Genomic DNA, 144,179 nt, shown 5'->3' with positions numbered 1-144,179 from the left:
TGATGGCATGTTCAAATTCACTTTACACATTTGGTCTTGCTGGTCCATAAACTTGAGCTTCGCAAGAAATTATCCTGTCACTCTCTGCAAACAAGCTCTGTCATTTAATTTGCTACTATCAGACAACTGGTTGAAAACTGGGAGATGGATAGTCAGAAAGCTTTTGAGCAAATACATGTATGTTTTTCAGTGATAGTTCATGATATATGCATGATTAGATGCCCTTTCTCTTTTTTTTAAATTTTTATTTATTTATGATAGTCACAGAGAGAGAGAGAGAGAGGCAGAGACATAGGCAGAGGGAGAAGCAGGCTCCATGCACCGGGAGCCCGACGTGGGATTCGATCCGGGGTCTCCAGGATCGCGCCCTGGGCCAAAGGCAGGCGCCAAACCGCTGCGCCACCCAGGGATCCCTTAGATGCCCTTTCTACGGGAGGATGCCCCTGTCCTTCTGGGTGGACTGAGGTATCTGAAATAAGGTAGGAAATAGAAAGTATAGCGTGAAACAGATGACGTGGTTGTGCGCTGTTACTCTGTTTCTGATTTTACTGTGTTGCCAGGCCATGCTGGAGCCCAGTGCTAGGCATCACCATGCCTCTCTGTTTGGTGTATATTTATCTTCATAGAGGAGGAAGAAAAGGAAGCATTCAGTTTGGAGTTAGATCTGAGTTAGAAAACTCTTTGATCCGTTTTGGCTGCTTGATCTTGGGTAAAGAATTTAACTTGATGAGATTTGCCTTCTACATCTATAAATTAGGAAGAATAATGCAATGTCTTAAGGGGCTGTTGGAATAAATTAGGCAAAAGTGCTTAGCAAACTGTCTCATAAATGTAGTTTATTCTTGCACAAACATTTGTTAGCTGCCCTCGTATGTCAGAACTATGCTTGGTCAGATTATACAATTTGCTGAGGGTCTGAGTATATACCTAACTGCACTTCCATATGGGACCTGTGCCCATCAGAGACAAGAGAAAATGGTATCATTTCATTTTTGCCTTTTTCATTTGTCATTTTTTCATTTTTCATTTTTCAATTGCCACTTCTAAAATTCTGGCACCTGGCCCACAGAATGTTTGTATTCACCATACATATTACCCACATGACGCACTTGGCTCTGCTCCAAAGGTGGAAGTTGGAGTAAGTAAATGGTCTCTTTATTTGTTTTCTAAGCCTCATTTCCTTCCCTCTCTTACATCCTGGAGTCTTCATCCTATATATACATAGTATAAAATGTACATGAAAATGTACATTACTTGCAAAGTACATCAATTTTTCTCCTTTAAGGTCTTATTAGCAACTGATAATCTTAAAATTTCATCTTTTAAGCGGGCTCTTCATCAGGTATTCCTTGACCCCATTCTGTTAAGCATCCTAGCCACTCATTGGTAAGCCATCTGCTAAAAAATCCTAGAAAAAAACAAGTCAGGGGACCCCTTGCAAGCTTCTGGCTCCCCCTACTCAGCACAAATGGGAAAACGGGTTAGAAGTCACATTATTTCCTCTGAAAATAATAGTATTTTGCAGTTTATGCTTCTCTTGTCATGCCACCACAGTAATATGTTTGACATGAACTGCATACTGATTACTTTTATTATTTCAGATGTTTCATTAGCAACAGTCTTTCCTGGCCCCCCCAAGACTCCCCAACTCCCAAACATCTAAAAATATCATCATAACTCTATCCTTAGAGACAAAATAACTGCTAGAATACACATTTTCTATTTGCTCTCCACCCCACCATTACCCGTGCCAAATCTTTCATTTACACCGAAAATGCTGAAAGTCAGAAAGATCATCATGGTTTCTCAGAGGAATTCTTCTCTCTTTGAATTTAAGAGCTTTAAAAGTGTTCTCTTAACTCAGGCATGAGGGACAATTAAACACTTTTTTCTTCTTTCCTTAAATTAAAAAACAAAACCCACCAAATCATGGTTTGTGTTTTTAATTTTGTAAGATATTTTTCAGCTATTAGCAGCCTTGGAAAAAAATGGAAATACTGGACTTCGGAGTGCCAACATTTAACTGGGAATTTGAAAGTAGATAATGAAGACACCTGAGCAGACAAAATAAATGAAATAGCACCCATGGATCACATTCAAACTTTTATTTTATGCAAAAATTGATCAAGCAGTTCACAGCAGATTGGAAGCAATGAACCCCAAAAGGAGGTGTAGTTCTCCCCATGGAACAATCAGCTTGGCTGCCTTAACAAAATGCCATTGACTGGTTGGCTTAAACAACAGACATTTATTTGTCACAGTTCTGGAATCTTGGAAGTCCAAGATCAAGGCTGGTTGACCTGGTTCCTGATAAGAGCCCTCTTCCTGGCCTGTAGCCTCCTGTCTTCTCACTATTCTGTGCGTGTAAGAGAGAGAGAGAATGAGCGAATGCAAGCTTTCTGGTGTCTTTTCTTTAATAATTCTAACTCCCTCCTGAGAGCCCTATCCTCATGACCTTATCTAAACCGAATTATCTCCCAAAGGCCCCACTTCCACATACCATTACATTGGTGGTTAGGATGTTAGCATATGAATTGTACGGGGACAGTCCTCAACCCATAGCACCCTGCTAAAGTCAGATACACCAGCAGCAGCCAAAGAAAGAGTATAAATAGCCCTTCAGTAGGGAGTGATCAAAGAAAAACTATTACAGCATTTTATTTTTAAGATCCACCATTTAGTTCAGGGGCATGTTACTCTGTGGAAGTCAGTGACTCCTGAGGGCATCATGATTACTAATGTTCATAATAATGAGTCTGATTCATTAATAAGGATGAAGGATCTTCAGTGCCTTCTGTTTAAGAGGAAAAATGTACAGTACTGTATCTTAGAGTTATTTTTGTCAATGTACTTTAAATATTAGTGTGTATGCAGGTTGCAATCAATCTTGCAAAATACCCATTTATGTGGAATGGTTTTTTATTGAAATACAACTGATAAACAGTATTATATTAGTTTCAGGTACACAACATAGTGATTCAATATTTATATATTATGAAATGATTATCATGAGAAGTCTAATTATCCTTTATCACCATAAAAATTTTTTACATTATTATTGACTGTATTCCCTATGTTACATCCCTATGTTGTCTTTATTTTTATAACTGGAAGATTGTATGTCTTAATCCCATTCACCTATTTTGTCCAGCAATACCCCCCGCCCTCGCCAGCAACCATCAATTTGTTTTCTGTACCTATGAATCTGTTCCTGTTTTGTTTGTTCATTTGTTTTGTGTTTTAGATTCCACACGTAAGTGAAATCATATGATATTTGTCTTCCTCTGTGTCACTTAGTATAATATCCTCCAGGTCTATCCATGTTATCACAAATGGTAAGATCCCATTCTTTTTATGACTGAGTAGTATTCATTATATATGTATACCCCTTGTTTATCCATTTATCTTTTGAATTTTTTGGGGGAATCCCTGGGTGGCGCAGCGGTTTGGCGCTTGCTTTTGGCCCAGGGCGTGATCCTGGAGAGCCGGGATCGAATCCCACATCAGGCTCCTGGTGCATGGAGCCTGCTTCTCCCTCTGCCTGTGTCTCTGCCTCTCTCTCTCTGTGACTATCATAAGTAAATAATTTTGATGGACACTTAGGTCACTTCCACTTCTTGGCTGTTGTGAATAATATTGCATTGAAAATAAAGGTGCACATATTGTTACAAATCAGTGTCTTTGTTTTCTTTAGATACTCAGAAGTGGAACTGCTTCATATGGTAGTTTTACTTTTAACTTTTTAAGGAAGTTCCATGCTGTTTTCCACAGTGGCTGCAGCAATTTACATTCCCACCAGCAGTGCCCGAGAGTTTCCTTTTCCATACCCTCGCCAACACTTGTTATTTCTTATCTTTTTGGTAATAGCTATTTTGACCCACTGAGGTGATATCTCACTGTTGTTTTGATTTTCATTTCCTTGATGATTAGCAGTGTTGAGGATCTTTTCATATGACTGTTGCCCATCTGTGTGTTTTCTTTGGAAAAAATGTCTATTAAGGTCCTCTGCCTAGCTTTTAATTGGCTTGATTTTTTTTATACTAAGTTGTATGAGTTCTTTATTATTTTGCATGTTAACCCCTTGTCAGATAGGTTATTTGCGAATATCTTCTGCCATTCAGTAGGTTACCTTTTCATTTCTTTTGGTATACAAAAGTATTTTAGTTTGATGTAGTCTCCTTCCTTCCTTCCTTCCTTCCTTCCTTCCTTCCTTCCTTTCTTTTTTTTTTTTTTAAAGATTTTATTTATTTATTCATGAGAGAGACAGAGAGAGAGGGGGGCAGAGACACAGGCAGAGGGAGAAGCAGGCTCCATTCAGGGAGCCCGATGTGGGACTCGATCCCGGGTCTCCAGGATCAGGCCCTGGGCTGAAGGCAGCGCCAAACTGCTGAGCCACCCGGGCTGCCCAGTCCCATTCCTTTCCTTTCGCTTTCCTTTCCTGAGGAGACAAAGCCTGAAAAATATTGCCAAGACCTATGTCAAAGAGCTTATTGATAGATTTTCTTTTAGGAGTTTTATGGTTTCAGATCTTACATTTAAGTTCTTTTGAGTTTGTTTTCGTACATGGTCTAAGATGGTGGTCCAGGTTCATTCTTTTGTATGTAGCTGTCTGGTTGTCCTGACACCATTTGTTGAAAAGAAAGTTTTTTTTCTCATTGTACCTTCTTGCTTCCTTTGTTGTACATTAATTGACCATATGAGTGTGAGTTTATTCTTGGCCTCTTTATTCTGTTGCATGAATCTATGTGTATATTTCTGTGTCAATACCATACTGTTTTGATTATTATATCATAGTAGTATAACTTGAAATCTGGGAGCATAAGACCTCCAGCTTTGTTCTTTGTTCTCAAGATTACTTTGGCTATTTCAGATATTTTGTAGTTCTATACAAATTTTAGGATTCTTTATTCTAGGCCTGTAAACAAAATGCCACTGGTATTTTGATAGGGATGGAATGGTTTATTCTCCAAAACCTGATAAGTCTCATATATTAACAAATACTTCTAAAAAGCATGTTCTAGGATCAGTCATTAGCATGCCATTTTCAAGGGACAATTTCTTTTAAACTGAGTTATGCAAGAGCTGACAAAATTTAGCGTTGGTATTTCAGTCAATGAAAACAAACTATCAGACTCTCCACTACCTCACCATGTTGATAAGAAATTTATCACAGTGCTTTCTTATCCACGCGTGTCTGTGCATGACAAGTGTTATTGCCCTTTAATTTAAAGGTGATAATACAAATCAGGAGTTAAGTAGAAGAGAGGACTTATGGTTAACCACACTTCTTTTCCCTGGGCCAAGAAACAATAATTTCCTGATTTGTCTGCCCTTTGTCTTCGTGCCTTCTCTCTGGTTAGAAGCCATTTCCTGGACTCAATAACCAAATTCCCTTCTTATTGCCTGTCATACTTACCAGGCAAACAACATTCATCACCACAATGGGGCTTATCTTGCCAAAAGTCCAGGATACTCAAAGTCAATTGGCCACAGTCCCTTATATCAATCCTTATAGTAGACCCGGCTTGGCCATTGGGAACATAATAATTTACATCTTTTGGCAAAGGCTCTCCATTCTCTGGACAATGTTTATAAAGACACAGGCAGCTTTTGACTCTGTAATTTTCTTTTTATATATGAGTTCATATATAAATGGGGTTTAAGACACCCCATTTGGTTGACACATTCTTCTTTAGCCTTATTAAAAGTTCTGAAGTCTGGTCTCATCTTGCTGGCAGTGATCTGGATTGTCTTCTAAGGTGACACTGCAGATATTGGTTATCTGCAGTGTTAATCAGGCCTTGTGTTCTGATTTTAGAGTCTATGCCTGGATGTAATCTTATTCTTTCAGATCTCTCTTCTTGTTGAGGAGACTTCCCTGTATAACCCCAAATCAGTGTGGCTGAATAATATCACATACCACCTGCTTTATCTCATACCACATCTAACCTATTAGCACATCCAAATGGCTCCACCTAAGAAATGTATCCTCCACCCCTGTCACCCTAGCTCAGGTCTCTACTCTTCTTCATCTACGCACTGCCGTAGCCTCCAGGTTGGTTTCCCTGATTCCAGTCTCGTCTACTGGTCTTTTTCAACACAGCAGCCAGTGTGATCAGTCCTTAGGACACAGACATACTTATATCACTGTCCTGCTTGAATCTGCTTCCTATGAGAGAATAAGATCCAAAGCCCATCCACTGGATACAAGGCTGTATCTGATATATGGGCCACCTTTTTTCCTTTATCTTCTACTATTTCCCCCCTCACTCATTCTGCTTCAGCCACCACTGGCCTCTGTGTGCCGCTTCCAACACGCCATGCATATTCCTGCCTCAGGGCTCCTGCATTTGCCCTGCTATGTGCATTTCTTAGTCTTGTGCTTGGTTCCAAGCTCTGTGCATATGTTCTCTCACTGGAGAAACCCTGCTTGACCACCTTATCTGGAATCAGAGCCTCTTAAGCTGTATGACTAGCTATCTCTCCTTGCCCTACTCATGTATATAAGCATTAATTTTTTGTGCATCTCCCCCCAGTAAAATATGACCTGCATCAGGGTTTGTTTACAGTTATATCCTAAGGCCCTAAAATGATGCCTGTTACCTAGTATGCCTCCACTAAATATTTGTTGACTCACTAACAGAATGATTCTTTATCTTATTGGATCCTTACAGCACTTCTTTTAGGTGTGAGGTGCTGGTATTCTGATTTTGTAAACAAACTGCAAAAGCAAGTTAGGTACATTGTTTAGAGAATGTGGTCACAATGAAGCTGAGTTTTGAATTGAGCCTTTATGACCTCGGGTTCAGTGTCTATCGTATCACACTTTTTACTCTGTCTAGTGATGTGGAACCATGTGGAGTGTTAGTGAGTGCTGGGTGGTGGCATTCTGGGACTTGTCATTGATGTTCAGTGGCAGGGAACAATTTTTAGGTTACTGCTGATTTGATAGGGGATGATGACATTTATCAAGAAGCTCAGCTGTGGCCCTTCCACATATCCATCAGTCAAGCGCCTTCAGTCTCAATATGGAGATTATGGGGTTTAGTTTTCTGTTTCCATGACCATTCTGTTGTGAATTAACAGGGAGAAAACTTGTTGATTAGTCTTTGTCTTGCAGTGGCTATTACTGATTTCCTCACCCCATCCTAGATAGATAACCAAGTCGTAACAGAGACTAGAATGCTTATAGTCTGGGTCTACAGCCAGAAGAAGGGAAGTTAACCAGATCAGAATCATTCATTCTGGGATCTGAGTCAAAGAGCCAGCCACAGGTCCAAGATACCAAATGTTAGACTTTCTGTTTTCAGCAGTGGGGTCCTGTTATCAATGGATTACTGTCTCATCAGAGGAATGTCTGGCTGTTATTAAACATGGAGGGTCCTGCAGATTAGCCAAGTGCCCACATTTTCCTCTTGAAGATGCCTCTTGAGCCAAGGCAAAGGCAGGGTCATGAGTCAAGCTGAACCTGACAGGTATGTGCCTCTTGAATATACTGCCTCAGCAATGGGAAGTCAAGAGGGCACCATGCATGGCTGCTGGTGTATGCATCAGTGGGGTTCATGTCTGAGTGGACTGATGCCATTTGGCTTTTGTATATGTGTAAGTAAAATTCTAAAAAGTTTTAGCTCCTATTTTAATGTAGATGGCTATAAACACAAGTCTGTTAACTCCAGGAAATAAGTTGTTATACATAAATGTAGTTTTAAAAAAATGAGGGTACAATGGGCTCAACATGAGTCAGCATAAGGAAATATTGCATAGGAGGAAAATGTGATTCTGGAACTTGAAAACAGGAACCTAGCATGAGGTTCTTCTTCCTGTATATATATCATTTTAACCATGTATTTTTAGAACACCTACTATATACCAGGTAATGTGTTACATGCTGACAACACAGAGACACAACATCCAGTCAGTTCTCAAGGGGCTTAGGGTCTCGCAACTTCTCTGTGGGTCCCATCTAGTCTTTTGTATTCCTGTTTCTTTCAGCTTTCAAGAATTCTTAAAGGAGAAATAAAAACTTAGTATAAAAAGAAATTGATGAGTTAGTCTGAAGGTGATTTAATTACCAGTGAGAGCAGAGATACAGAAAACACAGCCTCTAGTTCATCTTCTATCACACATAGTGAGGAGGTCTATACAGTAAGAGAGATGATATGAAAATAGAATAGATGTGAAGGCCTTCCCTTCTTGACCTTAAAATAATGAAAATATGTATATGTATATTTTACATATGTTATGTTTATATCTATATCCATATCTATATCTGTGTCCCTGCCCCCAATTCATATGTTGAAGTCTTGACTCCCAGTATCTCAGAATGTTACTATATTTAGAGATAGGACCTTTAAAAAGGTAACTAAGTTAAATGAGGTCATTGGGCTGGGCTGTAATCCAACGATTGGTGTCCTTATTTAAAAAAAAAAAAAAAAAAGGTGGGGGGGAATTAGAGCAAGCAGCAGGCATAGAAGGAAGACCAAGTGAAGACACAGGGAGAACAGACATCTGCAAGCCACAAAGAAGCCTCAGAAGAAATCCACCCTGTTGACACTTTGATCTCAGATTTCTAACCACCAGGACTGTGAGGAAATGCATTTCTATTGTTTAAGCAACCCCACCCCCACGGTGCTTTGTTATGGCAGCCCTGGTGAAATACTAAAAATACACATACACAATTAGAAGACTCCAGCCCTAAAGATGTTAAGAACTCAAAAGCTGCACATATATGTCAAGATGATTTTAGAAAGAAATATTCTCAGGCCACTGGGTCATGGGCTTGTTATGCTCAATGGTCAGATGAGAAATAATGCTGGCTGGACACTAACTACATGAATGCTAAGTACTTTATGTGCTTCTGCTAGTTCATTCACTCAGTGCACATTTTCTAAGTTCCTGCTGGGTACCAGATAGTGAACTAGATACAGGAAATACGAAAATGATTGGTGCAAGAATCTGTCCTCAAGACACTAATTATGGATGGCCATTCCTACTGTATGAGAAGTCTTGTGACAAATCTATGAACTGGGCACCTAACGTAGGAGGTTTGTTCTAGCTCTGAATTCCCACAGTCACTGGACTACATGTGGTCTTTTCCTACTTATTTCTCCTATTTAAAATTCTTCTTTCTTATTGACCTCCAATAAGAAACACCTCCAGGGTTTTTGTTTGGTTGGTTTTTGGGTTTTGTTTTGTTGGTTTTTTCCCTAAGTCCCTAGGTATTGGATATCAACACAGGATTTGTAGTAGTTCACTCAGGCTCCCGAGAAATCATTCAGAGAAAATGATGCAGTAAATCAAACTCATGTTAACTCTGACCCTGGAGTGTTATCATCTGTCTGACTCAATTCAAGAAGAGAGAACCACCTCCTGTGACCTCTTCCCCCATATTTCGGACCATAAATAGGTGTTGGGTCCCTGCCAAGTTGGGTCACTGTGGCTTATAAGGGACTGTCAGTTCCTTATAAACATTACACAGCTGCAAAATTATTATGCCACACAAGGTGACTCATAAAATTGGACCCTCTTAAAAAGAGAATTTTAGAAATGTCACCTCCTGGCTATCACTATAATGCAACTATAAGCTCTCCTCTCAGCTGACTGCCCAAAGGAATGCTCAGAGGAGCAAATGGGAAACCTAGCACTTTGATCTGCCCAGGGCAAGTATTAGCATGCAGCAAGAGTAGAACTTTTAGGGGATATTTTAAATCTAGGACCATGGTAAAATATAAACTATGTTTGATATCTATTCGTATTTACAAAAAAACAAACAGACGAAGAGTGTGTGTGTGCACATGTACACATGTGGCATTTGAGTGTGTATGGAGAGTGAGAGAGATTGAGAGAGACAGAGTTTGATTGGCTGAGACCTACCCACAGGGTGGAGACATTTTCTGCTTTGCTTAAAGTCTACTGATTATAAATGTTAATCACATCCACAACGTACCTTCCCAGCAACATTTAGGCTAGTGTTTGACCAAACAGTTGGGCACCATAACCAGCCAAGTTGACACATAAAAATGAACCATTATAAAAAAAAATTAACCATTATATTGCTTTTAAATAAAAGAAGTCATCTAAGCTCCTCATCACGTTATTGAGTAAGAATATCAATGAAAGTAACTAGTAGTCACACACAAAAAATCTCTAAACCTCATATTTATCTCTCTTTGGATGCTTTCAGTCTTGTGGGTTTAGAGTCACTGCTTTCCAAAGAAGACAAGTGCATCTCTGGATGATGCCTCTAATTGGCAAGTCTTTGCTTAACTTCACTGAGTCCCAGTCTCTGTCTGTGTAACTCTTACGCTTTAAATGCTATTCTACCCTCTGGAACAACACAGAAGCAGGACAAAAACAATTTTCCTTAAATGTCCAAAATATATTCTACAGGATATTCATTTGTGTGATGCTCAGCATGGGGGTGGGGGATAGAGAAGTTTCTATGCTCAAATAAGTTTGGAAACACTGCTTACAAGCTCTTCCTTTAGAAGATTTATCATGGCTCATATTAAAGGCTTCTGAAAAAAAAAGAAAAAGGCTTCTGCAGCAAAGAAACCAACTAAGCTGAACTTTAACTTAGCATTTCCCAGACATCTGACCTTGGAAAATACCCTTTTTCTTTTCACTACCATCCTATAGAATGTAAATTGAAAGCTTCTGCAAGGGTCTCTGACACTATCAATGTCAGACTTTCAATGAGATGCTCTGTCCCTCTGGTTGCTCTGCACCACAACTATATAATTGGCTGTATTGTGAAACATACCACACCAGTCCCTAGGGGCTTGAATTATTTCTCCCAAGTCTGTAGTTCACTGGGTGATTCTGCTGATCTGGACTGGTATTGACTGATCTTGGCTGGGTTTACTTATATATCTGTGGGGATGAGTTAGGTGGAGACTCACTGGTCTAGCCTAGCCTTACCTGGAATGACTCGGCTTTATTCCATGTGCCTTTCTTACCATTCCAGCAGACTAGCTGAGCTCATTCTCATTGTGGTGTCAGGGATTGAAGAGAAGAAACAGAAACATGTAAACAAACATTTTTCCAAGTCTCTGCTTATATCAAGTTTGCTAAAATTCTGTTAGTCAAAGAGTGACACTTGGGTGATCTCAGAGTGGCAGGGTACTACGAAGTTATAGGGCAAGGATATATCAAATAGAGGCCATTGGATATGGTCATCTAATGCCACGGTCAAATGCAAATCTGAGAAATGATGTCAAGACAGCTGTATCAGATCGCTGACAGCAGGGTGGAGGGAGTGTAGTAACATCACAATTCCTCAGAGCCTACCCCTCTGAGATACTCAGAGTGGGGTTAGGTGCTTATAGTTTTAGAAGCTCCTTAGGTGATACAGATGATGAGCCAGGGTTGAAAACCCTCCAGTCTGGACCCCTTTTCTGTTTAACAATATCACTTAAATGATTACAATGGTAAACTTCACAAGGGATATAAAAAGAATTTTAAGCTGAAGATGTTGGTGCTTCTTCTCATTGAGCTTCCACTCTCAGGCAAATAAGACTGGTGTGTGATTAGCTACATGGCAGCATCCAATCCCGCTGCTGCCATGATTTTTCCCTGGCCTAAAATCTGTCCTGGCCCTTGGATTCCTGCTATTAGATCATTTTCTTAAACTGTATCTGATATATTTTATTCTGTGTATGCCACACCCGCAGTCAGGGGGCAGCTGGAGGGAAGGTCCTGAGCCAAGGATAGTGCAAATTTAGCCTGACTTAGAAGGGGCTATAAATAGATGATTTCTTCCCAGAAGACCAAGGATGGCTGGATGGTCAATGGGGTTACTGTTGTAAGGCAGTTGACATGTTAAAAACAAAACACATTTCCCTCAAATATATTTATATTATCTCAACCAAGAGATAGTGAATATACAGCTTAAATCTTGTTGAAGTTCATATAAGTTTTTAAATTCTAAAGTTGGGAATGTATTAGCCTGCTCAGGCTGCCATAACAATATACCCCAGACTGGGTTAAATGACAGACAGTTCTGGAGGCTGAAAGTCCTTGGCTAGCAGGGTTGGTTTCTGATAAAGGGCCTTCTTTCTAGTTTGCAGATGGCTGTCTTCTTGCTGTGTCCTCACATGGTCCCTTCTGTGTATGTGTGTGCACTAGCATCCGTGCCTCTTCTTGTAAGGATATCAGGCCCATCATATCAGGACCCCACGCTTACGACCTCATTTACCCTTATTTACATGACTAATGGTTCCATCGCCAAATACAGTCACATGAGGAGTTTAGGCTTCAACATATGAATTTTGGATAAACACAATTCAGTTTATAACAGGAACCATTGTGTTAGACTGTTGCTGAAGATGATAAAATGCCTTCACTCCTTAATGCTGCCATTTGAGATCTCTTTCCAGACATGATAGGGCCTCAGAAGCTTCCCTTAGTCCTTTAGAGTGGTGCTTCTCAAACATTTTTGGACTGCAGCCGTCCACAAAGATACCTTGACCTCCCTACTTCATGTGGTCCATCTAGATTATATAAAGCAATGGGACCCCCAAGTATGTGGATTGTATACTTACTTTAAAATAAAATGATAAGCTTATGTATAGATTTTATATCCTAGAGTATTTCAGTATGAACTTAAATAATCTTATTCTCACCTTGATCTTATGTTGCAAATTAAAAAAAAAAACAAGCAAAATTCTTCACATCACTAATGAATATACTGCTGTACATATATTTTACATCTTTATCCATAAAGACACAAGTGATATCTGAATTGCAGTGCCTTCATGGTCTCAGTATGACTATTAGAATATTTTAGTCTCCTTGTGTGTATGCTTCACTGAAGTTAAGAGGACAGATGTTAATGACATAGAGGTTAACAATGAGGCAAAAGTCTGTAAACTGTGGCCCATAAGCCAAACTGTGTATGCTGCCCATTTTCATGAAGTTTTATTGGAATTTTATCTATTTGTTGAGGTAATATCTATTTGTATCTATTTGTTGAGGTAATATCCATGGCTGCTTTCAGGTTGCATAGCTCAGTTGAGTAGAAAGGGTCTACAAAGCCTAAAATATTTACCATCTCGCTCTTTACAGAAAAAAGTTTGCTGACCCTCAATCAAAAGTAAAGATCCTTAAGTTCAAATTCCTAACTCGGCAGTTTCTAGCTATGTGACCTCAGGCAGGTTAGCTAGCCCCTCTGTGCTAGCTAGCTCCTTAGGTTCCTGATTGTAAAATGAGGACAGTAATATCACCTGCCTCAAAGGAGTGTTAAAAGCAATAAATGAGCATATAAACATCTCAGCATAGGGTCTGGATTAAAAGTAAACACACTGTGGTAGTTAACCGAACAATCCACAACAAACTAAATTTGTAATGAAGATGCTAAACTAAGAGCAACTGATAATTAAAAAGGAAAAGTGACAGCAATTAAAAGCTTGACTAACTCAAATCTGTACTGGTGAAGCTCTACCCTAAATATTCTTCCTAAAAATTTATAAGAATTCTATTTCTCTGTGGGGCATGCCCAGTGGGAGCTTTTGAGCATTGGCAGCCTTGCTGGGCACTAAGCCACGTCAGGGGAGTATAGAATAAGACCTTATTAAGCTCTGGTGATATACTAGGCTAAGTTTATTAATAACACATTGAATAACCCTTAATAATACACTTAGTAATTTATTGGTAAATAGTCTAGCTATTCATAAAAGTAGGAGTCAGTGTAACTAAATTGTGTTTGTGGTCCTGTTCATAGCCTACCAGATCATCCTTTGCAACGGTCTCACCTTGACTTTTTCCTGACTGGATGGGCAGCCATCTGGTTCCTAGAGTAAATGAAACCAAGCCATGGATCCCATCCCTGATAATACTGCCAATTTGACTTCCTCCTATGGCCACAGGATGTACCTTTCACCATGCTGGTAACTGACTCCTAAAAAAGATGGAGCGGTAGTATGATGTGTGGTTGGGTAAGAATAAATACTTTAGCCCCACTGGATATACATCCCAGTGATGAGTGGTAGGTGGGTTGCATCATATTCTGTTAAAAGAAGTTGATAATCTAAGAGAGAAATCTGGGGGCGCCTGGGTGGCTTAGTGGTTGAGCATCTGCCTTTGGCTCAGGTCATGGTCCTGGGGTCCTGGGATGGAGTTCTGAATCAGGCTCCCTGTGGGGATCCTGCCTATGTCTGTGCCTCTGTCTGTGTCTCTATTTATAAATAAGTAAAAATCTTTTTAAAAAAATAAGAGAAAAGTATAGCGGAGGTTGCTCTCTAGTCTATCTGGGGGGTTATGTGAGGTTGTTGGCAGTTCTTTCCAGGAGAGGTTAGTTTTGCAATTGTATAGGTAACACCAAGAATAGCAGTCGTAAAGAATAAACTGGATATTTAATTAAGAGTAGGAAGAAATGTGAATAGAAAGTATCTTGTCTAATCTGTTGATTGGATCCTTATTGCTGTCAGAAATCTCTTCGGAAAATTTCAAAATGAAGTAGGGATAATGATGAACCTGTGAGCAGGACTGGGAAAGAGCCATTAAGAATGGTGACCGAGAGGCGTGGTAAGATCCATTCACCACAGTAACCTCCAATTGTAGATTCTCTTTCATATATTCAATAATTTTAAGAAAATTCCTGTGGATAGTTCTTGACATAATGCTCCACACTGACTGTCTGGTCCTTTCTTCTGATGATTAGTTGGCAAACTCTGGTCTGTGAGAATTTCATCAATGCCTCTTCCCTTACTTCTTCCCTCCTGTGTCTCTATTTCTTCAAGATCTGCCTGGAGGTCTCCCTCCTCTGTTCTCCACCTTTCTCCATTGATCTGATCATTCTTCATTTTTGTTCTTGAAGATTCCTTGCAGACCCAGCCTGACTTGGATCAAGTGCATTTGAGCTCTCCTACCCATCCTTTTTCCTGAGTCAGACATTACTATATAGTGTATGATGGAAAAGAAAGAAGAATATAAAGGAATGTTTATGTGAATTTATAGTTCTTACTTAGTTTTTTTTAAATTTTTATTTATTTATGATAGTCACAGAGAGAGAGAGAGAGAGAGAGAGAGGCAGAGACATAGGCAGAGGGAGAAGCAGGCTCCATGCACCGGGAGCCCGACGTGGGATTCGATCCCGGGTCTCCAGGATCGTGCCCTGGGCCAAAGGCAGGCACCAAACCGCTGCGCCACCCAGGGATCCCTATTACTTAGTTTTTTAAATGACATGTTTCCCAATTATAGAAGAAATACTTGTCCATTTTAGGAAATTTGGCAAAATAACACTAATAAAGGAAAAGATAATTACCCATAATCCTATCACCCAGGGCAAACACTTAATACTTTGCTGTGTGTCTTTTCTGTCTTCATCTGTAGCTTATAGAGTCTTCAACATGTATTAGATACTACACTAAACATTTTATGTACTTTATTTCATTTCATCTTCATGACAACTCTGTGAAGTATAACATATCATTCTCATGTTAAAGATGAAGAAATAGGGCCCAGAGGATGAAATTACTTGACCAAGTAAATAAGGGAGGTAACAAGCAGACAGGAGCCCATGATAGTAATGCTATGCTATTCTGGTTACCATTCTGCTCTGTTGATATTAGATTTCATTATATAAATTGAATTTATTGGGGCACCTTGGTGGCTCAGAAGGTTAAGTGTCTGACTCTTGATTTAGGCTTAGATCATGATCTCCAGGCGGTGAGATCAAGTCTGTCCCCCCGCCCCCCAAATCAGGCTCTGCCACTGAGCATGGAGCCCATTTAAGATTCTCTCTCTCCTTCTCCCTCTGCCCCTCCCCTCCCTGCATGTGCTCTCTTTCTAAAAAGAAAAAAAAATAAATTTATTAGTGATCGAAGGATCAACTTTTAAAAACCTGATGAGTTAAAAAAAAAAAACCTGATGAGTTATTGTCTTTGAAAAAGTAATTAAATGTGTATTAATGATGGTTCAAAATACATACATTTTAATTTCTTATCAGAGTACTATTTTGCCTTCTATAAAACAGGGTGGGGAATATTACCCCTGAAAAATGCTGTAAGCTGAACTCCATTCTTGTCATTTTCCTCATTTCTCACTCTTCTGAATGAACTAATGAATTTATCATGTGAGAAAAGGAGAAAAAGAAATTCATCTCATTAACATGCCAAGGATTCACATTCAACTTCTCCACTCACCCCTTTTGCCACCCCGGCAAAGTGACCAGCACCGTGAATACCAGATTCATCACTTTCTCTCTCATTTCACTCTTCTGATATTTCTCCAGTGGTATTAATCATGAAATTGGCAGAAGTTGAAGTTCTCACCAACCTAGCAACATCTGATAGAATTATGATTTCTCTAATTAAAGGGGGTGGACTCAAGGTATATAAAATTTTGCTGTTCTGTGATATTTTATCAGTAGACAGTGTGCATTTTTCTTCTACTGGTGATTTATGTCCTCTGAAATAATACTCTACCAGAGTATAATTAGAAGTTCTTGGGACGCCTGGGTGGCTCAGCGGTTGAGCGTCTGCCTTCAGCTCAGGGCATGACCCGAGGATTTGGGATTGAGTGCCGCATAGGGCTCCTTACAGGGAGCCTGCTTCTCCCTCTGCCTATGTCTCTGCCTCTCTCTCTCTCTCTCTCTCTCTCTCTCTCTGTCTCTGTGTTTCTCATAAATAAATAAATAAAATCTTAAAAAAGTAGTTCTACCTTTCCATCTAAAAATCTTTGTATGGAAAATGTTATCTGAAATCATTATACATGTGCAAATTTATAATCTGCTTTTCCTCATAATCATTGAGAGACATATTTTAAAGGGCTGCACTGTCTTGGTTCTTTAGATGTATTTATATTGTGTGTGAGCATGTCAACTGTATCTCTTTTATAAATGAGCTTCAGGGGGCACTGCTGCAGAATTCCTCAAAACTACTGCCATTTAATTCCTGGGTTTCCTATAAAATGTCAGCACCACTGCTTATTACTAAGCAGGAGAAATAAGCATCCTAAAGGGTATTTTTGCACTACTTGATTTCAAGGGCTGAATAACAAGATTAGTTTAGAACAATAAGACATTATGCTGTAACATATATGAGATGTAAAGTAAGATGACTCATTTCAGCTTCTTCCTTCTATGGATGAGAAAACTGAGTTTATGACTTGTCCAAGGTCAACAGCTGAAAGGGAAGTCTCCTGCCTGGGTACAACCAAAGCTTCTATAATCACTTAGGGTAGGAGGTATTTATTTATTCACCATCCCCCAAAGGTCTTGGACTTAGAAAAGCCTGGAAAAGTGAACACGTCCCTATATCCATAGTATCTAAAATTGAGTTGCCTCCACTCTCCCACAACTTCTGCAACTAAGGATATGCAAGATGATTCAATGAGCAAAATTTTGAACTACTTTTAGACTTACAGAAAAATTGTAAGAATAGTACAGAGAGTTTCTATATATACCTGCTCTGGTATGCCCCACTATTAGCATTTTATATACTGCAATATAATTATTGTAACCAGGAAGTTAATGTTGGTATAGTACCATGAACTAAAGACTCCATTTGAACTTTACTTGGAAATTTCCAACTCACATCCTTTTGCTGTTGCTGTTGTTGCCAAGATCCAATTCAGGATCCCATATTGCATTTAGCTGTCTTTTTTCTCTTATCTCCTATAGCCTGCAACAGTTCCTCAGTTTTTCCTTGCCTTCTGTCACCTTGACAGCCCCAGAGAATACTGGTTAATGTATTTTACTCCATGTCACTCAATTCAGGCCTGTCTGGAATCTTGTCATTGGACTGAAGTCATGTGTCCCCATCAAGAACACCACAGAAATGGTTCCTCATCCTTCTCAGTGCATCAGATCACAGCATGTATGATGCCAGTCCATCAATGTCAGTATTATTATTGGTGATGTTGGTATTGATCACCTGGTCAAGACTGTTACTACACTTTTACACTATAAAGTTACTCTCCCAGTTGCCAAGGTGGAACAATTCGAGCACCAAAAGAGATAACGATAATATTGGATTATAACCCATAAAATAATATTCATGAGTTAATAGTGACATAAATAACTGATAAATTAGACAAAATCAATTCTTGTTATTTGCAGTAGTTATGCTCTATAGAGTCAACTGTGTGAACCTCAATTAGCTCATACTGAACCATTGCTCCTAGGGGAAATACAGGTTTAGGTTCCTGTAAGCCTTGGGTCAAAAACCTTTTTTTATCAGTTGATCCATACATAACCTGGTTTTATTTTTATTTCTGTTTAAAGACTCTCTTTATTTGTTTGATTCATTAACATTGAGCTCACAGCCCACAGCACTGTAACTCCTGCCTGAATGAAGCTCATCTAACACACACGTTTTCTCTGCAAGGCACATCGCACCATTCTTGCAGTTAAGAACACTAGACAGCATGTCAGCACTGTGCTTGGGGGACATTTTAAACAGTGAAATTGCCAACAGAAATGTGAAAAATGTGGCACTAAATCAATGGAGCAAAGGATACTTGTTTGTAGCACAAGAGCTGACATAAGGAGCCAGAGTGTTGCCTTGTTGGACCTCAGTGGGGAGTATGTGTTTCAGGTGCTTCAGATATTTCACTGCTCTGCACGTGTCCATGAGTGACCAAGAAAGTGCTGTGAATATAAATTTTAGCCCGAAGGTGAATTCTGAAATTCATAATCTGTGAATAATGAGGATGGACTATATATGGAGGCAAAGTGACAGTTCTTCTTTGCAGTAGAACTCTAATAAGTGTGAAAAGAATGAAGAACATAGAGAATCGCCACCCCCTCCCAGGTAACCCCCATAGTACTCATTGTTGCTGATGGACTACCAATGGATACCAGAAAAGAGGGCAAAACTTTGAAGAACAAAGGGATTATTTTCATAGTTTCAAAGTAGCTCCCCCAAGACATTTGTTGACTACAGGGGGAAATATAGTAAATTTATATTTTTCTCAAATTCAATATTCCATTACTTCTTAATTTTTCTAGTATTACGTAGCATTAGCAGATGTTGACTATGAATACATATAAATAGGTGTATGTTCTCAAATTCTTGATGATAAGGAGATCTCCAAATTTTTTATTGTATTTTCATATCTGGATAATCAGCTAGTATTCAGTCAAAGCTGTTAATTTATGTATAACTGGAGGAGAGTCAAGAAGCTGTTACTTCAAGGGTAGATTTGGGATATGTAAGGATCACTGTCTATGTGAAATCATCCTAGGCAGAGGCAAGCACTGACTCTTCAATGTTCCCACTGTGTCCTGTTTGAATAGACTAGGAATATGTGTTTTATACTATAGATAGATTGTGTGCACACTTGTGTCCTGAACAGGCTGTTTCCTGAATACAGTGGCCACCCCCTCTGCTTTTATGTCTCCAGGGGCAAGCACAGTGTCTCACACATAGTGGGTACTCAGTAAACATTGACTGGAAATGGGATGGCATGGATAGGATGGGATAGGATCCAAGATAAATACCTCATGTCTGCCGGACATCCACCATCCATATTTTATCACAGATGAATTTTTGTTCTTGTATTTTCAATGCTAATGTTTATGTATGTCCTGCCCATGGTGAAAACAAGCATGCCTTTTGTAGTAGTAGTTAAAGTACCTGAAAATGAAGACCTTTGTAAGCACATTTGGTTTGTGGGAAGTTTTTTGTTCGTATCTTAGTTCAGATGTGACCATAGGTATTTTATTCATATACCTACCTGTATCCTAATAATGGAGTACTGTTGTCCCTACAGGCAAAATAGTAATGGCAGTATTAGGGATTTTATGAAACAATGTATCTGAAAAGCTTTTATTCCAAAAAAGTGTCACGGTTGGTTCTGAGCACTTGGATGGTTTCACGTTGAATCAAATGTATCAGTCAGGGTAGCTAAGTAACATAACAGCTCTCCAATCCCAGAGACTTTTTCTTGCACCTTAACAATGCAATTCAGTGTTCCTGATTGGGCAGTTCTCCCTCAGAAAAAGTTTGAAGAACTCAGGCTGCTTCTCTCTTGTAGCTCTATCTACCTCCAGGTCTTCAGAATCCTCTTCCTTCAGCTGGGGTTTTTTTTTGGCCCAATCTAAGAGTGGTTTCCTGCCCTCTTCCACATTCTCTTGGAAGTGAATCAATCATACTTCCACCCTTAAGTGCAAAGCATGCCGGGAAATATCTAACTATGTGCCAGGAGAAAAAAAGAGCAATTGTTTGGTGAACAACTAGCCAGTCTGCCTCACTGGCTCAGCATGGCATCTCTCTCTCTCTCTCTTAATTCTCATGTCACTTGTTTTCCTTATTCTTCTTCAGATACTTAACACTTGGTCCATTGTATTCATTCATTCATTATTAAATCTATTGGTACCATAATGGGCTCCTATAACAAGCCAGTTGATAGAGTTTTTAAAGAAAAATCAGGTTCAGGGCCCACCCTGGAATTTGATCTAGTTCATCTCTATTTAGCTGTCAGTGTATTTGGAAGTCCATGAAAAAATATGAGTGTGATGACCTATATCACAAAAATAAGTACTTTCAGCCACTCTATCTAAATTCTTCCCCAAGTATTTATTTGCTGTCCATTCATTTGTTCATATTTTGCCTTTTTGTAGTCTAACTGGAAACAGGCAGATACTTAATATTTAGGGAAAATATAAAGGCAAAGAACTTTAAATTATCTCTCTGAATTTAATTATTCTTGAAAATTTGGAAATGGTCATTAATCTTATTAGAGAATTTGTTTTGAGAACCGCTGGTCTCATCTCTATCTGTGGACATAGTATTCCATTTTTGTTAGTGTGTAAGTAGTTTGAATTTAGGGACTGCGTGTAACATAAAATTTTTTTCTACCCCCTAAACTCTTATCTTTATACAGTTAACTGATCAAATCATCTTTTTTAAAAAAAGATTTTATTTATGTATATATATAAATAGAGTGTGTACAAGAGCACACAGCAAAAATGAGGAAAGGGACAGAGGGGCCAGGGAGAGACAGGGAAAGAGAGAGAGAGAGAGTTTGGCAGAGTTTGGCAGAGTCTGATGTGGGGCTTGATCCCATGACCCTGAGATCATGGGATCAACTAAGCCAACCAGGTGTCCAAATCAAATCATCTTTAAAAAAAAAAAAGATGGGATCCCTGGGTGGTTTAGCGGTTTGGCACCTGCCTTTGGCCCAGGGCGCGATCCTGGAGACCCGGGATCGAATCCCATGTCGGGCTCCCGGTGCATGGAGCCTGCTTCTCCCTCTGCCTTTATCTCTGCCTTGTCTCTGCCTCTCTCTATATATATGACTATCATAAATAAATAATAATTAAAAAAATAATCTTTAAAAAAGAAGATCACTTGTGTAATTTTTAAATGTACTTATTATAGAAAAGGTAAAAAATATAGATAAGCAAAAAGACAAAAATTAGAAATATTTGTTATCTTCCCATTGATAAATCCTACTAAGATAATCGGTTTATTTCCATTCTTTTCCTGTGTGTGTGTGTGTGTGTTTAAGTATGACTACAATGTACATAACCTTGTACAACAATGGGATAATTCTAAGCATAGGGTTATAACTTCAAAAAATTCATGTATTAACATATCCATCCTTATGTTGGACATCTTTTTAGTAGGATTTCATTTTGAACATATTAAGAGTAAATGAATCAATTAAAAAACACACCTTCAAGAAAATGATGTCTGTCTATAAAATAGGACAACAGAGGGGAGGTAATACAGAACTGAGAAAGGCTAAGGGCATTTTGGCTCTGAAACAGACATGGTAGTTAATGCTTAGACCCAGGTTTAAACTCAAACAACACAACAATCATAATGTAGATGATTTTCTGTGAACAAAGTAGTTGTAATTGGGTCCATGGCTCAAGCATCTTCTTGTGATCTGGTAAACACAACACCAGCATCTATATATCCTAGCTTTATAGTTTATTAACTGCCATTTTTCTGGGCTAAATTTTCTTATTGTGACATGGGCATGATGCTAGTATTTACCCCACGGAGTTGTTGGGAGCATTAAATGAGCCAATATATAGGAAGTGCCTAGTTAACTAGTGAGGCTCAATAACTATTAGCTATCATGAAACTACAAATGAATTTTAAAAATTAGTAGATGGTAGTCTGTCTTCATAAGTAGGCTTTATTTATTTCTTTTTAAGATTTTATTTATTTATTCATGGGAGACAGAGAGAGAAGCAGAGGCAGAGACACAGGCAGAGGGAGAAGCAGGCTCCACGCAGGGAGCCCAATGTGGGACTCAATCCCCGGTCTCCAGGATCACGCCCTGGGCTGAAGGCAGGCACTAAACCATGAAGCCACCCAGGCTGCCCCATAAGTAGGCTTTAAATCAGTGATCCTCAGCCGGGAATGATTTTCCCCACCTCATTTCTCAGGGGATGTTTGGCAATGTCTGGAGACATTTCTGGTTGTCCCACCTGATGTAGGTGGTAGTGGAGGGGATGCTGCTGGCATCTACTGGATAGAGGCCAGGGGTGCTGCTCCACATCCTACAGTGTACAGGACAGCCCCCATAACCAAGAATTATCCTGCCTCATACGTCAGCAATGCTGAGGTTAAGAAACCCGCTTTAAAAGAATGTCTGTGCTGTACTATCATAGATGGAGGGGGACATTTGCCAACAAAATCACACAATCAGGAAGTAATCTCTGATCAATTAACATGTCTCGAAAAGAGGTTAATAGCACCCAATTCACCTGATGTTTGTGGAGATCAAATGAAAGACTGTATTTAACTCTTCTGTAAACTAATGTGCTATGCAACCAGGTTAGTTCTAAATAATTTTCCTCAACTTTGAAAAAATTATTTTCATTATTTTCCTACTAAAGTGTCTTATTAGACATTTCTTTTACCTAATTACTGCCTCCCACCATGACATTTTAGTACTACAACTATGCTGTGTATCTGTGAAGTCTGATCAGGTTGAGGGCCACATGCCACTGTGACATCCAAGATTTTTTTTTGCTCCCTGAGAACCAACTTTACTTGTCTGGAACAATATCTCTACCATTGAGAATGCATATTCTCAATAAAAGGGGAATGAATTCTGAAAATAAGAAATTTTTTTCATGATGTTTTAATTACTTATTAAATTAAAAGCTTAATATCAATTGTTGTACACTTGGCATCATATGGAGACAGCAACAGGAAACTCAAAAATACTACCATTGATTTAAAATGCCTATAGTCTAGATAAAGCTAACAGGCCTGTAGCATTTTAAACGGACAGCAATGCTCATACAAATGAATGGAGATTTAGTAAAATCTGAAAATGCAAAAATAAAATCTGGTAGAGAACAAAGATAGGAGAAATTGAAGAGATGTGAGCTTTCTAGAGAAGCCGCTAATCTGAATTTAAGCTTACCATAAAAAGAAAACATAAAAAGAAGGCTTAGGAGGCAATAGGATGGAAGGAAAATTGTACTGGATTAGGAATCTGAAGAGGAAATCATACTCCCTTTTCTTTTTGTAGGTGACAGTTACTACAATAACTAGGTAGCTGCTTTTTCTGATTTGTTTGCAAAGGAAAGATAAGGCACAACTAAATCCACAAGGCGAGGGCATGTCTCCTGTTGGGGAGTCCCCAAAGCTTAAAGCCTGTGGGGCAGCTGTCTGTTCATCCAGCTGTAGATCTGGAAGGAATAGGAATCTTCATGCAGCCTGGCTTTTCCTGTTTCTATCTCTTCCTGCTATCCCTACCTGCCCTGCCTCCCGTTTGTCAGTCCGAGACAGAGGGAACCCATCTGCATTTGTCAGCCTTACCTCTATGGTGACATCTACCCAGACCCTCCTGTCTTTCAGTTTAGTGTCCCAATCTCCCAGCGGTTCAGTTTAGTGTCCCAATCTCCCAGCGGTCCCTGTGGGTTCCCACTTCCACACTCTTGCTTATAAGATATCTTATCTAGACCGTCTTCTCAGAGCATCATTTTCTACCTTCATATTCTTCCTTTTTATTCCTGCTTCCTGACACTGACACTGGGAGGTAGGTGTGAGCCTCACCTTACAGGTGCATGACCCTCCTCCAGGCACCCAGCTGGTGTGTGTGTCCAGGCTCCACAGAGCCTGGGCTCTGTCAGAGTCAATGGGCTGTCTACTCTTGCTGCCTGGGCCTCTCTGACAACTTGACTGACATGTTGTAGATCTTCGGTGGACGTTTTTTCTACCAGTGAACCTACAGATGGATACGTTTTACTGTGAAGATGGATGAATGATGGCAAATAGAACTGCCACAGTTATCTGTAGTATGAGTTGTGTATTTTATTTCCTGCTCATTTTCTGGCATCTGTCAGCAACTGGAAATAAAATTTTGAATCTCTGCTGCCCTGTCTGCAAATGTGTTGATTTTGTGCAAGATGAGAGCTGAATGTTGAATCCACAGAATGATTACCATGCATGTTGGTTCTATGTAGTTCACTGTGAATTTTTAGGTACATACGATAGGTAAATGACCCTGTATAAATAGAGGTCAAGGTGTTCACAGGCGGGGCTGGATGTAGTTATGCTGCTTAAAGGTGGAATGTGGTGCACCTATTTTTGTATTCATGGGCCTAGACTGACCATGGAACATAGTTGGTGCTTAATACATGTTTCTGAAGCAAAAGAGCTATTGTTTCCCTCCTCTATATGGGGTGTCTGCCAAGTCCATAACAATTCTCCCTTCTCTGGGAATTCAGAATTGGCATTGGCTGTTTTTTCCCTGAATTCCTACACCCACCCACCCACCCACCCACAGCCATAGTTCATTGACCAGGGTCAAACACCTGACCAAAGCTGGCTAAATTCCCATCCTTGAGATTTAGAATTGAGACACTGGAAGACTGAGAGTCAGTCTCTGTGGCTAAACCCAGAGCATGTAAATACAGGGGCTGCTACAGAGCCATCCTATAGATTAAAGGTTGGAGAAATCTAGACTTCCAAGTGCAGACTGAGGCCATTGTATAGAGAAGAGCAAATGGAATATGGAGAGAAATTCTAGAGAGATTCAGCCCACCTCTAATCTCGGTTACATTCCCCATTTGGTTTCTTGAGACACCCTTGTGCTATTCTCTAAATCTCTTTTTGGGTTAAAGTTGGTGCAGGTCAGTTTCAATTTTTGGTGACTAAAAAAATATTCCCCCACTATATCAAAATTTCAGATTTCTCATTTCAGTGAAGGAAATCCTACTATGTGGAAAAATTAGATAAGGAAGAGAAACCAAATTTAGTTGAAAGCCTATCAGCTGAGTCCCCCCACCCAAAAAAGCAAAAAAACAAAAAGCCTACCTATAAACCCAAACCATCACAAATTGTATTCAAAAGAGGTTTGAGGGGCTCGGTAGAATAATGTGCAGGGGGCATTGTGCGTTGTTAGTTTTTTGAAGGAGTAGGGAATTTTTCCTTCAAGGTGAAGTATGAGCACAAATAGAGAAAAAGAGTACGTGCCTAAAATCATAGACAAGAGTCAATGATAAAAACAAAAGCTCAAATAGTTAAAATAAAATACACAGGGAACCAGAGTCATGGTTCTGTGCTTCCTCAACTTCAACCATCCTATCCAGCCATCCAACCCATTACCAAATCTGCCTGTTTTCCCACCTAACAATCTCTTCAGCCTGTCTCTGTCCACTCTGAGTGGCCCTTAATTCTCATGAGGACCCCTGCAATGACCTCTGTAAGTGGACTCCTGCAAGCTACCAGTGTTTCTCCACACTGTGACCAGAGTGGTCGTCTAACCATGCCCAATGTGTCACCTCTTCCAGGTAAGACTTGCAGAGGCTTTCTTTTGCTCTGGCCCATAAAGCTGTGTAAGGCCCAGCCACTGTCCAGCTTTCAGCTTCATCTGCTCCCACTCCTCTCCTGCCCATGCTTCTGTGTGGCCTTCTTTTCATTTCCTCGCCCCACCAAGCTTCCTCCACTAATGGGGCCTTTGCACATCTTGTTTCCTCTACTGGACCCTTCTTTTCTGCCACTCTGCCCAGTTCTCCTTGGCTTCTCTGACTGGACCAGTTAATTCTAGCAGAGCACTGCACACCCATTCTTTCTACCACATATCCTAGGTATGCAGTTTTCCTTTCCCTTTTCTCCTTGTTCACTTGTCTTTCTACTCTGTGGGACTGTAAGCTCCATGGGTGCAGGAAATCTCTGCTTCAGACTGTTGTTTTAGTCCCAGCCCCTAAGAGGTTGATCAACAAATATTTAATGAATGAATAAATATGTGAGAAGATAAAGGAAAGAAAAAATCAAGCAAACCCACCACCTCCCCAAAAAAAGTAGCCTCCAATTTTCTCAATACTATTTTTCAAAGATTGGTTTTATAGCTCAGTTGTTCATAACTCATGGTTTCTCTTAAATACCAGGCTCATAACAACATTATTAATAATGCTAAAATCCTTTTATAAGTAGGGGTGTAAGGTTGTCAGTAGATAAAATATAATTAATGTTAGTAAGATTCCTAGGCCAGCCTGTAAAGTCCCCTTTAACCCATAGTGTCTCTAAAACAATAGTTTTAAGTCCTGACATCTCCTAAGCATCTTGTGTCTAGAGGGGATACAGGCAGTATGAAGGAGAGAGGACTCTAATTACCAGTGGAGCAAAGATGCTCTGAGAGATATGTTGTAAAGTCACTCATTCTGATGGTGAGCATGGGACTGGGCAGATGGGAATGGAGAGCAGCCTTGCGGACCATTCAAGGGAATAATTGCTAGGACTGGCTAGGGTAAGTCCCTTTTCATTTCCCTTTGCATATGTCTCTTTGAAAGTGTGTGCATTTAAGCAGAAGACACAATTACCCTGCTAGACAAAGACCTTTCTAGAACATAGAAGTAGTCATACTTTGGTGGAGTGCCTGACTGGCTTAATCAGTAGAGCGTGCCACTCTTGTGAGTTCAAGCCCCATGTTGAGTGTGGAGCCTACTTAAAAAGAGAGAGAGAGAGAGAGAGAGAGAGAGAGAGAGAGAGAGAGAGAGAGAGAGAAGGAGAAGGAGAAGGAGAAGAAGAAGTGGTTTACTTTGGGCTAGAATTTCTGCATGAGCATTCTTTTTTTTTTAATTTTTATTTATTTATGATAAATAGTCACAGAGAGATAGAGATAGTCACAGAGAGAGAGAGAGAGAGAGAGAGAGAGAGAGAGAGAGAGGCAGAGACATAGGCAGAGGGAGAAGCAGGCTCCATGCACCGGGAGCCCGACGTGGGATTCGATCCCGGGTCTCCAGGATCACGCCCTGGGCCAAAGGCAGGCACCAAACCGCTGTGCCACCCAGGGATCCCCTGCATGAGCATTCTATCCTGAGGGGAAGAAAAGGAAAGGAGCTTAGTCTAAAGGCAGAAAGATTGTTACAGAAGCCCTCAGAGAGCAGGAGAGTGAAGTCGATTTGTGGAAGTGATGCTAGATATTGATGACTGAAGAGGAAAGTCGATGATGCTCAGGGAATGAGAAGACAGGAAGGGAGGAAAAAAGGAAACACAGATTCCTTGCCTGAGAATATGGGACATGAACATTCTGCTATTTCAAGGACCAGGTTTTCTGACTAATATTCTCAGAGCTCATCATTCCATAGAAGGGCCAGCTACTTCAGCTAAAACTTTCTAGGGAATATGAGTTTTCTTTTAGAAAGAATAATCTGGCTGTAATGTTGAAAAAAAAATCTAAAATCCAGAAAATACCAAATTATCTAAACAACTACATGACATGAGTTTTCATGAAATGAGATAGAGTACTCTGCAAAAGCTTTTTTGTTAAAATCCCAACAAAGAGGATTGCCTGAAATTAAACCCAGTGTTCTTTCCAAAGAGTTTTGCAAATACCATCTCTGCAGTAGAAAAGCACAGGAATTCTGATGAGAACAAATTTACCAGGATTTATAACCCCTTCTCTTTCATTTGGGAGGTGGCCTCTTATTTGTGGTTGTTGGATGGAACCAGTGAACCAAATACTTGAAACCAATTTGCTAGTTTGAGAAGAGGCTATTGATTCTCCCAGCGGGTGTATACTTTGAAAATTACATTGTTTAACTCTACATGTGGATGATTCTTGCCTCATATTCCTTTAAGTTGGTTCAACTGAGTGAGGCACATGGGTTCATGCTTTATTGAAGTCTTCAGAGGAGCTGAAAAATGTATAACAAATATGAATGTTGCTTTGAGTTAAAAAGATTGCATGTGTTTCTCAGAAAATGTCTGGTTAGGTGAGGGATTTATTTTTGCAAGCATGCAAATTATTTGGGGGGGGGGGGCAAATGTTGAGAGAGAAATTTCCTGTGTGTTTTTTCCAGTACCAAGAAGACAGTGGAGGTGTGTGGTCAGTAACCAATTTAAATAAATATATTTCTGTATCTTGTTTAAAATAATCACTGCGTCAGCTCTTGGTGATTTATTGTTTTCAGAACTGCAAAGCCCAATCAATGAATTATGTGTATGATATTAGCATTTATTGATCAATGATCTAAATTTGTATTCTTGAAATAAATGGAAGCTTCCTCCATCGCTGATGGAAAGGAGGCATGGAGAGGAGGGTATGGTATTGAGCACACATATACTCCCTAAATGATTCTGTGCATTTGTGTTATTTTCACTAAATAATAAAAGTTTAATTGAATAATTGATATTCAACTCTTCGGGTAAAAGTGAACAAAGACTCAATGCATTTCAGGTCAATATTTCTTCTGGGTATTGTTTATGAATAAGGTGGTGAAGCCACATGCTGCTGAATATTCCCTTTAAAGCATAGAAATGTCGGTTCCATCTCACTCCAAACCTTCCCCTTACACTTTTTTTCTGAGACACAGTATTGGCCTAAGGAAGGTTCATTTTAACAGGTCTGCCATTTTGAACCAATTTGAGCAGCCTTTGTAGCAGGAAGGAATAACCTATTGTTCCCAATCACCATTAATAAGAAGACCATTGTGACCAAGTTTGCTGATAAATCTACAGACACAGGGGAGGATTCTAATTTGTGACAAGGAAAATTTCTACTTAATGGGAAGAGATATCTCTGACCCTTACTTGTATGGGTTTATGGAGGGAGATAGGCCCTATGGATGTTTATTCACTTGAAACCAGGAGCCTTGGGACTCCTGGGTGGCCCAGCAGTTGAGCATCTACCTTTGGCTTAGGACGTGATCCTGGGTTCAAATCCCACATTATGCTCCCTGCGAGGAGCCTGCTTCTCCCTCTGTCTCTGCGTCTCTCTGGGTGTCTTTTGTGAATACATTCTTTTTTTTTTTTTTAAATTTTATTTATTTATAGAGACACACAGAGAGAGAGGCAGAGACACAGGCAGAGGGAGAAGCGGGCTCCATGCAGGGAGCCCAACGTGGGACTCGATCCCGGGTCTCCAGGATCACGCCCCGGGCTGCAGGCAGCGCTAAACCGCTGTGAATGGGGCTTCCCTGTCTCTCGTGAATAAATAAAATCTTAAAAAAAAAGGAGCCTTTCTAATATAGAATTATGTTCTAGAAACGAAACTCCCAAGGTCCTCATTTGGGATGGGAAGTTGGTGGAGAAAAGAATCAAATTATATTTTCCTCAAATCTCTGGATTTTTACTTCAAGATTTTTTAAACTGACAAGTAATTTCTCTTTCAGGCCCCATGGTTGATATAGAAGACTGTCATATGAACCAGAGAGAGAAATAAACTGAAGAAAGGATCTAGATGGAAGGCATGCCACAGGGATGCAAATGGACATTTTCAGCAAGTGGGGCAAGAGATGAGGCACACGTGGCCAGGTAGCAGTCTGGGAAATACCGACTCCCCTGTGGTGATTATTGGCACAGGAAATTCATGAAGCACAAGGCCCCAAATGAAGGGTCTCGTGTTATAACTGTTCACAGAATATCCATCAGGCACACCGGCCATTCAATTAACATCAGCAAATCGTTATATTTCTAAACTGTTGTACACTTTGGTGATTAGCAGCTTGGGGTTTCTTCTGCTACGTTTCTTGAGAAAACCTCCGGAGAGTCAGCGGTTAACTAAGACCAAGGCAACCCTCGAGGTGTGAGATTCATCTTCTTTTGGAATTAGGGTCACCTTGGGATTCAACCTCTAGTTGAGAACAGGTCACGTGGAAGCAAAATTCTTCTGAGACATAAGAACCGAAAGGAGGGTGTGGAGTAGAGCCTTTGCCTCTTTGCTCAAGAGAGGAACCAAATTTACAGGCAGTGGTGAGGACACTGGCAGAATGATAGCTTTACAGTATTAACTGATTTTCTCTCTCTGGCAGTTGCTGTTGCCTCTGTCTCCTCCCCTTTCTCCCCCATCCAAGCCTCATTTTTAGGCATCATTTATTATATCAGGGAAAAAAGGAGTTTTGCCAAAAAAAATAGAGGTGAAAATGGGCTTTTAATTTTCAAGACCCTAAAGGGACTTGGCATAGTAATTATATAATGAGTTGGAGCAGAGCTTCTAGCCTCTAGTAGAACGTGAAGTTTTGCAGGTAAACAGGCAGGGAGGCAAGGAAAGGTCTAGACTCAGGGGCGGTGATGGGGCAGGAGCTCTCAGCTGTTGGAGAGGAGGTGAGGAGGAGGGAAAGAAAATGGCAGGGTAGAGGAGAAGCAGAGAAGGCCCTTGGGATCTGGTGGCCTCTCTCCTCCTCTGGAAAGAGGCTGTGTGTCCAGCAACCTAGCAGAAAATAGTAGGTGTGTCACTCACTTTCCTATAGAACTCAAAGACTGTCAAACCCCAGAACAGACCTGGCTAAGTGGTGTCCAAGGTACAGGCAGTCTGAAGGCTCTCCAGAGGTTGAAGGCGTCAGCCCAGCAGGCAAGGGTTAAAATGAGTCCCCGGTGCTCAGAAGTGCCACCCGAGTGGTAACAGAGAATCCACAGCCTTCAACTGGCCTCTGAAGTAAGGGCAGTCTTGGGACACTGTGGGCTCTAAGTCCAGACAGTGTCAGAAATGAATTGAATTGCAGGACACCCAGTTGGTATTGGAGAATTGGTTGGGGTGTGTGTGTGGCGGTGGAACCCCACATGTTTAGGGTCAGAAGTATTTTGAGTAAACTCAGTTTAGGCCTCTTGACTTCTTCCCTGTTTTTTCCAAGGCACAATTCAAATTGCATCTGTTCCCAGGCACCTTTCCAGACCTCTCCATCCTTGTGTTCCTTCAGCACTTCACACATTGATTATAGCCCCTTATCAAAGTTAGCTTTGGATCATAGGTTGAGTTAGCGTCAGCTCTGTGTGTGAACCCTTCTGGGGTTCTGTTTTATGTCCTCACAGCACCTACCATGAATGTAGCATCCTAGGCTGGCAGGTATTTTGGTGCCTGGTACATCAGAAAGCTTCAATACATATTTGTCTAACTAAATTTAAATTTCTGAAACACATAATTATAGAAACATGAGACAGATCCTGGAAAGAATGTTTAATTGGCATGGCTTTGATTCTCTCACTGCTTTTCTATTTCACCCCAACGCTTTATTTCAAACATTTTCAAACATGAAACAGTGGAAGAATCACTCACTGAATACCCATGTAACGACCACCTAGCTTGCATGATAGACTCTATTATATTCATGTGTCTATGTGTATTTATGTATTCATGACATATTTATTGGTCTATCCATCTACCCAACCATTAGTCCTATATTATTTTTTCCTCACTGCCTTTCCAACACAATCAGTGTTTGAAAGAGCTTTAGCTTTGAATAGGATCTTGGATTAATTCCTGAATTCAGCCCTTATTTGTTGCATGACCTTGGGGGTGCTGCTTAACCTGAGCCTGTTTCTGTCACGAGGGTGGACAGTGCAGCATACTTCATAGCTTGTGGTGAGGAGTAAATGAGAGAATATAGATAAAGGGCCTGGCACATAATGTGTGTTCAATACATGGTAGCAAGAGAATAAGCATTAAGTACAGTATAAATATTTATTTCAGCCATCAGCACTGATTTACAATGATTTGTACCTCTTGCATTTTTACCTCCAGCCCCTGCTTTAGGCCCAGAAAGAAAAGAAATTCATAGGAGACTACGACTCTTAGACTCTTGCTTGGATGTAAGCAAGAGGTTCCTGGATCTGAGAGGTCAGAGGTGAGCTGGGCTTTGGTGTAGAAACAGCATTCTGAATTCCCTGGCACAATTAAAAGGCCACAGTGCTAAATGTAGAATCAACAGTTATTTACTGACCCTAGACAAGATGGGAGCAGTGGGCTCTTAATACTTATGTTAAATTCAGAAAAATATTTGCTGAAAAGGAGGTGGTTAATAAGAGGGTGTCAGGGCTCTCCCACAGCCACAAAAATGTGTTCCGGTGTCCTTTCGTGCAGTGATTTGGCATATCATATTTTCTGAGGGTAGGCCCTCATTACTACAACCTTCCACTCTGAGGCTACAGACAATCCCCAAATTGGGGAACCAGAATTATGCCCAAATTGTTTTGTTCCTGAAATGGTTCTGCAAAGCTGTGGACAGAGAATGGAGGATGAGACTCCCCCCCAACCCCCCTCCATGGCCTTAGACCAGGCAGCATTTGGGAAGGCTGGAAGGTTGGAAAAAGGAAAATCTCATCCTTTGTCTCCTACCAGTGCTTTTGCCATGCCTATCCCACACCCAATCATGGCAATATCCTTCCTACCACCCCTTGGTTCAATCAGGTTGAATACAGAATGGTATGAATATTATGGTTTGAATAGAATTGAGGTCCATCCATAGGAATTGTTTTTTGCAGCACACTTAGAGCTGCACATTTGTGTTCACGTATGTCAGGACAGTTGTCCCTGCATGAGCTGGAAAATGCCTAATGTCCTCCTCCTCCTAATGGTGTATAACCTACATGACGTATCACACCAATCTGTGAAACTCTTTTTAAAAATACAAGTGCAATTCCCTCAATTCTGTCCTTAATCCTGAGAGTCTGAGTCAGTGGATGTTAGGATAGCCCACTGGAACCTACATTTTTTTTTGTGTGTGTGTGTGTGTGTGTGTTTTTTTTTTATGATAGTCACAGAGAGAGAAAGAGAGAGAGAGGCAGAGACATAGGCAGAGGGAGAAGCAGGCTCCATGCACCGGGAGCCCGATGTGGGATTCGATCCCGGGTCTCCAGGATCGCGCCCTGGGCCAAAGGCAGGCGCCAAACCACTGCACCACCCAGGGATCCCTGGAACCTACATTTTTTAAAAAAGATTTTATTTATTTATTTGAGAGAGAGAGAGAGAGCATGAGCAGGGGGGAGGGGCAGAGGGAGAAGCAGATTCCTTGCTGAGCAGGGAGCCTGACAAGGGACTGGATCCCAGGACCCTGGGATGATGACCTGAGCTGAAGGCAGACACTTAAGCAACTGAGCCACCCAGGCGCCCCTGGAAAAAGATTTTAAAAATCTTAAGAATTTATTTTGCTTCATGGCCAGAGCTAAGAACTATCTCTATACAATCAAGCTGCATAGCTCTTCTTCATAAAAACAGAGATAAAGCATGCCTTCTTTTGAGATGCAAAATCTTGGTTGACCTTCTCATTTTTGCTTTGTCTTCCACCAGCTGAAGGGCATAAAATGGAAGATTAGCTGAACTGAAAAAATTAGGAATACTTCCAAAGTAGAATGGTTGGATATCAAGTGAAATGAGGACAACCCAGGAGAGCTTTTGAGAAGACTCTTAGCTAGTGTAAAGAACTAATAGAGGTTATCACAGGATCAGGTAAAGGGTGTAAGAACCCAGGACAGAAGGACCCAGGTAGATTGAGTTACTGGATTTTACTCTACATCCAGACCTCCATTCTAATATCCCAAGCATCTGTTGACCAGGTGCCATGTGGGAGGTAGCGGCCATTGTCCATGCAGAACAGATTTTGTTATTATTCATGGTGGCAGAAGTGGACAGTGTCCCACAGTTTCAGTCAGCAAACAATTCAAGGACTATTTCAAGAAAGAATAAAATCCTCATTGTTGTCTGAAAATCTACTGTTGTCATTTGCTGGTTAGATCAAAAAAGTAACATCAAGTATTACTTGTTGGAAGAAAATTCTGGAGAAAATAGTGAATTTTTTTTTTTTTAAGAAATACTACATTCTTGATGGATGCTCTTGATGACACAGACACAAATATCATGTGGAAAATGGGAACAACATGCCAGTTCTGAGTTGAAAGGGACAAGTCAGATATGAAGGAGTTTGGGATATAGTTGAGTTGGTGGCTTTTTTTTCCTCTTTCTTAATGGCAGATAATAGTGATGCATCTCATGACCGTTAGTGTCTTACATCAGTATAATACGGTATTTGTGTTGGTCTGTACAAAGGACAATCCTGGAAAGAGTTCTCCTTTCAATAGTTTCCTGCAAAGCGTATATAAAACCTAAAACTACAGAGGGGGTGCAGGGGTCACAGGTCAATGTGTGTCTAACTTCCATAAAGTAAGTTCTCTTTGAAAAAAGAAAGAACCACCACCATATATTTACATAATAATAATGTTTTTGAAGAAAACCAGCTTGGTTTCACTAAGAAGGAAGTATTGCTATTTCAGTGGAATATTTTTTTACATTTTATTTATTTACTTATTTGACAGAGAGAATGAGAGCGAGCATGTGTGTGCACACAAGCAGGGGAAGTGGCAGAGGGAGAGGGAGCCTGGAGTGGGGCTCTCTCCCAGGACCTTGGGACCATGACCTCAGCTGAAGGCAGATGCTTAACCAACTAAGCCACCAGGTCCCCCTTAGTGGATTTTTTGAGGAACTAGGTAGGCATGTGAACCAGGAACTGATGGATATAGCCAGGCATGCTTTCAAAAAAATCTTTCCTATTGGAGGTCACTTGGCTACCCGAGAGTAGAACCCCTCAGGACCTATAGCCCCCAGGTCCCTCTCTCATCTACATGCTGCCCTTATAATTTCTGATAGTAGCTCTCCTATAAACCTTACACTGCTCTTTTTCAGACTCACCATCTCTTTCTTCAAAGATAGATCTATTTTTTAATCTGTTTTTGAGGCCTGCCCATCCTCAAGCCTCTGCTCTGGAACACCCTCCAATCTGTCTAAATCTCTTCAACTAAGCAAAATAGACCCCAGTTTGTCTAGGAGTCTTTGTTCATGCCTATTTTCCAGGCTTAATCTACACCTGAAAATCCTTTCATTCTAAAAAGCGTCCTAAGTAAAATATGGCGCACGGTCAACCTTCTTACAGCTGAGCTGAATGCACTGCATGGGGGTGGGTGACCTAGGGAAATTTAGAACAAGGCTCTCCGATCCTAAGTGTAGATACTTCACAAATGCAGTCAAATGGGTACATTAGTGACTTGGGAGCACACGTCACACCATTGTCTTGTGTTAAGCTTGTGGCTGATCTCAACCAAGCCTTTTGCACAAAGCCACATCTTCCCTCTGTCTGGTGGTTCTGGGATATTTGTTTCAATTTCATGATGTTAGAATTTGGCCCATTGTCAAGAACTTTGTCATCCAAAATGCTGCCTTATCCCTTCCAATTTCCTGTTGTCAGAAGATAGAATCTTGCTTTTCTGTGTCCTTATCCATGTTCTGATTAAAGGTACTACATAGGATAATACGGTGGCACATCACCTCTTTTCAGCTTGACCTCTACTCACATCCCTGGAGTCATCTCACATCCTAAACTCTCCCTCCTCTTGCTTGATAAGATCTCTGGAGAGCTCAGCAAATGCCTATTGAAACTTCACATGTCTAATGTAGAGTGTCTTTTCTTAATCTATGAATCTACAGCTGGGACAAAAAAAGAAGAAGAAAGGAAAGAAAACACAGTTAAGTCTAATGTGACTTCTCAGTGACTGCACTTCTTTTTGGCCCTCACAGGGGCTTGCAAATGGAATGACTGACATAGAATAGGTCAGTGTTCAATGAATATTTGTTAATCCAATCATGATTCTTTTATTGAAAGACCAGCAGAAGAGCTTGCTCATGGCTCTTGCTGTGAAAGAAAAAGAAAAAGAAAGAAAGCCTATTTCTTTACACCTGTCAAGGACATCTGTTTAGGGAAGTCCCACACCCAGCTTAGGTCCATGCTGGAGTATGAATCGACTATTTGCTAATCATGTAAATATTATTGTTGAAGCAAAAACATGATTGAAGCTGGAAGTGTGAACCGAATGCAAGACGTGCCAAGCTCTTTAATGTAAGCAATTAATTAGGCATCATCTTTACGTCTGGTGATAGGTCCCAGGGTGTTAATCAAATCAAATATCACCAGCTGCTGAGAGAATAGGCTCATTCAGGAGGCATTCTTTGCACCCAAGGGGAGAGAGAGGTGGTACTGAAATGATTTCCTGAGACTCCAGTAGCTGAGGACCCCTCTAGAGGAATTCTGGGAAACTGCTTTGTAGGCAAATGTGTAACATCAGAAAACACTGTCCTGTCTTGAATCAGCGGAAGTGGTAGAAAGGGCTAGACAGCGCTGGGTTCAACTCCTGGTTCTGCTTCCTTCTAGCCTTGGAAGAACCACATGATCTGTCTGAGCCTTAGTTTCTTCAACTTCAAAATGGAGGGGACAACACCTACCTTGTGTAGGGCTTTTATAAGGGTAAGAGACTTATGTAGATGGCACTTGGGGCAATGCCCAGCCTGCAAGAAGGATCTCCTGAAGTGATCAGGGTGGGTAGTGATGGTGGTTGTTACCAGTTGAATGGGTTCTGATCCCCACTCTGCTGCCTACATGTCTTCTTTGACCTTGGACATACCCTTGACTTTCAGAGCTTGCTCTTCTGTCTCTGAAAAGGCAGGAGTGGGCTAGATGGTGTTCCAGGGCTAAATGCCCATCATTCTATGACAGGATAGAATTGGGACAGTTCAGTGGTAGGTGGAATGAGACATGGGAAAACCCCCCTGATATGTGGGAGGGTTGCTTCATCAAAAGGGTGGTGCTTTGTGGGACACTCATTCTCCTTCTTCCAACCCTGCCCCCCCCCACCCCCCGAGTAGGCTGGAGGCCATGTACAATGAGCCCTCCTCTCTAGTCCTCACCACACCTGCCTGGCTGGAGATCACTCAGCACCCTGACAAAGGTACCTGGAAGGAAAAAGTAAATTTGGGAAGGGAGGGGGAAAAGCCTGTATTGAACTAATAGGAGATTTAAAATATCACTTCTTTCTCTTCGTTTTTCTTACTGCCAGTTAGTACATGGTTGATGAAGAGGGCTCAAACATACAGTAAGTTAAAACTACCACCATTAGCATGCTATGTATGTCCTTCTAGTCATTTACATATAAAACAAAAATGAGTGAACATTACCACCTTATCTTAGAGTATACTTTTCTGGGTATTTTCCCCCTTCTTCGTCATTGCTGTTTTAACTTTTACTGATTTCTGTTGATAGCAGTACCTTGATTATTTAGCAGAGGCCTCCAAAATAGGATGCTTGCCTCTAGGGCATATAACAAAGCAATCAGGGAACAGGAAGAAAATTTTAGAATTTCTGTTGATATTTTTACTTCTCCTCTTTAAAATTGTGTGTATGTTTATTTCATAATATGTAAAAATATGTATGAAGGTAGACTGTCCAGAGCTGGATGGGGGTGCAAGGATACTATTAGAGATTTAAAACTCTAACTTTCTGCCCTTTCTACCAAATGTATAGGCCTTCATTCTCAGGCTGACAGCCTCATGTTTGCTGATTGGCTACCTATGTGCTTTTTATCTACAAGAATCACAGGAAAGAATGAAGAGTAAAGGACTTCCCTCTTTGCTTTTTATTCAAGAAAGGATATTTTCCTTGTTATTGGTCAAAATAAGGAAAGTTGGCAAATTGAAAACTTTCAGCTTCTCGGCCTCTGTGGTAAAGGAAGTCAAGGACATATGAATTGGGAATTGTTGGGTGTGTAGATCATCCATAGGTCTTCTACATCCTCACTCCAGGAAAACACACACATGTGCACACACACGTGCACACACAGCTTACATAAGCAACTTCAGGAGGTGGAAGGAGACCTGCTCTATTGGGCCAATGAGAATGAATGGATGCTCTGCTCATCCAAATGCCAGGGAGCATGAGAGAAGCAACAGGAAAAGGACATAGAAAAGAAGACAAGGTGAACATCTATGAATAGGAGTGACAGATAAGGACAGCAGAGTGGCTCTGAGGTTATAAACAGCAGGATATTACAGTAATAGTGAAAAATAAGTACAATGGCAAGGAGAAGTAAAAAGGAAAAAGCAATACCACAATGGGAAACAGGTAAAGAGTCCTTTGGGTATCTGAAGATTAAGTGAGTGCACCCCCCTCCAAGGACCAGAAGTCAGCTCTCCAGTGTGGGTGGAGGTGGTGATGGTGCTGGTGGAGGAGGGGACCATTGAGGAAAAGTTGGGCCAAGTTCTATTAACCTCTGTAGAAATACAGGGCATGCATTAAGCTTCAAAAGAGTTCTGAAGAAGGTTTGGTTACTTAGAGATTTGAAGTCTGATAGGGAATAGTCCAGCAGGATAAGCTTAGTTCTGTGGAATGCTGCCACATGGTGTTACATTAAGTATTATAAATAATTTCTAATAGGGTTTATGATGGCACCTTGTAGCTAGTTCCCTACACATTCGTAGGAACTGATCACAACGTTTGCATTAGACATGTTGCAGGTAACAAACAAGTAGCACAATAATTAGCAGTGTCCCTGAAGCCATCTACAGGGCCTATGACAAACTCTTCCTAGTTGGAAAAATCCTAGACCCTCCAGTGTTTTTGGACATTGTAAATTGCAGAAGCAAAAAGTTTTTAAGAACAACAAGGTGTTTGAGCCACATATATTTTTCTCTAGGAAACTTGGTGGTATCAGGGAAGGACATTACTTTGGAAAATAAGTTAAAAAAAAAGGAAGGGCACCTGTGTGACTCAGCAGTTGAGCATCTGTCTTCAGCTCAGGTCATGATCCCTGGGTCCCAGGATTGAGTCCCGCATCAGGTTCCCTATAGGGAGCCTGCTTCTCCTTACACCTGTGTCTCTGCCTCTCTCTCTCTCTCTCTGTGTCCCTCATGAATAAATAAAATCTTGAAAAAAAAAAAAAGGAAAAGGAAATCATGAAGTTGAAGAAGAATTCACTGATTTTTTTTCAGAGGAAGAAATACCTGATTTCTGAAAACAGCCTATATACTGAAAAATTTCCTGGAAATGGCATCACTGGTTAATTTGTATAAAGCATTCCAACTGTCAAACAGCAAGTTTTGATGCCTCAAAGTGCCCAAAGAGAAAAGTAATCTAAATGCATTTAATATTTTTACCTGTATCTGACTTGAAGTCCCACCTAGAGTAAACTTTTCTGTGCATACCACCTACTTGATGTCTCTCTCTTATAAGGACACAAGCCTTCATGGATTAGGATCCCACACATATGACCTCATTTAAAGCCACATCTTAAATATAGTCACATTGTGGGTTAGATTTTCAATATTTGACATTTTTTTGGAGGGGGAGACGCCAGTTAGTCCATTACAATTTGTTTGTACTTATCAAACTGTTTCATAGCATCTTATAACCCCAGCAATCCATATGCTCATCATGTGACCCTAATTCTGCAAGAAAGGATAGTAATGCTGCTTATACGTTTAAGAAGACAAAGAAATGTATGCTCACTTTAGAAAAAGTACCATCTTCTGCAAATCAGCAAGACAAATACCTCAATGGAAAATGGGCTAAGATACAAGATCAAAATTCACAGAAAGGATAAATAGAAAAATCTAACAAGAACATGAAGAGATGCTCAAACTCATTAAAGAATGCAAGTTAAATTAACAATGAGGTATCTCTTTACATATACTAGACTGGCAAAATCAGGATACTGCCAAGTGTTGGCAGGGACATGGGAGCATGGGAGCCCTCAGGCACTGCTGATGGGAGTTTAAACTGGTGTAGAAATCTTGCAGGGGGCTCTGGTCATGATAGCAGATTAAGCCTGTGTATACTTCCTGACTCTGCAAATCCACTCTTGGGTATATATCAAGAAGGTATTCACAGAGTTCATGAGGATCCTAAATGTGTAAGGTGACAAGGCATTTTGTCTTGCCTAGGACAATTACAGTATATATCTGCTGTCCTTGTGGAATTACTGATAGCACACTTTTACTCTTAAAACTGTTCATCCTGGATATAAGGATTGTCCTCACAGAATATTTGTGTGTGTGGGGGGGGGGGTGGTGCAGGGAGGGTATTGGAGGTAGTCTGGGGAGTGGAGAGGCCAAATGTGTTGGGTTCATGCTCTTCAGCAGAGAGAAGTAACAGAGTAGATGTACCCTTAGCAAAATATATGGATCTTAAAAACATGGGCTGAATGAAAAAGAAACAGATTGAGGTTTATAACTATAGTTACATACCATTAAGATTCATGCATATAAAACTATATGTTGTATAAGAACACAGGGTAGCAGAACAGATTGCATTAAACACGTTGATATGGTTGCCTTGGGATAGATGAGGAATAGCAGTGAAATCAAAGGGAAGAAAGAAAGAAACTGAGAAGGGTCTTCTTAGACCAATGTTGAGCTATTGAGGAGTATCATTAACTCAGGCCACAATATCTGAAATCAAAAAGAAAGAGTCCTTATCAGGATAGATAAAATCAAAGAATTTTTTTAAGCATTCAAAAAAAATTAAACTATGCTTTCTTGAGAAATTGGTATTTGTTTGCTTCTTTAGTCTCGTAGGCTCTAAAATGCATTTAGTTCTGCTTAATAAGTATCTTAAATAGGTGCCCCTGTGTGGCTCAGTTAGTTAAGCATCTGACTCTTGATCTCAGCTCAAGTCTTAATCCCAGGGTTGTGAGTTCAAGCCCGGCATTGGGCTCCATGCTGGGTGTGGAGCCTGCTTAGAAAAAAAAAAAAAAAAAAAAGGCAGAATGTATAGAACTACGAAAGATAAGGCAAAGTCAGGTATGAGGTTAAGGTCTAAAATTCATACCAAAAGGTCTTACATATTTTCTACAGATGGGTCTCACTTTTGGTGCTAAACTGCCCAAATAAGGAGATGCCCTCATATACGTGATCTACAGTATCTGTAATAACAGCCACCACAAAACCATCCCAAGTACTAAGAAGCAGCCTGACTGTTTCCCATTCTGAGAACAGAGAGAAATTTCTCCCTTGGGCTCTCATAAGGAGGGCATTGTGTAATGAAATAGTAACCTAGAAAACTCATCTTTACAGAGAGACTCATTCCAAAGCCATGTTGAATACTTAGATGCTAATTTACTCTAATGGGGTTTGGGCTCCTTGGATTTCTGCAAAATAGGTTTCAGTTCCAGGATACTTCAGGAAATGTTCCTGAGAATGCAGTAAGTAAACCTGTGCAGGCCCACAAAGATTTGGCCTCTTCCACTTGGTTACAAACCATCCATAAATTTGTGGTCATTACAGAATCTGCTAATGAAAGAAAAACAAACAAACAAAAAATTCTATTTCCAGATTCCATGAGCACCATTTCCTTTCTGCTCCAAGGAGGGGGCAGGAGACAAGAGAGAATATTCTCTACTCTCTCTTCCTGAAGCACCTCTAGCAGCAATTAAATTTTTATTGACTAAAACCCAAACATATTAGTTACTGTAGTAGCTACAGGAAGTAAATCTATTATGTGGAAACAGGTGCCACCATAAGACTGAAGGCAGCAAAAAGCAATGCATAATGGACAGTTTAGTGGCAGGCATCTGCAGAAAGAATCCACTCTGAGAGATGACTTCCAAATGGACATTTAGGATGTGTGGGAGAAGGCTGGCGGGGGGGGGGGGGGGGTAGGAGAGGGGAAGAGGCAATCTGGTGTTTGATACATTCTGGGTTTGGAGCAAGTATAGTTTATCAGATTCTTTGGAAGCCTGGTTGAAATAACCCCTGAGCACTATCCAGTTATATTTGATTCTATTTTTATCAAATGGCCTCTGCTTATTAATTCAATATTTAAGAGCCTAAGAAAGGGAGGTATGGAAGGTTGGTGCCGAAATAGCTCTAATTATTACCTTTCCTGTATCCTGTATGTGACTTGGCAACTCATCTTGTCAATAGCTAGAGACTGTTTCTTAACCCCTTGAACGTGGGCTGGCTTGTCACTTGTTGTGGCCACAGACTGTGGGGGAAGTCATGATGTGCTACTTCTAAGCCTAAGCTCTCATGAGGCCATAAATACTTCTCTCTCTCTCTCTCTCTCTTTCTCTGTCTGAACATTGTATAGCCACCATGGAAACACACCTAGGCCAACTTGCTCAAGCATGAGAAACAAGAAACGTTTACTCTTACATCTTTGGCAGGTTGCTGGACTATACTAGCCATGTGTTAGATCAGTCAGCCCATGTGGCCCAAAAACCAGGTGAGCACAAGTGCCTGAGTGAGCCCAGGAGAGAGCAGCTGAGCCTGTCCCAGATTAGCAGAGCTGCCCTGCTACCCTAGATGTGTGAGCAAAAACACATGCTAATTGTCTGAAGCCTCTGAATTTGGGTGTGGCTGTTACACAGCAATAGCTAACCAATACAGGATGATTCCCTGCAATAGTATTATAATTAATAGCAAATTTCCCCCAACTATTATAAATAAAAGGGTACAAATGAAAAATATTACAAATGAAAAACAATAACCACACCTTGGCATTCTGGTTTGTGTTGTGTTTGGGATCTTATAACCTAGTGAGCATGGAAGCCCCTGAGAATCTGAGTAGCTCTGAATAAGTAGACAAAATTTAGTTTCTAGGCTAGCAAAATGGAGGATCAGACCCTAGACAACTGGTTTTTAAAACTCTCCCACCTGGGATTCCCAGCATGACTGTGACAAGATAGCCTTATATCTCTCTTATGAATAAAGTCCCTGAAATTTAAGTCCCTAGTTTCCCCATCTCCTTCTACTTTACACGACGGAAGGTTGTTTACTCTTCCAATATCTTTAATTACTCCTACATTGCATTGCACCTGCTACTGTGAATTCTCTAGCAGTTCCTTTCTTGGGGCAGCATTTTCCACTCTGCTGGGTTATGTCTCATCACCCATCCTCAGGGAAAGAAAGCAGGGAAGCACACAGAAATACCTGTCACAAGTGAAGCTGGAGAAGACCAGCTTTTAATTGGGTTCTACAGTGGTTTCTGTGGCCACTTCTGACCCCTGACATTTTCTTTTCTTTGAGTTTTGTCGTCAGTTTTATTGTGAGCAGCTTGGTTGGGCTTCATGTTTGCGGCAGGAAGGAGAGGCACAGCGAGACCTGCCCCCCTCTCCGGTGAATCACCAGCATCTGTTACGGTGGCCGAGTCTCATTATTGCTGCTGCTGCTGCTGCTGCTGCTGGGCTGGCAGATCTTTTGAGAGCACGCATGGAGGGCTCCGGGATTCACTAATGACTCCTGGGGATGTGCCAGGGGAGGGTTACCGGTCTTGGGAAGGCCATTGTGAACATGGGCCTGTCCGTGTCCTGCAAGAAATGAAAGAATCCTTTCCTTTCAGCACTGCAATAGGAGGCAGTACCAGAATTCTTAGGATATCCCTACAGGAAAATAAGTACAAATTAGGATCCAGTTTATAAGATACCTAGGCACTTTGGGGATCTTTTTTAGAAGTCAAACATTTTCTCACGCTCTTTCTCCTTTTGAGATGTTAAAGAATTAGAGCAGTAAGGTATAATGATGTTTGAGATGGCGCTGGAGTGCTTAGAGGCATACTTGGATTCCTGGCTCGGCCATGTGAACTGTCTGCTTTGTAGCCCATTATTTAGCTTTTCTGACACTTCACTTCTTTTCTATGAAGTGAGAATGGTATTAACTTTGTCATGACGACTAAGTTATTTAAATGTGTATGATTCCTAGGAAGTTTGGGACATAGATGTAGTGGATAAATGCAGTTCTTTTATTTTTCTCTCTTCTCACCTTTCCTGACTTTTAGTTTTTTGTTTGCTTGTTTTCTTGCTTGTGTACGTATTTTTTTTTACTTTGTAGAATAAAGGATGTGTGTTTTAGAAAACAAGACTTTATACCAAAATCTTGAAACCTGTACTTTTAACTAATAATCTCACTTATGTAAATGTGTGCTCAAACAATGGCCCAATTTTTAGAAGTACAAAGGTATAATCATAAAGAGATCCTATTGTTGCTTCAAAAATATGTCCTTCCTGGTCATTTTCCTGTTTACCTTATTTTTTAAAAAGGCACTTTCCTCACCTTTTTTTTTTTTTAAGTCATTTGTGCTATTTGTTACTTACTCTCATTATTGTTTCCATGCAGTCAGTAAATTCCTATCCCTTCCCTAAACCGTTAAAAAATAGATCATAATTAATTCCCCATGGGCTCAACATGAATCACTTCCTTCTAAAAAAGACTGTCAAATAGGATTATTTTTTTTAGTCTAGGCAGCCAGTTTCCAGGAGTAGCAAAAATGTGGATTATAACCCATTTTACATGTTTATGCATCTATTGGGAGATATAATAATAAACTATCCCAGTCCTTGATAATATTTGGAATTAAATGGTTTAAGGGTACACTAAGAAAACACTCCAGAAAGCATTCAAAATGAAGTAAAGGGAATTCATCTTGACTACTCATTTGCTGCTTGCTCATCCCTATGCTGGGGTTTTCCAAGGAATTGCTTTTATAAAAACAAACAAACAACAAAAACCCCTGCCAGTAAGCATTTTAACCCCCCATTTCCTGAAAAGAAAACTGAAGCTCCAGGATTTCAAATGGCTTGCCTACAGACCAAGAATTTGAACAAAGTTTGCTTGACTTTAAAAATCCATGTTCTTCCTTCTATTCCCAGCTGCCTCCAAGGCAGTGATTCTAACATTGGCTATACATTGGACTAATTTGGAAAACTTAAAAAGAAGAAAAAAATCAGAAAACTCACACTATCCAATTTCAAGACTTATGATAAGGCTTCAGGAATCAAGACTGTGTTCATTGGTGAAACAATAGACACATAGATCAGTGGAACAGAATAGAGAACCCAGAGATAGACCCAGACAAATATAGGCAACTGATCTTTGACAAAGGAGCAAGGGCAATGCAACAGAGAAAGCTTTTCAATAAATGGTGCTGGAACAATTGGAAGTCTGTACATAAAACAAAATTTAAAAAGTGAACCTAGTCCCAGACCTTACACTTTTATAAAAATGAGCTCAAAATGCATGATAAACCTAAATGTAATATACAAAACTTTAAAACTGTTAGACTAAAACACAGAAGAAAAGCTACGTCACCTTGAGTTTGATGATGAGTTTGTAAATATATGATGCAAAGCATGATTTATTAAAGAAAAACTGAGAAATCAGACTTCATTAAAATAAAAACTTCTGTTGTCTGAAAAACACTATAAAGAGAACCAAAGGACAAGCTACCAACTGGGAAAATATTTCCAAACACATATCCAATAAAGGTCTTATATCCAAAATCTACAAACAACTCTTAAAACTTAACAAGAAAACAATCAAATTTTTAAAAGGGCTAGAGATCTGAACAGCTGCTTGACCAAAGAAAATATACAGATGGAAAACTGACAAGTAAAAAGATACTCAACATTATTTGTCATTAGAGAATTACAAATTAAAACAATAATGAGACAACATGACACATCTATTACAATGGCTAAAATTTAAAAACTGGCACCAGTAGCAGATAAGGATCTAGAGCAACAAAGTAATCTCATTCATTGCTGGTAGGAATGCAAAATAGTACAGACACTGGAGGATAGTTTGGCACTTTCTTACAAAGATAGGTGTAGTCTTACTAGATCATTCAGTGATTGAACTACTACATATTCACTGATTTGAAAATTTAAGTTACTGTTTTGAAAATTTATATTCATACAAAAAATCTGCATAGGAATGTTTATAGCAACTATATTTATGATTTCCCAAACTAGAATCAACCAAGAGGTCAATGGATAGACAAACCTTGGTAAACATCTATACAATGGAAGATTCTCAATGAACTATCAAGCCACAAAAAGACATGAATGAATCTTAAATGTAAGTTGCTAAGTAAAAGAAGCCAATATGAAAAGGCTATGCATTATATGATTCAAATTATATGAGATTCTGGAAAAGGCAAAAGTATAGACCAGAGTGACTTCCTTCAGAAGAGTACAGTAAGAAAAAAGGGACAAAAAACTAACTTTGTTCGGGGGAAACCCGACACACACTGTCTCAAATGATTAGGGTCAATATCATTAGTGACAACTCATGTTGACCTGTGTACCCTTTATCTAATGTGATGAGAATGACTTCATCTTATAGTCTTCTTCCCAAAAGCATGTAACCCCAGTCTGATCATGAGAAAAACATCAGACAAATCCCAGTTGAGGGACACTACAAAATATCTAGCCAGTACTCCTTAAAACTATTAAGGTCATCAAAAAACAAGGAAAGTCTGTGAAACTCTTGCAGCCCAGAAGAGCCTCAGAAGACATGACAACTACATGTAATCCAGATGGGATCCTGGAATACAGAAAGAAAACTAGGGAAAAACTGAGGAAATGTGAAAAAATTATGGATCTTAGTTAATGTAACTATATTAGTTCATTAAGGGCATCTGGGTGGTTCTTGATTTCAGCTCAGGTCATGATCTCCGGGTCATAGGATGAAGGTCAGAGTCAGGTTCTGCACTCAGTGGGGAGTCTACTTGAGTTTCTCCCTCTCCCTTTGCAATGTGTGCATGTTCTCTATCTCAAATAAATAAGTAAATCTAAAAAAAATAATTAGCTCATTGATGGTAACAAATGTACCATACTAATATAAAATGTTAATGATAGGGGGAAATGGGTATGTCTGTCTATGAGGTATATGGAAAATGTACGTAGTCTCTTTGTAATTTTTTCCATAAACCTAAAGCTCTTCCAGAATCAAACATTTACTTTAAAAAAAATCTGTAATGCCTACTACTACACTGAGATTCTGATTTCCTCTGGTTTGTGGCCCAAGTCTTGAGACTTTAGAGCTGCCCAGGTGATTCCAGTATGTCTCCAGCAAAGTACTCTAAAGGAAGGGATGGGTTTCCCCTTCTCTTTCTTGTCTAATGGTAATAAATGCTTTGGCCTTGTCCTTGGTTAAATAGCAATGTGACTTAATCATTGTGGTGGTTTGAATACAGCGGTTCTTTAAATGTACAGCCAGCGCTATGGAACTTGGAAAGTGATATTTTTCATTAAATGAAAAATCTCCTCCAAAAAGTGTTAAGTACCATAAACAGTTGAGGAAAATAGTGAAGGGCAGACTATACCAAACACATCGTCTGTTGAAATCTGTGCACAGCAGGAATGCCTTTAACTTCCTTCTGCTCTGCTGTGCCATGTGTCCATGGAGGTAAATCATCTCCAAAGTTTTAGGTGTGATGGGTTTGGCTTTAATTAGGTGGTAGAAAAAAAAAGAAAATTAGGTGGTAGGCTCATTCTTCAGGGTTTGGTTGTGAGATAAAAGCATCACGTGCTGGGGAGTGCATCTTAAAGGCTCAGGACTGTGAACTGAAGCCAGCTGTCTGTTTTTCTCTTACAGGAAACCTGGCAGCAGGGGTTCCTAAGAGTCTCATCTGGTGCCAGAGATGATCAGCTCCCCCAGTCAGGGAGGAAGGAATCCTCTTGATCCCAGCACCCAGACAAACCGCTGTGAAGAGACCAAGCCTGAGACGCATCCTGTCCTCACACACAGACAATCCTGGTGCTTTTGGAAATGGCGAGACTATATTTTCTAGACTTGCACTGTTTGCTGAAAACCCCGAGAGGCCAGGAAATAATTGCTTCATGTACATGAAGGTATGAGAAAGATTTATTTTCCCCATCATTTTTCTGCCTCAGAAATAGTAGTAGAAATTTCTGCTTTTTTTAAAACCTGTAAAAATATTAACCACCAGAAAATATGTATTGATTCTTACACTATGCTAGGCACTGAGGGGGACATTTATAAAGTTAACAATTAATAGTGGCCTTTTATTCTTTCATCTAAGTAATGCCTGTGTGCACATCGAGTAACAGACATCGACTGGGTACTAGAGATTTAAAAAAACAAGAAACAAAGATTGGTTTCCTTTCTCAAGTAGACTATAGTTCAAAAACTTATTCCTAGAATGGTAGTTCCAACCAGAGATGACTTGGTCCCCAGGGGATATTTGACCCTATCTGGAGAAACATTTGGTTAGCGCTTCTGAGATGGGTGGGAGATGCTTCTGGCATTTAATGAGGGAGACCAGGGATGCACCTTCCAAAGCACAGGACTGTCTCCAACAACACAGAATTATGGGCCCCAGAATGTCACTAGTGTCAAGGTTGAGAAACCCTGCAAACCCCAATGGGCCCTTCCTTAAATCAAGAGCACACATTCTCCAGGTGTGAATTAACAAAGCAAACTTTGAAGCTACCTCCTGCCCCCCCTTTACCAAATGGGGTTGCAACAGGGGAGGGTCCCTGGCTATAGAGAGAGGAAAGGTTACCACCTTGCCATTCAAGCAGGATATGTTTAGAGGACAGTCAGCAATTCTCTTTTCAGCTCCCAGCCTCGTAAGTTTGACAGTTCAGGACAGGGGCCACATCCAGTTAAATCAGGCTGCTCCACAGATGACCTGAGCCTTCTCCTTTTTATTAAGAGCAGCCGCAGTCAGCCCTGGACATGCAGAAGTCTTTCCAAATACAGCTGAATCTTTCAACACCACAGATTTGATCTGCATGGGTTCCCTTATATGGGGGTGTTTTTTGGCAAATGCAGTACTGTGAATGTATTTTTCTCTGCCTTACAATTTTCTTAAGAACCTGTTCTTTTCTTTAGCTTTATTGTAAGAATATGATATATAAGATACATAACATTTAAAATATGTGTCAATTGACTCTATGTTATCAGTAAGGCCTCTGTTTACTAGTAAAGTTTTAGGAAAGTCAAAAGTTGTTTAAGGATTTTTGACTGCGTGGAGGGTCCATGCTCCCAACTTCTGAGTTGTCAAGGGCCAACTGTGATACTACTAAAAGTCTTGTGACACTCTTAAAACTTAAACGTAGCATTTGCTCATCAGTTGAAACTACCATAAAACTTTTGTCTTGCCTTATTGTGTGTAAGTATTAACCACCAGTTTAAATTTTACAAGTGGCCTTGCAACCATGCTGCTCAATATAACCACGAGCCACATGTGGCTGTTTAAACTTAAATTGCTTGAGATTAGATACGATTTAAAATTCATTCCTCCACCACACCAGTCACCTTGAAAATGCTCACCAGCCACCTGTGTCTCCTGGCTACTGGACTGGACAATATGGACAAAGAACATTGCTATCATCACAGAAAGTTCTATTGGACCACACTGCCTTACAAGCCATTTCTAGGGATCCTTGCCAGCCAGCACAGTTCTTGGTAAAACAGGCTTGTGTTCTAGCAGCTGAGGCACCAGGGCAAATGCTTTACATTATTTCTTCATCATCATCTGTTAGAAAGACAGATGTGTTTTGCTGGGGTGGTGGTGGAGGGGACCACCTTTTGTCAGACCTGCAATTTTGTGAAGGGTTTATGTGATGGATGTTGGGTAATGTATCCAATCATTGAAACTTATTTTCCAGAAGGTGTAACAATGTAAAATTTAAGTAGATAACCTCTATAAGGCATTTCTGATCTAAGTCAAGTGTGTATTGTTAAATATTAATTCCATTAAGGTGTATCAGCAGGGAATTAAGATATGTGACCCAAATATATTTCTTTCTAGTAATTTAGTGTAATAGAGAACTAGCACTCAGTGAATCTTAACCAGGAAGAAGTCGGGATGAAGGGAGGAGGGAGGATCAGAAAGCCCTGGGAGCTCCTACAAAATACATAGGTTTCCCCCCACGTAGGGTTTGTCAGGATGGTGGGGTGGGTGGGTGGCTGGCTGGGTAGGGAAGATCTTGCACATGTATATTTTGAAAGTGTTTCCCTTGTCATGCCACTGTACCCAATCCAGGTGAGTACTGTTTAGAGACATTAAAGGAAAATAATCAATGTGCCTCTTTTCTGTTGTATGATGGGCAGAAGTAGCTTTAAAAAGACACCTGGGATCCACCTTTATCTATTATTCTTTGGTGGGCCCAATTCTGTCTCACCATCACCTCTTTCAAAAGACTCACTGGTTGTTCCCGGCTACCCCTCCCCAAGGTCATTTAGAATTATCAACTGGGTTTAGAACAGCTGCCGTAGGCCATTCTTTCCAGTATCAGTATCTGTTTCCAGTAAACTTGTGCAAGCTGTATATCACCATCTCTGCTTGGGTGCATTTTCTTATCATTGCCTGAAGTGTTGATATTGTGTGCTGCTCATCAAAGAGGTGTCATATGCCCCAGGGGAGGGGGGGTGGCCAGAGAGGACACTGGGTTTAAGAAATTGAGGAGTAACTTTTGCTCAGGTTGAAGGGTATATACTTCCATAGGAAGGTGGGCCATGGGTGTGTGAGCAGGGCTGAAAATATTCTCTAAAAGGACCTCATCAAGCCCTTGCACACCTGTTTAGGTTGAGAGTTCAGAGTTTGGTCCTAGAGTTTGGCTCATTTTTGTTAAGAGTAGAAGGCTGTTACTAACTAGAGAGAAGCCTAACAGTCCATCAGATTGAGGGCTAGCTCTGCTGATAGAAAACTTAAACACCCTTATCCCAACCCTTATTTAAACTGGAATTTCACACCATGTTTTCAAGATATATTCAATCCAAATGGACCTATGTGTGTTTTTCACTTTTGTTTTCTCTGTTAATGCATTTAAAATACCTCTACTCCATTCCACATTTTCTTTATCCTTGGTTTCAGAGTTTCCTTTGGCAGAAACCCAGTTTTCCCTACGTTATGTAAAATGCTGATCACTTGGGATTTTAAAAGCATAAGGTGGGACTCATATCATTGGGAAACTATCCAGAATATAAAGTCCTTTCAGTGGCATGTTGCACAACATATGACATAAGCAAAAATATTCTAGCATTCCCAGCAAATGTCCAACCCTAGCTTCCTACGTCTCTTTGGGACAGCAGAATCTGTTGATTGCAAAGGTAAAAAATAAGGTATGAAACCAAGGAGACTGTAAATCAGTAGGTTTGGTTCCATCTTTGAAAAGTCTTTTTGAATGTTTCTCCATTGGGTCTCCCAGGGCTTGGAATGTCAAGAGTGTGAAATGCCCTAAGATTCTGGAGACCTGTCTTGTCATGGTTTGTTTTTTCTAGAATACCCAACTAAAAGGGGGAGGAGAATCTTAAAACCATGTATAATTTTGGCTAAAAAATTTCGGTAATCCCAAGGAAGGAAGGAAAGGAAAGAAGAAAGGAAAGATGGATGGACTCTAGAGTGGCTTGAGGAGACTGCATCATTAATAGCCAATATAACTGTCTGTTATGCACCAGACAGTATGATAGGACGTGGCTATATGGCATGATAAAAAAAAATATATTTGGTCTTTGTCCCCATTCCTGGCACAGAGCTCCTAAAATCCTTGGAACTTTCAGTGTTAGGAGTATCTTTTGTATACTAATGAGGTGCCTGAATACAGGTCCTTAGATAGCTTCAGAAACCCACCATGTGAGAGGGCTATGAATATCAGCTTCCAACCGCTAGGGAGAAGAAAGGCTGGAGATTTAATTCAATCACCAATGGCCAGTGATTTACTAAATGATTTAGTAATGAAGCTTCCATAAAATCTCTGAAGCAGTGGGGCTCACGGAGCTTTCAGGTTGGTTAAGATGTTGATTTGCTGAGTGGATGACATTCAGAGGGCACAGAAGTTCTGGATACTCCCTCCCCCCCACCCCACCCCCCCACTCCGCGCCCCATACGTCACCTTATGAACCTTTTTCTTTCATTTGGCTGTTGCTGAGTTACATTCTTTGGAGAAAAGCTGTAATAGAAAGTTGAGTGCTTTCCTGAGCTGTTCTAGCAAATTATTCAACCTGAGTGGGAGTCATGGGAACCTGCAAATCTGTAATCAGTTGGGCAAATGTGCAGGTTTCCTAGGGACCCAATTTGTGGCTACTATCTAAAGTGAGAGCATCTTGTGGGACCCAGCCTTTACTTTGTGGGGTCTTTGCTGACTTTGAGTAGCATCAGCACTGGATTGAAGTATTGGATACCTGGTTAGAGCACTGGGAAATTGATTGGTATTGGAATGATGTAGCTGGGGGATAAAATGGTGAACAAGAGCAAATATTTTTCTGCTCTTAGAAAATTTATGAATACTTTAATGTGTCTGTGGGGTCATATTGCACAGGGCCACACATCATCCACCTCCAGGTCCACTCATTCTGGTCTTTGGAGACTGACCCTTACAGATCACATCCCTGGGTCCCATGCCCTTTGTCTCAGGTTGGATCTGACTAATGGGGAGCCCTGGTGGGAAACTGGAGGGAGGGAGAGTGAGTGAGGTCAGTCAGGGTACTTCCTTTCCTCACTTTGTCCTTGGGAAGATGCCTTGGGCTGTGTCCCTAGACCACCAAATATCACTGCTCCTCTCAAGACCATCTTCTCTACATGGCTTTCCCTCCTTCAAGATTCTGTTAAGCACTGTTTCCCCTTGTCTCCTTGTGCCTAGGGGGTGGGTACAGTGCATCAGCTCTTGATCCTGGCCTATTGCCCCCACAATTCCTGGTGTTTGTTTTTATACCTTGGGTACCCCTTTATAAAAAAATTCCATAGTAAATAAACCTTATTTGAATGATTGTGATTTGGGTGAGCCATCTCATTGCGACCTTAACTAACATAAGCACCAGATTTGTTTGTCAGGTTTGTTGAATTTTGTGTTAATACACTGGATGCTACAGCAGCCATTTAGCTGCCGCTTAAGAAGGTCACCTCGGTTAAAAATGATAAAATCACTTCATAGAAGGCTCATCTTGGTATAGCCCTTGGCAGGAGAGTAGATATTCAGTAAGGGAAAGAGAAAGGGAATTAGGACATCAGTTCTATTTAATAGTATTTGGAATTGTGATTTCTGTTGCCAAAATGCTCTTCTTACCCATTATGGTTCTGGCATGAAAACTAAATTCCAGGCTTTGAAGATACAGTAATAGCCCATGATTTATACCAACATGATACATTCTGATGAGAGGCTGATAAATGTTGCAGAGAAGCATTGTTATTAACTGTTTTATTGGTAAAGTAAAACAGGATAGTAGCACTCAGAAGCTCCATAATGGTGCCGAGAACACGTTCCCTTCCATGACAAGCATTATGTTTGCTACTGATCTTTTCATGTGAGCCCACCCCAGCACCTCCCCTAGACTGTCTCACAAGCCAGTTTTTCCAAATGATGAATGTCTTCAAAAAGATACATATTTATAAGTTTGCCTTTCATAGGAATTACTTCAAGCCTCCTTTCTTCCTTATTTTGCTTTCCAAAGCCATTAGGGAAATGTAAATTGGGATGGCCAGACCAGATTATCAGAGATGCTTTCAGCCTGTATATAATAATCCATTGATGTATAGATAAGAAGGAAAGCTTTTCTCCCAAGATGGTATATGATTACATCTCAGGAGAATTGGTGAGCAGTACCTTCATCCTTGATCATTAACCTTTAGAGATAAAAGCAATTTCAAAGGCCATTTGCCCCCTACTGCTCTAGATGAGGAAACTGAGACCCAGAGATATTATATAGGAGAGTTACCTGAGAATGCATTGTATTAGTGTTTTGGAGCCACCATAACAGAGGACCACAAGCTGAGTGGCATAAACAACAGAAATTTGTTGTCTCCAAGTTCTGGAAACTTGAAGTCTAAAATCAAGGTATTGGCAGGATTGGTTCCTTTGGAGAGCTGGGAGGGACAAATCTGCTCCTAGTGTCTCTCCTTGGCTTGTCAGTGGCTGTCTTCTCCCCATGTTTATTCACATCATCTTCCCACTAGGTATGTCTGTCCAAATTTTCCCTTTTTCCAAGTACACCAGTCATATTGGATAAGGGCCACCCTAATGACCTCATTTTAACTTGATTACCTCCATAAAGACCCTATTTCCAAAATAAAGTCATTTTTTTTTTAAGATTTTATTTATTTGAGAGACAGAGATAGCAACAGAGCACAAGCCAGGGAGGAGAGGAGAAGCAGGCTCCCCGCTGAGCAGGGAGCCCAATGTGGGGCTCCATCCTAGGACCCTGGGATCGTGACCTGAGCCTAAGGCAGGTGCTTAACACACTGAGCTGCCCAGGCACCACATGAAATCACATTCTAAGGTACCAGTTCCTAGGACTTCAACATGTGAATTTAGGGGGAATAAAATTCAGCCCATAAATAGAGCTACCCAAACACTGACTAGAACCTCAGTCTTGAGATGCCCTTGTTTATTTTTTCCCTTGCACCATGTGCCTTTTAATAATTGTATTCTCCTTGCTGCAGAGAAGACGTGTTCTTCTTTCATGGATGTGGGATATAGAGGTATGGTCAGAATCTCCAATTTTCTCAGACATTTTAAATGATTCAATTTAGGAGAATATCAGGTCAAAGTAAGTTCAGAGGAGTAAGGATGCTTATTAACATAACCTGAAAATAATCATCTTGGAGGTTAGTAATGAATTTTTTATCATTTTGTGGCTGCTAATGCTGAACCCTGGGAGCAAGAGATGAAGTTCTCCTAGACTTGTCCCATAAACTGCAGCTGATATCATCACACTGTGATGATAAATGTGTTTGTCTAGTTATTTTCCTCTTTGATGTGGATCTCTCTGTCCCTGGAGCAAAGGCTTCCAGGGAAGCACACCTTCCTTCTAGATGTCCTGCGATGAGGCTTTGGCAGAACCATTGCCAATTGTGCATTTAATTCTCCTAAAATCATTTCATCAGCATAGAGATGCTTAAGGCATCTAAAGGTTATGGGGCAGCCACATTGGTGCCAGATAGCTAAGGGAAATGTTTGCACATTTGTAGAAAGATATTTTTGTTATGTTGTGCCAAGTGGTTTTTTTAGAGAAGATGGATGTAAGCAAGACAATAAAAAAAAAAAGCCTTAAAAGTTTTTATTTTATGTACCATGTCACCAAGGTCAGGGTGGCTTGCTCACCCTTGCATGAATGAAAATTGCTTTCATTAAAGGGTGGAACACAAGAAAAATAACAGGGTGTTGAACTCTTTGGTAATGACCACATTCTCCCTGTTTTAATGTGGTGCACCATGCTCATTTTGAAGGAGGGAAACCTGGGGATCAGAGAAAAACATCAAAACATCATCAGCTCAAGTGCACCCCTTCCTAGACCAAGGTGCCTCTCACCCAGGGCAGCAACTGGGATGTGGAACTCTACACACAGTGGATGAAGGGGCCATCCTAAGTATCTAGTATATTCACTGGGGGTACTCTTAGGTCTGGAGAACCCCTACCTAACCAGGTCACAGAATATGCCTCTTGGCAGTTAAAAGAGGTAGGTAGGGGATTCCTGGGTGGCGCAGCGGTTTAGCTCCTGCCTTTGGCTCAGGGAGCGATCCTGGAGACCCGGGATCGAATCCCACATCAGGCTCCCGGTGCATGGTGCCTGCTTCTCCCTCTGCCTATGTCTCTGCCTCTCTCTCTCTCTCTCTGACTATTGTAAAATAAATAAATAAATACATACATACATACATACATACATACATACATAGAGGTAGGTAATTTCTAGCATCTGCCCCTTGGATGCCTCTGTTTCTCAGTGTCTCCCAAAGCCTCATCAGCTATTCAATATAGGCGAAGGAAAAAGCTTTCGGTGGTGAAACAAATTCGGAAGATGCCACATATTCCATCCCTCCTTAGCTACTCATCATGCATATTGGAATTATTGAAGCCTGTGCCTTGTCCTGCATTGAAGAAGCCATTTAACTTTCTTTCATCGGGTGCTTGCAAAGTCATCTGATCATGGAACCATTTGTTGATGTAAAACCTGTAAGTTGAATGAAACACATTTTGAGAAATGCTATATAAAACTTGCATTAGTTGAGGGATAGAGAAGAACAATATATATGCTGAAAAAGAATTTCAATCAAGTTCATAGATTGTTGAGCAAGAGCTCTGCAGAGATATCCCTATAGACACTTGTGTGACAGTCCTTATAATCGCCCACAAAAGATTCTTTGTGGCTATTGGCAGGGATGGAATAGTATGCCGGGCTGGCCAGGCTTTTCACTCATTAGGTTCTTTCTTAATTGTGAGAGTATAGATGAGTGTGTGTGTATGTGTGTGGCCTGGAAGACAATCAGATGGCTTAAAAAAGGAAAAAGTATTGGGCTAACAGTCAGAAGGCAGGAAGTATTTTTGGCCTTTATCATGGATTTGTGATGTGACATCTCTGCTCTGTTCCTCCACTGGTCAGGGTGGGTGTCACTATGTAGCCCTGCATCCGTCTATTGTCACATAGGCCTGAAGGACCCAGCAGTCCTCCCTGGACACTTGGGACCTCAACAAATGCTATCTGAAGGTGAAGAGGGGGGAGGAAGAGGTTGTCAGGCTGATGACATAATGTCTAAGTGTTTGGGTCACCTCAGGAGGAGCAGAGTGTTGGGTACAAAGAGCCATGTCACTGCTGAGGGAGTTGTGAATGACTGTGAATGACTGGTATACAGCCTACAGCATGCTGATAGGCCGTGCAGGATGCTGGTGGTGAGATTTTTCCTGTAACAAAGACCCTTTGGTTTGATAACAGAAACTCTCTTGAACTACCTTAAGAAAAAAAGATACTTGGGGTAGATATTTGAGCACATGATGGCATTTAAACAAATTGAACAGCCCAATCTTAATAAACTTCAGAAGCATGGACAGCTTCAGGTATCTGCCTCTAACTCTCAGGTCCTGTGAGTTTCAGCTCTCATTTGGGATAAATGTCTATGCCAGTCCATCAGATAGGACACATCTGGTTGTTCAGGAGAGAGTGGTAATACCTTGATCTCAAGGAAAGTTGGTCCTCTCTCCAGCCCCAGGGGCTGAATCGTTGATAGTCTAAATCAGTCACAGTTATCTAATTGTCCTTTGTCAGTAGCTGGTCTAGAGGTGGCCATGTGACTCAGGATTAATGTCGGAGATGTGAGTAGGAAGAGGCTGGATATGGATGCTGGAAAAGCTTTTGTCTTCTCAGTAAAAAAGGAATGCCAGAATCATGTGGCATAACTCTTTCTTCCTTTGCTTTGCCCTTCTCTGGCATTCCGACATGATGGCTGGTGATGCAGCAGCCATGTTGTGACCATAACGTGACAAACACCAGAAGAAATTTGTGTGCTAGGAACAGAGGGTGCAAAGGAGAAAGAGCAAGGTCCTTCTGTGTTTGAGCTTTCATACCAACCCTAGACCAAACACCTCTTGTACTTGAGAAAAATGATACGCTGGTACTTGAAATCACAGTGCACTACGTATAAATTTACTTACAACCAAAATCTCTAAGTGAAAAGTTACATAGTATAAATACAGATGTCAGGAGCCAGCCCCAATGATCAGAGTAGGAGTCTCAGCTCTTTAACAGGAAGATATTCAAAAGTGTCTGGGAAAGCCACCCTGGAGCCTTGAGACCTCACCACGGCTGCAGAGCACAGAGAGGGAAATCCTCTTTGTGCCAGTACACACCTGTCCTAGATAGAGTTAATCAAGTCGTGTTAACTAATTGTACTAATTTTATTAATCCCATGTTACCTGTCAGATATTTTCCCCAGTGCTGTGGACTGACTAGAGAGGGTGGGGAAGATGCTGGCTCTCGTTTCCCTACAGGGAGAAAAGGCAATAAACAAAAATAAATGAAGTGAATCATTTGAGATAATGAGAAGTTCTGTATGAAACAGGAAAGGAGTATTGCAGTGGGGGGAGTTGTGGGAGGGGTGTGTGTGGCCTGAGACTGTGATATTTGATGTGAGAGTTGAGTTGTGGAAGGGAGCCAGCTGTGTAGACGAGACCCAGGCTTCTTGAGGAAGAGGAACAGGCCCCTGGGTGGGAATGAGCGTGACCTGCTAGAGACAGTGAATCATTACCAGGTGTCCACGGTGAGGGGATGCAGGAGGCCGCCCATGCTCATCGCATCATAACTGTTCCGGCCACTCGGCCCATGGCTTGTGAGGCATCTCCAGGCTGCTGACGGGGCTTCCTGTCACAGGTGGCTTTCCTATCCTCTGCTGCAGGCTCTGAGAGCCCAGGGAATGGGGCGGCTGGGGAGGGTCTGCATAATAGACCGGGGTCAGGGTGACTGACCCCCTTTCCTAACGAGAATGGACCCGTCATGCTCAGCTACCACACTGAGGCTCCCCAGGGGCCTGGCCTCCTTGGGAAATGGCATCAAGCACATTCTGGAAGGACTGGCAGAGAGTTGAGCAGGCACACAGCTGTTTCAGCACCACGCCCCAGTCACCAGCTGGAGTTACAGTCACCACACTTGACCTTTTTCCCTGTGGAAAGGCCAATGCAGTGAGGCAGGAAGCCTGGCAGGGCCCCCCCACTGTGACTCCAGCCTGTCATGACTGGTCATAGCTGACATCATTTTCAAGTGATACTTATCAGTGAGGCAGTCACATGAAGTCATGAGGCTAGAAGCTCCCTCAGAGTCCTCCTGCCCTGCATTCCCTTATGTATCGGCATTGCCCAGAACAAAAGTATGAGATGCCTCCTCCCCAACTTCTAGCAGGTTGCCAGCTGAACCAGATATTCATCTAGTTCCAGGAGAGATTCCAATTCTCTTTTCTCTAATACTTGAACTCGGGGGCAGTTAGAACCGTGGTAATTAGATCCTTGGGGGTCTAGAGACAAAGCTGTTAGATATCCTCTGGGGTCCTATGTCATTAATAGGCCCCCAGAAATGTAATGAGTGTTCACCCTAGGAAGGCAAGCTGGCCCAAACTACCATTTAGAAACCCTGGTTCAATCACAAAATATCAAAATGTAGAAGAGACTCTGGGGACTAATACCCCTCCTCTTAAGATTGGGAAAAGGGGGGGGGAGATGACCTGACCAAGGCTAATATTCACACTACAGAGAAAGGCTCTTTGAGGGGCACCTGGATGACTCAGTTGGTGAAGCGTCTGCCTTCAGCTCAGGTCATGATCCTGAGGTCCTGGGAATGAGTCCCGCATCAGGCTCCCTGCTCATGGGGAGTCTGCTTCTCTCTCCTCCTGCCCACATATTCTCACTCTTTTTCCCTCTCCCTCTCAAATAAATAAAATCCTAAAAAAAAAAAAAAAGAAGGACAAAAGCTCTTTGAGATCCACATAGATCTTTCTCAGATGTTCACAGCATTTTGTTGTAATGTGCTGCCTTGACATCCAAAAAGAAAAAAAAAAAACCCACATGTCACTGATGTGTATAAAGCTCTTTGCTCCTCTGTCTGGTTTGACCATTCTATGTAATGGGCATTCATTTTTTCCCATTTTACAGACAAGGAAAGTGAAGGAAATGAATCCATTTAGTAAGTAGCAGAAGTGAACTCAAGCTTAGGCATTCTTTTTTTCTTGTTTTGTTTTGTTTTGTTTTTATAGCATTTCCAAATCCATCTCTGCTTTTGTCCTCTGGGGGTCTAGAGACAAAGCAGAAATTAGCCATAACTTAGGCAAGGTGGGATACACAGCATGTGTCCTCAGGTGCTAGAAGCAGGTGTTCTCAAGTGCTTAAAGCTCTAAGGAGAGGATTCTAAATTTAGTGAACCACCCTCACCTTGGCAGGTGAATACTTCCCTATTAGAGCCCCTGTATCTGAGGCAGGGGCCCCATGGATCCTAACGTAACTTAGTGCTGTCATCTACTTACTTTAAATGCCACTTTCCAGACACAGTGTGGCACATAAAAGCCCAGGCCATAAGAACCCGCTGGCTCTGTCCATAATCCTGGCTTTAGCACTTACTCCAGGTGACCTGAGACCTCTATCTCTTCACCTTGCGCTGTCTTAATGTTCTTACTTGTAAAATGGGGCTCCCAGTAGTACCTTCCTGGGAAGGTGGTTGAAGACTAGATGAGGTAACGCATTTAGAAGAGGAAGTGCTCAATAAATGTCAGTGGCTGCTCTGTTTGCTCTGCACACCACGGAAGGAATTCTTTCACAGATCTGAGTTTTCTCTGGCAGCTTGAAAAGAGTTGGTTCACAGTTCCTGACAACTGGTAGGCATCCCAGGGTGAGCAATATATAAAGATACACTCACGTACAGTTCACAGCTTGACTCTGGAGAGTGATGTGTTGCAGACCCTCTACTACAAGGGTATCTTCTCTGTGACTGTCTCTCCTCCACCAGCAGAAGGCCTTAGCTGGCCCACCTGAGAAGCTAAAGCTCATCTGGAAGTTATGTTTACAGAAAAAAGACAAGAGCCTCTTATGTAACTTGCAGAGCACGAAAGATCCAATGATAAAAACCACTGCCCTGAATTTTTCCAAGGAGCAATAAATCCCTGCTTACGATTCTCCGGTCCTTGGCAAGGCATCCTTTGTCTGGTTTTTGTAGACTAGGAAAAAAGTTAATGAACCCACTCCCATTAGGTTGTGTATTTGTGCTTAACGGCTATAAAAAGGCTACTATTTCAACTTACTCCTGTCATCTAAAATACGCCCCATGTTTGTTTTATGGTTTCTCAGAGATATTCTGACTTGAATTTGATCACTTCCTGTGATTTTGTGTATTCCCTCATGCAAAGCTGATTCTCCGTCTCCCCTGTCTCTTTTTTTGCTTATCCTTTTTTTTTGTTTAGATCATCTCTCTACTGACCTTTCAGTGGCTCAGCATTTTTTTTTTTTCAGTGCATGAGCAGGGCTGGAAAACAGAGCCAAGATACAAACTGTGAAACAACAGCTCAGCCTCACAGAGTGAGAGAGCTTTGTGCTATTTCTAGCCAGAGCAGATGTGGCCGGGGTGGGCTATGGGGAGTAATCTCTCTCAGGTAAAAATAAATTATTAAGATTAGGACCAAAATGATGCAAATCCTTCATTCACAAACAGATCATGAACTGGGAGCTATGTGGAAAGACAACTGGATTGGGAATCAGGGTCCTGCCCTGGGTTTCCTCCAGATTACCCTACCAATCAGCCATCTGGTCTCGGTGAGTACATGTGACTTACAGTACTTTTTTTTTTTTTTAAATCAACAACAAGAAGTAGGGATAATGCTTTAACAAAACTGAGTGCCACTACTGAGTTCCAGGCAACAATCCTAACATTTTAACCAGCTCATTTCAGACCTAGTTGAGTATTTGGTAGGTTCCTCCTTGATCCCATTTCCTTTTCCCCACCCCAGATATGAACAGTGTCCTGAATCTGCATACTTCTGTAGACACCAGCATCTCGCAACACTAGGTACTGGCATTCTGCATGTTTTAAAACTTTAAATAAATGGAAGCATACTTTATGTTCTGCAACTTGCTTCCCCCCTCTCCCCCCAAATTTGACATTAGATTTCAGCAACATAGCTCTGGTCCATTCGTTTTAACTGCTCTGTGGTATAATGTTTCGTGGACAGACCACCATTATGTTTATCTATCCTCCTGTTGATGCACAATGAGATTACTTATAATTTTTCAGTATTATAAATAATGTTCCGGTGAGTATGTTATATAGTCCTATACTAATGTACAAAAGTTTCTCTAAGATAGCCTTTTTTTCAAGATGTTTTGTCTACACACACAAAGATACACTTTACGCAGACCCTGAACACGTGTTACATTTGTGTGTGTGTACACATATATGTAGAATTAAAGTTTCTCAAAATAATACCCTAGGAAATAATACCCTATTTCCTTATTTTTTAAATGATTTTACTTATTTATTCATGAGAGACACAGAGAGAGGCAGAGACATAGCAAAGGGAGAAGCAGACTTCCTGCTCAGAGCCCGATGCAGGACTTGATCCCAGGACCCTGGGATCACGACCTGAGCCAAAGGCAGACATGAGCTACCCAGGGGCCCCAATACCCTTATTTTCTATTCAATTACAATCCAGTTTAGCCTGGTCTTTAAAAAATGTGCTGGTTACAATTTACTGAAATGATCCTCTGACCCATATCCACTAAGAATTGGATAAATACTGTCCTGAGACATGTGGAATTGTTGAGTTGTAGGTTATACCCAGTTTCAAGTTGAGTTTATTAAGTCTTTGCGGGTTACTTTTATGCAGTGAAATGGATATTTGCATTTAGCAAGCATTCTAGCTAAAGAAGGAGGCTTTCTAGATTCTAGAAGGAGGCTTTTCAGATCATTTCATGTGTCCTATGGCTGGAAAATGGAAGTTCTGTTTTAACTTTCTGGGCTTTTAATTTTTCATCTGTCACTACGTGCCAAAACAAAATAAAAATACTAGACTCTTCAGTATTTTGCAGACTGCTTTCTCTTCAGCCCCCAGGGCCTGGGGAGGACTTCAGGATCTGCCACAATGTGTGTCAGTTGGGAACAGAGGTTAGAGCAGGGAAGGGGACAAAATGAGTAGATGGACTCCTGGGCCTTTCCCCATAGTTCCTTCCAAAGGATTCCATGTTGGTATTTCTCCATTGTATTTCCATTAGATTTAATTGGGGGTGGGGGGGGGAAGGTACACAGCTTGAAAATATCCTTAAACTATGGCTTTAGATGCTCTCCAAGGCTCTTTCCATATCTAAACTTGAATTAAAATAACTTTGGAGTCTCTGGACCATTTAAACTAGCAGCCAGAACTAAAGAACGAGGCAGTTTAGGGTGTAGGGCTCTGGTAAGCCGTGTGGGCCCACTTAACGGGCAGCCTGGCCCTCCTGCCACCATGGGTGCTGATGTGGACACGATGGTCTCAGGCCTGAAGGGCAGTGAGCCCAGGGCACTCTGCAGCTGCAGGTGCCACCTTGGGGCCAGTCATTTCTCTTCTGTCATCTGGCCTTCATCTACCTGAGGCTGCTCTTTGAAATTATTCTCTCTTCATCCTGTTTGTTCATTCTGTGAATAAGGGCCTACTATACATTTTTCCAAGCCCCATTTCTGCCCCTCAGACTGTCCCACATGCTCACAATGAAGCTCATTTGTCCCGTGGGGCACACATCCAGTTAAACCATTATAGTCACAGAGATGAAATTTTATTACCAGTTTCAAGACACTATTCAGCCCGCAGGTTTATTTTTGTCTTTCCAAATATAGTAAGGTCATACAAAGAAGAAGAAGAAGGAAAAAAAAAAAGACTAGTAGTGAGTTGGTAGTAAAGTGACTTCAGGGTGGGCAGATGTTAATTGATGTAGAACCATGGATTCCTTCCTTACTAGGCTTGTTTTCTGTCTGGCTCTCCACACCTCCCAGGGCCTGGATGTCTGCCTCCTCTTGGATTGCAGCCCTTCCCTTCAATTGGTCATGCTTGCATTTCGTCTTCGTTAATCACTGTTTTCATCACATCACTCCCAGGCTCAGAAACCCTCCAGGGATCTTCATTTCCCCACCACGTGAAGTCCAATCGTGGCTGCCTGTTTTCGAGGCTTCCCCTAATCTGTTCTTACCTCTCCGCCTGTGTTTCCCTTGCCAGATGTGGTTCTGGTTTCTGTGGCTTAGAGATAATGGAATCGTTGGACACACATCACCACCCATTCCCACCCACCGCCGCCCTTGCCAAATTTGAAATCTGCATCATTTTTCTTAAGTACAGTTTAACCTCATTGCCTTAAAGAAAAGTACACATATCAGTAAGGGTTGCTTCCCTCGCCCAGTGGCCACGGCAGAGGGGTCGCCAGGCCCTCTGGGGACAGCAGGTGCAGGGGAACAATTTATCTCCCTCTGTCCCTTCATATCCTACAAGAAGATGAGGTAGAGAAAGGTTATTTGACTCACTAAAGTTGTTGGTGAAAAGCTCTGCCGGTTTGACACAAGAGGGAGAATGCGCACAACTTAGGAGACAAATATGAGAGATACTAAACTTCAAGACAGGAAGGGCTGGTTCAAACCCTTGGAGATAGGTCCCCCCTGTATAAGGCAAAACTCAGCAGGTCACTGAGCCCTGGAAAAGATGCTGTGGGGGCTGGTAAAGGAGACTCCAGAGAAGCTTACCTATTGGGGCGGGGTTATCACATCTGCAAATATAGTTTCTTTCCAACTTTTTATTTATTGTGTGTGTGTGTGTATGTGTTTAGTGGCCATGTCCTTTGTTTTTCTAGAATGATTTCTTTAAGTCCTCATTCTTCCACTTAGCAGCTAGATGATTGGGGGTAAGTTTCTTTATCCATAAAGTAGACGTAATAATGGTACATAGTATATGGGGTTGTTGTGAGGATGAATGAGCTAATGCGTCTAAAGAACACAGAACATGGCCCAAGACAAAGATATTAGCTATTATTCCTCTCATCGTAATTATTATAAGTACCTGTAAAGCTGCTCTTAATTTGAGCAGCTGCTGAAATTCCACCTTCTCTCAGAATACCATCAGGTCACTTCAGTTGAGCAAACGTTTACTGAGGGCTCAGGGCCTGCTGAGCACTGACAGGACAAATGTGGACCTTGCCGTTGGGTAGTTTACCTTCTAGTAGGGAAGGCAAACCTGTAAGTAGATTATTTCAGGTTTTTATTTTTATTTTTAGAGCTAGAGCATGCATGGGTGCGTGGGAGGGGCAGAGGGAGAGTATCTTAAAATCTTAAGCAGTCTCTACACCCAGCACTGAACCCCACTGCTGGGCTCCATCTCACAACCCTGAGATGAGCTGCGCCAAAATCAGGAGTTAGACGTTCAAACCGCCTGAGCCACCCAGGCACCCCAGATTCTTTCAGTTTGGACTGAGCAGTCTGATTAGTCCCTATTAGCCACATGTAGCTGCTGAGACTAAATTGAGATATTCTCTCTCTATAAAATACACATTGGATTTTTAAGACTTGGTTTGATAAGAGAACACAAAATCTCTAATAATGACCAGGGTAGTCTTGATTACCTATTGAAACCATAACACTCTGGGTATGCTGGGTTAAATAAAATACATAATACATTTTTTTTTTAAATTGAAGTATAGTTGACACACGATGTTGCATTGGTTTCAGGTGAGCAACACAATGATTCAATAAGTCTGTGTTACGCTGTGCTCACCACAAGTACAACTTCCCTCCGTCACCACAGGATGCTATCACAATACTATGACCATATTCCCTATGCTGTAGCTTATACCCTTGTGACATATTCATTCCATAACTGGAAGCCTGAACCTCCCACTCCCCTGCACCCATTTTGCCCATCCCCTCTGGCAACCAGTTAGTTCTATTTATAGGTCTATTTCTACTGTTTGTTTGTTCCTTTTTTGTAGGCACCATATTTAACTGCAATCATATGGTATTTGTCTTTCTCTGACTTATTTCACTTAATACCCTCGAGGACCATCCGTATTGTTGCTATATACACACACTACATTTTCTTTAGCCATTAATCTATCCATGGACACTTGGGTTGCTTCCCTATCGTGGCTATTGTAAATAATGCTGCAACAAACATAGAGGCACCTATATCTTTTCAAATTAGTCTTTTCTTTTTCTCTGGGTAAATACCTAACAGTGGAATTAATGGATCCTATGGTGTTTTTATTTTCAATTTTTTGAGGAACCTCTATACTGTTTTTCCACAGTGGCTGCACCAGTATAGATTCCCACCAGCAGTGCACGAGGGCTCCTTTTCTACCTATTCTCACCAACAGTTGCTCTTTCTTGCCTTTTTGATTCTAGCCATTATGACAGGTATAAGGTGATACTCCATTGTGGTTTTGATTTACACTTCCCTGATGATGAGTGATGTTGAGCATCATTTCATGCGTCTGTTGCCATCTGTATGTCTTCTATGGAGACATGCTTCTTCATATTCTCCATTTTCAATCAGATTATTTTTAGTGCCAAGTATATAAGTTCTCTTTATATTTTGGATATTAACCCTTATCAGGTATATCATTTGCGAATACCACTGCAAAAATTTCTGTTTTGTTGGTTTCCTTTGCTGTGCACAATAATTTTATTTTGGTATAGTCCCAGTAGTTTATTTTTGTTTTTGTTTCCCTTGCCTTAGCACATCTTTCTAGTATGTCTCCTAAGACCAATGTCAAAAAGATGACTGCCTATGTTTTCTTCTAGGACTTTCATGGTCTCAAGTCTCACATTTAGGTCTTTAATTGATTTTGAGGTTTGTGTTTTGTTACTGTTTTGTATGTCATAAGAAAATGGTCCAGTTTTCCCAGCACCATTTATTGAAGAGACGGTGTTTTCCTTGTTGTATATTCTTGCCTCCATTATTATATATTAATTGACCCTATAATTGTGGGTTTATTTCTGGGCTCTTTATTCTATTCCATTGATCGACATGTCTGTTTTTGTGCTAGTTCCATACTGTTTTGATACTAGAGGTCTAGTATATCTTTAAATCTGGCAGTGTGGCACCTCTAGGTTTGTTCTTTCTCAAGACTGCTTTGGCTATTTGGTATCTTTTGTGGTTCCATACAAATCTCAGTATTATTTGTTCTGGTTCTGTGAAAAATGCTGTTGGTATTTTGATAGGGCCTTTTCTGAATTTGTGTATTGCTTTGGGTCATATGGACATTTTAACAAGATTCGTTCTTCCAAACTATGAGCATGGAATATCTTTCCACTTGTTTGTGTCACCTTCAGTTTTTTTTCATTAATGTTTTATAATTTTCAGAGCATAGATCTTTCACCTCCTTATTCTTACATATTTTATCTTTGTGTTGCAATTGTAAATGGAGTTGTTTACCTATATTCATTCTGTGCTACTTCCTTGTTAGTGTACAGAAATGCAACTGATATCTAGGTGTTTGTATCCTGCAACCTTATAGAATTCTTTGAATAGTTTTTAGTAGCATCTTTAGGCTTTTCTATGTATAATGTCATGTCATTTACAAATGGTGACTGTTTAACTTCTTCCTTACCAAAAAAATAATTAAAATTAATTTCATCTGTTTTCATTTTTAAAAACTGTACTACCAGAAAATTTAAATTAGTGTGGCTCCTGTTGTATTTCTATTGGACAGCACTGGTCTCGGGTGATACAGGGTGCTGTGAGAACCCAAACGGGCCGCATGTGATGCAACCTGGAGGGAAGGAGTGCTCTCTGGAGGAGCAGATGCATCCTGAGCTGAGTCTTAAAGGTTGAGCAGAGATAGTGCAGGTAAGGACACATCTTGAAATATATTCTAGGTGGAGGTAACAAGGAAAGCCAGAGAAAGTGTGGTGTTGAGGAGGAGCCCTGGAAACAGTTGGTTGTTCTCCAGCCTAACTTATTATGAGTTGGACTGGAAGATGATGAAGCTGACCAAGAGGTGAGGCTTGGTATGCCACCATTTAACAACCAGTAGTAATTAAATTCCCTGGTTCTTGTCTTATACATAAGGTCTGATTATGTTTCCACTCTTTGTTTGAAGTTTTAGACTATCAGCTGTTGAAAGTTGGAAGTTTATGTCTCTACAAGAGTAGGACTATCCTGGAAGATAGGACTAATGCAGGCACATGTGCTGCTTGGATGGGAGAATGCTGTTTTCCCTTCTACACATAGTCCTACAGAATTGACAGCATCCTAAAATTGCTCTCCAGAGTATGGGCCTAATGAATGAGAATCTAGAGGAAAGTGAGAGTTTTCATACATTCTCATTCACTGGGCCAACAGAGAGTAGACATGACACCCATTTATCTACCACTGACCTTCAATGGGACTACTTCTTACCCCCGAATTCCCACCAATAAGGAAAATAGTTGACCTCTGAACAACCCAGGTTTGAACTTCACCAGTCCACTTATATGCAGATGTTTTTTTTATAGTACTATAAATGTATTTGCTTTTAAGATTTTCTTAACATTTTCTCTAGCTCACTTTAAGAATACAGTATATAATACAGATAACATACAAAATACGCATTTGCTGTTTATCAGTAAGGCTTCCAGTCAACAGACTATCCATGGAGTTTTGAGGGAGTCAGAAGTTGCACATGGATTTTCAACTGTGGAGAGTTAGTGCCCTTGACCTCTGCATTGTTCAGTGGCCAACTGTATAATCATTTATCAGATGGTAATAATTTGGAAGCTCATTATATCCATTCTATCCTAAATCATCCTCAGGCCTCCTGCCTTTAGTAACTAATTATTAAATGGATATTTAGGAGGTCATGCAAGGTAAAGAGGAGTAGCAAAAGGAGATTGTGAAAAGCTAAGTGGAGAAACTTGAGAGTGAGAAGATATCTTAAAGGTCTGCTTCTCACTCTTTAGTGTACATGTTCTAATTCATTACATCTAGGGGTGGGAGCAACAATCTGTACTTTTATTAAGCTTCCAGGTGATATCAGTGCTGCTGGTCCATGGGTCTCACTTTGAGTTACAAGGTCTTCAGAGTCCCTTTAGTACAGTTCTTTATCATGGCTGGAATCTACACTGCAACAGTCCTGATGAGTCATTAGAAGCCTCCGAGGGAAGACCTATAAGCGTGCTTCACCTCCTCCTTCTTTGTGGAGCAAGTCTAATTGTTGGAATAGTTTTTCTAGTGCCTAGATGCTATCTGGGAAATTTCTGTGCATTGGTCCTTGTTCTATTTTTGGAACCCCTGAGATAATGAACCTGATCTCTCTGTCTTGTGACAGCCATTGGAAATTTGAAGAGCATTTTTATATTTCCCTTAATTCTTCAATAGATTAAATCTCATCTCCTTTAGCTGTTAATCATAGGACCTTCTGGATTGTCCCAGGAATCTGTTCTTTAAGTGTACTTCTGATTGAGCACAACATTCCAAGCTTTGTCTGAATATCAGAGAGTAAAATGAGCCTATTTCTTATTTGGCTGTTGATTCTCTACTTCCAGGGTCCTCAGTCATCTTGGCATGTTGACTACTCTTTGGGGGTCACTGCTTCTAAGTCCCTCTTAGTGGACTGAGCTAGAGAAATGTATGTATGCTTATGTGTACATTTATGTCTGATCTTCTGATTTGTCCATCCATCCATCCATCCATCTATTGAAACCCTGAGTTTATATACTTTTACTCCAGTTCAACATAGGTTCAGCATAGGTTTATTCTAGTTTTCTCCCTTTCCATGTTTATAACTCCCTTCTCTAGGAGTAAAAAAATCTGCCTTCTATTATCTTTAATATAGTTACCTGTGTGATCAAACCCTTGAGTAAAATCAATCTTTGGTTCACCACCTCTGCCCTCTCCCCATGCATGCTATGTTCACACCATATGCTCACTTCTTTTGGGACCTAGCTAATAGCTTTTGGAATAAACTATTTGCAAAAGGATGAGAAGGGGGATAGAAAGCGAAGGAGGAGAAAGTTGGTTCTCTCTTTTGACTTCTAATTTAGTGAATTATATGAACAGGTTTTCTAATTTTGATTCATCCTTGGATTTTCACATTGTGCCCTGCTTTGATTTGATTTTTCTACTCTTCCATTTAAGATTTCTTGGTAAGTTAATTTATTTTGCTGATCTGAAAAGGCCTTTGTAAAAAGGCTAGAAATTTTCTTAGACACTCCCTTTAATTCATCCTCTTTGAATTCTACAGGGGGAATACAAAGCTTTCTCCTGACTTGCATGGATTTCTCCAGAGCCTTTGCTTTTGGAAATGCTACCAGAATGATGGTTGTGTATTCAGTGGTGGAAATTATTGATAAATCCCAAAAGCAAGGAATCAGAGAATATCTGCTTTCCAGTGGTGATGTATGAATTTTACCAAAGCTACACCATTATTTATAGTACCCTAATGAGTATTTTTTTCATAGAAACAAAAGATTTCTAACATTTTCTGGAATTGCAAGAAAATAAAGGAAAGAAGAAAGAATTCAACTAGATGCCTGTGTGTTAGGCCAACATTGGAAGGGATCAGCCTTAAAGGATAATCAATACTGATACCACTATCCTTCATCTCCTCATATCCAGCCTGCCCCCAAAGATTTTCTTGGAACCCATGAGAAGGTTAATTGAAAAGATAAATCTGCTTTGGAAAGCATTTGCATTTTAAACAGAGATGGAATTTGGGGAAGTTCCATATAGACATTTATCATTCTACAAATCATAATTATTGTCAATGACCTGAAACCTGGAGCAGGTTATGATGGTTAAATAATGTCCGTAGTTTGGCTCTTTAGGAAAGCTCTTGTCCCCTACCTGATCGTTACCACATTGCCTTGGGTGTTTTAGGCCTGAAGTGCATATGTTGCGTATATTTATCTGAGTAGTTAATTTTGGAGGCAACCATTCTGCAGATATGATTTCCTTCCTCTGACAAGGTCTGGGTTGCTCTCCTTTTTATATTTCATTATTCACACTTTCTTCTCCATCTCCCACCAACCCTCCTACCATTTTTATTTAAAGAAGGTATTTATTATGTATGTAGATTTATCCAAAAAGGTCTACATATGCCACATGTGCGTGCATGCGCATATATACCCATAGTACATGTGGACTTCTGTATATGTTCCTTTTAATTTTTTTCTTGACTAGGTCACTCCTGAAAAAACATTTGAGTATTACAAAAGCTGGTAAGAGAGATGAGAAGGATGATACTTTTTGGTTATGAGGTTTGAATTCATTTTCACCATGATAAGTTGACTGCTGGCCAACTGTGTCTCTCTGTGAATTGAATACTTCAACTGTGTCACTGGCTCCGGTGACCTACAGAGAGAGTAGTTATCCAAATGAAATGCCTGAAAACAAAGAATAATTAGAAGCTGCATTTTAGAAGCATGCTCGTTCATAAAACTGGTAGGTCACATTCATTTCAGAAGTGCAACAGCTGGAATTTTCTCTGAGCCTGTGACACTCATTTGTTCAACAACCACTTGAGAAGCTTACATTTTCTGCACACTGTCCTAGATGCTGGAGAGGTATTAATAAGCAAAGAGAAATAGGGTCTCTGATGGTAAATTTAACAACTGGTTTTCCCAAAACAAAAGCTCTGATTCTTTGTATTTGCCAATGTCTGTGGTATAAATACTCCCATCATATCATTTCCAGCTACCCATATTCCTCATTGCCTGACACATAGAAAATGGTAACAACCATCATATTCATAGCTTGATCATAATTATCATCATTAGGCTTACTTTAACATGATAAAAAGAAACTAATGACCTAGAGGGGAAAAGTCTAAGATGTTTGGGTGGAGAAGGATTTGGATTTTGTATGAGTACCTCAGAAAGATGTAGGACATTCTGTTTCTTTTTTACTAAAAATCTGTAAAATGTGAATTTTTATGAATATGTATTTTATAACTTTTTAAGAGAGAATTTACAATGCCCAAGTGAATAAAGCATAGCTTTCACATTATGTTGGCCAAATAGTGACCAAATGCATAGAGGATACAAGGCAGTTGTTATGAGAGAATCCTATATCACAATATATGAATCATTACTAATTGATTGTTAAATTGTTTTCCTGGTGAAAAGTGACTTTAACTAGTGACAGAAGTATTCCAGCTGGTGTAGAACAAACGACTCCAAAACAGTAGCTTAAGATGATGACTGTGTTTATTTCGCTTATAGGTTTGCAATTTTGGTGGAACTTGGTGGGGACATTATATCCCTTGTATTTGGCATCAAGCACAGTGAAGAAGTAGAATTAGAAGCCTGTAGAATAGAATTATCTGAAGGGGCACTCCTGGGTTGGCAGTAGATTCTGGCTGTGGCTACAGTACCAACATGAGGCACCTCCATGTGGCTGCTTGTCTCCCAAAAGTGAAGGTCCCAAAAAAGGGCAAGGTTCAAGCTATAGCACCTCTTACACCCTAACCTTTGAAGTCACACAATATCTTTTCTCCATGTTCTCTTAGGGTGGTCACAAAACATCACCAGGACCAAGAAGGGGAGAGAAACTTAGAGTCTACCTCTCTTGGTGAGCAAGTTCTGCAAGAATGTATAGGACTGGAATATTAATGTGGCCATTTTTGGAAAAGACAATCTCTTCCAAGAAATTCTGTCCTTTTGGATGTTACCTGCACTACATATCTGCAGATAAAACATGGAAAATTAGCCAGATTGTCTCAGTTGCCCAGTTGAATGTAAGTATGCAACTTCACGTCAAAATAATACTTATGTGGGAAACCCAACAAATGTTAGAGCACAGCCATGCTTTTTTAAATTAATTTCCATGTGAACTGTCAAATATATCTTAACTTCATAGCAAATTGACTGATTACAGGGATGGTGGAAGTCTACCTTTGCTTGGTTGGACTCTGAGTTTGTATTCTGGTCTCTAAGCTTACTTCTCAAATGCAAAGATAGGGCACAGAAAGGAGATGCATGAATTCAAAGGAATTTCATATATTCCTCTTAATGCATATAGGTGTCCTTCTCATTACCTGCCAGCCACATGACATACAAGGCTATGTGGAACTTAATGTGGTGCTTGAGAGTCCAATGCATTCCTCCTATTATTTACTTATTAGAGTTTGATTCAGTTCATTCACTTGTATCCACAACATCCAATTGGTTCCCACTGGGGCATGCATAAATAGAACATTAACAGGTGACTAATCACCAGATATGTATGGATTACCCATAGAGTAGCACCTAGAGAATTGTCAGAAAATATCCAATTAATGCAGTCTACTAGATTGGAATCTCACTTTATGGTTAGCCCTAAGCCAGCTGTAAATTAGACATGCAAGGATTCTAATTTTTAAAGACACTATGACTGTAAATTTATATTTCTTTGAATATATCCAAGTTCTTCCCTCATTTAGGAAGATGAGGTCATTGTGTAACAGAGGTCTTAAAAACCAAGCCCTTTTGGCAATTGACATGGAAGACAAACAAAGTGATTCTTCGTTGTTAGATAAATCAAATAGAATTTTAACAAAGTGTGTTCCCCAAATATTCTCCTGTTCAGGTTGAAGACAACCACGAGACATTTGTTTTGTTTTGTTTTGTTTTAAAGATTTTATTTATTTATTTATGAGACACGCAGAGAGAGAGAGAGAGAGAGAGAGAGAGAGAGAGAGAGAGAGAAGCAGAGACACAGGCAGAGGGAAAAGCAGGCTCCATGCAGGGAGCCTGACAGGCGACTTGATCCCAGGTCTCCAGGATCACGCCCTAGGCTGAAGGCAGCGCTAAATCGCTGAGCCACCCGGACTGCCCCAAGACATTTGTTTTAAGACAATATTTTGCTTTTCAGAAATTTGTTGAAATTTTTAGCAGTCTTTTTTCTCCCATTGCCATATGCCAAAAGAGCAGAATGAGTGAACTGCCAGTATTGTCCCTGCTTCAATGGAGTCCAAATATTGTGTATCCAAATATTTCTGTTCCTTGATGTGTAGTTGTAAGCAACACTTTCTGATATTCCCAGCTCAGACAGTCAGCTTGGTGTTTCACTTAGAACTTTTATACAACTAATTCTTGGGAATCACTTCCCAAAGATGCTACTTCACAGGTCAATATTCTTTAAGAGTTCCCCTTATGATTCTGGGAATCAGCCCAGCCCTGGGAATGAATGATTGAACTAGAACATTTGGTAACTTCTGAAGTTCCTGTAAAGAAGTTTTGCTTTGATAGAAGTTGCTGTAGCTCAGGACAAAATGGTGTTATGATTCAATTTCTATCCTTGGTAAACATTTTACAGTAGAAACTCAGGTTTACACTAAACTTTTATATATTGACTCACTTTGTAGGAGAAGCTATAGGTTTGAAAAAGAAATAAGAAAAGGAATTCCAGTTCATAAATCTAATCATTTTCCTCTTGAGCTTTGGGTTTGGGCTGAAATTTTTTTATGTATATATGAGTGTTCTATATAATGATGATAATGATTATCATTATTTGCTAGATTATAATTGCTAAACAATTATAAACTAAAGTGGCAATTGTTGGATAGAGCCTCAAAGAATAAATAAAGCTTCCAGGGCACCTGGGTGACTCAGGCAGTTAGGTGTCTGCCTTCAGCTCAGGTCATAATCCCAAGGTCCTGAGATTGAGCCCCACATTGGGCTCCCTGCTGAGCGAGGACTCTGCTTCTTTCTCTGCCCCTCCCCTGGCTTGTGATCTCATTCATTCTGTCTCTCAAATAAATAAAATCTTTGTTTTTTTTTTTTTAAAAAAATAAGGTTTCCACAGCTAGAAGAGTAGATAAAAGATATTTCCAGGTAGAGGGAACATAATAAAGACACAAATGCTTGAAGTGGCATGGTACACTCAAGGATGGGTGAATAACTCAGTGTAGCCAGGGTTCAATATATATGGGAGGTAGCTATGGCTTGAAATATTCAGTCCTCAGTGATGGAGGCAAATAATTCTATCTTAAGTTCTGTTTCCAATCATCTGGAGGGGCTTTTTGTAGAAATGTGTTAAGATGAATTCTGAGGCTGCATCTGGCTCTGGGACTGATTAGGGCTTAGAAGAAGGGGCAATAGAGTATCAGGGCCCCATATTTTCTTTTTTATACCTTTTCTTAATTTGAAATATATATACTCAATGTCTTTGCCCTGCTCTCGATTCTCATTGTGACATCTTGGGGTATAGTTTGTGAAATGCAGATTCTTTGACAAGGGAGTTTTGGTTTTAATTGCCATTTTAACCCTATCGATGAATACTGTGGCAAGACTCTGCTGGAACCTATGGAAGTGGTGAGAACCAGGTGAAATACAACCCAATGTTCACTTCTGAGTTTCCAAAGCAGTGATCAGTCAAAGGGATAACTGATTAACAATTAATCTGATTGGCTGTATTGATGTCCATTTAAAAGCTGTTGGGCATGGGCATACTTTTTCCCAGAAGAAAAAAGAGCTAAAGTAGACATTAGATCCTGCTTCAGTGTTTACCAAGAAAGTTCACACTGACTCTCAAAGCATCTGCATTATTATGTATGTAACTTTTGATTGGTGAATAATTTTTCAAATTAGTAGTTTTTCAGAAACCAATCCAAATACTTTACATACTCCCGAGAAATTAAAAATGTGTATTCACCTTCTCAAAATTGTAATTGAAACCTCTTCTTATTGTTCCCATTTTTAGTTATATCTGATAGTCTCATTGGGACAAAATATATATATAGGCTTTCCATTAATACCACTTAGAGATTTTATATTTAATTGGCATGGTTTTTTTTTTTTTTTAATCCTAGACCTTTCTTGATGGCCACATTTTAGCACTTTAAAATCAGGATGTGTACACTTTAATGTCAGTAAACATCTCCCCCCTTCCTTTCCCTTCCCAGGCTACTAGTTATTAATTCTATGCTGCTTAGAACTGAGGAAACAGGAAAGTGCATGCATGGAGGATTGATGACCCTTCCTTGTGTTGCAAAAATGGAGAATAAAAACAACTAAGGCAGATGTGTCCCTCTTCCTCTTCCTTTTGAATGTGGCTCCATGTATATCTGACATCACTCTTCCACAGTGTCTTAAGGTACTGGATATATCTTTCATGTTCCTTTAAGTACTTTATTTCCAACATTTTAAAATTATTTTGGAATAGTAAGGTAATAAGGTTAATTGGTTATTGGTGCTGGAGTGAACAATTTTACTTCTGCCTAGAGATTAAGTTAAAAACCTTAGAATGTAAATCTACGGGGAATGTTAAAGATTTTCCAATTCAGCCAAGGCTTTGGGAGTGAGGTATTGTCCTCTAGGAACCTTCTCTATTTAGGTCTATGGTTGTGCTTGGTCATCCCTCATGGTGATACTATGGCAAGTTCTTAAATATCTCCTGCCCAATTATTTTGACCTTAAAATAGCAATCTTCTAGTTTGACAGACAGCTAGGTTGTGTAATGCTCAGCAAAACACCAGAGGTATTTGGGGGTCAGGCTGCAGAGTTTTTACCTGTCAGATTAGTCAGCACGCCTGAACCTTATTTATTCAAGCCCTTCAGAAAATAATCAGTGTAAATGAGGTTTACACATCTAGAACATGTCAGCAGTAGCCTGGATGCTGGGCATACAGTGCTAAACAGACATAGTTCCTGCTCCCAAAGAACCCTGCTCATGAGAATATACAAGGAAGAGTTGCCATTTGCAATTGTAGGGAAATGGGGTACACTGGATAGGTAAACCGTTTAGAGAAAATACTTCAAAGCTGGGATAGAAGTAAGGATGAATGCCTTAACTTTCTTCCCTGTAAAATGGGGACACACTTCCCTTGTCGGGCTATAGTAAGGAAATAGAGACAATGAATACTGTCTGTGAACTGCTGTGTCCAACAGTTCATTACTGGGCCAGAAAATACATATTGAATCATTACCATCAAAAGCAATGGGGATTCAGAAGTGAGTAGGGTGCTGTCCCCATCCTCTTGGGTCTCACAAGCCAGAAATCTAGCCCTAGCTCCCGAGGCTGTTCTATTATTGCTCTTGTCCCACTTGCCTATTCATTGTTCATGTGTCTGACTCATAAGAGCACCAGCTTAAGGAGGCCAGAAATGCTTCTCTCTCATCCAACATTGTATGTTCAATGCAAAAATAGTTCCGAGTGGACATTTGCTACTTACCCTGTGCCCTGCAGGAGATGCACCTGGCACCCTGCCCTATCATCTCTCCCCTAGCTCTCTAGCTCACACCTGTCCAACTTTCAACAGTCAGCCCCAGCATTTATTTGCCTGAAAATCTTCTCTAGCTAATAAGGGCCACTAAGGCCACATTCAGGGGGGGAGCCACACAGTGATAGGGAATTAAGTCCCACCCCAGCTGCCCCACATCCTCTGCCCTCTGAGGAATTTGTTCTAATTACTCTATGGCGATAACTTGATTGATAATTTACCCTCCATTGGTTGTTTTGCCTTCTTCTCTTACTTCCCCGACTTCCTTACCAGTGATTTCAGGGGTTTAACTCCCAAATAAACCACTTACATCTGAATCCTTGTTTAATTGGCTGTCCAAACTAAAATGTCCACTCAGCACCCAAATCCTTATATTTAAATTATTCTGCTGCCTATAAAGAGCCCATCTCTCATGATGGGAACTGAAAAGGTCACATAAACTTGCAGCCACGGGTGTGTACATGACCTGTACTTTGCCAATCAGACATATCCACTCTACTCCCTTAAATTGGAAGCTCATGTCATGAAGGAGGAAATGCCAGAATTGATTATGTTGACAGATGGTAGCAGAGACAGCAATTTGAATGAGTTTCCAGCATCCAGTGTTGGTAGCACACATGGTACAACCCCATGCACAAAGTGTGGCTTCATTGAACAAGTTCTACTTGGATATTTTTGAGTACTGCTCTTTTCCGTTGTCCTCTCAGAGATTCCTTGATCTCTCCAATATCTTTTGGGACAAGTTCCTTTCCTGCCAACATGTCAGGTTTTGTTCCTATAGCTTGTACCTAAGAATGCTGTCTATGTCAGTCAGGATAGAGGAAGGAAAATACCCTCTACCTCTCTGAAGCAGATGAGATTTAATACAGAAGGTGATGGAAAAGCTGAAAAGCCAAACAGGGAACAATGAGGTAACCCTCATTGCCTCACATGGAAACTGCCATCACCCCTGGGGCTGGAGGGACCATGGAGGAAGGGACCACATTCTCTGGCAGGAGGAAGAACAACACTAGGGGGCTTCGTGGAGAGGTGACCATCTGGGGTCTGAGGCCTGAAGCTCCACAGGAAGTGGGGAAGAGAGAGTAGAAGAACCATCTGGTTTTCTTTCTTTTCCCCCCTTCAATTTTACACCATACTACCCGTAATTTGAAAGTAACCAGATGCTAGAGGGCAAGGGAGACTATAATAAAGAGAACACGAAAAGAACCAGAAATAGGCCTGAAGGCCAAAAGGCAATTGATGTGCACAAGTAGTGGGAGCTCCCATAGTTTTTGGTGGAGTGAACAAAGAGAATAACCAAGGAGAGGGCTAGGACCAGAATCTTGTATTATATAACAACTCTTAAAGAATAGGGGAATTAGATGATTGCCCCTAAGGAGAAACAGAGAACTAGGAGGAAACTGAGGCAAGAATAGTGTCCCAGATGCCACACCTCTGAAGTCGTCATATCTGCCAGATTCCTAACTGGATTTCCACCAACTAGACCTCTGAATTATTCATTGAGTCTAGACAGGAGACTGAGAGTGCTTATCCATGAGCTTTGGGTATCATCACTTCTAATCCAGGCTATTCCCTGGGTAACGGGAGTTATTAAGTGAGGATAACAGTGCTTGCCAACTTTTACTGGGCAAGGTGAGAAGCAATGCATAATGGAGATTTTTAAATACTTGGCAAAATAGAGACACATGTCGCAGCAGGAACCTTAATTGATAAAGTAGAGACAAATGCATTCACTCTCACGGTTGGAAATTACGAGACTGTCTTACATGACTTCCATGAATAGATGGATTGCGACATCTTTGTTAGTGGCAGCACAGAAAAGAAAACAAAATTCTGCTTGGATTTATGAGAAGGACCATGGTGTAATGGAAAGGGCATCAATCGCAGAGTCAGGAGAACCTCATTTTAATCTCACCTCTACTACTCATTAGTATTGTGATTTGAGGCATTTTCAACTGAGCTCCAGCCTCTTCATGTTTAAAATTGATTCTGTACTCGGCATTGTGCTAGAATAATAACTTGCCCACATAATGGACACTTCATAAATGTTTGTTCCCAGCCTCAGTCTCCCTTCTTTTTTTACCATAACACCAGCTTCAGAAAGAAAAGGTGAGAAAGTAAACTCAAATTCTTTCTACAAAAAATGGCTGCTGTGAATCAGTTTTATTGAGACATGCTTAAAGGAATTAAAACCCAATCTCAGAGCTCCTGCTTATTGTTGAAAGCACCAAAAGCCATGGGCATTATACACCCAAGGCCACTTAATCAGAATTTCAGATGATCTAAAAAAAATTTATCTGTAGGCATATTCCATTTCTTAAAACAAAACAAAAAACAAAAAACCTCACTTCCTATATGGCTGTCATAAAATGTGTGTTCACTTATATTTTGAGTCGGATTTCATTCTCAGTGGGTGCCTTGGTGTTTCTGTGACCCAAGCAAGGGGTCCCTATGCCTTTGTCACACGGTTTCTTCTTGACACAGCTGGAAATATGATTGCCTCAAGGCCCATCACAAAGCAGCGGGATCCCTGCTATGGGTCAGCGGCACAAGGAAGTGTTGCCAAGATACAACAGAAAACACAAGACCCCCAGGTCTCCCTCTGGGTTTCTGGAGCAGTGATCTTTGGCTCAGCTGTGGAAATTTCAGTTCATTCATTGAAAGCCAAACACACCTGTCCCCCAGAGAGGAACATGCCTAATAAAGAGACTTCCTCCTTGCTGGCTAGTCTTGTGGTTTTATTTAGCCCTTAAAGACAGTGTGGGGCCTGAGTACCCCCAGAGCAGCCTAGCCAGGGATGGGAGCAAGCCCCAGAGATGGTCACTGAGGTACAAAAGCACCAGCCAGCATGGATACCTGAGGGCTGTGATCAGGGCACTCAGAGCTTGCCTTGGCTCTGAAACATCAGATGGAGCTCAGACAAAATCAGGTTTCACTTAAACTTTATCCATCTGCTGACAACCTGTGTGCCTTCTCTCTCATTCTGTGGCTATTCTTTGGTACAGTGCTTTCTATCTATTTACTTTCAGAGCACAACAGGGATATTTATCCCTTAATTTATATATCTAGGCCTATACCTTTAAATATCATATTTATGATGACATTAAGAGAATAGGATTTCCAACCAATTTTTTTTTTTTTAAAGAGTGGCTGCAGTATCAAATCAATCTTAACCCATGTCCTAGGTGGTAGAGCTCAAAAGGAAAAGTTCTCTTCTGTTACGTTGTCCCAGCAGGCCCCTTTCCAGGGTAAGGGACTAATGTCCTGAGACTGTAGCTTTTCTCTTGCATTGTTCCCTAGCAGTGCAAACTATTAGTGTATAGTGCCATGGACCTCTATCCTTGAGGCCCCTGTCAGTAATTGGTGTTCTGGAATTACTATAAAAGCACCTTGTCCTCCTATATCTCGTTTTTTTTTTTTTTTTAATGTATTTACTTATTAATTATGGTAGCCAATGGCTATAGTTAACCACATCCTGTTCTTTGAGGAATAATTTAAACATAGTTAGCCCTTCATTTTAATATTTATTTCCATATTCTAAAATAGAATGCTACCTCTATTTACATTTTATTATGGTAGATACAATTATGTCTCTTATATCCGTTTACATTCCTCCATCTTTCCAGTTTGTGACAATATTTGTATTATCTGACAGTGGAAGTCACTGTTGAGCCAAGGAGCCTATTACCATGTTTCCATTCTTGTTCAGGTATTTTCCCTAGAGCTGAGAATTTGGTCATTAAAAAAAAAAAATTGCATTTAGTTTTCTCCATCCATGCTAAGTCTTTCCAGTGATTTCTATAGCATAATATTCAAGGCACTGTTTTCTAGCACATTAAGTATAGTAACTGACTTAATTTTCACAGAAACTCCGTGAGGTAGGTACATTATGATCCATTTTATCGATGGGAAATGTTAAGGAGATTAATTGACTAGCATGGTGAGATTCTAAATGGCAGAGTTGGGCTCCTGCATCCACTCCCCCAACTTCAAGCATCACAGCCCTTGATGGAATTTTCTATGTAAGCAAGCCTAGCGGATCATTAGTTAGAAACTTTTTGTGAAGCTCTTTCTGCTATAGGTCCCTTGTTATCTGGTTTCACCTGGATTGCGTGCTTTCTACCTTTACGCCCACTAGTCATACTTGTCCAGAGGATTTCCTTCTCTCCCTCCTGGGTGGCTTTCTTGGTTTTCTGGATAGCATTCCCTCTTTCTTGGTTTACCTTCTAGCTCTGGGTGGAGCCATCCGTGAGAAGGTTTCTCAGAAAAGGTCAGGGTGGACAAATACTTTTTTAGATTTTAAACATCAAAAAACATTTGCATTCTGTCTAGATAGTGCTGGGTACAGCAGTCACGGAAATTCTTACTCTTAGTCATTTGAGTGTAACCTGTTTTTTCCCCCTTATTGGAACTTTTACTGTCTTTCTAGTGTTGGAAAGTGTTGGACACAACATGGTGTGTCTTTTCTCATACATTATACTAGGTGTTCAGGAGGCTTTTTCAGTATGGATATACATGTACTTCAGGTCCAAAAATGTCCTTGCAATATTTCTCTTGACCTTTTTCTCTTCCATACCCTCTTGGTAGGATGTTAGGCCTCCTGGTTTCCTCTATTTTTTCAAAAAGGTGTTATTTCCTTGTTTTCCAAATCTTTCACAAATTTTATATTTGTATAAGTTTAGCTCTCACATATAAATTTCTAAGAACCCTCTCTGATCCTAAAATTAATCTCTGCCTTTTTCTTAATAGTATCCTGATCTTGTTTTGACAATAAATAGCTTACCTCTCTGAGATTATTAAATATAGTTTTATTAAACCTCTCTTTTGAGTTTCCTTTCTGCCTTTCTTGTTTTGATGTCCCTAATTATGTTAGAGGCTTTCTTCAAATGTCAAGTAGTTCTCAACTTTCTCTTAAGATTTTAAAAGTTAGGTTAGTAAGTGCAGATTGGAAGCTTGGTGTAGCTGGACATAGCTTGCCAACTGTCCAGTAAATTGGATAAAGATTTAGCTTTTTCATTATGAAGTTTCTAAATGTCCATGCCCACAGGTTTTTCTCTAGGTACATGAAGAATTTGTGTAGAATTATATTGAAATTCAGCGTTAGATATGGGGGTTCCTAAAGCCCCTTCTGCTATTTCTGCAAGTTGGACTCCACCTCCCTATCACGTTGCTTAGTGTTGTCTTTTCCTTTTCTTTCCCCATTACTAAGTTCTTAGGTATTTCAATGTAGAGAAGTTTGGGTTTGTGTTGACTCATGTCCTCACAGTACTTTCTACCCCTAATCAACTTTACAGTTTTCCTAAATGAAGGCAGTTCTATAAAAAAAAAACTACACACACACACACACACACACACACACACACACTGTTCAAGTTGTGCCACAAACCCAAACATCAATTATGGAGTAAAAATTTTTAATAGTTATATGATAGCTATGGATAAACTTGCCTTCTGGACTAGTGCCAACTTACATGTAATCCTTATTTCCTTATAATGTGTGATTACTGCATTAAGATTATTACATTTATCTTGAAGTACATTAATCTCCTTGTTGGAGTGACTGCTAAAACTGCATGTTTATTTATCTTTCGGAGGAGTGTGCTTCAGATTTTCTACATATTGGAATTCCTGTCTATTGACTTTCAATGGAACTCTCTAGACCCCTTGGCAAACCTATCATTAAGGGCTCCTCCCCAAGCCCTTAAGGGCTGTAATAACATATAGGTGTAGATATACCTGGTTACTTAAACAAGATTTCCTATATGTGGAATCAAATTTCTTCATTTCCTGGCCCAACACTGGATTGTTTTCTGCTTCTTGAAGTTTCCCTAGATACCACATTATTTTGTTTCTACCTCCTATCACACCCTTTCCATTCTCCTTTGGTCCAGGTTCTCAACTTGACCTCTGATGTAAAACTGTGTTGGGGATCCTATACTCACTCTTCTAAGTCTCTTTAGGGGATTCCATCCAGCCCATAGTTTTATGCTGATCACTCTCACACATTTATCATTAACTATGTTGTATTCCCAGAATTCCTGATTCTAGTGGCTGGCTTAACATTTTCATATGCTTAGCATGACCAATAGGGAACTTTTGAGTTACTGCTACCTGCACACACACTACCCCTTAGGTTCTCCCTTCTTCCCATTTTGAAAAATGGCACCAAAATCTCACCAGTTGTTCAAGTCACACATCTGACAATGATCTTTGATTCTTCTCTTTCAACTCACAAAAGCCATTTATATACACACTGTGGATCCTACTCCAGCAAACACCTTGAATCTGTCCAGTTCTATGCTTTTCTCTCTCACCTTAGACAAAGACCTCATATTTCTTATGGACTACAATGGCTTCTTACTGGTATTTCTGCTTCCAGCCTTGCACACAGCAACCACAGTAAACTTTTTTGAACCCCAAATCAGATCATAAGTCAGTTTAAAATCTTCTAAAAGTCTCTGTAACTACAGCACAATACATCCACTGGCTTTTGGCCTGCCAAGTCTTGGTTTTTCACAACTCCAACCTCATTCCCTTTCTAGAGTCTTTCGACTAGCTCTTCCTCTGCCTAGAATGAGCTTCTCTATCATTCACACATGGCTCCATCTTTATTATTTTCATCTAAAATGTCACCTTCTAAGAGAATCCTTCCCTGGGCACCCATCTAGGGTATTCAGTCATTATCCTTCCCACCAGCCTATTTTAATTCTATGGATGACACATCACTATCTGATATATTTTGTTTATTGTCTGTTTATTGCCCCTACCAGAATGTAAATTCCTTGAAGGCTATGACCTTATAAACCTCATACAACTTAGTATAATCAGTGTCCAGCACTAAAAAGCACTATTTATTGAATGAATGGACTGATAAATGGATTAGAGTCACTTTAGAAGTGAGAAAACCAGAGAGAAAAGCAACTTGCCACAGATGACGTACATAGCAGGCTATTTGGCCTATTGCTTTAAATGTATTCATTGTCTTAATGACCTCCACTATATCCTATAGCTACTATTTTTAATTATACTGTTGGTTCCATCACTTTGAGCAGTTTAGTTTCTTATTCTAGAGTCTTACCTTACCAGCATTATCCCACTTGAGGGTTCTATGCCCAGAAGCCAACTATATGTTGTCACTGGTCATCTTTATCCTGAGGTAGTTACAAGCTTTGTTTATAAACTTTGAGAACTTTCTTTTTGGCTGTTATTTCCTGTTGACCCACTAGAAACCCACCTTCTGCCAAACCAGATACTTAATAGTGTTCATGCAGAGAATGGGATTGTAAATCCACAGGGTAATTATGGTTTGCTGGAAAGAGCTTTGCCTGGGGAAACCTGGCTTTTCATCTATTTCTGTTACCCAGGAGCTATCTGATCATAAGTAAGCCCTTAACACCCTAAGCTTCAATTTTGTTGCCTGCCCAGCTTTGCCATGAGCAGAGGAAAATTAAAAAAAACAATCCACTCTTACTCTCTCCCACTCATCTATTTGGAATAATACATATGAAAATTCACTTCACAGGGATTAAGTGAATTCATAAATAATCCAGTTAGTTGGATTAAATGAACTCATGAATATAAAAACATTTTGCCGAATGTAAAATGCACTACAGATGTCGGGGATTAAATGTAAGGGATTGCTCACAGGAATCAGTTCCTAATACATTAAATATATGGCCATCAGTAAGTGTGATTGTTTAAAGTCCCCATTAAAAGCCAAACTTTCAGAACAACTGTCTTCTTAGCTAGTATACTTTTGAAATGAGATTATTGTGTACACAGTAGCCCATCCAAATGGTATAAAATGAAAACTGAAAGCTCACTCTCACCTCAAATCCCACAAGTATATTGCCCAGACCCAAGCAGTTAGCCTTGGCTTGTCCTTTTTAGTTATTAACAATAATTACCTAACATAATAATAGTTTTGTACCTGACAGTGAGTCCAACATTATTATAAGCCCTTTATACATTAACTCATTTTGATGTTCACAATAACTGTATGGCTCAAATATTACTATTATCCTGGTTGTATATATCAACATACTGAGCCATAAAGATGGGATTTGTCCACTGTCACACAGCTAAATACAGATTATTGGAGCTCAGGCTCCAAAGGTCATGCTCTTAGACACCTTTCCAAATGAGTATACAGAGTATGTATAGAACATTCAGCTGTAAAATGTATCCTGATAAGATTTTTAATATCTTCTGGATTTTTTGTTATTAAAAATAAAGTACAAAACATAAAAAAATTAAGCCACCATGGACAACCCAGTGATTCTGTGTTTATCTTTAGCATACATTTCTGTAAGTGGAGAGCTGAAACAGGACATATATATTAAACGTCTCAAGTGATACCACCAGAATGCCTTCCACAATGAATAGTAATGTTCACCTAGAATCTACAAGCCACCAGATAATTCACTGAGAGGACCTGTGATTTTTATGTGCCTCTTTTTTTTTTTTTCTGTAATTGCTTTTTAAATCTGAGTGCTCTGCTGTTTGACAAGGGATTTTACCACACAGTAAACACAACTTTTTGGGAAAAGTTCCTCATATTCCTGTGGGGTGATATCTCAGCTCCCGGGTAGGGGGTTAGCAGGCATCTGATGAGCTCTCTGCTTCTGCTGCCTGGTATCCTGAGGCTCTGGAAAAATTGCTGTGAGGCTATTCACCTTGGCTCAGCCTGAGATCTACTCTGACAGATTTATTGGCTCTTAAACCTTTACCCAAGCAGAACCTCTAAACCAATATACGGTTTCACTCATTTGCACTCCAGGGAAAGAGAGCAGCCAAGAAGGGAGAGGAATGAGACTCCAAAGATGTAAGTCCACTCCTCTCTTGCCCCCTTGCAAACTTCTTAGGCAATGGAATTCATTTCTTTCCAATGAACATCCGAGCAAGAGTGCATAAGCAGGGGGGGAGGGGCAGAGGGAGAGGAGGAAGTAGACTCCCCACTGAACAGGGAGCCTAATGCAGGGCTCGATCCTAGGGCCCCAGAATCATGACCCGAGTTGAAGGCAGACTCTTAACAGGTTGAAGGCAGACTCTTAACAGGTTGAAGGCAGACTGTTAACAGACTGAGCCACCCAGGTGCTCCATGGCTGTGTTTGTTTGTTTGTTTGTTTGTTTGTTTAGGCAGAGTTTTCTCAGTCCATTGGCATGTGGAAATACATTGGTGAAAGGAAATTAGCAAGATCATTCAGTCAACCACTGTATCCATTATCTGACTTTTAGAGGAAAATATTGAATGAGAAACTTGCAGTATTCCTCCAGCTTCTATAAGAATGGAAGATGGAGAAAATGGCATCAATTTCAACAGGAGGGAATTTAGAGCAATAAGAAGAATACCTCAAGGAAGACCCTAGGTATATTATCCATATTTTCCTGCTGAGAAAACTAAAGCTTAGAGAGGGGTTAGATGACTCAACCTACCTTATGCAGAAAGGGGTGAAGCCACAATTCAAACTCTGGTTCCAGTTTCAGAGTCATATACCCTCTGCTGCACCCATTGGTGGTCTCCAAACCTGACTAATAACGCTTTCTAATTCCATCTACTTAATACTGACATCCTTCTATGTGCTACAGACACATGAAAATGCTGGATAAGATATCATGAAACTATTTTACATTTAGGCAAAGAAGAAAAGGAGACAGAGACTGAGAAATGGAGAGACAAAACCCTTACATGACAAAAATAAAGAACCTCATAACCAATGTGGCAAATACAGGAGTGGAGTCCAGAACAGAGGATATCAGACACGACCACAGAACCTAACAGCCAAGGGTTGGGGTTTTTGACACATGGCCTTTGGGTAAGGAGAGGTAAGGAGTCAGAACTGAAATTCACACATAAAGCGAGGACCAAGGAAGACCTGCTCCCACTCTGTTGGGGTACTATAAAACATGTTCACTTACTAAAGCTACTGGCAAAATTCTCACTCCTCAGGTATCTGGGTGGGGAAAATTTCCCACAATAAATGGCAATTTAAAAAATCTGTGTCATGCATAGGCATAGCATCCAAATTTTAGCAGAGGAACCCCAAATGCAGATATTAATACAGATACCATAATATTTCTGACAGTGAAACTCCTGGTCCTCATCAAAGAATCAAATGTAAGATTCCTCTGAATGATTACTACCACATCCTAAAGTACACAAGAGAAGCTATATCCTAACTGAAAAAATGCTCACAAAGGACAAATCAAGGAAGTGGCCACAAAATGGGAGAGTCAACAGATACATGTGGGAAAAATAGCTTTAGACCGTTAGATTATCTCAGGTTCTTGTGGTGCTAGCTATAAATTTAAGCATATTTACAATTATGAAAGTGATAAAGGGAGAAATTAAAAGCCCTCATAAAAAATAAAAAAAAAAACAGAAAAAAGAATTGGCAGTTAAGACAACCCAGTAGAGGGGCGCCTGGGTGGCTTAGTGGTTAAGCATCTGCCTTTGTCTCAGGGCGTGATTCCAGGGTCCTGGGATCGAGTCCCACATCAGGTTCTCCGCAGGGAGCCTGCTTCTCCCTCTGCCTATGTCTCTGCCTCTCTCTGTGTCTCTCATGAATAAACAAAATCTTAAAAAAACAAAGACAACTTAGTAGAATTCAAGATGAAACACTGTGGATAAAATTCAGCAACAACTAGCTCTGAGAGTTGTTGGCACAGTGAAAGAGAGAATTGACGACACAGAGGGTATTTCTGAAGAAATTACCCAGAGGGTGGCAGAGAGAGATAAACAGGTATAAAATCAAAAGATAGGCTTGGAGATATGGAGGATTAAGTTAGAAGTTTGAATTTAGCTCTAATGGGATTTCAGAAAGAAAAAATGGGAACAGAGCAATGCTCTACATGAAATGGGGATGACTTGTCAAGAACTAAGAAAAGTCTTGAAACCTCGCACTAGAGCGGCACACTGAATCCTGCACACAATATGCAAATCTAGTAGATTCATTATATGAAGAGTACAACACTGAAGCAAACAAGAGTTGAAGAGCCAGTAGGGAAAACAAATAACATACAAAAAAAAAAAAACCAACAACAACAACAAATAACATACAAAGGAATAATCATTAGAATGGGAAACATCAGCAAAATAGAGACCAGAAAACAAATCTGATCATCAGAATCACCTGAGAAGCACATGAAAACACAATGTTTTAACCCTAGATGCTTTGGATAGCAGTAAACTATGTTTTGTCAAAAAAAAAAAAAAAAAAGCTTTGGGGTGATCAAATAGGTTCAAAACCCTTTTATTTCTGAGCACCAACTACATAAACACACACATGTTCACATTATCATATACACTGAACTCAAGTGTGTGTTAGTAAAATTTACCCCCTACTCCTAAAAACCATGGAGAGGTTTAATCCAAAACCAAGGATAATTTAAAAAGATTTTTTTAATTCAATCTCTAGGAGACTCATGCTAAATGGTGCCAGAAGATGATCCCCAAAGAAAAAGCAAAGGAGCTAGTACAAGCATCTCTGACCTCAAGATTCCTCAACACTTCTACTACTGCCCCCTCCAGTAGATCTGTTAGCATCGGAGGACACGTCACTCTGCCTCAGACCTCCGGAATCCTGTGTGCATGGTTGAGAAGAGTGAACAGCGTCCATTAGAGCATGTGGCAAGACATGACTCCTGTCTTATTTGATATTAAATACAAAAAGACACATTAACAGCAGAAATTTAGTCTACTTTGATTTATGGACTTCTGTTCTCAGACTACTGGTTGTTTATATAACTGCCATAAAAGGATAATTCTACATTAAAGTAATACTAGGTATAATTGGAATATTTTCTACGTACCCTCAACACAAAAAACCTGGAAGTCTCCAGAAGGGATGGAGGGCAGTAAGATTTCGTCACATTGTTCTACATGCATGTAGTAATGTTTGCTCTTTGGCCTGAACTCCTTATACTTTTCCCCTTTCCATAGAGGATGCTTACATAAAATAATAGCATATTCACATGACAGAACTATGCTGGTAGAAAAATGATGCTTTAAACAGATAAATATTTAAAACTTCATTAGTAATAAAGAAAATGATAAAATTCTATTTTCTTCCATTAGATTAATGAGTTTTGTTTTTTATTTTTTTTAAATTGATGGTACCTAATATTGGTGAAGTTGTAGAGAAATGGGCACTACTTTGCTGTTGGGAGTATAAATTGGTATATGCTTCCTAGATAGAAATTTGGTAATATGTAGTCAAAGTCTTAAGAATTTACATAGATTTTCTGGGCAGCCCTGGTGGCGCAGCAGTTTAGCGCTGTCTAGCCCAGGGCCTGATCCTGGAGACCTGGGATCGAGTCCCATGTCGGGCTCCCTGAATGGAGCCTGCTTCTCCCTCTGCCTCTCTTTCTCTCTCTCTCTCTCCCCTTCTGTCTCTCATGAATAAATAAATAAAATCTTAAAACAAAAAAAAAGAATTTACATAGATTTTCTTTTCAACTCAGCAATTCCATGTAAAGAGTATATATTTTTTAAAATTGAAGGACTGCAGCATTGTTTATATTAAGAAAATTTGGAGGGGATCCTTGGGTGGCTCAGCAGTTTAGCACCTGCCCTTGGCCTCAGCGGTTTAGCACCTGCCCTTGATCCTGGAGTCCCAGGATCGCGTTCCGTGTCGGGCTCCCTGCATGGAGCCTGCTTCTCCCTCTGCCTGTGTCTCTGCCCCTCTCTCTCGCTCTCTTTCATTAATAAATAAATAAAAATCTTTAAAAAAAATTGGAAACAACTTAAGTGTCACAAAACAGGAATCATTCCAATAAAACCTGGTGCTATACAATGCAATACAGTTAGGAAAGATATTCCTAACACAGAGGCAGTATTTTAAAAGTTGCAAAATTAAAGGTAATATAAAGCAATCTTTTTATTATAGATAAGAACATACAAAATCAAGGAAGAGACTAAGATTTGAGAATGATTATCTCTGGGTGGTGGGAACTTAGGGGTGTTTTTTTTCTGCACAATATTTTCTATAAGTTTTGCGATGAAATTTTATTTTTTTAATAAAGGGAAAATTGTGGTCACAAAAAATTTTAAGCAATATGAGATAATGCCAATTATGCCAAAATGAAGGTTGCCTTATGATTACAACTGTATAGAAATGTGTGGGGATGCCTGGGTGGCTCAGCGGTTTAGCACCTGCCTTTGGCCCAGGGCGTGATCCTGGAGGCCCAGGATCAAGTCCCGCATCAGGCTCCCTGCATGGACCCTGCTTCTCCCTCTGCTTGTGTCTTTGCCTCTCTCTCTCTCTCTCTCTGTGTCTCTCATGAATAAATAAATAAAATCTTTAAAAATAAAAAAAAAGAAATGTGTGTATGAAAGGAAAGAAGGAAGGGGGGAGGGAGAGGAGGAAAAATCTCTCAATAATGCCTTTCTTTGGCCTGTGGAATAGGAGGCAAATGTTCTCTGCTTTTATGAATTTCTCATACTTTCTAATATAGTACCAATTTTATACTAGAAGGAAATTTAATAATCAGGATCTTCCCATTATATTTCATTTTATATACCTCTCTGCCATGTGAAGTATCCATTTAGAGTCCTAACACCAAGTTTCTGGGCTCCATCCAGGCCACTGTATTAGCTAAGTATGCATAAAATATTACTATTGAATTTATGATTTCAATCAGAGGAGGCTAGAAGACTCTTCTAAAATCCTCTCACGAGTCTATCAGGAATCTGGGTGGGATTAGACCTTCTTTGTCTCCACTCCGTATTCTGTCTGGGTCTCCAGAGGGAGTGGAGAGCAATGAGATTTTGGCACCACTGTTGCAGACTCACGTTGTAGTACACTCGCTTTCTGGCGTGAATTCCTCACACATATGCTCTGCTTCTCTACTCCAGAGCAGAGGGCTCCTTGCCTGCACCAGTCTGGATGTCAGCAGGTGGCCTCCTGGCCCAAAAAGCTTTCTGTATGAATTACTGTGTGTGGTTTCTGCACATTGAAACTTGGCACCCACACCCTCCTTATCCCTGTGCACATCCTCCATATTCCATTAGAAACCATCCAGATTCTTGGACTGGATATTAGCCAAAATCAGACTTCAAAGAATCACCTAGCTTCCATCTGCTAAGATACCACATTCCCTTCTCCTTTTCAGCTCCCAGGCTTGTCTCCACAGAGCCACCTGCATGAACTGATCTTGCCCCTCTGTGGCCCAAGAATCTTCTGTGGCTTCCTATCACATTCAGGATAATGTATATTCCATAGATGGAAAGTAAGGTCCTTCCTGGTGTGTCCCCAACTTGTCTAGTCGGCTTTCACCTTCACCAAACACTCCGACCTTCTCTATTGCTGTAATGCATGGTCTCTGGACTTGACCTACTTCCTCACTTGTCTCTGCTTTTCCACGTGCTCTTCTCTTGCCTTCTCCACGTTACTCCTCCTTCTATATCTGTTCATTCTTCAGAAGTCAATTTGAGAGTCATTGCCTTTGGGAAGGCTTCCTGACTCCCACCTGCCCTGTCCTCCCCCTCCATCCCAGGTGCTCTGGCACATGCCCCCTACAAACATCCTAGAGTATGTGCCAAGCTCTGCTCTGTCCTTCACTGGATTGTGAGGTCCTTGCAAATGGGGACTGGGTCTTTCACTCGTTTTATTCCAATGTCTAGCCTTCTTCCATAATTTCCAAAGAATGGCAAACACTCAATATGTATCCAGTACTTCCATTCCTGGTATAATCCCAACAATTGCAAGACAGGTACAAGAATGTTCACAGCAACATTAATTGCATTGGTCCCAAACTGGAAAGAACCAAAAGGCCTGTTCACCATAGAATAAGTAAGTAAGAGACACCTGCGTGGCTCAGCAGTTGAGCATCTACCTTCAGCTCAGGTCATGGTCCTGGGATCCTGGGATCAAGTTCCACATCGGGCTCCCCACAGAGAACCTGCTTCTCCCTCTGCTGGTGTCTCAGCCTCTCTCTCTCTGTGTCTCTCAGGAATAAATAAAATCTTATTTTTAAAAAAGTGAATCACAGCATTTTAAATAAATAAATCCTATGCAACAATGAGAATAAGTGAATCAATGTTGTGAATTAATCTCACAAACATAATGTTGAGTGGAAGAATTTATAAGAAAGTCGATGACTCCATTTATGTTAGCTCAAAAGCAGGCCAAGTCATCTGTGGTGTTAGAAATCATGGGAGGAGTTACCCTCGAAGGTATAGGGTAACTCATAGGAGCCTCTGGGATCCCAGTAATGTTCTGTTTCTTGATCAGGATGCTGGCTGCATGGACATTTTCACACTGTGAAAATCCACCCAGCTGCGTATTTATGACTTGTGCATATATCTGTCTCTTATGCCCCAATAAAAATTTTAATGTAGAAAAGTTCCCTTTGTGAAACATGTCTCTCTGTGGCGTTTAGAACAGTGACAGATGGGGAATGTAGGTTTGATTCAAGTGAATTGCCAGCTTGATTAATGCTCTTTTTTTCCCCACTCAGGATGGTGTGGCATGGCAGAAAGGAAATTTTTTTTAAGTGAAAAACTCTCCCTCTAGAGTGTCTAGCATTTGCTTTAAGAAATGTGATGCTCGATGGTGTTAGCAGGTGTTCATTCAGAGAGCTGGGCTTCTCAACTTGAATTTCAGCAGGCTCAAATAATTTGGGAATGTGTCAGGGTATAAATAAACAGATAACTATAATTGGGATTTCACTCTTTGCTTTGCATCTTCATCCTTCTGTTTTTATGGCTGCTGTCACCAGCGGGCACAGGTCCATCACACCTCCCCTACACTCCATTGGTTCACGTCTCATTGCTGCAGTTCAACATTGGGCTTCTTCTTGGGTTAAAGATAAATTATCTCAATTAATCTTTCATCTTTTTCCCCTCCAAATCTTAAGGAATCTAGAAATAGCAGACGAGGGCACATGTTTAAAAAGAGATTTTCTTCTCTTTAATCAGACAAATGTAGAAAAGAAGCCTGGTGACTCTTGTCTCTGAGATGACCGCGGCCCTCTCGGGCGCTGCCCATGGGCGCCTGTCCAGCCACCCCTGCAGGGACTCACCAAGCTTCTCTCACGTTCTGTACCAAAAACCTTTCAGTGTCGGCACAGATGGGAATTCTGCTGCCTCCTTCTCATTTCCCATTTCCTGCACTTTTTCTTCCTAAGCACTCGAAAGCCCGAAATAGAATCATGGTTTTCTGAGTCTGTGTGTAGGAACTTAGTGTGAGTGTGTTGGCGGCGGGGGGGGGGGGGGGGGGGGGGGTGACCGGCCACAGTTTCTGTAATTCCCTCTAATTACCACACCCTGATGTAGTTTCCTACTGGCTACGAGGTAGAGGAAAGATTCAGAAGAGCTCAGAGTGTCTTTCAGAGAAGAGCGTAGGTTTTCCTTCAGGGGGTGGTTAGGGAAGGCCCACCGAGAAGCAGTGCGTTAGTGCCCAAGGAGGACACAAGAGGGCACAAAAAGCCGGGGTTTTGCAGGCCTTCCACCTAATAGCACCTTTCACCAATATCTCTGCTCTCCTGAGGTCTCCTCCTCACTGGATATCTCCCTTCTCTCTGCCTTTTTTTAAACTGAGTTCCCAAAAGGGTTAACCTCCTTGCTCCTCTCTGCCTAGTTGAGTTCCCTCCATCATACCAAGTCTAGTTCAAATCCCACCTCTGGGAAGCCTTCCTGGTTGACTTGAGCTGGAAGGGACTTCCCACTTGTCTGAATCCTTAAAACCCCTGCTAATGTTACCTGAGCGCTTATGTGCCAGACATTATTCTTAACACTTTACATATACATAGTCAGAATCCTTACTGTGACTCTACAAAATAAATTTTGTTAGTTTTCCCATTTTACAGATAAGGATCGTGAGGCCCATAGTGATAACTTAGCTCCCTAATTAGATGAGAGGCTTCATTTACCATTCTCTTTGATTTACTGATTTGTCCCTTTCACAGCACAAGATTGGAGACCTGGGATCGCTAATTGTTCAACTCAGGCTTGTCCACTGCTCTGTGTGCTTAATGCGACTTAAGACCATGGCAAAAAGATCTTGGAAATCATTTCCATCCATTAGTATACGCTCTCTTTCCATTTCTGTCAACCCTGAGAACTGTACAATGGAGGAGGTGGAACTGATAAAAACCACAGCAACAAAAGCAAGGCCTTGTTTGGTAGGTGTTGTATGCCAGACACTGTGGTGAGTGATGTACATTTGATATCTCTCCTAATCCCAGCTCTTCTTTCCAAGAAGGATCACAGAGAGGTTACAAAAACTTGCAATAGGATCAAATAAGTAGATTAAGCAAAGGGAATACAAATGTAGAAAGTCACACAAAATTCTGAGTCCGGTTATTACCCAGGAACACATCCCCTAAGGACCCTCCTACAGAGGTGGGCCGCAAAGTTGGCTCTAGGTTTAACTAGTATTCATGACAAAGAAGGACACATAATCCATTACAACACTCCCAGTGCCTTCAAGATAAAGACAAACCCTCTGTTCAGAAGAAGCGCACATAAATGTCTCATCAAATCATTTCCTATTACAATTCTTGGCGCAGGCCAATCTCATCTTACTGAAAAACACGATAGTAATATCCATCAAGGGGGGCAGCAGAACTATTTGGCCTAAGTATGCAGTTTAATTTGGTTTAACTTCATTTATCTAAGAGATGGATGGACTGTACATGTTTCAGGAAATTCCCTACCAATGCCACTTCTCACAACTGGGCTCCACATGATTACCTTTCCTCCTTTAACTAAAAGCTAAATAGGTATTTTGGTATAAATTCCCCACCCCGAACATCCTTTAGAACTTGCATGCCCAGGAATAGCCTTTGGGAAACCCAGTCTTCCAGGCAACATGGAGTTTTCGATGGGGAAAATGAAATTCAAACTTCTTTGTATGATTTATGATGCCTTTAACAACCCAAACTCAGTCTGCTTTTCTAGACCTGATTTATTGACCTCCTTTTAGCATCTTCATGCTTCAACCAAACTAACCTACATCAAGTTCCACGAAGATACTCCATGTGCTCACTCATTGAGACCCCGTACGTGCTTCCTAACCACCCTCTCCTGTCTCCTGTCTCCTCTAGCTTCTCTGCCTACTGGGTCTTGAAGGATATCACCTTTTCTGTGATTCCTCCCTGGGTTCCACCTAACAATTAATCTTACTCTTTACTAGATTCCCATAACATTTTGCTACTACCGTATTTTATTATCCCCTTTTGTTAGCTTCTCTGATTTTCTTTCCTGCCACATTGTCAGCTCCTCCAGGGTAGAAATGTGTCTTATTTATCTTTGTATCCCAGCATTGGGGACATCGTCTGACCTGGATTTATTTCACCAGATATTTATCGAGTGCTTCCTGTACAGACAAAGCAAGCTGGGACAACTCCTATCCTGTAATGCTAGGTTAAAAAACAACATGTGAGTTATTCTGCAGGTGACCTAAATATGTTTCCATTATCTGAAGCCACCCAGATCTCTGGAGATGGATTATTCAATATGCTTGATATAGAAAAGGAAGGCCCGGTACATGGTTAGGTTGAATCACAAACTGATTGTACCGAACACTATTTCTCAACTTGGGTTTTCCTAGATTTGAGAAGCAACTAAAACTGCACTTGCAGCTTTTTCCAAGCATTTATTCCAAGCATTTTCTCTTGTTTGTGCAACCTCCGTCAAGCCGAAGGACTTTGCAAAATTATATCTGGCATGCAGATATATCACTTCATCCATCAATAAAGCATGCATCCCTTACAAGGACAACAGAGCAACTATTCCAGGGGACTTTGACAATTTTACAGTGCAGGTAGGAGAAAGGTCAGAGAAAAAGAAAGGTATCTACTCCTCCTTGGTTTCCTGACATAAATAGAAAATTTAAGAACTAAGTTGCCAAATTTCGTTGTCATTAAAATGACCTATTAGGTCGAGGCTGCAGTAAGTATTGCGTGAATCTGATCTCAGTTGGGGACTTTGAGAGCATTTAATCAGCCATCCATCACAAAAAGCCATATTATGGACATTCAGAGCCGCAGGAGCACTGCAAAAATCTAAGCACATTTCCATAAATGCAGCTCCAAAAATGTGTTGAGCAATGAAAACATTCTGAATATAGAAATTGGAAGCTGATATTTGAAAAGTTACTTTATACCATATTGTTTATGGCTATATATTAATCAGCCTAGCAAAAAAAGTTTTTCTTTTTTGGTATATATATATATATGCAAAGTCAAATGAGACTAATAACTTTTGGTTAGGAAATAAGTTATTTCCCTTTATAGAAGAGTATCCACATGATAGAGTTAAGTGCAGAATTTTATAAATTTGGCATTATTTTTCTGTTTTCTATTCAAAATAGATACACTAACAAACGTACATCAAGAGTTAATTGTGCGTCAGCCTCTGTAGTTGGCACTAGAGAAAGATCACTAAAATCTTTATCCACATGTAGCACACAGGATCATAGAGAAGACAGACCAGCTAAGATATAATTTCAACATATTATGATGTTAATTCTTAGATATAGTTTTCTGAGTGCTAAGGGAACTCAGAGGAAAGGCATGGACAAGAGTCACAGGAAGGCTTCCTGAAAGTGCTCAGGCTTGGAAGATGAAAACAGTGAGCACCATGCATTGGATGGAGATTACAGTGTATCTCCTCACAATGAAATGAGAGCAGCAGGAACTGAGGATGGGATCTGGGATATTCCACAAATTAAGAGGCAAGTGGAGGAAGGGGAGACTTTGAAGATCAAGAAGTGATAAGAGAGGTAACAGTAGAACCAGGAGAGAACAGAGCCACAGAAGCTTGTTGTGGAAAGCAAGAGATTACAGACAGCAGCTCACAGAGGGTGTAATGGTCCACAGAAACATGCACAGGAAAAGTGGAGAGAAGAGAGGATGGGAGCCATGTCCTCAAGCTAACAGAGGCACCAAGAATATGGGTGGAGTTGACCATGAGTAAGAGGAAGGAGCTCCAGTCTTCCACAACGGTGGCAAAAGACCCAAGAATGGGAGCAGGAGTAGGTAAATAAATGGGTGGGAGCACCAGAGGTGAATGTCATTCAACTCCAAATGGCTTCAGTTTTTTGTTCAAAATAGGCAACAAAATCATCTGCTGATGGGGATGACAGAGAGACTGGGGAAAGGGAAGGAAATGGTAGTTTAGGGACATTAGAGATAGAAGCAGAAGAGAAGAATTTTACTGAGAACAGGGGAGAGCATTGGGTTTGAGATGCCTCTGATTTAGATGGTTGTGGTTATTTTCCACCTAAAAGCAGGAGCCCAAGAATTAGAAGCAGGGAATAATAGCAAATGTTCGCTGAGCATTTACCATATATCCCACCCTAGTTTTAGCATCATTATATTTTATGGCAGGCATAAGAACAACCTCTCCAAAATGCCTAATCCTAATTCCTGAAATTTGATCCTGGGAATTTGCTACATTATGTGGTAGAGAGGAGGAATTAAGATTGCAGATGGAATTAAGGTTGCTGGTCAGCTCACTTTAAAATGGGGAGAGTATATTGGATTATCTGAGCTGGGCCAATATAAGAAGAGTCCTAATAGAAGAGGGAGGCCCAAGAGAAGATGACAATGATGTGATGTGAAAAGAACTGAACCTGCCCTTGCTGGCCTTAAAGGTGGAACACCTGACCACGAACCAAAGAGTGCAGGTAGTCTCTAGAACTAGAAAAAGCAAAGAAATGGATGCTCTTTCAGAACTTTCCAAAAGGAATGCAGCCCTGAGAACACCTTGATTTGGGCCTTGTGAGATGGTGCTAGACCTCTGACCTACAGAAATGTCAGATAATGAATTTGTATAGCTTCATTTTGCAAATTTATGGTAACTTGTTACAATGGCAATATAAAACTAAAACTCTTGTGTATTTCATTTCAATTTTTGCAACAGTATCTTGCCAGTTGGGAAACTTTGTGAGTCGATCCTCCTCTCCTAGTTGCCCTGGATGTCCTAAGAGAGGTGGAGACAAATCTTGAGGAAGGAATGTTATCATTTTATAAGGCTTCTGCCTCAGGGAAATATTTGTAATAGTTTCTAGGCAAGAAATAATGGACCACTTCTGAAGGCATGGAGCGTTCCAAAGGGATTTTGATAATGTGGGGCTTTCAAATTCTTCCATCTAGATGTCCCCAGCACATTCTTTCCCTATCAATTCTCTGTTTCAGTATATGTGATTTGATGAGGTTGTGTATCAAGTCCTCTCAGTAATTTGACTCCCAATTAGGTCCCTGGCCTGATTTTTAGCCCAATTTATCCTCTGCTAACAGTAGGGGAGGGTCTGTTTAAGGCCATAAGAGAGGCCTTTAGGGTTGTACATTGTGCCCTGAGTTAGTGGTTGGTTATGTTGAGCCTGCCAACTGGACAACCCTTATAATTACTACTTCTTTCAAGTGTTAGTGAGCTTGAAAATGCCAGTATCCCAACCCATTTGACTCCAGTCAAGATTCTTAGTAGCTCTGATGTTTAAGCAAGTTAGAGAATAACACCACTCTACTTTTCTCCTACAGGGGCCATTTTCTCCAGTTAGGACAATATCTAATTCCAGAGGCATCTGCTACATTCTTAGAATGAAAATGATTTTCCTTCAAAATCAAGACAAAAGACCATGGAACACAGAAGCCTGAACTCCTAGATATAACAACTTGCTCATGTTTTACCAACTAAATGATGAAAGGTCCCCCAACAGGGGTGCCTAGGAGGCTCAGTTGCTTAAGCATCCCACTCTTGATTTCAGCTCAGGTCTTGATCTCAGGGTTTTAAGTTCAAGCCCTGTGTTGAGGTCCAACTAGGTGTGGCACTTGCTAACTAACTAACCAGGTCCCCAAACGCTTCCAGCAGTCAATGAAGTTAATGAAGATGAACTAGCATTGCAATTACAATGTTATGTTCTACTTTTGCCTTCCTCATATTGACTTTTAAGTTTTTTAAAGAATGCGGATTTCTACTGTGGTTTGCCATAAATTTTTTCCCTCATTTTTACTATGCTAGAACTTTGTCAGGACTCATAGATGAATGAATCGATAAGACAGCATATGGTAAATCCATGTCTGCCATTAACTACAAATTTTCAAGGGGCCAGGCACCATACCTTTTGCATCCTTTGTCCATATTTTCCCTCATCTCCCTGTTCTTAGAATAGCAGAACATGCTTGGGATTTACAATTGGAAGGCCAAGATGTCATGCCCAGGTTGGATATTTATTGCTTCTGTATGCCTGAACAGTTGCTCCCTGAGTCCCACCTTCTTCACATCTTAACTAGGGATAATCAGAAAACCCACTTGATATCATTCTAGTCTTCTCTTTGTTCATGCTTCTCCAGTCACACCATGTTGAATTTCTACAACATGCCAAACTCCCTTTCAGGGATTCTGTACTTGCTTTTCCTCTGCCTAACACACCTTTACTGCTACACACCAAATAGGTGGCTTCTCATTTTAGGTTTCAGCTTAAATGTTACTTTAGTTAAATCCTATGGCATCTTTCCTTGACTGTTCTATGTAAAGTAGATATCCTCACAAAATTCACCATTCCTGCACACTGTTTCCTTTAAAAAACATATAATATTCTGTACTTGTCTCAATTATGTGTGTATAAAATTTGTCTGTACATCCACCTATAATGATACCTTTTAAAATGCTAGTTCAAAGGTTTCACACAAGTTGTGGCTCAGTTAAGCATCCGACTCTTGGTTTCAGCTCAGATCATGATCTCAGGGTCCTGGGATCAATCTCCAGGTTTGGCTCCATGCTCAGCACATAGTCTGCTTGAGACTCTCATCCTTTCTCTCCCTCTGCCCCTCCCCTAGCTCACACTTTCTCTCTCTCTCTAAAGTAAATAAACAAAAATCTTTAAAATGCTAGTTCAAGGTTTCACACAAGACACACTCTTAATAAACATTTGTTAAACAAACATGTAAATCTACTTCACGGACTTTGAGTGTATTAAAGATGCAATATATGTGGGCAACATTTTAAATTATTTTACCTGTACCAATTTCTGATGCAAATAATATTTCATAATGTTCAAAACTGTTCCTTATCAGATCAATGATTTGATGCTACACCAAAAATAGCAGTGTATCTCTAAACTTTATGGATTTTTAGCATACGACAAAGTTTTAAATGCTCACATCCATAATTCTTGCAATATTTTCTTAAAGTGTGTCGGTTATTTTATCCTAAGTAAATGGATTATGTGCAAAATTTGAGTTGTGAAAGAATGACACATTGTGAGAGCTCTAAATGTGTAAATGATTACATGCAAAGTGAAGAATTGCTTTCCCTTTTGCCTACCAGCCAAACTACTCAAATTCCTTTGATGTAGGAGTTAAGGGAGAAAGGAAATAAACATACCCCTGAAATGCCAGTCACAGAAGTGCCCATCAGCTCTGAGTCCTGCCTTAATTGAGCATTGGATATGCATGAGAATGAGCTACTTGCCAATGTCACATGATTTATATCCATAATCAGAAAAGTATGAGGCTTAAAGTTCAGGTGCAGATTGACATTCTCTAGCCTGCATGAAGCAGATCATGACCTTTCAAAGCCATAAGCAATCACTTAATGTCCATTTCTTCTCAGCCACCTGGAACATCAAATCAAGAAGCATCTTTGGAAAGCTAAGATTTTGAATTGCAAAGTGAGACCCAAATCATCCAGCTATTAAGCCTAAAGCTGGGCAAGGAGAAATTAATCAAGCAGTGGGTTTGTTTGTTTTTTTTTTTTTTTAAGCAGTGGGTTTTTGAAAGAGAAATGTGGCTTCCATCTTTTATACATAAGGAGACGCAAACATATTGAAAACTTTTTCCAGAAACAACATCCTTTGTGACTAGGATCCTTTGAACAGTTTAATGATAATGAGGTCTAGAGTCAACATTAGAAACACATGGAATGGGTATGTTGGTCCTTGGACACATGATGTTTCTAGGATCAGTCATGAGTCCACATGCATGTAACAATGTGAAGGCTCTCAGAGTCATGGGATCTGCCTCTAGTCCTTTATTTAATAGTTTTCTCAAACTAGAGCCTCCTACATTATTTCCATGTAAAAAGCAGGATATAATTCAAGGATTCAGTAACTGGCTGGATGCCTTGGAGTCCCATGGCCTTCATTTCACATGGGTCCAGATAGGAAAGAACACTATTGGCAATCACATTTTGAGTACCTGCAACATACCAGGCTCTATTACATGTCTTATCTCATTCAGCCCTCCCTCTAACACCATGATAGGAGTTTTTTTAAATGTTATCTACAAGGAAACTGAAACTAGCAAGTATGCATACAAACCTGTCTCAAATAGGCTCCAAGGCTCATGCTCTTTTTACCATACTATCTGTTCTTCACTTGACCTCTATTGAGTGTCAACCTATTCTTCCCATCAACGTTAAGATCAGTGTTTGCTAGGAGGGCAGACTGGGTCACTGGCCAAAGAATGCGCCTTGTTTTTTAAGCTAAATTTAGCTCCCTGGAGGGTTTCCTCAGAAACTCAGAGCAGGATTTATTGACCTTGCCAGTCAAGGTAGTAGTGTACTTAAGAAAAGCCCAACTGAGTTTGCTCCCCTCAGTGCTGATTGTCAGGAGCTAAAGTTGGTTCCCCCTGAACATTCTACCCTGGAGTTTAGGATAGCAGGAACTCTCAGCAGCAGCAGTTGCCCTCAGAGATGACGGCTCTCAGTAGTAGCTCTAAATTGCCTCCCTGTCATCAATTCTAGCAATGAGACCCCTCAACAGCTAATAATCCTTTTAACTACTATTGACAAACCATGAGCATAGTCCTTTATGGGTCTTCCAGTATCATTTAGCTCTGGCTATCAGTAGGTGATTATGAATAAAGTCACACAGATTTTGAGAGAAAATTTTTACAATTCCTATGCAAATTTCCACTCAGCATCATACTTTTGCCTGCCCCACTGGCCCTATTTCACTTAGCTTGAGGCCAGGAAGTACTCACACTTCTCTTAATCTATGAAGGAGACTTCTCCAAGAAGACAGGAAGTACTTAGATTCAGGTTATATAAAGATATAATGCTATAAAAATGCTTCAAAAATCTCAGACTCTTGCTCCCTGGGGCACAGAGGCATCTAAACATCAAGACCCCAGGAGGGTCAAGAAAATCCTTAGTAGTTCCAGGTAGACTATTCAAATACAATAGTATTAGAAACCAAGTCTAAAGCGAGCCACATATAAAACATTTTTCTTTCTCTTCTGCCTTCTGTGATAATTTGATCTCCCTTACCTTGAAAGAAACCTTTATCTGATTGAATGATCTCTCTGCTATCAACCAATTTCTCTCCTTTTACTGTTTACTCTCTGGACTAGAGATAAACCTGCTGCAATATTCACCCCCCTTCATCTTTTTACAATGTGGTTTCTTCCACTGAAACTCTAATATTCTTGGATTCTAATGTATGCAATTCCAAAGACCTTTGCAAGTCCTCGGTTTCCCTTGCCCTCTCTGTAGAACTTTCCAGGAGAGAAACCAAGAGCTCTGGTTGAGCTGCTCCCCAAAAGCCAGTACCAATTTACTAGTCACATGAGGGAACCATCTTGAAAGCAAATCCTCCAGCCCTCAGTTAACTACCAGCAACCGCCAATATCTCCCAAGCCAAGGAGCAGAGACAAGCCTTATCCTGCTGAGCCCTGCCCAAATTGAAGATCTATCAGAAAAAGATTTTATATATATATATAGCTATTTGAAGCCCCTGCTTTAACTAAAACCTATGGCTTCAACCCTAAAGTACCAAACCCTCCTCTGAACCTCTCTGCACTATTCCTCTATCATTGAACTATGCTCTTTTATGTTAAAAGTTATTTTTTCATTTGTTTGGAAACTATGTCACCTGAGTGATGATTATCCTCTTGGAGACAGGTATCTTGTACTACATTTGTGGAGTTATCTATGTTTACTTGCACAGCTACTTTCTAGGCAGCTGATACTCTATATAAGGATTTCTTGATTAATTAAATCAAAGACTGCTCTGTAAGAAAAAATTTATTTGTGTCAGCTCTGCAAATGTGAGAGATGGCTCAGAGAAGACATGCTGAAACCCATCCAGACTCTGAGTTGATAACCACATTGACATTTTCTATAATAAAAGATCCCCATCATAGAAAATGCATATAACCACCAATTCTTCAATCTTCTATAGTGGTTATTTAATGCTCTATTGGAATTTGATATCCAAATCTTGGAATTTATTTAAAAAGCCAAACTACATTAGAACCTTATCACTCAACAAATAATTTTTTGATAGAGTTATAACAGAAAAGAATCAAGTTTTCAGTTAATCAGCTACAAACAAGCTATCTGTAAATAATAATTACCACTAATAGCCAAATTAGTTAGAATTCAGGTTTGTTCTCTTTGTTTTTATACTAATTTGTTTCCTTTACCCTAATCAGTTTCATCTAAGGATAATTAGAGAGACATAACTTCTGGCACAGCAGTATGAGGAGCTCTGTAGACTCACTCCCTAACAAAACAACCTTACCTGGTAAAAATTATTTTAAAACACCAACAACTATTTAAAGTCTCTAGAAATTGCCTAAGGGCAATACAGTTAATGAAGAAACATTTATTCAAGAAAAACTAATAAATCTTGGTAAGAACAAGGAGAGTCTATGTCAATTGAGTCATGATCTACTCCCTCCCTTGCCACTTCTCTCGCAGCTTAACTTCTATTCCACAGAGGGCTCCCTTTCCCCCAAGCTACTAGCTATATCTCCCTGGGATGGACAGGTGCCAATATTTCTCATCCTCTCCTAGCTGCCTGTTTCAGAGGCTAATTTCTAAGCAAGAGTGACAAAGAGGCCAGGGGCTCCCTTCCTCCCTCCAACCCACTCTTAGCCCCGCTGGCAAAGATAGCTTATAACACTGAAGTCAATTACTATCACCACAGTTTGCTCATACAGAGGATATTCCACACTGGGAGAAGCAAGCTGGGAAGACCAGAAGCTACTGCTCTGGCCCAATGCCCTGGTCATTAGAGCAAAAATGGCACTCTAAAAGAAGTGGATCATTGTCCCTGCTCCCATATTCAAAGCAGTGACTCAGATATTTGCATAGAGAGAAGGTAAAAGAATAAAATATGTAGAAACACTTTCCAGACAATTTATTTGGAATAAAATGTGGGCAAGTTTAATCCTAAGGGATTCTCATAGAACAATGGAGATTTTGGTGTAGATAATTAAGTGGAGGTTGATAGCTCTATGAAAGCAATAAGAAAAAAATATAGGCCAACTAGATTACCAGAGTGAACCAAGTAAAGAGATAACTACTATGATGAGCTCTCCTGAAGTCAGGAAGAAACCTCAAAGACTAGCTCTGTAAAAGGCCCTGATGTAACTGGATCAGACTGTGGAGCACTGTATGTACTAGGACGTCACTGAAAACCATAGAGTAATCAGCCAGCAATTAGTGGAGCCTAACAGCTGGCTGTGATGCCAACAGACAAAAGTTTTAGCAGAGAGACCAGGAAAGTAGGCAGCAAAAGAGAGCCCTGCTAAAATCAGTCATCCAAGGGTGACTGTGCCCATACCCAAGGCTGCACCTTCCCAAGAATGGCATCAGAGGTTTCATGCTGCATGGGAGATAGATTTCACTTAAGTACTCCAGCCAAGTTACTAAGCAGATAAACAAGCAAATAGTAACAACAAACCTAGGAAAAGAGAAATCAGTAACCAGAGTAGCTACAATATATTATCACAAATGTTTGGTTTTCAACAACAAAAAATTATTAGACATGAAAAGAAGCAGGACAGCATGACCAATACAGGGGGTGGAGGGACAAGAAGGCAACAAAAACTATCTCCAGGAGGGCCTAGATCTTGGACTTAAAACAAGTTCACAGCAGCCACTATAATACGTTCAAAGAACTAATGGAAACTATGCTTTCAAAACTATGATGACAATGTCTCATCAAATCAGAAATAATAATAGAGATGAAGATAAAGCAACTGAAATGAAAACTTTACTAAAGGGACCCAAAGCAGATATGAATTGGTAGAAGAAAGAATCAATGATTTTGAAGATATGTTGATACCAGCTACACAATCCAATTAACAGTGATAGAAGGATGAAGAAAAATCAATAGTGCCTTAGAGAAATGTTGGACATTATTAAGAGCAGCAACCTATGCATAATGAGACTACCAGAATGGTGGGAGGGAGGCAAGGGAGTAGAAAAAAAATATTTCAATAAAATAATGGCTAAAAACTCCCAAATTTGATTTTTTTTAAAAGTAATCTACACATCCAAGAAATTCAACATAGTTCAAGAAGGATAAATACAAAAAGATCCACAGCCAGACACCTCTTACCTGATATGTTAAAAGACAAAGAAAAATATCTTGAAAACAGCCAGAAAAAGAACTCATCAAGTAGAAGAAAACCCCAAAAAGATTAACAGCTGACTTCCCATCAAGAACAATAAGACTGGAAGGCAGTGAGAGGACATATTTAAAGTGCTAGAATTTCAAAACTAGGTCAAGAAACTTATATCCAGAAAAATAATGTTTCAAAAATGAAAGCAAACTCAAGACCTTCTCAGATAAATAAAACTGAGAGAATTTGTTGCTATCAGAATATCTCATAAGAAATATTAAGGGAAGTTCAGGCTGAAAGTAAATGACCACAGAGAGTAATATAAATCTATATGAAAGAGCAAAGAGCACTGATAACTATGTAATTATAAAACACAATATAAATGCATATTTCTTCTTCTTTCCCTTAGTTTATTTAAAAAACAGCTGTGCCAAAAATATGCATATAAGTGTAATTGGGGGCCTAAAATATTGAAATGAAATACAGTTGATAATAACAAAGAGGAGGTGAGTAGGAGCAAAGGTATAATACAGTAAGGAAATTATACCATACGCTAACTAAAAGTGAGAGGAAGAAATGAAAATGGCAAATAAGACAGTTAATATAACAAACTCTATAAATATATACTTGCTCTCCTTTCCTCTCTCAGCTTCTTAAAAAGATATCAATTGTATAAAGCAATAATTACAGCAATGTATTTGGGGGTTTGTTACATAGATGTGATATATATAACAATAGTAGCACATAAAAGGGGAGAAACAACAGAGCTATATAGGAGTAACTTTTCTAGTATTTCACTGAAATACAGAATAAATCTGACATGCAGTCTGAAAATTAAGATACAGATGGTACGTCCCAGAGCAACCAATAAGTAACTAACTCAAAAATACATATAATGTAATATCACACTAGAAAATATTCAAAAGAAAGAAGTAGAAGAATTCAGGAACAAAATCTTATGGATTCAATTATGCCCCCCCCCCCCAATTCATATGTTGAAGTCCTAATCCCTCACCTCATAATATTACTTTATTTGCCAACAGGGTTTTTACAGAGGGAATACAGTTAAAATGAGGTCATTATGGTGAGCCCTAATCCAATACAACTAGTGCCCTTATAAGAAACAAAAATTTGGACACATGAAGACAGAGAGAAGATGATGTGAACAGAGAGAAGGATAAGATGGATTTTTTAAAGCCAAAGAGAGGGCAGCCTGGGTGGCTCAGCAGTTTAGTGCCACCTTCAGCCCAGGGCCTGATCCTGGAGACCTGGGATCAAGTCCCACGTCAGGCTCCCTGCATGGAGCCTGCTTCTCCCTCTGCCTGTGTCTCTCATGAATGAATAAAATCTTAAAAAAAAAAAAAAAAAAAAAAAAAAAGCCAAAGAGAGAGACCAAAGAGAGCCAAAGAAAGAACCAACTCCATTGACAACTTGATCTCAGAACTTCAGACCTCTATTTGTTGTTTGTGTTGTGTGTGATAAGCTCTCCAGTTCATGATACTTTGTTATGATGGCATTAGAAAACTAATGTCTATATAGAAAACAAAATGTAAAATGACAGATGTAAATCTAACTCTGTGAACAGTAACATAAGTGTGAATGGACTGAACATTCCAATCAAAAAGCAGAGACTGTCAAACTGAATAAAAAGACTCAATTATATGCCATCTACAAGAGACACATTTTAATTTCAAAGATACAAATAAATTGTAAATAAAAGGATTAAACAAAAGATCGTACCAACAGTAACCATAAGAAAGCTGAAGTGACTATTATCTGACAAAATAGGATTTAAAACAAAAAAAATTGTTAAAGAGAAAAATTTAATTATTACAAAAGATTCAGTCTATCAAGAAAGATAACAAACATATATGTACCTAACACAAAGCCTAAAACACATAAAGCAATTAACAATGTCAAACACTGACAATCAACAATGGTTGAAGACTTTACTACTCCAATTCCAATAATAAATAAACCAAAAAGGCAGATGGACAAAGAGAAGAGCTGAACAACACTATAAACTAGTTAAACCTAACAGAGACTCTACCTACCAACAACACAATATACATTCTTCACAAGTGCACATGAGACATTCCCCATGACAGATCATATGCTAGGCAGTAAAACAAGCCTCAATAAATTTAAGAGGATTGAAACCATTGAACTAATGATCTCCACAATGGAATCAACTTAGAAGTCAGTAACAGAAAGAAATTTAAGGAATTCAGAAATATGTTGATATTAAACAACGCACTCCTAAATATCCAATAGGCCAAAGAAGGAACCACAAAGGAAATTATACAATACTTTGAAATTAATAAAAATTAAAATACAGTGTAGAAAAATCTATGGGATGCAGTTAAAGCAGTGCTGAAAGGGAAATTTATACCCTATATTAAAAAAAAAAAAACTCTTATTCATATTCCCCAAATGAATGAGAACATACACTGTTTGTCCTTCTCCGATTGACTTATTTCACTCAGCATAATACCCTCCAGTTCCATCCACGTTGAAGCAAATGGTGAATAATAGTGAAAGGGAATATAAAGGAAGGGAAAAGAAATGTTGGGAAATATCAGGAAGGGAGACAGAACATAAAGACTCCTAACTCGGGGAAACGAACTAGGGGTGGTGGAAGGGGAGGAGGGCGGGTGTTGGAGGGGAATGGGTGACGGGCACTGAGGTGGACACTTGACGGGATGAGCACTGGGTGTTTTTCTGTATGTTGGTAAACACCAATAAAAAAAAAATAAAAAATAAAAAAAAATAAAAACAAAAAAAAAAAAACAAAAAAAAACAACAACAACAAAAAAAAAAACTCTAATCAATAACCTAACATTCCACCATAAGACACTGGAAAAAGAAGATGCACTAACTTTAAAACAAGCAAAAATAAATAAATAATAAAGATTACAGTACAAATAATGAAATGGAGAATAGAAAACCAGGGGGGAAAAAATCAACAAAACCAAGATTGTTTGGGAAAAAAAAAATTAAAACCTTTAGCTAGACTAACAAAAAAGAGAGAACATTCCATTACCAAAATCAGGATGAAAGAGGGAGCAAAAGTACTGACCTTACAGAAATGAAAAAAAAAAAACAAAACCCAAAGATACACTATGGGCAATGGTATGCCAACAAAACAGATAATCCAGATGGACTGGATAAATTCCTAGGGAGGTACAAACTACTAATTCAAAGAGGAATAGAAAATCTGAATAGATCTATAACAAGAGATTAGCAATATATATTTTTAAAAAACTATACACAAAGAAAAACCCAGGACTCACTAAAGAATTCTACTAAACATTAAAAAAGAATCAATACCAATACTTCACAAACCCTTCATAAAAATAGAAGAGGAAGGAACATTTCTCAATACATTTTATGAGGTCAGTATTACCTCGATACCAAAACCAAAGATAACAAGAAAGCTACAGATCAGTATCTCTTACGAATACAGGTAGAGAAATCAATAAAATACTAGCAAAGAAAATCAAACAACATATTTTTTAAAAAGTCATAAATCATGATCAGGATATAAAAAGAATTATACACCATAACCAGAGGGATTTATTGCAAAAATATAAGACTGGTTCAACATCCAATTATGATTAATATATGTTTTAATAAAAATAAATGACAAAAAACACAATCATCTAAATAGTAGCTGAAAAAAATTTAATAAAATAAAATAATCCCTTTGTGACAGAAACACATAACTAACTTGGACTAGAAAAGAACATCCTCAATCTGAAAAAAGAGTACCTATGAAAAACCCAGACCTAAAGAGAAGAATTAACAGGAAGATTCCACCAGTTGATAAGTATGCCTATTCTAATTATGCATTCCTTAACAGAGAAAATCACCACAGGGAGGGTTCAGGGATCCACTGAAAGATGGACCTGATCTAAAACTCCATTGGTCACCTGACCTCCATAAGCGCCTCCACTGATTGATGGGGTACAGTCACAGATGTTGGGTCTCTTGGACTTAGTTTAGACCAGTGTCCAGTAATCCCCAAAGGGTCTAATTATTTCCTTTCCTCAATATACAATTACTCTGGTAAAAGGCTATAGGTCCCATCAGGGGAACTGGGAGAAAGATTAACAGTGTAAAGTTTTGGTAGTGTACTGAGGTCTTTCCTCAAGGAGACACAACCCCCTCCTCATTAATGGGTTGTGGGTCTATAAGTTGGCTCAAGTCTGGGAACTGATTGTAAGGCCATGACTGTTTTTAGGATTCAGGTTAAACTTTTTTTTTTTTCATTTGGCTTAAAGTTTTTCTGCTTGTACCAAACAAAAATTTAGTAAGCTTCCTATAAGTTTTACTTCTCATTATGATTAATTAGCCAGAGCCATAGTTCTGCACAAGTCAGACTACCCATTGCTGCTTTGACTTTACTGTATATTATAGTAGCCATTCCACTTGCCCTTTGGTGGTGGAGCCCCTGCCACTCAGGATCCAATTATACCCATTGCATTTCAGTTTCCTGATTCATTGACTGCAGTTTCCACTGTGAGCTCTAGCCTACAGAGAAGAGTGGTCAGCTCTCCTCACATATTTATTCCTCACAATGCTAGTGGAAGGTCTAGCTTTTGGGTCCTCCCAGGGAGGAAGAGTAGGCTTTACATAACAAATCCACTCTAACATTCCAATCTCTCTAAGTCTTTGAATCTCTTCCTCTACGGTAAACCAAGGTATGTCCACCATTTCCAATTCACTCATGATTCACTCATGGTCAGCCACATTTTGGTTCATGTTTCATCATCCTTAAAAGAAAAAAATCTGAATGCTTCCTCCCTCCCCCAGTATCAGGAACAAGACCAGGATAAGTGTTCACACCACTTCATTCAACATAATAGTGTCAGACAATTAGTTACATTAGACAAAAAAAAATAATGAGAAAAAAAGTCATCAGATTCTAAAGGAAGAAGTAAAGCTATCTCTATTTACAGATGATATCATCATGTATATAGAAAATCCTAAGGAATACACTTAAAACTATTAGAACTAGCAAATGTGTTCAGGAAGGTTGCAGGTTCTAAGATCAATACACAAAAATCAATTGTGTTTCAACACAAAAGTAAGGAATAAATCCAAAAATGCAATTAAGAAAATAATTTCATTTACAATGGCATCAAAAAAATAAAATACTTAAGAATAAATTTCACAAAAAAATTCCAAAAATTATATTCTGAAAACTACAAAATACTGCTGAAAGAAATTAATACCTGATTAGAAAATAATGATATTGAATGATATTCAACATCATTAATATAATAATACTCCGGGATCCCTGGGTGGCGCAGCGGTTTGGCGCCTGCCTTTGGCCCAGGGCGCGATCCTGGAGACCCGGGATCGAATCCCACATCAGGCTCCCGGTGCATGGAGCCTGCTTCTCCCTCCGCCTGTGTCTCTGCCTCTCTCTCTCTCTCTCTGTGACTATCATAAATAAATAAAAAATTTAAAAAAATTTAAAAAAAAAAATATAATAATACTCCTCAAATTAATTATAGATTCAACACAATCCCTGTCAGATCCAAACTGGCTTTTTAATAGAAATTGACAAGCTGTTCCTAAAACTCATATAGGAATTTAAGGGACCTTAGAACAGCCAAAACAATCTTGAAAAAGAACAAACCTGGAGGACTTACACTCTCCAGTTTTAAAATTGACTACAAAGTTACAATAATCAAGACAGTGTGACACCAGCATAAATGCAAATATACAGAGCAAGTGAATAGAATTGAAAATTCAGATTTTACTCTCACACTAATGGTCAGCTGATTTCAATGAGGTTAAGAAGACATTCAGTGTGGAGATCCCTTGGTGGCTCAGCGGTTTAGCACCTGCCTTCAGCCCAAGGCGTGATCCTGGAGTCCTGGGATCAAGTCCCGTATCAGGCTCCCTGCATGGAGCCTGCTTCTCCCTCTGCCTGTGTCTCTGCATCTCTCATGAATAAATAAATAAAATCTTAAAAAAAAAAAAAAAAGAAGACATTCAGTGGAGGAAAGAACAGTCTTTTCAACAGATGGTGCTGGGACAACTGGATATTCATAAGCAAAGGAATGAAGGTGGACCCCTAACTCACATTATATATAAAAATTAACTCACACTAAATGTTACAAGGTAAATGAAAGAACTAAAAATAAACAATACTTAGAAAAAAATCAGAGGCATAAATTTTCATGACCTTGGATTAGTCAATGGTTAAATATAGATAATAGACTAAGCAACACCAAAAATGGATAAATTAATTTCATCAAAATTTAAAGCTTTTTTGCTACACCATTAAGAACACCACTAAGAAAGTTAAAAGACAATCCATAGAAAATATTTGCAAGATATATACTTGATAAGTGATAAAGAGCTCTTAGAACTCAATAATTGGGGTGGCCTGGGTGGCTCAGCGGTTGGGTGTCTGCCTTTGGCCCAGGATGTGATCCTGGAGATGCGAGATCGAGTCCCACATTGGGCTCCCTGCATGGAGCCTGCTTCTCCCTCTGCCTGTGTCTCTGCCTCTCTCTCTCTCTGTGTGTGTCTCTCATGAATAAATAAATAAAATATTTTTTTAAAAAAAACTCAATATGTTTTTTTTTAAAAACAGTTCAAGAGTAGGCAAAAGATCTAAATAGACACTTTCCCTAAGAAGATTTACAAATGACCACTAAGCACAATAAAATACACTTGACATCATTAGTCATCAGGGAAATAGAAATAAAAATGATAGTGAGATACTAACTACTTCATATCCATGAGGATGGCTATTATTAAAAAGACAACTCAAGTGGTGATGAGATTAGAACCCTCATATACTGCTGATGGGAATGCAACATGGTGCTGTCACTTTGGAAAATGGCCTGGTAGTTTCTAGAAATGTTCAACCGTTGTCGTATTACCCAGAAATGTGATTCCTAGGTATGTAGTCAAGAAAAATGAAAGCACATGTTCACACAATAACTTGCACATGAATGTTCATAACAGCATTATTCATTATATCCAAAAAGTAGATTAATCTAAATATCCATAAACTGATGAATGAATGAATGAATGAATGAAATGTGGTACAGCCACACAATGGAATACTATTCAGTCAAAAACAAGAATGAAGTACTGATACATGCTACAGCATGGATGAATCATGATAACATTTTGCCAAATGAAAGAAGTCAGTCACAAAAGACCTCGTGATTCTCTTTATATGAAATGTCCAGTTTAGACAAATCTGGAGAGACAGAAAGTACTTTGTGGTTGTCTAGGGGTTCAGGCCTTGGGAGAAAAGAGAGAGACTGCTGATGGGCATGGGATTTCTTTTAGAAGTAATAAAAAGTGTTCTAAAATTGGCTATGGGGGTGCCTGGCAGGCTCAGTCAGTAGAGTATATGATTCCTGATCTCAGGGTCCCAAGTTTAAGCCCCACATTGGGCATGCAGCCTACTTAAAAAAATAAAATTGAGTGGCACCTTGTGACTCACTGGTTGAGCATTTGCCTTTGGCTCAGGTCGTGATCCCTGGGTCCTGGGATCAAGTCCTGCATCGGGCTCCCTGCAGGGAGTCTGCTTCTCCCTCTGCCTGTGTCTCTGCCTCTCTCTGTGTCTCTCATCAATAAATAAAGTCTTTAAAAAGATAAAATTGATTATGATTTTACAACTTGATGAATAATTCTGTACTTTCAAGAGAGAGGTGAAACATATGATTACATATCTCAATAAAGCTGTTACATGTAAAAGATCATTTGAACATGTTTAACTTGTATAAAATGCGTTCACTCCTGGTTTTAAGTTATTAAAATGTCCCAGAAACCAGCTCACAATTCCTGGCTGCTTTGGTCTTCTCTGAAAAAAAAAAAAAGGGTTCAGGACATATAGACCATTTTTAGCCTTAAATAAAAATACTTCTTTAGATGAAGAGTTAAAGTCAGAATGTGTTACAACATCTCCCTTGGGACGCCTGGGTGGCTCAGTGGTTGAGCATCTGCCTTTGGCTCAGGGCATGATCCCAGAGCCCGGGGATGGAGTCTCACATCGGGCTCCCTATAGGGAGCCTGCTTCTCCCTCTGCCTGTGTCTCTGCCTCTCTCTCCCTCTCTCTCTCTCTCTCTCTCTCTCTCGGTCTCTCATGAATAAATGAATAAAATCTTAAAAAAAAAAAAGTCTACCTTCTCTGTCTTTCTGGAAAAATGACTTTAACTCTTCACTAGAGGCTTGTTTACAGGAGATGGGCCTATGTAGATAGTGGAGGGATCTAGGTAGAGTCTTACAGGCAGAATCAATCCCACTTCCATCCAGATGCTCCACTGTCCAGGGGTTGGTCCCTGGGAGTTTGTGGGACACCCATGATGACAGAAAAGGGATATTTAGGCACAGTTCAGTCAATTTTCTCATAGCTTCTCAACACATGAAAGGTACCAGTCTTCTTAGCACAATTCTCAGCTTCTCCTTCTTTTTCCCTTTTTTGAGGCTGAAAGAACTCATTCTGCCTGACTTCAGGCCACGCCTCTCTATGCTACAGCTCCACTGATTAGTGGTAAAACATTAACTACAGAAATTAATACCTGGATATGTAAATTCCATGTCCCAACTTTAGGAAAGGTCAACATGAAGAAGGCCAAATAAGGTTCCTTAGCACAGGATTTCCCAGACCCTTCAATACATCCACAAGCCAGGACTACCCTCCAGGAGAGGTTTCAAGTTCACAGGATATCCCACACCTATTTGACTAGTAAAGGTTTTCCCCAGAAAATCTCATGGAACTAATGTCCTACAGAATACACTTGGAGCAACACCAGTGTCCATTTGTTTTAGTGATGAGCAAACTGGAGCCCAGAGAGGCTAAGTGACTGGCACAAGTCATGCTGTAAGTTGCCGAGGGAGCCCAAACTTGAGCCCAGATCATCCATCTCTCAGGTGTCCTTTGCTCAATGATAGCACAATGGTCATGGCTTAACCTGTGTTGAAAAGCTCATGAGTCATCCTTTCTGTGTTGTGTCTTAGAGGGTGTCATCCTCTCTCAGTGTCTAAACCAGAGGAATGAAATATTTGTACCATCCCCACAATCAGCAACTGTCAACTAGTAGAAGATAAACATGATGAGCTCTCACTAGGGACACAGAAATGAGGTTTTTAAGCAGCAAGGATATTTTCTCCCGCTCCCATGCCCCTTCTATTAGATGGATGCTAAAACACTGGGACCCTAGAGGATGACAAAGCCATACAATTGAACAAGGTCTGTTTCCTGAACCTGCATGCAGAGGGAAGCCACGGATGTGCCTGCAAAGAGTCCCATATGAACAAGAAAGAACCTTCTATTGTGATAAACCACTGAAAGTTCTGAATTTGATACAGCAGTTCACATAGCCCTGATTAATACAATGAAACATTAAAAAAAATACATATGGGGCAAGGGAAGAGATGAGGAATGTCAAAAAGCAGGAGATGATGGATTCGGAAATTTGGGGACACAAAGCCATTCCGTCTTAACTAGAAAGAACCTGGCACAAAACAGATCAGCCCTTATTCTCAGGGACCAAGGGACCAATCTAGATCACATCAGCTCACTACACCTTCTACATGGTATCTCCTCCCCATTCCCACTGCCAGACCCCGAGGAGTCATCTTCATCTTCTGGCTGAATTATTCCAAATAATTTCCGAGGGGTTCTATCTTCTGTAAGCTGTCATCATCCTTGCCCCTTACTAAACCATTCCCCATGCTGTGTTTAGAATCACCTTCAAAACACACAAATCACATGATGAGCCACATTTCTCCTACTCATTCCCTTAGCTTGAATCACTTCAATTAATTCCCAGTGTGACTACAGTGAAGGATATATGGCCCTCCTTTTCAGCTCTCACCACCCCTGTCTTTGGACTCTATTCTCAGCCATTCGGAACTTCCTTTGACTCCTTGATTGGGTCTTGCCTCTCTTGTCTCTCAGCTATCATGGGGAATACTCAACCTCCTGAAATGGGCTGCTCTTTTCCTTCTTCCCTGCTAAGGCCTCATCTCTTCCTTTACAACAGTGTGACTAACTCAACTTAGTTGTCACCTTTTCTGGGAAGCCTTCTCTGATCATCTCAGATGGTGTTAACTTTTTATTTTCTGTTTGCCCTTAGTGCCCTGCCCATGTCCCATCACAGAGTGTTCATGCTCTAATTGTATGCTTATCAATACCCTCTTCTGGAATGATCCTTGAGGACACAAACACCTCATTTACCACTGGATCTGACCACTGCCTAGGGACTTGGAACAAAACAGGTGCTTGCAAATTGTTTCTCAAGGGAATGGAAGAGGGGGGGGGATGGATAGTTGGGATGGAGGCCCATTCTGTCCAAGCCTAAGAGAAAGCTTTACTTAAGGGAGTAAGCAATGTTGTTTAACTATTAGTGAGCACAGGGTTGGATTTTTCTCCTTGTTATTTAATTCTGCTCCACAAAATGTCTTTTAATGTATGACACTCTAAAGTTGTTGTGTTTGCCTGTTTTAAAGGATGTGATTAATTTATTTTGTGTATTTATTAGATAAATTTGCCTGGTTGGTCACAAGGAATGAAGCGTGCACAGGCACAAAGTGTTAAGATTTTGGCTTTGAAGTCAGGATGTCTGTGTTGAGTCCTGCCATAAGATTTACCACAACCATATGACCTTGGGCAATGAAATAATGTTTCCACAATCCTTAGCAGAGTGTTTGGTACATATTAAGAACTTAACAGCTGGTGGCAATAGTTATTAATGTTGTACTTGCTACAAAAACTAATATTATCATTATTCTGCCCTAATATTGTCCTCAGATCATGATGGAGACATTACCGGGAGGGTGTACACTGTGTGCAGGATAAGTAACCAACCAAGACCAGCCCTGTGAGAGCATCAGGGAAGACCTAATTCTCATCATCGGACAGACAAGAAAAGCCAGAATCAGCAGGGTGAGGAGACCTGCTCGTAGTCACGTAGCCAGTCAGGGCAGAGCTGAGACTCAAACAAGAACTTCCAATTCCGAAGCCAGTTCTCTTTCCACTACACTGCACGGCCTCTGGGCTTTAGCACTTCCAGGTCCTACAGCTTCCAAGTTTCTAAGATCAAATAGGACTTAGGATTCCAAATAAGCACACTGGGACTGACTGTTCCCCTCTCTCCATTCATAGATGCTTGAGATTGTGGCCTCCCGGAGCATTGTGCCTGGGCAGAGCTCCTGGCTGTGGACCCTCTCCCTGGGCTCCCCTCTGCCAAGAGGCCAGACTGGTTCCCCAAGAGACCGTAGTGTCCTTTTATGAAGTAGCTGCTGTAAATCCCCCAGGCCCAGGCTGGAATGCCAGCTACCCCCCTGTACTCCAAAAGCCAGAGATGTTGAGTAGATGTATACCACCAAGACTGAACACACTTGCCACTTGAGTGAACATTAGGGTGTGATAGGTCTCTGAAGCCTAGTTCCAAGTGCAAACTGCCAAAGCAGGTAATACACAAAGTACTCGGAAAGTCATAGATTGTCCAAGCTTGATAGGACCCAAGGCCTTATCTTTGTCTGAACTATTTATTTTGTAGAGAAAATCTGAGCAGAGAAAGGATAGGAACAAATACCCAGGGCATTGGTGGTGATGGAGGGAGGGGGTGTTCTGAATTTCATTCCACTGTCCTTTCCATCACACTAATACACACTTTTCTGGAGCATCATCGTAATTGGATAGCCCTTATGGAGGTAGACTGCCTCACAGGTAGAAACCTGCTTAGGGCATTTGCCATCACTGGTGAGCCATTTTTGACACAGGTCATCTTTAGTGATCTGGAATGATCTGGAACACCTTCTCAGGATGAGATGGTTATTGGGAGGAGGGGAATGCCTTCGTCTGGAGACTTTGTGTAACAGAAGCCCTAAGAGAGTCCATATAGGGGTGTGGACAATTGTAGAGCTGTCAAGAATGATGCTCATTGCTGGGTTTTTCAGAGAATGCTCTGGAAAGATAAGACATTCAAAAGGTCAGATCAGGGAAGTGGCTATCAGCCATCCAGTTACAGGAGGGAGCTCTTCAATGGGATTAGAGAATCCCCAGGCACCTGCCCTCCATAGGTGGGAGGGAAATTTTAAAGGGACCAAGCTGCTTTCAATAGTTCCTGGAAACTGAAGTCTTCGAGATCCTATAGAAACCCACAGGGGATCCCTGAACCAGATTTGCTTCCATCAGACAGATGGAGAACCTATCAAATGTCCCCTGTTCTTCCCAGTGTCCCAGTCACAAATCAGGGACAGGTAACTCCCTACAGTATGCCAGTGGCATGCCAGAGGAGTAAAGGAGTCTGTCCAAAGCAGACAACCATTTTCAATAATGGCGAGCCGAAAGTACAGCTGAAGAGGAAAATCATCTCTTAATTCCATCCCATCTAAGTCAGGAGACAGCATTTTTTTTTTAAAGTCTTAAACCTTCATTGTCCTTTTTGGTAGGGTTGCATGCAACAGTTTGAATAAACATCTGACAGATGACTAGGTAAATAAAAGAATGAATGAATGAATGAATGAATGAATAAAATGTTTGAGTTAATGAGTAAATGCACAAACTATCCAGGCAGAGAATGACTGTGGAGATACACAAGGGAATTGTGAAACCTTCAGAACGCATGCATATATTTGCATGATTCCGTGCTGAAAAAAGAAGTTTATCTGTTTATATAATTCTGATCGGTACAGCATTTCCTCTTCTGTTCTTTACTCTCCTGGACTGTGTATAACAAGAAACCTTTAACTATTTTGTTCTCTAAACATTTGGGCAGAATGAAAATAACTTTTTGGTGTTATTTCTTTTATTTCTCTAGCCAGTCGAACATTTGTTCCCAATCCAGAGCCCAAATGAGCTATTTTTCACTTAAACTCTTCCAGTCCTGTCTGTTGCCACCACCTGGCCTTGTCACCGTAACATTCCTTAACACCCTAGTAGACAAAAAACAAATGGAAGGCAGAAGACAGCAAAGGAGTAGAACTGAGTGGGGGGCTCTGGAGGAAGACGGCCCAGGGCTGTCTGCCTCCAGAGCCCGAGTCTTGAGTCCAGCATCTGATGAAGTGGCTTTGGGCAAGTTACCAACCTCTGGATAATAATGGAATATGCTCTGTGAATGCGATTATAAGTAGTCATGCAAGGAAAGTACATTGTATCATGTCTATTATACAATGAGCGCTCAATAAATTTTAGTTGCTGTTATATTGCATTGTTATGTTATATTGGATTGCATTATATTACATCATATTACATGTCCTACCGGATTGCTCGGTGTTGTATCATATTGTATTACATATGGCGCTAGTAAATTTACAGGGTCTTGCAGAACCAGTGCATACAGGTGTGTTGGCCAAAGTCACACCCTTCAAAAATATCTCCTCTAATCATTTCTGGACTTTCTTCCCCAGACTCAATTCCGCTCCTTCGTTCTCTATTAGGTACATCTAGAAAGTAGAATACATTGCTCTTCAAGGAGAAAACCTACTTGTCCTTCCTGTCACACTTTCCAGCTGCATCTGTGGCCAGGCTAAGCCAGGCTGTCCTGCAGTGCTTTCTCCTCCTTCCCACTCAGAAGTCACTGGAGTTCAGTCCTGAAGGGAGCTCTGTGTCTGTGGAAGAAAATGCACTTCCATCTCCTTTGTTGACCTGACTTTCACCCTTCCCCTCCAGCATTCCAAGCTCCCACTCACATCAGCAAGCTGCATTTTTAAAAGTTGACTGAGATTATGAAAGCTTAAGTTTAGGCGAGCTCAAGGATAGGGCCAATGCCGAGTCTGACAGCTTATTTTACTCCCTCCACTGGGGCAACCAGGCCAGGGTTATGTCACTGATAAAGGCCAGGGTTTTCTAGCAGCCTTGGACTGTTGGGCTTACTCTAGGGGAGGTATTTGATGCTGAAGACATGTCATCAAATCAGAGAAAATAGGTACGTGGCACAACTCTATTCTTACACCAGAGGTAAACACAGTTGGTTACCTTCTATCTTCTTCAGATTATAGAATCCCCATTTCTAAAGGGTGGCAACATGCTCAAGGAAGATAGAACTCTTCCCTCGGCCTGAGAGAATGAAATATAATTGGCTTATGCCAAACATGGCAATCTCACGCCCCTTTACATGTGACTGGCTTGGGAGTGGGCATGTGACCCAGTGAGACTAAAGGGACAGTCTCTTGATGGATTCTTCTCAAAATATTTGTGTTTTCTGTTAGAGTAGTAGCAAGTTCTATCCTGTCTGACTTGATTGTAAATGCATGGAAACATGATACCTGGAGCTACAGCAACCATTTTGTGATCATGAGGTAACAAGCCAAAGGGGCAAGGATAAAGGTGAAAAGATAGAACATGGGGGTTTAGATAGTATCATTAAGGTTTTGAACCAATCTGGAACCAGTGTCTTCTAGACTTTTATAATTTGTGAGGTGATTAACAGTTTCTATTGTTTTAGTCACTATTTCTTTTCTGCTACTTGCTACCAAACACATCTTATGTGATAAAAACATTATCCAACACATGTTGCAATTTTTGTATTTATATCTGTGGATTCTGTCTCTAATTTTTATATTTTTAACATTGAATTAGATCTGGGCACTTGGTAAGGGTCAATAAATGTTTGTTCAAAAGCTGTTTAGGTGATTTAAGAAATCTAAAGTATGGGGGTGCCTGGGTGGCTCAATTGGTTAAGCATCTGCATTTGGCTCAGATCATGATCCCAGGGTACTGGAATCAAGCCCTACATCGGGCTCCCTGCTCAATGGAGAGTCTGCTTCTCTTTCTCCCTCCTCTCTCTCTCTTTCTGTCAAATAAATAAAAATTTTACAAAGAAAATATTAAGTATATGTGTGTGCACACTCACATGCACACATAATGGAATATTGCACAGCCATAAAAAAGGAGATCTCACAATTTGTGACAGCATGGATGGACCTAGAGGGTTTAATGCTAAGTGAAATAAGTCAGACAGAAAGACAAATATCATATGATTTCACTCATATGTGGAATTTAACCAAAAAATGAATAAATAAGCAAAGAAGCAGAAGCAGACCCATAAATGCAGAAAATAAACTGATGGCCTGCCAGAGGGGAGTGGGATAAGAGAACAGACAAAATGGGTGAAGGGGGAGTGGGAGACACAGGTTTCTAGTTATGGAATGTGTAAGTCACAGGGATGAAAGGTACAACACAGGGAATAGAGTCAGTGGCACTGTAATTAGGTTGTGTGGTGACGGATGGCAGCTACACTTGTGGTGAGCACAGCATGAGGCATAAACTTGTTGAAGCACTATGTTGTACACCTGAGGCTAATGTAACATTGTGTGTCAACTATACTCAAATTAAATATAAAATAACTTCTGAGGTTGGTGAAGCATGAAGTTGAGGATTCCATTTTAGGTTTAATAAAATTCTTGTTTCTCTTCCTGCCAGGGACTCCTTCATCTCTATCCGATCCTTCACTGGAGCCAAAGCATGGTTGACAAGACCTATGAAACACTACTGGTATTGTGGCTACTGCTGAAAAGTATTCCCTGAGAATTCTCAGCAGCTCCCTTCAGCCATGCTTAGACTTGGTTCTCTGGCGATCAGAGTTCCTGAACTTGAATCAGCATACATCATCAATGGAATATTTAAATTGGCATCATCCTACAAAATGTAGGACATATGTTTTCTACATTTGGCAAGAACTTGGGCAACATCTCTCATCTGCCAGCACTGTATGATGTGCTGGGGATATAGAGATGAATGACCACAGAGCCCCTATTCTTGAAAATCTGACAGTGAGAAGACAGGATATTAGAACCTAGCTAGAGGTACTTACAAAGTGTCACATCCGGTGCTGAGCACAGCACTGACTATACATGCCGCCCTCAGTGCTACCCTGGAGTTAATTAAGAAAACCAAATTCCTAGGCACTTGCCTTTGACAAAATGGTCTCCATGAAACTTCCCAAGCTTAATCTTCCCCAGCTGGGTTTCTTTTGGGAGGTGACACTGCTGTCATCACTGAAAGTTCTCAACATTTACTGCCTACCCTCCAGAGGCACCTCTTGCCCAGAACACGCCCTCTACATGGTTCACACAGATCAGTTATTTCATGAAAGAAACAAGTTTGATAACCATGTGAAGATTTCTGGGGAGAGAGGGGGCACTTTTCTAGGTGAAGGAGATTACCAATAGTGCCTTGCTTCCCTGTGAATCAGCAAATGTAGAGGAAATATAAATCAGATCCCCTTCTCCTACTTAGCCAGAGCTGAACAAGGCCAGAGCCCTTGTGCTCTCTGGTCCATTAGCCTCAAGGGCACCTTTCAATTCTACATGGGCCCTAACTGCACAAATGTAAACTTATTAATTTCCCCACTGGTCTATCTTTTGTAGATGTTGCCAGGAAATGGTTTTTCTATTGTTCCTTCTCAGCCTCTCTTACACAACATTCCCTGCCCTCTCTCCCACTGTCTAGTCCTTGAGCTCTTAGGGATGCCATGGCCTCCTGCTGGTTGCTCAGCTCTATTTTTTTCTTGTTGGAGAAGCATGGATTCCAGAGCCAGACTGCCTGGGAACAAATCTCAGCTTCTCCACTTAGTAGTTGTAGGATTCAAGTTACCCTTATTCCCTTTAGCTCGGTTACTCCTTCTGCAAAACGGAGATCTACCACCTTTCTCACCAGATTACCATCATTGGCTTCCAATTTGCCAACGTAGACCATCAACTCCTACTGAATTCATCTCCTACTCTAATTATTTGCCATCCAGATTCATGATCAAAGAATCACACACAGAACCATCACTGTACTTAAGACTCATTCTGCATCTGAGTCTAGGAACTTTGTGAAAAATCAAACTATGCACCTATCACTTGTGTATTTTTTCTGTACATGTGTTATACTTCAGTAAGGAATTTACTTAAAATTTTGGCATTTTAGGGATGCCTGGGTAGCTTAGCAGTTGAGCATCTGCCCTCGGCTTAGGGCAAAAGGCCTTGATCCCAGGTCCTGGGATTGAGTCCCACGTCAGGTTGCCCTCAAGGAGCCTACTTCTCCCTCTGACTGTGTCTCTGCCTCTCTCTCTCTGTGTCTCTCATGAATAAATACAATCTTTAAAAAAATTTTTTTTGGCATTTATGTTAAATCTGCTTGGTCAGATAGGGCTTCTTTCCTCACTCTGCTCTTTTTTGCTCTTACTTTCTCTGATTCAAAAGGATTACACATATAGACACAGTTATTTTAGAAAAAGAGCATGAAATAGAACCGTAAAAGAATGAAAATGAAAACCCATCCATTATCATTCCCAGCACCCAAGAATAACACCTGTCATTTGAGAAGGTATCATTTCACAAAGAAAAAAATATATTAATACTCTTTCCTAACCTTTTTATTATCATCCAACTCTGAATTCCAGGACACTATTTTTAAAGGCTGAATTATATTCCATTAAATAGGTACAGCACAATTATTTAACCAGACCCTACTTTAAGACATATAGATGGTTCCTCTATTTAGCAGTGTTGCTCGCAGTGGCTTTAGGGCTAAAGCATTGCTCTGTACTGGGGTTTCATTCAAATTGCATTTCAATTATTCATGCCATTCATTCCAATGCAGTCTGGATTTCTTGGTCCGTGCAGGCATTCAGAATTGCTTTATTACACACTACATCTTCCAAGCTCTCCTTCTAAAAGATTTGTATTTCACAGAAACAAATCACGAGCTCCATGCAGCCGTTTTCAGAAATATGATGGGAAAGGACATAGGCACTTTGGGTCACACATCCCTTCACTAGTGTGGGCAAGAACAGAGGGCATCGCTCTCTAAGATCCCCTGACTCACTGGGGACTAATGCTGCTCTGAAGCCCTGTTGCAGCGCAGAGTGGTATTTGCATCCTGAGTGTGATTTGCAATGTTTCCACGGTGCTAATGACTACAAATTGCTCATGGCTGTGAAAAGCTAATTGTTGTGCAAGGTGTTTCTGCTCTCCCCCAACTGCCAGGAGAGCTCACAGCCACGGTTAAACAGAGATCTCATTAGCGTCTCCGACACAGTCCTCAAGGGGAGTCCCCCTTGCAGGCTGGCAAGCAACCAAGCCTCCTCTGCAAACCCGGAACCCAGAGGCTTTGTGCCGGGCCCGCAACAACCAAATGAGGAGGCAAAGATGTAGGAAGCACTTCTCACGAGGAAACAGGAAACAGGATGCACACTTCAGCTGTAAAACCCGAGGAAGGCAAAGGACGGACGCACGTCTCCCCCCGAACAACGATGTAGTTGCTGGCTGTGCCAAGCACTGTGCTGAGTGCCTCCTGGCTTCTTCTCTTTCCATCACCCCCACTTTTCAGAGGAGCACACTGAGGCTCAGGGACTGAATCATTTCCCCCCAAATCCTTTGGCAGGTCCCAAATCTGGGACATGCTTCTCAGCCTTTTTTACTCTAGGGGCCAGAGTCTTCACCACAGCCTGACAGTACTTCCTGAAAACCATGGGCAAGCCTCAGGCCGTGCAGGAGCATGAGTGCGTGTGCGTTAAGAATCCGAACACGACACTGAATTCATCCTACCCCGTGACTACTAATGGACGGTGGGCTGGGGAAAACCGACAGTAAGTTCACACGGCTGATGAAGCTTTCTCCCTATAAGGTAATGTGCAGTGTCTCCCCGTTTCCACTCAAGTCCTGTATGCTCCGCTCTTGATCTAGGGTCTACTCCATAGGTTATTTCCCTGTAATTATGATCTATTATGTCCCTGTCCTGTGATTTAAGTTTAGCAACCTAATAAGGCAAACTCAGGCCCAGGAACGCTTACTTGAATTCATTGTGCTGCAAGGTTTTGCAAACCCTTCCTCTGTTTCTCCAGGGGCTCAGTTATTCCGCTGGAAATCCTAGTCTTAGCACTGCCCTCCCCCAGCCCCAAACCGTAAAAATATAATCCACCTCCCTTTGTCCGGGCCCTACGGCAAGTCGCTGCCTTGCGCTGCTAATTTCACAGGCTGAACTCTGCTTTCCAGCCTGTACAGTAACAGCAACAAAAACTAAATCAGTGGCAGCAGAACTAGAAAGGGAAGCCACGGCCCGAATCGCCAGGATGACGGTCTGTTGCGTTCATTCTACACACTCTTTGAGAAAAGAAAGGGGAGAGAGGCCAGTAGATTTGCTAACACGGGCAGGAGGGGAAAATGTTGAAAAGCCATTTACAGTCGAGGGAAGGGTTGCCCGGGCAACGCAGCCCCTCGAGGGACGCAGGGCCCGCACCTGCCAGCCTGGTGGCCCCGCCGCCTCATTAGCCTAACAGACAGCGTGGCCTTGGGCGCCTGGACTGTCACCAGGCCCAAGAACTGGCATCCAAGTTCATGTTAAACTCGCCACCGACTTGATTTGATAATAAGATTTCGTGTGAGAAAAAAAAAAAAAATCAACAACAACAGAGGAGCCCCTAGGATTTCCATGGCCGCGGGAAGGGACCCAGGCTGACTGCAGCTGATAAACTCCCTGGGACCCAATCATTCCGGGCAGGTGATTTAGGGCGGGAAGAGCACTGGATGCAAATGATGTGACCTGCAGGTTCAGTGCATCAGCATCCCCCAACGCCCCCCCCATACCCCACTCCCCATGCCCCACCCCCCGCAGGCGCTGTCAGGACTGAGTCCGGGTTGGCTCACTTCTGCCCCGGGTGAGGACAGGACAGCTCCAAACCCAGAGCGGCCTCTATCCCGCTTGCTGAGCTGACAATTGCCAACAGCTGTCACCCCCTGCTGGGAAAGCTGGGACCGTCACGTGAGAAGGTCCCTCTCAGGCTTGTATCTGGGAAGTAGGAGGCCTTCCTCCAGCAGCTGAGCTCACAGCCAGGGTAGGAGCGACAGTTTGCAAATGACTTCGGTAAGCTGCAGACATCCTCGTGGTTTCTTTTTGCTGGAGTTTGGGACGAGGCCAAACACATTCATGGTTCCCAGAAGCAAACCCTCTCCCCCTGTGGAAATGAGAACCATTTAGGAGAGAGCTCAAAGCAATCTCCTCCCCGAGAGCTGTTCTCCTGAGTTTCTTTTCTTGGTGAAACGCTCTCCACCCCATCATCAGCCTAAGCCAGCGACACAGCAGCAAACATCCCCGACACCTCCCTTCCTTTCCTTCCCTTCCCTCACCGCAGCTTTCAATTTCCCAGGCCAGCAGTTCCTACCTCCTTAATATTCCTCACATTCTCTTCCCCATCCTCGGGTGTTCTGGCCTGGTTCAGGATGCTGTACTTTTCCTGCTTGAATTACTCACTACAACAGTGACCTAAAGGTCTCCCGGCTCCCCAGGCTGGTCACCCTCTAAGCAACAGCATTATTCTTATCATTTTTTTTTTGAGAGATTTTATTTATTTATTCATGAGAGACAGAGACAGAGACAGAGAGAGAGAGGCAGAGACATAGGCAGAGGGAGAAGCAGGCTCTCCACAGGGATCCTGATGCAGGACTCGATCCCTTGCCCCAGGATCACGACCTGAACCAAAGGCAGACATTCAACCACTGAGCCACCCAGGTGCCCTTCATATAATTTTTATTTAGAGATTTTATTTATTTATTCATCATGATAGACATAGAGAGAGAGAGAGGCAGAGACACAGGCAGAGGGAGAAGCAGGCTCCATGCCAGGAGCCTGATGCAGGACTCGATCCCGGGACTCCAGGATCACGCCCTGGGCCAAAGGCAGGTGCTAAACAGCTGAGCCACCCAGGGATCCCCACCCTTCATATCATTTTTTAACCCAAATCTGATGATGTCATTTCTCTGCTCAAAGTATTTGGCAATTTTCCAAAGCTCTGAGGCTAACATTCAAACTCTAGTTGAACAGAAGCAACATAAAAAGAGGACATATTTTGGCCACCTAGCTTCAAAAGGGTGGAGAAGGCCTCCCGGAACACAGGTGTAGCACTGCTCCCTGTGGTAGCAGGAGAACAAGGGAGGGTTACTTGGGTGCTAGTTAAGTGGTTATGCAGAAGGATCCACTGGGTTCTACAGGGTCAACGCTCAGAGCGAGAAGCTTCTTTCCTAGCAGGGTTGCCAAATCAAATATAAGATGACCAGGTAAATTTGGATTTCAAGAAAACAATGACTAACTTTTTAAAAAGTATATTCTGTGAAGTATTTGTTTCTCTGTAATTCGAATTCAACTGGATATCCTGTATTTTTATTTTCTACATCTGGCATCGCTGTACCACAGAACTGGATGTGGGGTGGGTGAGGAGTGGCCGAGGAGGGTGAGGGGAACCCATCAAGACAGTCAGGAGGAGAACTCTAAGGACCAGCATAAAGAAAAGGATGGTCAGTTAACCTGTAAGGCTACATGTTACAGGTCTATCTCAACTCTATCAAGAAAAATCTCCACAATGATAATAAGTGAAGAAAGCCCCTAAATTACAAAGGAAAAGAGAACAGGGCATGGCAGGGGAGGACAGATTTTGAAAAATTGGAGGAGACAGACAGTAAAAGTAAGTGGTAACTGACCTTGTAATGCAGAAGCCTGCGGGGGGGCGGGGGGGGTGGGGGAGGACTAATTAAAGCTGCAAAAATCTGGAAAGGCCAGGAATCAGGGGCACCCCAGGGGCCTCAGAAGATATCATGGTTGCATGTGTTGAGCCTGCCTAGAAGTAAGTAGCACCCAGACACCCTCCCAGCCCCAAATGCAGATTGTTGGTAGGCTTGCTGGAGGATGGGAACGTGAGAGGCTCTGGACCTGAACATCTCAGGCACAGAAAAGCCCAGAAACCAAGATGAAAACACAATACTTGACAAGTCCTCGCAGGGACTGGTAAGATTCCCTCTCCCTTCTGGGATTTCAGACGGCTGGTACCCTCACTTAAGGGGAAACAGCCACTGGTATTTACAAACAATTCACTGAAAATTACTGGCTTCCTAACTGATGGCTTTCCCTTACTCCCTGCCATCAGCCAGCCCTGCCCTATGGATAGGTCACCTTCTCTTCTTCCTCCCACCATAGCCTTGCCCAGGGGCGACTGATATTTAGAGAGACTTCAAGTGGGAGAGTGACCCCAAAATAAGTCAAAAAAAGGGCCTACAAGAAACTTTCTTTTGAATGAAGGATACAATAAGATGCTATTTAGAAAAAGCAAATGGGGGATTCCTGGGTGGCTGAGTGGTGGAGCATCTGCCTTTGGCTCACGTTGTGATCCCAGGGTCCTGGGATCGAGTTTTATATTGGGCTCCCCACGGGGAGCCTGCTTCTCCTTCTGCCTCTCATGAATAAATAAAATCTTTTTTTTAAAAAATGGGATAACAAAACCTTCAGCAAGATGATGAGAAGATAAAATTAAAGAAAGTTCAGAAAGTAGAGCTAATGGTCCAAGAGATGGATAATGGGAAGGGAGGAGTGGAAAACTACAAAAGCAGTTCAGATTGGACATTTACCCCATAGGAATTCCAGAAAGAGAGAAGGAGGAAAATGAAGGGAAATTTAAAAACAAAACAAAACAAAATAAGAATAGGAATGTCAATTTTGAAAGAGCCCATCACATGTTTAAAAATATCAAAATTTTAATATAATTGAGTTAAAGTCATGACTTAAAAATAATAAAACATATCAAGATACATGATCATTGATACCAGGGACAAAAAGAGGATCCTAAAAACTAGGGCCAATGTGGGGAAGAAAAGATCACATAAAAAATATGAAGAATCAGAAATGGCATCTAAGTCTATACATGCTGAAAGCTAGAAATAACTGGGCAATACCCTAAGAACTCTGAAGGACACTTACTTCCCATCAAGAACTCTCACCTCTAGCCAAAGTATCAATTCCATCATCTGCAATGGGTAGAATAAAGACCTGTCCGGATACCCAAGGTCACAATGAAATCAGGTCAAGGACACTCAAAGGGCATTCACACACGAACTACAGCAACCAGCCTGTGCTGAGGGCTCCTCACTTGGACCTAAGAACTGTGGGGTGTGTAGTTGCACTGGGCTGCCTTAAGTTCTAGGCTGCTCTACTCCTTCTGACACTTCTCCAAAAGTCCCCAGTCCAGCAACATCATTCCCTGGTGAGCAGGGGAATAAGCATCCCCTGACTCTGGAACTCATTCCTGAATCTTATCAAAGAAGTGACTTTCAGTTCCCTGTGTCCCCACCCTGACAGATACAAATCCCTTTACACACTGGCCCTTCCCATTCAGACTTCTGCTTTCAGGCTGCACTCATTTCAGAGGAGCCAAACAGTGGTTCATAGTAAATATTTGATGGATGGGTGAATGGCCTTCAGGGAAATAGAGCACAGCCCAATTAGTAGCCCCAGGGAAGGAAGATTCTTCATATTGAATCTGGGCACTTAAAAAACAAACAAACAACAACAAAACCAGTTTCATCCTGAATCTCCCTAAGGGACGAAATGCCTATATTTTCCATTCATTCATTCAGTAAATATTGACTGAATACTACAGTTTATATGGAATATTAGATAATGTCTTCTGCCATTGAATGCTTTTAATTTTAGTTGAGGAGAAAGGAAAGTGTGCATATTAAGTCAGTAATAGAAGAGCTACAGAACAACATAACAGACATCACAACGCAAGATAAAAGTAGAATTCTAAACAGGGAGTCCAGAATGGGGAGACCACTGTAGGCTGGAATAATCTAAGAAGGCTTCATGGAGGAGATGGGATTTAAGCTGATGTTTGACAGATAAGATTCAGGATTAGTAGAGAGCAGTGGAACTTTATTCCAACTTGGGAATAAAGAGGACAAAACTGAGAATAACACAAGCTGAGTGATGGACTAGGAGGTGGGGCCTTTAGAGAGGAAAAGGGTATTTTTAAAAGAGTCCACAGAGATCGCCTTTGCCCTTCCTGCCATGTGAAAACACAGGGAAAAGAGCAGTCTATGATCCAGGAAGCCTTTACTATACACCAAACCTGCTGGTACCGTGATCCTGGACTCTGCAGCCTCCAGAACCGTGAGAAATAAATTACTGTTGTTTGTAAGCCACCCTAGACTATATTACTTGCTAGATCATGTCTGTACAGTATTTGTATGTAGTATTGTGATAGCAGCTGGGATGGAAAAAAGACACACATATTGGAGACCCCAGAATGCCACACCAAAAGCGTTCGGGTCTATGAGGGGGAACCATATGTGAAGGCTTCTCCAAACGTCATTGCCTCCATAATTAACTGTATAGAATTAGCAACCCCCTCCTGCATATTCCCACAACCTCCTGTACACATTCCAATAGCACACCCGTTGCAGTGAATGATGATGGTCTGGTTCTGTAGCTGCCTTCCCCAGAGACTGGGAGATCTTCTAAGCCAAGGCTATCATTTTAACCTTTAGTTCTGCACTGCTTGGCACAGTGCCATGAGCTTAGTGGTGACCCAGGATATACGTGCTGATGGAAGAGAGGATGATAGGGGTGGAGGCCGACTCGGTGCAGGGAGTGATGTCTGACACGGTTTCTGTGCCATCTCCCTCTGCCACCACCTCCCATGGTTACTGGGGACTCTTCTCTACACCTTAGTGCTATGAAAACTCGAGCCCTGGGGAGAAACATAGATGCTTAATGCTTCTACCCCACTCAGATGTCAGCCCAGGATCAGAACCCAAAGTGACCCCATGAGTCTCTGTGCCCATGCTCTTCTTCCTGGATGGTACTACTTCTGGTACTGAGAACAATTGCCCTGTCTTTTCACATGCCTCAGGGAGATCAGCCCTCCAAATCTTGCAAAAACAGCTTAAGAAGGCTCGTGTACATTTCACCCACCCACGTCTTGGCCCACAAGAAAGGGCTCTCCCTTCTGCCCAAATATACATGACTTCTCGATAGTTCAGACTTTAGCCTTAACTCCTGGCTTGGAGAGATCTGCTAATTTTCCATTTGTCAATTCCCAATCCCTCACAAAGGCCATTTAGCATGAGGACCCAAGTATCTGCCTTATATATATCCAAAGCCATTCACTCTGACTTGCTCAGAGTTTTGCCCACTTCTGGGAAGTGACAAGAGCTGCATAAAAACGCATGCTGTGCTTGAGAGAGTTGACCAGATGAGTTTTCTGCATCTCTAATTTCTGTAATTACCGCTTGGGGAATATATTCAGTTTTATTCCAAGAAGCTATACCACAAAAGTCTTTTAAAAATCCCTCAAAGATTACTGCATTACCTTGTTTTCCCTTAAGTAATAAACACACAGCTTCTAGCAGTTACAGCTTTGTGAGCTCCTTTCTGAAATGGTGCCACAGCCAAATGTAATTAAAATGAAGGAACTGTGTTTTGTTTCTCCCTCATCCCCAGCTCAGAATCACTCTATATTTCTTCCCCTATGAATCAGGAAACAGCTGGTAAACCAGTTCATTCTTTTTATTTCTTTTAGCTCATGTTCAAGCTGGGAAGGCCTTCTAAGCATAATCTCTTCCTAAATAAATAGTTCTCTGGGTTCACACTTGCAATAATTTACTGAGCAGTTACTTTAGGGCAAAAAAAAGTTTTTCTTAGAAAGAGAAAATGACATGTAGCTTTTGCCCTCAAGCAGTCCATGAGGGAAGGCAGGCCTAAATGGGGAATTAGAATATAATGTTTAAAATGCCATGCACAAGTATCTACACTGTACTGGGGAAACCCAGTGCCCAAAGACTTGCTACATCTAGGGATGTTAGAGAAGCCTTTCCAGAGGAAGTAACATTTAATCTGGGTCTTGGAGTGAGGGATTGCTGAGAAAGAATGGGCTTTCCATGCCAGGCAACTAGTTCAGACATCTGTACAAAGATATCAAAGACCTCACTAGGGATATATTGAAAAAAACTTAGTGATAACCAGCTAATAGAAAAATGTTACCCATTTCAATTTTAACAAGGGATGAAATTTCCTCCCCTTGGCTCTTCAGTCCCTCAGTCAGGGAACAAAGGACTTAATGCTTTGATTCTATGTTAGGAAATTTACTTTTGTAAAGGTTGTGATTTGTGAGGCATTCATACCATTTGTACAGGCAAATATCAGCTTATGTAGGTGTCCTGATATAATTCATATTGGTGCTCTCTTTTGCTCTCAAATGTCCCTATGTCTGGAAGTAAATAATATTGCTATTCCACCTATTTGAGAAAAAGAAATCCATAAGAGAATGGGACTTTCTCTTGGTGGACCAAGTGATCTTACTTCATAGAACAAGAATGGCCTCGTGTCCTCTGAAAATAAAACACCCTTTCTGAGATAGGTTACTAGTGGGGAATGTAATGGACTCGACGAATGCCCAAGTGTTTCCCAAGCATGTAATTCTACGGTCAGAGAGCTTTCCTAATTCTTTTGAGCCAAAAAACCAAAAACAAAAACCTGGCCTCTTCTCTTACCTAGCATCATCTCTCACAGGCCAACAAAACATCTAGTGTACAGTAAGTAGCAGGTTACCCACCAGGGGACAAAATGTCTTTTGTATTGCTTTTCCCAGTGGGCTTTGTACCAAACAAAATGATTCTCATTTATAATGAAGTCAAATATAATTCTCTCTCTCTCTTCAACTGGAGAGTTGGATGGAATACATTGGGGATTCAAGACGAAATCTCATAGAAAATCAGAGAGACCCCATCATTGCACCATCACCAGAGGGTTTAGAGAGCTCTGATTTTAAAATCGACTCAACAATTTACACTTACTGTGCCAGGCCTTGGGCTAGGATATAGAAAATGATAATGAAAAATAAGCAATCCCATTTATACTTGAATTAATCAAGAAAGGCTACGTTATACTGCAGTAACAAACCATCCTAAAATCTCAGACAACAAAGATATATTTCGGGGACACCTGGGTGGCTCAAGGGTTGAGTGTCTGCCTTTGGCTCAGGGCATGATCCCAGTCCTGGGATTGAGTCTCACATCAGGCTCCCTGTGAAGAGCCTGCTTCTCCCTCTGCCTGTGTCTTTGCCTCTCAGTGTCTCTCATTAATAAATAAATAAAATATTAAAACAAAACAAAACAAAACAAAACAAAGGTATATTTCTCACTCAGGCTCCACATCAATTATAATTCATATAGAAACTTTACTTTGCATAGTTCTCATACTGAAACCTATGCTAAAGAAGCAACACTATCTGGAACACTATTTCTATGGGAGAGGGAAAAGACTGTGGTGAAGCACACATTAAGTCTTAAAGCTTCCACCAGGAAATGATATCATCTATTTATACTTCATTGGCCAAAGCCAGTGATACTGCCACATTTAAATTGAAGAGGGAGTAGAATGACAATCCTACTATATGCTTCAAAGACAAAGGAGATGAAATAATTGTGAACAAATGTAATGACTATGATAGCCACACAGAGGTTACTTTTTAGAAAGCAAGAGAGATGAGGAACTCAGTCACACTGTCATAAGTTCACTAACAGGCTTGTACAGAAATCTGCTTATGGTTAAAAGTGTTAAAATAAAATGTTCTTGTACTTAAGGAATCAGAAGCATGTAAGAACTACAGGAATTTAACATGAATGTACATATATTAGAGTCAATATTAACACTGCAAATAGAATTTCCAATATATAAGGGGCATTAGCACCTAGATCCTTTGTTTTGCTGGCATGGAATTTATAGTGCCAGCACCATCATGAATTCAATGTGAATTTTTCCATTCTGCTTCCAATACAAGTATGTTAGAGTGCAGAATTTTTAAAAAATTCTTTAATTAATGTAAGTGAGCTTTATAAAAAGAATGAGAAATATTTAGATTCCAAAAAAACAGAGTAGATCTTTAGAATGATGAGCACAGAAGTGAACACCCAAGATGATATTAAACTAGGATATTGGTCCTATTGGAAAGACATTAGAATTTTAACATAGATGCAAGGATGGGAGACATCATCTGTGGCCCAGGGGGAGTAGGAAACCTGTGCCAGCCTGCATAAAGCAAGGATTCCACAAGGTTATCCCCTTCACAGAAGGAAGATTAGACAAACTCCATACTCTGGCTTAGGGAAGTAGTAGGGAATTTCTTCTCCTCTTGGCCTTGAGATGTGACAAAAAGTTTCCTATTAGACATTAAGAAAACCCAAATATACATATACTGTATAATATACAGGTGTGACACCTAATTTAGATTGCCTATGTGGTATGAAAATCCTAAGCAGATGAATTTATATGTAAGTTGGTCTTGGTGTAATAGAAATCCAGTATGGGGTCCTGTTGGAGAAAATGCATATTTCATCTGAAAGAAGATTTTTTTTTTTTTAGTTTAGTACATATGGATCTTCTAAGCAGTAAAGGGGGGAATAATCTGATGAGCTCAATATAAAATTTAGAAGATTTAGATAGATATATACATATAAATATTGGATATATATATCTCCTACCTACCATAAGGAAGAATTGGTGACAAAGGGGAATTTGTACTCCCCCAAAAAACTGAGGTAAGAACGTTCAGGAAGTTATAAAATAAACATATTCCTAATGATAACCACAAAGTTTAAGGAAAACAAAAACAGTGCAAGAAGAGACAAAGCCAAAACAAAAATAACTTATGTAAATAATAATACTTTAAAAACCCAGAAATTAAAAACTAAATGGCCAAATAGAAAACAAAGGGAAGATGGCAGGTTAAAATGCAAATTTATCAGTAATTGCACTACATATAAATGAACAAAATATTTCAATTATAAAAGACCAAGATTATCAGGTTAGATATTTAAAATCTCAGCCTGATTATCTGCTCAGTTCATGATCTCATGGTTGTGGTTTTGAGCCCCACACTGGGCTCAAAATTGGGTGGAGAGCCTGCTTAATTTTCTCCCTTTCCCTCTCCCTCTGCCCCTCCCTACTCACTCACTCAGGCACACTCTTTCTCAAAGAAAGAGTGAAAGAAAAGAAAGAAGAAAGAAAGAAAGAAAGAAGAAAGAAAGAAAGAAAGAAAGAAAGAGAAAGAGAAAGAAAGAAAGAAAGAGAAAGAAGAAAGAAAAGAAAGAAAGAAAGAAAGAAAGAAAGAAAGAAAGAAAGAAAAAGAAAAGAAAGAAAGACACATGCAAACATGAATAAAAAGAAGTCCAATGTAGCATTATTACTAACCAAAGTATACTCTAAACAAGAAATACTGTAGAAAAAGATGGATATTTTATTATAAGGGAGTCAATCGATGTTTCATAACAGTTTAAATGTCTGTGCACCTACTAATATAACTTCAAAATATATAAAGCAAAAAAGTAACAGAATTCACCTCATACCCATTAGGATTGCTGCTATTAAAAAAAAAAAATAAGTAACAGGTGTTTTCAAGAATGTGGAGAAATTGTAACACTTGTGTTCCATTGGTAGGAACATAAAATAATGCAGTTATTTGAAAAAAATAGCATAGTAATTCTTCAAAAAATTAATAATAGAATTTACCATATAGTCTAGCAATTCTGTTTCTGAATGTATAGCCAAAAGAATTGAAAGCTAGGTCTCAGAGATATCTGCACACTCATTTTCATTACAGCATTATTCCCAAAAGTTAGAAGTAACCCAAGTGTCCCTTGATAGATGAATAGATAAATAAAATGTGGTATGTACATATAATGGGAAAAAAAGAAATTGTGGTGTATGTTACAACTTTGATGAATCTTTAAGACCTTATAAGTGAATTAAGTCAGTCACAAAAAGACTAATATTGTATGATTCCACTTATAGGAAGTACTTAGATGAGTCAAATCCATAGAGGCAAAGTAGAATAATGGTTGACAAAGCTAGGAGAAGGGTGAAATTGAGAGTTATTGTTTAACGGGTATCAAGTGTCCATTTTGCTCCAGAGATTCACACAGCAGTGTGAATGTACTTAATACTACCAAACTGTATATTTAAAAATGGTTAAGATGGGAAATTTTTGTTACAAAATTTTTACAATAAAAATTTTAAAACTTTAAAAAAAATAATAGACAATTCCACGATGAAACTTCTCTTGTACTACCTATTGCTGCATAACAAATGGCTCTAAGATGTAGCACCTTGCAACAATAATTATTTACCATCTCAGTTTCAGTATATCATGAATCCTGGTATGACTTAGTTGGGTCCTCTGACTTAAGATCTCTCATAGGGCAATCTTATCTGAAGGTCCAGCTGGAGGAAGATCTATTCCCCATTGGTTATTGGCAGGATTCAGTTCTTCACCAGCTGTTGGGCTTAGGGTTTCAGTTCCTCTCTGGTGTTTACCGGAAGAAACCTTTTTCAGGTACTTGCAATAAGGACCCCTCCAGAGGGTGGCTTGCCATATGGCACTGACTTCCATCAGAGTGAGGGAATAAGCAAGGAATAAAGGATAAGAGTCTTTTTGTAGTGTAATCTTGGAGATGACATCTTATCACTTTTGCCATATTCTATTCATTAGAAGCAAGTCCTGGGTCCAGTCTACAGTTACGAAGAGAGAGTTACAGAAGAGTATAATTACAGGGAGGAAGGGATCACAAAGTTGTCTGCAACATTTCTTAATAACTGATAGAACAAACAGACAGAAATTAGTTAAGAATAGAGGAGGTATGAACAATAAGGCTAACCAACTTGACTGTGTATAAAATACTGCACCCAACAATTCTAGAATACATTATTTTCAAACACATACTATTCTCCAAAGATAACCTTATGTTTGGCCGGGAAGCAAGTATTAACATATTTTAACAATTGAAAAATACAGTAGCAAGTATTAACATATTTTAACAATTGAAAAATACTTCCTTATCACAGTGGAAGTATGCTTGAAATCAATAACAAAAGATAACTTGAATATTTCCAATATACATTTAAATACCACAGAAGACAAAGGATGAAAAAAATCAATAAATTTTAGAAAATGCATTAACTGAATTATAATGAAAATAGGACGTATCAAAACTTATGGGATGTAGCCAAAACTGTGCTGTGATATGATTTTAAAGACAGAAAAAAGTCTTTAAAATAATCAGGCAGAGAATGCAGTAATAAACCTTAAGACATTAGTATACTAAACACCAGCAACAATAGAGTAAAAGTAATAATTAATTAATAAATAGTAAATATCTGAAATTTTGTAGGAAATAATTGTACCCCAAAATTCTAAAGAAAATGGAAAATTAAGGATTAACAGCTAAATTGCTATTCCAAGATAAAAGTGGGACTTCTCTTTCTGGTAATATGTTTGGCTTCATATCTGGGCTAACTCTTCTAATGTTTACAACTAAAATGAATGCTAATATATAGAAAATATACTTCCTGAAAATATCTAAGAGGCAAAAAAAGGGAAAAAAAAGAGATTTTATCAATACTAAAACTAAATTAAAGCGGGAACTTATAGATGCAACAGGAACATGCAAGTTGCTTCTACCTTCAGGGTATTCATTAAATCTAATAAACTTGGGTCTAAGTATTAATGGGATTATATAGATAAGAGGTAGAAGATAAAGCCCAGATATTCCCAAGGTAGCAAGTCTAAGAGGTAATCTACGAGAAGGCTGGAATATTCCCAAATGGCTATACTTTCAAGGTAAGAGCCAGCCACAAAGGAACTACCCAAAGTGCATTTGCAACCCCCAAATCACCAAGAGAATCCAAAATAATCACCAACTATTAGACTTTTAAAAATATCATTATTGGGGGTGCTGCTTAGAGGTTAAGCGTCTGCCGTTGGATCAGGTCATGGTCCCTGGGTCCTGGGATTGAGTCCTGCATCCCTCTGCCTATGTCTCTGCCTCTCTGTGTCTCTCATGAATAAATAAATAAAATCTTGAAAAATAAATAAATAAAAATAAAAATATCATTAAAGGAACCTAAGCGGGTAGTACTCATGGGTTTATGGCAAAGGAAAAGCAAATTTGGTCAGAGGATTTAACACAATTTTAACACAATTCTCAAAGAATTTCCAGAAATAATTTTTCCAAGGAAAATACACAGCAAACAGAAAAGAGTTTTAAGAACACAAGGAAATAACACTTCATGAATCAAAATATCGACAGCAAAGACCTCAAATATTTCAGATATTGGCATTATCACAAACAGAATTTTAGTCATTATGCCTACTGTTTTTACACTATCAAAGACAAAGTTTAAAATATCTATAGGAAACAAGAAGCTATGAAGAATATAACCAAGCAGATTTTTTTTTCAAAGCACAAGTATTCTGGAAATGAAAAACAGTAATTTAAATTTAAAAAGTCAAGTTTATAGCAAATTAACTTGGCTTCAGATTTAATGAACTTGAATTTTCACAAAAAGAATATCTACTATGCAACATAGAATATAAAATGGAAAAAATAAAGTCAACTTAAAGGATTTAAAGAGCAAAATAACAAGTTCTAAAATATATATTTATAATTGGGACACCTGGGTGGCTCAGTCAGTTAAGCATCTGACTCTTGTTTTCATCTCAGAGTTGTAAGATTGAGTCACACTTCTGACTCCCCACTCAACAGAGAGTCTACCCCTCTCTCTTGTTCTCTCTCTTCTCCTCCCTCTGCCCTTCCCCACACACTCTCTAATAAATATATATTTTAAAAGATTTATTTATATTTATAATTAGACTTCATAGAGGTAAGGAAAAAGAGTTTGGTAGTCGCAATATTTAAAGGTTTAACAGGATACTTTCCACAATTTTCCTATGAAACCCAAGGGATCCTAAACAGGATACACAAAAATCCATACAAAGACACAGAATAGAAAACCTGTAAGACACTAAAGACAAAAAAAAAAAAAAAAATCTAACATCAGCCACAGAAAAATTATACAGTGCTCTCTAGGAGTACCAGACTGACAGGTAATAGCTTAACAATAAAAATGAATGCTAGAATATACTAGAGTGATGCCTTTAAAGGGCTGAGAAATAATAATGTCCAACCTAAAATTCTGTATCAATTTAAACATCTTCCAATCATGAGATAAAATGTACTATTTTCAAGAAATCAAGGACTGAGAAAGTATAGCATTACCAGATCTTCACTAAAGGATATTTTAAAGGCTACCAATGGATTTAAAAGAAAGTGGTCTAAAATGGAAGTTTAAGGTGCAAGGAGGGAAGAAGAAAGAAGTAGTAATATGTGGGAAATATAAACAAATTTGACTATAAATGACATTTCAGTTGGGAGATTGTGGTAGTTAATGGAGTTAAAAAGGTCTAAGAACTTGTGAGGGAGGTGGTAATGGTATTGATGAAAGATAGATTTGAAAAGCTAAATCCTTATGTTGTTATTGTAGGTTAACCATTAAATGAAAAGACATGGAGTATATAACTTTCAAATGAATACAGGGACAAAGAATAAGAAAAAAATACTTAAAGCAAAAGAAAAAGGAGATGGAGACAAAAATAACAAAACAGAAGAGACAACACAAAATATGACAGTATAAAATAAATACCAACACATGAATAATTGTACTAATTGTAAATGAACCAAGTACTCTGGTTAAGAGATAATCATACTAGATCTGTGTAAAAAAAAAAAAAAAGGAATCCAAGCACATATTTTTTTATAAGATACCTAAAATAAAAGGACATATAAAGGTTAAAAAGTCAAAGAATAAAGATATATCATGCTAACAGTAATAAGAAAAATGTATATGTATAGTAACACCAGGCAAAATAAATTTTAAGGCAAAAAGAATTACTTTAGTTAACAATCACTGCATAATACAAGTTCAATTTTCCAAGAAGATATAACATTTTAGAACATATATGTACATAGTAATACAGCATCAAAAAATATGAAGTAAAAACCAAGAGAATTCTGAGGAGAAATATACAACACAATTATACTAGGAGATATTAACACACCTCTATCAGGAACTAATGGGAAACAGAAACAAAAAAGCAAAAACAAACAAACAAACAAAGCTATAGGTATACAGAGTATTTGAATTCCACAATTAACAAATTTGACTTGAGGGATACTCATACAATATTGTGCTAGGAATTGCAGAAAATACCTTTATTCCAAGCAAGCATGGAATACTCACAAAAGTTAGCCATATCCTCACAAATTTTGAGGGATCAAAACTGTATCCTCTAACTGTAGCACAGTAAAGCTAGTAGTCAGTAACAAAAAAACTTGGAATTTTTTCTGTGTGATTGGAAATTTTAAAATATCCCTCTCACTAGCACAGGGGTCAAAGTAGAAATCTTAATGGATATTAGAAACATTTTTAGCTTAACTGTAACAAAACAGTCAAGCCATATGGGATGCAATTTCAGCGGCACTTAGAAATTTATAGCTTTGAACACTTGTAGAAAAGAAGGCAGGTTAAAAATTAATGAGCAAAGCATCTCTCAAGATTTTAGGAAAAAAAAAAAAAGAACCATAAAATAAACTTAAAGAAAGTAGAAGGGAATCATAAAGACTGGGCAGGATTTAATGAAATAGAAACAAGCATGAAGTAGAGAGGATAACCAAACCAAATCCTGGTTTGTTGAAAAGCTAAGCGACAAACCTCTAGAATGACTGGTCTAGAAAAAAAAGAAATGTGGCACAAACAACCAGTATCAAGAATCAAAGAGGTGACTACGTAGATGCTGCGGATATTAAAAAGATCAGTTATTCTAAACTTTGCATGAATAATTTAGAAAGTTTTGATGAAATTCAAAGAAATACATAATTTACTAGAACTACCTCGGACCTGAGAGACGAGCTCAGGCTAAGACTGTTTCTCAGGCCCAATTCTAAATTCCCTGAAGAGAGAATGTAATTGCTCCACGTTAGTCCAGCAACCACACCAGATGCAATTAAAACCAGAGTGTTGGATTAAGTTGCAAAAGCACATCTGCCAGGGATCAATACTGAGGGAATGGAAAATGGGGAGTTCTCAGAGAAATGGGGTCATCGTGGACAGCGGGCCTTCCAAAGGAAAGGTACAAGTGTCGAGGACTTATCTGTATCTATCTGACTATATACATAATCAATCTTTTTCTTATTGGTTTCCCATCTATAGATTCCCTCAAGGCAGTTCTTAGCAGAGCATCTGGGATAAAGTGGAGCTCAGTCCACTTTCATCGAACGAATGCTTCAGTGGATGAATTAAATCTTTTAGATTGGACACTTTTGTCTCTAAAATGGTAGTAAGAATACTTTATGCCTGTAGGCAAGAATGTGGACCCAGGAATACTAAGATTCTTTTTTTATATCTATGATCACATTTGTAACTTTCCTATCTATAGAGATAGATAGATATGGATATATGGAGTTATAAAACAAAGATTTTTATTAAAGTCTTATTATTAAAAACTTTTTAATTTAGTTTTTCCAGCTATATGGAAATTTGACTGACAAAAAATATATATATTTAGGCTGTAGAATGTGATAATTTCATATAGATATACACTGTGAAATGGTTTCCACGATCAAGTTAATTAACATGTCCACCACCTCACCATAGCTTTTTGTTTTGTTTGTTTTGGGGAGTTTTTTTCATGACGAGAACACATAAGTTCTAGTCTCTTAGCAACTTTCAAGTATACAATACAGCATTAGTAACTATAGTCACCACGCTGTACATTAGAGCCCAGAACTTACTCGTCCTTTAACTGAAATCTTGGACTCTTTGGCCAACATTAAAAATGCATTTTACTGGGCACCCATAGCTTGAAGGTTGAACTGAATTGAACTGCAGGGCGGTGGCATTTTCTGAGCTGCTGAGGGTATGCGCAGTATGCTGTTTCTGACCTCTCACTCCTGGGCACTGTCCTTAGGATGTGCTTGCTCTACCTGAGAAAGGCTGACTTTTCTAGAAGAATCATGTTCTGTTTCTTTGTGCACCTTCTGTTCCTCTGTCTCTTTACTAGCTTGTGGAAAAATCTGATTCTCCAAATGCAAATTTTAGATCAATTCTCTCAATCATTATCCTTCCATCACGCAAGTCTGAGGATATTATATTCTTTTCTAAAACACTTTGTGGTTTTTCTCTGTAAATGTTACTCCACAGACTTGGGTGGTTCGAAAAATATCACATTTTTAAAACTCCAATTAAATCCAATTCTAAGCCCCTATTGTTACAGCTGGCAGGAAATTCAATCAGAGTACTTAATGGAGGTTCTTCTCTTTCCCTGGAGTAGTCCCAGAAGCCAGGAACACAGAAGTCCAAACTCTCTTGCCTTCCCAGCCAGAGTCCCTTTCTTTCTCCACCCAGGCTCCTGAGTATAATTTTATCCAAGACACGAGGCTTTGAACACAAAAGTAAGAATGCTGTTCTTCAACAGCTTCTCCTTCCGGCCCTGCCAATGCCCCAGGGTAAGGGAAGAGAAAAGCTCAGGCTACCTTCTGGAAAGAAGAGTAGGGTGTGGTGGGTAGTTATAAATGGAAGATTCAGGTTAATAATCACAATAAATTGTCCTGCCACACCCTTAAATACTCTTTTTTCTTTTTTTCCACACAACAGGGTTCAAAATTTTTAGCCAGACTTCTAAGGTCTCCATAACCTAGATTCTTTCTGCTTTTCTAGGGTTTCTCTCTCTCTCTCTCAAATCCTACAGAACTATTAATAACCCCATAATTCTCTAAACCAATTTCATGTTGAAGCAACCATGTTTAAGTTTCTCTCTCTGTGCCCCCTACTTCCCTCGGAAATCCTACTCATTCTTCTACAAAGATTCAACTCAAGAATTATCCCTTTGGGTAGACTTGTTCGGACTTCCCCAGGCAGGACTAACTACTGTCTTCTGCAGACCCCACTATTCCCTGGTAATGTTTCAGTACTTTTTTTTTTTTTTCAGTACTTTTTAATATAGATGCCCATCTTTCTCTATTGTGCTATATGAGTCCTTCAGGAGAGCAATCATGTCTATTCACTTCTCTATCCCAATATCTAGACTATGCTCAGCTTCCGTTTGGTGCTCTATAAATAAACAGAAATGGAGAACCAAGAACAAACAAAATAAAAAACCATCACGGTTGGACTTACAACATGGTCCTAGAACACCTTGACCTCAGAGATGCTGTATGTGCTGTATGTGCACATGTTGTATCACCATTGTCGACGTAGGGGCATTTTAGATGTAAGAGGCTCATCCTTCCAACTATGTGTATGCCAAGGTCTGTTTTCTCATGCACTACATTTGGACTTAAAATGCGTGCCATTTGTGATTTGAATTTTTAGCCAGTGTTCTCTGGAACTACTGTTAGAGGTCTCACAGAGTCTAGGCCAGAGGTCTCCAACTAGTAAACCAATCACTGAAATAGATGCAGTCATCAAGATTTTTTTTTTTTAATCTGGATTTAAATGTTCTTCACATAGTCACACATACTGCTCAACTCTTGAAGTCATGTTAAGTCTGTGTCTGCTAATCGAAGCCAGCTTTCCATATAAGCCAGTCTCTTAATTCTTCCCACACTCAATCCAAGAGAATTGCTCAAGGGGCCAGATGACCATCTTCCCCTGAGTGCATGCCTATGGATGCATGTGTGTTCAGATAGGAAATGGTACAGGGAGTAGAGGGAGAGAAAAGGACAAGATGCAAGGGAAGAAACAAAAGAAAACGGAAGCTGTCAGTTTTGCCCCCACCTGGTGGCCAGCCCTCCTTTATCCTAGCATAGATTCGCTTCATGTTGACCAGTTGCCTGTTCAAATGGAAATTTGCCAACACTGGCAGAGTCATTGTAGCTTCCATTCCACTTTGGTGGCTTTTAGCCACCTACATTCAGTAAGTGCTTTAATAAATTCAATTCTGTTCAGTTTAACAAGTAATTATTTTGAACGCATGCTGCATTAGGCTACATGCTGGAGCTACAGAGATGATACTGACAGCATGTCTTCTCTTAGGGAGCACAGAGTTTTGTGAGAACTGACATGAGGACAGATCACGATGAAGTAAGATAGAACTATGCAGAAGGTCATGGGGGAATTTACAGGAGAGGCACTTGGCCCAATATGGAAACACAGGGTAGACTTTCCACAGGAGGTACTATTTATGGCAGGAAAAGAAAGGCAGCCAGGGCCCACGGTGGGGGTGGAGGTTGCCTAGGAGAATAGGCTAATGAGTAGATTATAAAGGATGTAACATGCCAAGAATTTAAACTTTAATCCAAAGTCAATGGGGATCCCTGGAAGATTTAAGTAGGGAAATGAAGTAATTAAACTTGAATTTTAAGAAGTTAGTTTCTCTAAATAGATACCTTACTCAAACTATACTAAGACATTTTAATAAGTACAAGATTAAATGTTTGTATATTCTTGTCTGTCAGTGCTTGTGTAAATATACATGCATGTGCGCTCTCAGAACATTTAAATTGTTCTTTTTCTTCCCTTATTTCATCTTCTTTCTTGCTCCAGACACTAAGATAAAGTCACTTGGCCAAAGACAATCGAAAGCTTCCAAAAGAAAAATAAAACCTAAGATATGCCCCAACTTTCAAGTTGGCAAGTCAATAGGTTGTGTGGAAATTTACCAGATCCTACATGAAATCTGTTCTAATTCTTTTCATTCTCCTTTCCCATGCCAATTCTGCTCCAGATTTTTAAAAAGATTTAGGATCTATCATTGTGTGGTTTTGTCACCATAGTAAAAGTACCTTTATAGATTTTTTTTAATGAATGCCAGTTCTTGCAAATTGATTCTGCATCTGTTTTCCATTAAGGTTTACATGAGTGATTAACAAACAGGATCTCAATGAGGAGAAATTATGGAACTTATTTACAAAGATGTCACATTTCAGCTTACCTCCAAGCTGTGGTTTTTACCTCTACTGCTTAGATTTCTGAATTTGAGGACTTTCTGGCTTTCACAAAACCTGAAATTCAAGCAGCTAAATATTGCTTAAAAGAGAATTTCCCACTGGGTTACTTTCTGTAAACCTGAAAATAAATCAGTATGAGTACATGCATTTGTAGAGCGGGATCTTTCTCTGCAATGGGATACTAGGGGAAGGGACCTCATTTTATCTCTGCCTCCCGAATCTCAAATGGGGCAGAGCTTGTGATTTGTTACTTCCGTAGTTACTGCCAGAGGCTCTCTGTGAGCATTTTCAATATTCTCTAGGTAGGGTACCTTTCTTTTTTGTGAGAATCTTGAGAACATAACTGTCAGATTAGGGAAGTTTGCCCTGTAAGCTTTCCTACCCTTCATTTTGGTCCTCCTAGGCACCATCATTTGCTCCCTGGTTGCCCCAAACTACTCCCACGTCTGTCCTAAGCAACCCTTATGATACAAAGCAGATGTTGCCTCCTTTTTTTCTCCCCCAGTTCAAATTTCGAAGTCGGTTGGAAAATTTATTCCCACTAACCTATTAATGGCTAGAGGTGTTTTTATATTATTCCTCCTAGAGATATTCTTTTTTTTTTTTTAAACCAGTACTGGATTGCCCTCATTTAAAGAAATAAATCTACAAAGTTTGTGGCAAAACTCATTTATTTTCTAAAGCAATTTACTTTTGTTCCCTCATTTGGCAAATAGCTACAGTATTAAGTTACTACTGTGACAAAGGCACTTTCCTAGGAGCCAATAGAACTGCTCCCAGATGGAACAGACCTAGTTCTTGTTTTTAAGCAGCTTACAGTTGGATAAGCAGCACAGTCTTTCCGCCTGGAAGCACCAGGCTAGCAGGGGTCTTAGGGGTGGTGGTGGTTACTGCAGTTAAGCATCCGAACCAATCCCTACTACTTCGTAGGTGCTCCGTAAAATCTGTTGAGGGATGAAATAGATAACAGAGTGATAAAGAGAACAGAACCCAGTTAGGCTTCTGGTTATTCTGCAACCTTGCAGGGAGAGGTGGAGGGGGAAAAGTCCATCTTATAATTGGAAGTGTAATAGGACCCCCCTTTTAAAGGCAAAAACACCTTTGCTTATCTAGTGCTACCAAAAAGTAAAGGACAGGGAGGGAAACGCTACATGTAAGACAAAAATGAAACATCAGTCT

The 144,179-nt window shown here is 40.2% G+C and overlaps 1 long non-coding RNA gene across 3 annotated transcripts; it reads left to right on the top strand.

The window, feature by feature from the left end:
- The first annotated feature begins 29,533 nt into the window (after positions 1-29,533).
- Positions 29,534-93,107, top strand: LOC121484525. Of its 3 annotated transcripts, XR_005986058.1 has the most exons (8): positions 29,534-29,672; positions 31,876-31,978; positions 47,320-47,576; positions 60,646-60,746; positions 71,430-71,657; positions 74,805-74,995; positions 85,758-85,946; positions 87,539-88,462. It is a non-coding gene; the product is annotated as an uncharacterized LOC121484525 (long non-coding RNA). The 3 variants fall into 3 exon arrangements; XR_005986060.1 differs by lacking the exons at positions 85,758-85,946; positions 87,539-88,462 and adding an exon at positions 93,030-93,107; XR_005986059.1 differs by lacking the exon at positions 85,758-85,946.
- The last annotated feature ends 51,072 nt before the right edge of the window (positions 93,108-144,179 follow it).

The sequence above is a fragment of the Vulpes lagopus genome, chromosome 2 (genome assembly GCF_018345385.1).
Source record: "Vulpes lagopus strain Blue_001 chromosome 2, ASM1834538v1, whole genome shotgun sequence".
NCBI classification, from domain to species: Eukaryota; Metazoa; Chordata; class Mammalia; order Carnivora; family Canidae; genus Vulpes; species Vulpes lagopus.
This window is presented reverse-complemented; position numbering and strand designations above follow the sequence as displayed.